This window comes from Pantherophis guttatus, chromosome 4 (genome assembly GCF_059756535.1).
Source record: "Pantherophis guttatus breed Tessera chromosome 4, ASM5975653v1, whole genome shotgun sequence".
NCBI classification, from domain to species: domain Eukaryota; kingdom Metazoa; phylum Chordata; class Lepidosauria; order Squamata; family Colubridae; genus Pantherophis; species Pantherophis guttatus.
The window spans coordinates 14,624,377-14,768,555 of NC_142066.1; the positions used below are offsets into that span (position 1 = coordinate 14,624,377).

Sequence of the window (144,179 nt, forward strand, 5' to 3'; positions counted from 1 at the left end):
TGTTTTGTTTTGTTTTGAATTTGGAATTAGAAAAGAAAAAAAAAAAATCCAGTCACCGGGTGACCTACAGAGTTTGCATATTTCCTTTTGTCAAACTTAAGTTCCTTTTTTTTTTCCCTCCCTCTCACGCACCCCCTCCCCCGTTGGTTCCCCCCCCCGCCCCCCTGTTAAGGCCAATAGTGTCTTCTGATTTTTGTCGTATTTTTGTTTCTCCCCAAAACCCTGCCTTCTTACGAAAAAAAAAAAAAAGAAAAATGAAAAACTGAGTTATGTCGCTCCGCTAGGTGGTTGTTGTTTTTTTCCTTTTTCTTTTTTTCCCCATTTGTTACGTTGTGCCCCCCCTCCCCGCCCCCGTCACGCAGGTAGGGCAACCTGGATTGTGAGGGAGTGGGAGGAGAAGAGATAGAGCTGAGGAGGGGGTCTTAACTCGCACCTTTGCCTTTCTCGCTTAATCCCCCCACCCCCCCACCCCACACACACACTCGTGTGGACACACACACCCAAACACACACACTCGCTTGAGAAATCACAGTTTTAAAACCCGGGAAGGGACGACGAGGACTAGTCACCGAAAAGGAAAGTCAAAAGAAAACATCTGCCTCTTGGGGTCAACGGTGGCATATTTTCCCTCAGCACGGTTCAAAGCGAGTGGAAGGAAGACAAAAGGGGAAGGGAAGAAAGAAAGGAAGGAAGGAAGGAAGGAAGGAAGGAAGGAAGGAAGGAAGGAAGGAAGGAAGGGGGAGCCGGGAGAAAGGAGATAGGAAAACGGATGAAAATGGAGGAAGTGAGGACAAAAAAAAAAACCATTCTCAGACTCTGACGTGAAAAGGGAGGAGGAGGAGGAGGAGGACGAAGGCTGCTAGTTGCCAAAAGTTTCTAAGTGCTACCTGCTTATAAAGTGGGCCTTTCACACACAGCAAGCCAGAATCTCGTTCCTAGATCTTCACACGCGTGCACACACCCCGTCTCCTCACAAGGATGCTTCTCCCTCTAGTTTTGATCGTCCCCCAGCTCCAAATTCACTAGCAGAGCCAGAAAAAAAGCCAAGGTTAAGCCGCTTCCGGCATCCGAATGCAGAGAGAGTGATGGTTTGGGTGGGCGAGGAACTGTGCTTCGACTTCGGCAAGTCTGACACACACCCCCGAAAAAATCTCCAGCTCTTCCAGGAGATCTGGATGCGTGAATGGGTCCACGCTGGGCCCCCGTCACACACACCCTTCCCCGGAAAGAGAAGGAACCCGGCAGGAAAAAGTTTGGGACTTACTCCTTTCACAGCTGAGAGGGGGAAGCGGGAGGGGGGGGTCTAGCGAGGAGTTTAATGCCCTGAAATCTGGCAAATGGGGAAGGAAGGGAAGGGGGTGAAACACCCGCTAGCTGCACGAGGCTCCTTGAACATACATGTGCTTACAACCTGGCCAACTTTTGGCTCCACGAGAAGAAAGGAAGAGGAGGGAGGCTATGGCTTTTCTTTTTTTGATCGGTTAATGGTTTTGCACAGAGTCACGGAGAGAGGAGTGCAGGCGAGGAGGAAAGTGGAGAGAGTCTCAGGACAGCGAGAGGCGGCTCGGTGGCAGGGAGCTGAGGGTGCCACGGAGCACGCACACGCATCCCCGCCCACGAGGCGTTGCCCGGCGAGCAGGCCGTAGTGGTGGTCCCTGAACCTCAAAACTTCTTAGGGCCCCAAACCGATGCCTGCTTAGGGACCACGCCGGTGCCAAAAATGGGGAACTCTTCGGCACTGCTCACGTCGGGGGCCTGAAACGAAAAGATGAGAGTTGAGGTCAGGGAGGGCGCTTTCCTTAGGCAGCCCCGAAGCGGAGGGTGTACTGCAGGGGTGAAATGCTCTGAAGTCTGCTATTGGTTTGATTCGTGCACGGTGCATGCCAAATGCATGCATGCGCACTGCAGGCGCTACCGCACAGCGCTGAAAAAGGAGGATTAAGAAGCCTTTTCTGAGAGTGCAAAGGTAAGTAAACAGCGAGGGGAGGGAACAGCTGCGCCAAGCGATTTAGATTCGCTAGAAAGGAGGATTTCCTACTTTCTAGCGAATATAAATCACCTGGCACAGCTGATCATCATACAGCTGATTGTCGGAAATACCAGTTCGTCCGAACAGGTAGTATTATTTTACTGCCAGTTTGTCCAAACAGGTAGCATTTTTCACTACCAGTTCGCCTGAACAGGTAGCATTTTTTTACTACCGGTTCGCCAGAACATGTACCATTTTTTTATTATAGGTTCACCCGAACCGGTAGCAGTTTTTACTACTGGTTCGGGCAAAGCGGTCTGAACCGGTAACATTTAACCCCAATGTACAGGTAGTCCTCGACTTACAACCATTCTTTAGCGCCGTTCAGTTACGACGGCAGTGTAACTGATGATGGTTTTTTTTACAGTTAAGATCTTTCCAGCAACCCCATGATCATGTGGTCAAAATTCAATTGGCTCATATTTATGAGACGTGTGGGGTCCCCGAGTCACGTGATCATCTTTTGCGACCTACTGACGACCAAAGTCAACGGGGAAGCCAGATTCTTTGAACAACTGAGTTACCAACTTCACAACTACAGTGATTCACTTAACCACACAGGCAAGAATGGTTGTAAAACAGGGGGGGGGACGTACTTCACAAAATGTCTCACTTAACAACCTAAATTTTGGGCTCAGGGTGGGGTCGTAAATCGAGGACTTCCTGTACTCTGGATGTCCTGCATGAAATCAGCTAGTGCAGCTTGATACAATGCTAGTACCTGTTTTGTTTTTTTTTAACTGCTTCTATTCCGGCCAGTGATAGCAAGAACTTGACAATTAAAAACGAAAATTTCAGTCGCTGAGTTTATTTTTCCTTTTCCTTCCTTCTATGCTTAGTCTTTTAGATGGCAGCCCAAGAGCAGAGACGCTCATGTGACTAAGGAATAAATGACAGGGAGCTTTATTTAGTGATAAGAAATTAAACACACATCGAATGTTGCATACAATGAGGGTAGTCCTTAACTTATGACCACAATCGAGCCCAACATTTCTGTTGCTAAGGGAGACATTTGTCAAGTCAATTTTGCCACATTTTACAGCCTTTCTTGTCACTGTTGTTAAGTGAATCGACGCTACGGTTGGGAGTTAGTAACACAGTCATTAAGTGTTGTGACCCGCCGGCGGTCAGCAGAGCTGGCAGAAGAGTCGGACAGTAAGGAGGTTGGGGAGGAACATGGGCCAGTCCTGGGGGCTGGGGAAAGCTCGGACGAGGGCCCTGCGTCGGAGGCAGAGAGGGAGCTAGGCAGCAGTGAGGCAGAGAAACAGCTGGAGCCCATTCCCAGTGTGCGCATGCACAGAGCTGCCAGAAGACAAGAACAATTAAGAAAGCAGGGTCAACTTGGGAGTAAGGCCACACCTTGGAGATGATTGGCCCCTCCCACAGGACATAAAAGAGGAGAGAACGGGACGTGGGCTTTGTCAGGAAGCAATTAGTTCATCTCATTTTAAGATTGGAACGTTCCGTTCGTGACCCTAATAGACTCTGTGCCAAGTTTGGCCTTGCCCTGCGTTTGGAAATTGGTTCTCTGGCAACGTTCCAAGTGAGATAAGGTGGGGGTTGATAAACATTCCTCTGAAAGACTGCCAAAGCCTTGTTGACTGTGAATGAACGGAATTCACAGTCATGTAAATAAAAGAGGTTTTGCCAGGATTAAGACTTTGCTTCAATGCTTTCTAAGGAAGCCTAGATCAGAACATTAAGGGAACCTGGCTTCCCCCTTTGCCTGTCTAAGGGCTGCAAAAGGGAATCCTCATGATCCCGGGATACGTGGGGAATGCTGCAATGGTCGTAAGTGTGAAAAAGTCACTTCTAACTCTGAACAGTCACTAAATGAATTGCTATAAGTCGTAGACGCCCTGTATTTCTTTTTTCAAATCCCAAGGTTTCCCCTTTCTCAAAATAATAACAAGAACAGTAATGTAGCCCATCTGCCCATCTTCGGTCTTTGGGAAGGATTCAGTAGGTGGATAAAAATGCCAAATCCAGTCTAAACATCTGGCTACTGGGTGACCAACCAGAGGTGGGCTGCTGCCGATTCGGACCGGTTCGAGCGAAACGGTAAATGCAACCTGCGGGTGGGCCCTCATGCTCACATTTTTAGTGCTGGGCGAACCGGTTGTTACAACCAACAGCAGCCCACCACTACGACCAACCACTAAATAATTCAGGATTAGAGAGCTGGCTGTCTGAGTCCTCCAGCTCTTTATCAAGATCTGAAGCTGGTCAACTGCTTCAAACTAAGTGAAGGAAAGACCGCCGGCGGTGTTGAGCCCAACCTTGTTGCCCGATGCATTCCAGGGGGCATCACGCACTACGAAGCCCTTGGCGGGCCCCCGAGGCTCCTCTTCCAAGCGGGAGGGGGGCTTCATGTAAGCAGCCATGGTTTCCGTTTCCACCACATCCATCATCTGCAAGGAGAACAGCTGTCCGTTAAGAACCTGTGGACAATAACTCCCAAACTTATGTTGGTTTTTCCACAAGATGGGCGGCTATACAAATGATAAGACTAGATAGATAGATAGATAGATAGATAGATAGATAGATAGATAGATAGATAGATAGACAGACAGACAGACAGACAGACAGACAGAAGACAGGCAGGCAGGCAGGCAGGCAGAGAGACAAACAGACAAACAGAGAGCAAGATAGATTGATAGGCAGACAAACAGAGACAGATATAGCGAGATATAGTTAGATAGATCGATAGATAGATCGATAGATAGATAGATAGATAGATAGATAGATAGATAGATAGATAGACAGACAGACAGACAAACAGATAGGTAGGTAGACAGAGAGACAGACAGAGAGATAGATAAATAAATAGAGACAGATGATAGAGAGCAAGATAGATAGACAGACAAATAGACAGATAATAGAGAGCAAGATAGATAGATAGATAAGACAGACAGACAAATAGAGAGATGATAGAGAGCGAGAGAGAGAGAGAGAGAGAGAGAGAGACAGAGAGAGATCAGGGGTATGGAACTCCTGGCCCACAGGCTGATGCTTCATGCACTGGCCATGCCCACCCCCAGTTTAGCGAAGGGGGGAAAAGTCCCGATACGTCACGTGATGACGACATGACAACATGAGTTTGACACCCTTGATATAGATGATAAATGATATATATAAGATTGATAGATGGTAAACAGATGAAATAGATGATAGCTAGATGATAGATAATATATAGATGGTAGCTGTAGATAGCCGATAGCTGGATGGACAGACAGAAGGAAGATAGGTGATAGATAGATAGATAGATAGATAGATAGATAGATAGATAGATAGATAGAATGAGAGAGAGGGAGAGAGAGGGGGGGAGGGAGGGAGACGGACAGAATGGAATGGCAAAATCATTGCCTGTTCTTGCCCTCTTAAGTGAAAATCACCTCAGAATTTTTGTTCAAAGAAGAACCAGACAGATGCCTTTGGAGTCCACTACTAGAGTCGGGCATTCCTCACAATTCCTCACAATGGTGAGGCCGAGCACTTTGTAAACAAACCTTCAGACTGATTCATGCCAGCGATTACAGGCGTCGTTTCACCGCCTTGCCCTGCAAGCAATTGGCACGCTCTCTTTCCTGCTGCTGCTTGAAAGGGGCATTTGATGTTATCCCAAGGTGCAAATGACAAGTTTAATGGTCTAAAAGCTATCTCGTTTCCTTTGGGCACGGCCTCCTGGGGACAAGCATGCCCAGAATATGCAATTACTGCTACACAATTCATCGGATTATTGAAGCCACCTATTGTTAGCGTTCTCACCATGCACTCAAGCTTTAAACTCATGAAACAGGGTTGGATCTGTGCAACTGGCCAAGCTGTTCCTAAAACCCAGCCAAAATTAAGATTAACCAAGCTTATTCTTTTGTTCAAATGCACCTGCTGGTTTTTATTTTATTTATTTATTTATTTATTTTATTTCTATATCGCCCTTCTCCCGAAGGACTCAGGGCGGTGTACAGCCTGATTAAAAGCACAAAGACAGACAAAATTTAAAAATAATTAAATAAATAATAAAGATTTAGATTCGCTAGAAAGGAGGATTTCCTACTATAAATCACCCGGCACAGCTGATCGTCGGAAATACCAGTTCGTCCGAACAGGTAGTATTTTTTTTACTGCCAGTTCGTCCAAACAGGTAGCATTTTTTCACTACCGGTTCGCCTGAACAGGTAGCATTTTTTACTACCGGTTCGCCAGAACATGTATTTTTTCACTACCGGTTCGCCTGAACAGGTAGCATTTTTTTACTACCGGTTTTGGCTCCACGCTGCCCCCTTTTTGTGCGTGGGAAATTAGGAGGGGGGGGATTTAGTAGCGGGGATGTAGGTAGACAAAACAGCATTCTTCTTTTTGGTCAAGGTCAAGGCAGTCCTGCATCTGGAGGAGGAGCAGTTAAAGTAGTGTCTCAAGATGGGACGGATGCCGATTGGATCATGTGATGGAGTGATGGGTGCAAGGGCTGGAGTTGGGGTTTTGATTTACTGAGGGAAAACCCGGAATTCTCAGATTCGGGTTTTCCCAGCTGTGCTAGTATACCTACTCTAATAAATGGGAACTTTTAGAAAATGCCTGTCTCTGAGTTTTTAATTGGAGTTGGGGTTTTCTGGAACGCTGACAATAGAATTCTGGGAGTTGAAGTCCACAAGTCATAAAGTTGCCACGGCTGGTTAATAGTATGAAGGGATTCCTTGCTGGAAGAGGTTTATAGGTTAAAGAGTTGCCTTCATCTGAAAATGCTGTCAACAACAGCCCAGCAGCTCCAGAAGAATCAGGGTGGGGAGGTTCAGGAATATTGTCCTTCTCTGCTTCCTTTAGCGTAGGGGTGTCAAACTCAAGGCTGACAGGATAGTGGGGAATGGAAGGAAGAATCCTGTCAGAGCTGAAGAAGCTTCTTGGATGTGAAGCGAAACGTCTTCAAAAGAAAAAAAAAACAAGAAAGTCCAGTTGTCTCCTGAAAAAGCACCTTTGGGACAACCATGACCTGGATGACTGAGAATCTCTACAGGCTTTTAAATAATAACCAATGTAGTTTTAACTTTCTTGTGGAATTGGTTTCTTGGTTTGGCCTATGCCAGAGGTCAGCAACCTGCGGCTCTGGAGCCGCATGTGGCTCTTTCACCCCTCTGCTGCGGCTCCCTGTCACTCAAAATATGCCTCACAACCAATGTGCGACACCCGCCAGCACGCAATTTATTGAGCTTTTCAACCCCCGGTAGGCCAACCATGGATAAATCCAAGAAAAGAAAAGTTTCAGAAGAAAACAGAACATTTAATTCAACTACATATGCTAGTTTTGTGGTCGCTGAAGAAATAGTCAGGCATGGGAAGGATTTTGTGGCTCCCGGTGTTTTCTTTTCTGTGGGAAACAGGCAGGGTTGAGTTCTAATTTTACTACCGGTTCTGTGGGCGTGGCTTATTTTGTGGGCATGGCTTGGAGGTCATGTGACTGGGTGGGCGTGGCTAGCTGGTCATGTGACCGGGTGGCCATGGCTATGTGTATAGGGACTACTCAGAGGGCTGAAAAAAGTGATTTCTGACAGGTCCTCGCATTTTTGACCGGTCTTCGCACTTATGACTGGTCATCATTTATGCCCATTGTAGCGTCCTTAACAATCGTGTCACTCATTTCACAACTGCTTCTCTTCACCCTGGTGACAAGATAGGGCGAAAAACGTAAAATGTGAGGACAGTCGTAAGTTCGAGGACTGGTCAAAATTGCGAGGACCAGTCAAAAATAACTTTTTCAGCTCTCTGAGTAGTCCATATGCACAAAAGAATTCAATTTTTCTTCAAAGTGCTGATGATTGCACCCTGGCTGGAAGAACTCCAACAGGGGAGTATTTCCTCCCAACAGCGGTGTAAAAAGCTTAAAACAACCCTTCCCCTTTAAGAAAGTCAAGCAAAAAAATAGTCTCCGGAACCGGAAGTGACAATAAGTCTAGGCATACGCCGGAGAGGCAGTTTCTGTAATAAAGATTAGGCTAGGAAACAACACCAAATGTTGTAATTAATCCTTACAGGATTAACCCTGTAAAGTGGAAAAAAACCAAAAGATTTCTTTTAACAACCGGTTCTCCGAACTGCTTAATTACTTAACTACTGGTTCTACCTAAGTAGAATCCCACCACTGAGTCTACCCATTTATTTTTGCAGGCATTGATCTACTCATGTATTTTTGCAGGCACTGGTCTACCCATTTATTTTTGCAGGCACCGGTCTACTCATTTGTTTTCTTTTAACACTGATCAGCTGTAGGGCGGCCCTTTGAAGCCCCACAGCAAGAGTTTAAACAGTTTTTCTTCCCTCTAGCCATCAGCTGGGACTCAGGAGGCAGCAATAGATTGGTGGTGGGGCCAAATAAAAGGTAAGAATAACGGTGTGGGGGGGCGCACAGGGGGGCAGAACCGATTCAGTGATGTCATATCATCACCGCTACCGGCTCAGCCGAACCGGGCCGAACCGGGAGGAACCCACCAGTGGAAACGGCTCCAAATGGCTCTTTGAGTGTTTAAGATTGCAGATCCCTGGCCTATGCGGTGAGGTTTTCCGTTGGGAATGTGGTCTCAAAACCACCTGGGGCAGGGGTGTCAAACACAAGGCGTGCAGGCTGGATGTGGTCGGATCCGGCTCGCGGGGCCATCCTGGAAAATGTAAGGGGCCCGCCTGCGTCACTAAGAGCCCCGTTTACCCAACGGAAACAATGGGCCAGGATGGCTCCAGCTCGGTCTACCTGGTGCAAAGAGAAAACATGCCAGCAGTTTGAGGAGTGATGCCCACCAAGTCGGCCACGCCCAGTGAGTGGCGTCAAGCTGGCCATGCCCACCCAGTCGTCAACCACAGCCCTGATGTGGCCCTCAATAAAATTGAGTTTGACATCCCTTGCCCTAACACAGGGGTCTGCAACCTTAAACACTCAAAAAGTCATTTGGACCCGTTTCCCACAGAAAAGAAAACACCGGGAGCCACAAAACCCTTCCTTTGCCTGGCTATTTTTTGAGCAGCCACAAAATTAGCATATGTAGTTGAATTAAATGTTCTGTTTTCTTCTGAAACTTTTCTTTTCTTGGATTTATCCGTGGTTGGCTGACCGCAGGTTGAAAAGCTCAATAAATTGCGTGCCGGCGGGTGCCGCACATTGGTAGTGGTGACGCATATTTTGAGTGACAGGGAGCCGCAGCAGAGGGGTGAAAGAGCCACATGCGGCTCCAGAGCCGCAGGTTGCTGACCCCTGCCCTAGCAGATGAACAGCTGATGGGGAAATTCTGAAGCAGCAGAGCAAAAGGATGCCTCCCCTTCTACTCCCTCTGTTCGTTCAACTGTTTTTCACCAGCTTCCCCTTCACACACACACCCCAAAACCCATGCAAATTCCCTCTCACATATTCCTCTTCCAGGTTAAGCATGTGGTCGATGGCATCATCCACGTTTTCAGGCAACCCCGTCACGGTGACTCTATCTGGGTCGTTGGCACCCGGCTGTGGGAAGCGGATATCCACCTGTTAAGAGAGGAAAAAGCTGTTTTTAAATAAGGGTAGACCCTACCTGAACTTTGCAGATCTCAAAAAGCTGACCGAGAAAATCCCAGACCAAACGGGGAAACTTAAAATGAGAGCCAACCACACTTGTCCTGTGGCCCAAACAAACACACAAAGTCAACTGTGTGTTTGTTGTGTGTCTTCGACTTGAAGAAAATGTTGCTTTTGAGAAAAAGCGAATTGTTTTTTCTTTCCACCGATAAAAAAACAACAGCAGCAGCTGGCTACCATTTCACTTAGACATCCTTGGGGGACAGATAGTCCTCGACTTACGACCACAACGGAACCCCAAATGTCTGTTGCTAAGCGAGACAAGAGTTGTTATGTGAGTTGCGCCCCATTTCATGACCTTTCCTGCCACCGTTGTTCAGTGAATCACTGTGGTTGTTAAATTAGAAACGCGGGTCATGAAGTGAATCTGGCTTCCCTCCCTTGGCTTTTCTTGTCAGAAGGTCGCAAAAAGGGGATCGCATGACTCCCGGGGTGCACTGAGATTGTCATAAGTCTGAGTCAGTTGCCAAACATCTGAGTTTCGATCGCATGACCATGAGGAGGCTGCAATGGTTGTTAAGGGTGAAAAACGGTCATAAGTCACTTTTTGTTCAGCGCCATTGTAACTTTGAATGGTCACTAAATCAGCATCGTCTTTTAATGACCCCATAATCCCTTGCGGGATGGAGTCTGGGCAACCGAATGGAGCTAGCAGAGTGCTTTAATGGCCGGATGCCTTTCCTGTTGCCAGTGCTGAGTTTTGTTCAGCAGATATATTCTCATTGTGCCCAGAGAGAGAAATATCTGCCTCTACCTAGGACTGAAATCACAGCCCCGATTCTGCAGCGAGAGCTCCACCTGTAGGCTACTGCACCACTCCTTTGAATGGTTACTAAATGAACTGTTGTTAAGACGAGGGCTACCTGTAGTAGGATGGAAAGAGCAGAAACCCAGATGGGGCACCATGACTTTACGGCTTCTATCCCAGAATTCCCTGAGAGGGGAAAGTCCCTGTTGTGTCTGTCTCCCACCTCGCTCTAAAGCCTGACCCCCTACCCGGAATTCTTCCATGAGTTTGCGGATGGCTTTGCCTCTCCCACCGATGATGCGGGCGTGGACTCTGTGATCCAGGCGGACATCTTCGCTGACCATCTCCTCAAGATCGGCTACAATTTTCAAGATGGCGTCTCGGGCAGCCTCGGTGTTTTTCTCGTAGCCAGTGATTGTGATGACATCCTTAAGAGGAGGCAGGGTGGGGAAGAAAGCAGCAGGAAAAAGAAATAATTTAGATAATTGATCTCAGCCCTCGGCCGCTCCCTGTGTTTTACTGTTACACATTTTACATTGATCTTTAGCTGTTCGGCAAGGGGGGGGGCTAAGCGATCTTGGCTTTCCATGGGGAAACATAGCCCATCTCCTCACTGGAATCCCAGCTAGGTATTTTTTGGCCGCCCCCCTTTGAGGTCACACATTCAAAGAGGGAAAGACCCCTACCTGATGCTCATCCCCTTTGTCGGGGAACTGGACAGTGACATCGTGGTCCTTACGGATCTGGGAAATGACCGCCCCTTTTTTGCCGATGATCTTGGGATGGTACTTGGGCTCCACGCTCACCGTCAGCTTGAACCCTCGCAGGGCCTAGGAAGAAGAGGAGACATCAGCAGGGGGTTTTGTGTGTGTGTGTGTGTGTGTGTGTAGCTGGAGAGGCCCTGCCACTGTTTTGGGGGAGACACACAGGGCAAGTTCTGACTTGACGTACCTAATCTTTTTCTGGTAACCGTAGAGATATTTTTGTACACATATTTCATGTTTGTGTTCTGTCCCCGTACCACACACGCACCCCCACAGACGGCCCGGAGTTAATAAGCCACATGACAAAACTCTTTGAAGATAAAGCTGGCAGCAGCCAGTGGCTAGCTGCCAATTCAGACTTTACTCACACAAAACAAAGATTAGACTGCAAGCATTCCAATAAAGCAGGCAGAGTTTCAACAATACAAGGATTAATCCAAATGCAGTCCAATAAAGCAGGCAAAGTCCAGTAACGCAGAGACCATGGATTATTTCCAGTTTTTGCTCGTCACAAACTGAACCGGCCACCACACCCACATTTATACCCTGTGGGGTGTGGTCCAGTGACTCAGCTAATCTCTGGCATGCCTTCCCCTCTGCTGCGCACGCTTCTCCCTGCACCTCTGCCAAGGGTCCAGCCAGCACTTATCTTCTTCGTCGCTGTCCACCTGTGGCTGCGGGGACGTGTGTGGCTCTGAGCCTATCTTTTGGCCTTCGGTGTCCTCTGGAGACATTGCCAGAGAGGAGGGTCCTGGAGAGGGAGGCCTTGCCAACTCCTCTCCCCCACTCTCAGAGTCTGCATCTGTCGATAGCCCAGGCTCAGGCAACGGAGCCCCAACAGTTTGGTACAGAGGGAAATCAGCAGCTTCTACTTTTTACTCTTTCTTGTTGTGCTTTCTTTCCTTCTTTCCTTCCTTCCTTCCATCATTGCCACCCTCTTTCACTTCTTTCCTTCCTCCTTCCTTTATTCCCTTCCTTCCTTCCTTCCCTCCCTTTTTCCTCTGCCTTCCTCCCTTCTTTCTCATTGCCATCTCCTTCCTTCCTTTCCTTCCCCTCCCTTCCTTCCCCCATTCCGTCCTCTTCCTTCCATCCTCTCTTCCTCATTCCTTCCTCCCGTTTTCCTCTGCCTCCTTCCCTTTCTTTCTTCCTTCCTCCCTCCCTTCTTTCTCATTGCTAACTCCTTTCTTCTTGCCTGCCTTCCTTTCTTCCTTCCTCCCTCTCTGTACTTGGTACTTCCTCCCTCCCCTCCCTTTTTCCTCTGCCTTTCTTTCTTCTTTCCTTTTTCCTTTCTTTCTTCCTTCCTTTCTCCTTTCTCATTGCCATCTCCCTCCTTCCTTTCCTTTTCGTCCCTTCTTTCCCCCAATCCCCCTTCCTCCCTCCCTCTCCTCACTCCTCCCTCCCTCATTCCTCCCTCCTTTTTTCCTCTGCCTCCTTCCCTTCCTCTTTTTCCTTCCTTCCTTCCTCCCTCCCTCCCTTCTTTCTCATTGCCATCTACTTCCTTCCTTCCTTCCTTCTTCTTCCCTCCCTGTACTTCAGTGGTGGGTTTCAAATTTTTTTACTACCAGTTCTGTGGGTGTGGCTTGGTGGGTGTGGCTTGGTGGGTGTGGCAGGGGAAGGATACTGTAAAATCTCCATTTCCTCCCCACTCCAGGGGAAGGTTACTGCAAGATCAGCTGAGACTCGGGAGGAAGAGAATAGTTGGGGGCATGTCCAGTCAGAATTTTTACTACTGGTTCTCCGTACTACTCAAAATTTCCACTACCGGTTCTCCAGAACTAGTCAGAACCTGCTGAAACCCACCTCTGCTGTACTTCGTATTAGCTTGTGCTTGTTTTTTTGTGTTCCTTAATTTTTATTTTTTTTTAAAAAAAGGGGAAGTACCCGATCTTCTTGCTCAGCCTGCAGCTCTCTGACTCTGTCCAGGAGGCCGGCCTTGGCTCGTTCGACATTGGGCACCAGGCCGGTGACTTTGATGATATCGGACTGCTGTTCTGGTTGCGGCACTGAGATGGTCACCTGCAGAATGGTTAAAAAAAATGAAAAGAGAACGTGGTGCGATCCATTTCATGTCAGATGAGCCTGCTAGAGTCATATCTGCTGCGGAACGAAGTGGGGAGTGCAATCTTGGTTATTTATTCATCAAGATCGTCAAAGTCCTAATTTCAAAATTCAGAATTTTAGAATTTTTTTCTCTCTCTCCAAATTTCTGTTTCTTCAAACAGAAATTCGTAGAGCAAAGATTGTGCCAAGCTAGAACCTAATTCTGACTGGAGTCCTGGGTCAGTATTTGACTCGTGTTTTTACTTTAGAATATAGAATAATAGAGTTGGAAGGGACCTTGGAGATCTTCTAGTCCAACCCCCTGCTTAGGCAGGAAATCCTACACCACTGCAGACAAATGGTTATCCAACATCTTCTTAAAAACTTCCAGTGTTGGAGCATTCACAACTTCTGGAGGCAAGTTGTTCCACTGGTTAATTGTTCCAACTGTCAGGAAATTTCTCCTTAGTTCTAGGTTCTTCTCTCCTTGATTAGTTTCCACCCATTGCTTCTTGTCCTGCCCTCAGGTGCTTTGGAGAATAGCTTGACTCCCTCTTCTTTGTGGTCCAACCCACCCCACTCAATTTCCTTTGGACTGAGAAAAACCTCCTGATGAGGACAATAAAGATAACAAAGACTCTATTTTAGTAAGCCAGTTATTTATTGAGATATATCGTATTTTTCAGATTATAAGGCACCCTTTCACCCCCACCCCCCAAAGAGGGTGAAAATTTGGATGCATCTTATACACCAAATGTAGCCAAAAACACAAGGCACCTCTGGTTGTGATAGTCTGTGGCAATCCCTGCAGCCTGGAACAGCTGATTGGGGGTATTCCAGGAGGCCGATCCACCCGCCAATCAGCTGCTCATGCTGAATTAGGCTGCAATAATGTGTTGAAGCTGACCTGGCTGTTTGCTTTTTGCTGCAAGGACTCAGAGTTTGCAGCAGCAATCACATCCAGAAAGCACACACAAGTAACTGATTCAGCAGGATTCAATAACTTTTCTTTAGATATAATATAACACATGAAATACATATGCAATATCAATGGAAGGTTTTCCAACGTGGTAGTAAATACAAGCAAAACACAAGCAGAGGAGAGGAGTTTGCAGCAGATCAGTTTGCAGCTTTAGCACAGACTCAGAGCTGCAGAGCTAAGCCACGCCCAGGCTCCTTGCTGTCTCCTTCCTTGTTGCTCACACAGCAAATACAGTTTCAGTTTCCAAACAGCCCTCAACTTTTTCACACACTGACAGGACGCTAGCCAGATGAATACCGATAGATGCTGGTAGGCAGAGGAAAGGGTTTTTTTTCTTATTTTCCTCCCCCAAAATAAGTGTGTCTTATACTTCAAAAAATACAGTAAATCTGAGATATTTATTAAGGCTTTTCATGATAACAAACCAGATGCAAACACATCAGGACTCTGTCATTCACGTTAACGTTTACTGGGTTTTTAAAAATAGCTTATCCCTCTTTCTCTTCCAAGTTACTGAACAGAGAGGAATAAACTGTTTTTTTTAAAGAAACAAATCTAGGGTTAGGGTTAAGACTGCTGCGAGATTATAAATTTAACAAACAAATAACATTTAAATATATCAAGGGATCATCTTTTTAGCAACGATTTTACCTTTCAGCATTCCATTTATTTTCCTTTTGATCTCTTACAAAAGGCCTGACATTTTTTGACGTTGTGTAAACCCGCTTACGTCACTGTGGACGTATTCACACATCAGTTGTCGTCATCAGGGAACCAAACTACGCTCTGCTAATATCGCAAGCACTGTTTGTGAATCAGCTCTGCTACAGAAGACTGCGGCAAAACTAACACTTCTGCTGATATCAGAACGTGAAATGCATTCAGCGTTAAGTGCAGGTTTGCAATTTGGATCGTCTCCCCCTACCTCATATTTGTATTATCATATGTGGTGGACATGTCTAAAGGCAAAAAAAAAAAAATACTACTGGACAAAAAATGGCAAAGCACCATATTTAAAACCAGAAATATTTTTTGGTTTTACCCAGATATTTTCTGGGTATTTTACCAGAAAAGTACAATAAAGAGAATACATACTGTATTTAATGTTACATGCGTTAACAGCAGCGAGAATTGTTTTTGCACAACATGGGAAAATGAAGAGATCTTTACCGATGAAAGTGTAATAAAAAAATATTAGAATGTGGAGAGATGGATAGATTAACACTCAAAATAAAGGAGAAGGAAGAAACAGAATATTTTTTAACGTGGGATTTGTTTTGCCAACGGTTAGTGAATAGAAACAGAAGTTAGAAACTCAAAAGTTTAAGGGAACGATCAATTATGCAATGAAGGTTTCTTAGTAAGGATAAGCAAATATTATTATCATTATGTGATTGTCATTAATGTTATGAATATTAATGTTATTACTTATTATTATTTTTCAAAATTAATTGTATCTCTACATGGGGCTCCCCTTGAGGAGCACCCGGAGGCTCCAACTGGCGCAGAGTACGGCCGCGCGGGTGGTTATGGGAGCAATATGGTGCTCCCGTGTGACACCTCTCCTGTGCGAGCTGCACTGGCTCCCAGTGGTCTTCCGGGTGCGCTTCAAGGTTTTGGTTACCACCTTTAGAGCGCTCCATGGCTTAGGATCTGGCTACTTACGGGACCGCCTACTAGCACAAACAGCCTCCCACCGGCCAGTACGCTCTCATAGAGAGGGGCTCCTCCGGGTGCCGTCAACCAAACAATGTCGACTGGCGGCCCCTAGGGGGAGGGCCTTCTCTGTGGGGGCACCTACTATTTGGAACGAGCTCCTCCCGGAGATACGGAGGATCCCGGATCTGCGCACCTTCCGCCGTGCTTTGAAGACACTCCTATTCCAGCAGGCCGGCCTGGCCTAATTTTCTCCCCTTCTTTTAAATTTTTAAATTGAAATTTTAATTTGTTTTAAATTATTGGGAATTTTAATTGTCTTGGGCAAAATTATTAAATTTGGTTTTAATTATGTTTTTTAACTTTTGTATTTATGTGTTTTATTTTGTGCCTGTTCACTGCCCTGAGTCCTTCGGGAGTAGGGCGGTATACAAATTTAATAAAATGAAAAATGAAAATGAAAATACCCAGACAACAACACACTGTTCATGTAGATATTGAGTTTTCATGTCCCGTATTTTTCGATCTATAAGACGCACTTCCCCCCACCCCCAGAAGTGGGTGGAAATGTCGGTGTGTCTTACAGATCAAATGTTGCCGAAACCGCACCCACCGGCCCCCACCCTTTGGCCATTTTCAGCCTCCGCGCACCCCGTTTTCGGCCTCCGTGCAACCCCCTTTTCGGCCTCCGCATGACCCATTTTCAGCCTCCACTCATCCTGTTTTTGGCCCATTCCAGATGGCAGGGATTGCCGCTGCTGTTCGCCACCGGCGATAGGTGGCAGCAGCAATCCCTGCTGCCTGGAACGGGCCAAAAACGCGAAGCGCGGGGGCTGAAAATAGGACGCGCAGAGGTGGTGATAGAAGGTGACGATCCCTGCAGCCTGGAACAGCTGATCGGCAGTATTCTGGGAGGCTGATCCAACCGCCAATCAGCTGCTCGTGCTAAATCAGGCTTCGATAATGTGGAGAAGCTGACCAGGCTGTTTGCCGTTTGCTGCAAGGACGCTAGCCAGATGAATACCAATGGATGCTGGGAGGCAGAAGCAGATTTTTTTTTTCTTGCAAGTTGGCTCGTCTCCTCCTACCTCATATTCTTCCATCATCTTCCGAATGCCTGCTCCCTTTTGCCGAATGATGTAGCGATGCAGATCAAAGGGAACGTCAACATCCATGGTGATGGGTACCAGAGCCTGGGGAAAGAGGAACGGAGCAGAATGAAAAGCTAGTTTGGAGCAGTTTGGTCTAAGATACCCAGCAGAGCACAGAACCTAATATTTCTCAAAATACTAGCTTTGGTTAAAAACAGATTGGAAAGCCAAAGAGGTCACCTGTACAGGTGGGTAGAACTAAACAGCTAAAGAAAAGAAGTTTTTCCCTAACCAAGCAGGAAGGAAAGATCCTAACCAGCAGAGCTGCCCGGGCAGCCTCGCACTTCTCCTTGCGTCCGGAAATGAGGATGATGTCACATTTGCGAGGACTTGTGTCCAGTTCGGGCATCACGTCGCCATTTTCCTGAGACTGTGCTTCTGAACCTGCTTGCGAGAGAAAAAAATAAATTAAAATAAAAGAGGAGCTAAAAAAAAAAAAGGCACTTGCTGCTCTGAGTTTCTTCCTGGATTTTGGAGGGTGGGAGGTGGGGGTTTGAAAATTACATCACCCACCACCAGTGGTAGGATTCGAATTTTTTTTACTACTGGTTCTGTGGGCGTGGCTTGGTGGGCATGATGTGGCGTGGCGGGCGTGGCAGGGGAAGGATACTGCAAAATCCCCAGTCCCTCCCCACTCCAGGGGAAGGATACTGCAAAATCCCCATTCCCTCCCCACTCCAGGGGAAGGATACTTCAAAAGCCCCATTCCAGGGGAAGGATACTGCAAAATCCCCATTCTTGGGGGAAGGATACTGAAAATCCCCATTCCCTCCCCACACCAGGGGAAGGATACTGCAAAATCCCCATTCTTGGGAGAAGGATACTGCAAAATCCCTAATCCCTCCCCACACCAGGGGAAGGATACTGCAAAATCTCCATTTCTACCCAACTCTGGGGCCGCCAGAGGTAGTATTTGCCGGTTCTCAGAACTACTCAAAATTTCCGCTACCGGTTCTCCAGAACCTGTCAGAACCTGCTGAATTTCACCCCTGCCCATCACCCCACCTCACTACACCCACCTGAATTGTCGTCTCGCTCCGGGAACTTGACGAGGACATCGTGATCCCGAGTGATTTGTTGCACCTTGTAACCTTTTGCTCCCATGACAACCCGATGGTAGCGCTGAGGGATAATGCATTCCAGGACCACCTGGGCCTCCTGCGGAAGGTGAGAAATCCAAGCCCATGTGCTGGTTTATTTATTTATTAGATTTTCATCTCACCTTTATTATTTTGTAGGAAACGCAAGGCGGTGAATGTTACATATAGGTAGTCCTCGTCTTACAACGGTTCATTCAGGGATCGTTCGGGAGTTACAACGGCACTGAAAAAGAATGACTTATTACTTTTTCTCACTTACGACCTTCGTGGCCTCCTCACATGATCAAAATTCAGATGCTTCAGCAAAATCCACGGGGAAGCCAGATTCACTCAACAACCGTGTCACTAACTTATCAACTGTGATGATTCACTTAACATGAGCCACAGTGGCGCAGTGGTTAGAGTGCAGTACTGCAGGCTACTTATGCCGCCTGCAATTTCACAATTCGAATCTCACCAAACTCAAGGTTGCCTCAGCCTTCCATCCTTCCGAGGCCGATAAAATGAGGAGCCAATTTTTTGGGGGGGCAATATGCCGACTCTGTAAAATGCTTAGAGAGGGCTGTAAAGCACTGTAGAGTGATATATAAATCTAAGTGCTATTGTTAACAGCTTGTGGCAAGAAAGGTTGTAAAATGGGGCAAAACTCACTTAACAAATGTCTCAGTTTAACAACAGAAATGTTGGGCTCAATCGTGGTCATAAGTTGAGAACTATCTGTAATACGTCTTACTCCTCCTATTTCCCCCCCACAACAGCCACCTTGTGAGATGAGTTGGGCTGCGAGAGAGTGAATGGTCCAGTCACCCAGCTGGCTTTCATGCCTAAGGCGAGACTAGAACTCCCTATCTCCTGGTGATCGGCCCAATGCCATTTACCTGGCTTTCATGTCTGAGGTGGGACTAGAATGCAGTTTCCTGGTGATTGATCCAAAGTCACCCAGCTAGCTTTCATGCCTAAGGCGGGACTAGAACTCATTGTCTCCTGGTTTCTAAGCCAGCATCTCAACCACTACACCAAACTGGCTCTTTAGTTGTGCTCCGTCGCATGAGAAAAGTTCATCTTCCTTCTCCTGTCCTTACCACTTTCTATAGAGGGAGGATCGAGAGCATCCTGTCATATTGCATTACTGTCTGGTTTGGAAGCAGTACTGCTTCAGACAGGAAAGTGATGCAGAGAGTGGTGAGGACGGCAGAAAAGATGATTGGTAGTTCACTCCCTTCTATCTTGGACATAGCATGTCAGTGATGCTTAAGCAGGGTCCGCAGGATTGTCTGGGATGCTACACAGCCTCTCCATGACCTGTTTTCCTTGTTACCTTCTGGGAAGAGGCTTCGTGGTATCCGAAGCAGAACTTCTAGATTCCATCGCAGCTTTGTTCCATGTAGTGTCAACCTTGTAAACTCTCAAGTTTCCTCTTTCTGCTATGTATTAAAAATGGACGGTGTGTGTATGAAATTCTGTTGCCCGCTCTCAAAAGTGTATATATAGCCATGCATATACATAACACAAATATACACATGCTATACACATGCGCGCACGCACACCCATACCCACATATATACTCTTTGTATGTACACACAAAGATGACACGCACATACATACACTGTGTATATGTGTGTGTGTACATACATACAAACATATACTGTTGTGACTCCAACTCCCGAGCCTGTCCTCTTGGAGGAAGAGGACTCAGAAGGTGAGGGGGAGGAACTGGCAAGGCCTCCCTTTCCAGGACCTTCCTCTCTGGCAATGCCTCAGGTTCCATCCGAAGGCCAGGAGGAACAGCCTGGGAGGAAGGCATATTGGAGCACCAATTGATAGGGAGCGAGGATGATGAATCCTGGCTTGATCCCAGACAGCGTCGGAGGGAGAAGCGTGCGCAGCAAAGGAAGAGGCGTGGGAGGACCATGGATTGAGCTGAGTCACTGAACCACGCCCCACAAGGGATAAAAGGGGGCGTGATTGCTCGGCAGGCTTTGTGACGGACAAACGTTTAAACTCTAAAGAGTCACATTGTGAATCCTGCAGTTCGACTCAGATATATTTTGGACTAAACTCTTGTGGATAATTTGTCGCTCTGGAAACGGACTGCAGATAAGGCCTCTCCTGCTTTTTGGGAGTGCTAATTGGATTTGGCAGGTGTTTTACAAGTAGCTGCCAGAACTCTCATCTGCCAGGAATTCTGGTCTGTTTATACAATACATTATTGGCAGGTGTGTTCGATATTGCATTTGTCTGAGTGAGGACAGGGGACAGAACATATACAATGTATGTATATATGTATGTATGTATGTGTCATGTATGTGTGTATATATATGTATGTGTATGTATGTATGTGTATGTGCATATATATATACACACATACACGACATGTATATATATATACATATATATGTGTATGTATGTATGTGTATGTGTATATATATATATATATACACACACACATGCACTGTATGTATGTATGTGTGTCGTGTGTGTGTGTGTGTATATATATGCACACACACATACATACATAGAGAGTACAGTATGTGTGTGTGCATGCACACCAGTGGTGAGTTTCAAAAATTTTTACAACCGGTTCTGTGGGTGTGGCTTGGCGGGCGTAGCTGGGGACAGATACTGTAAAATCTCCATTCCCTCCCCAATCCAGGGGAAGGTTACTGCAAAATCCCCATTTCCTCCCAATCAGCTGGGACTTGGGAGGCAGAGAATAGATGGGGGCGGAGCCAGTCAGAATTTTTACTATCAGTTCTCCGAACTACTCAAAATTTCCGCTACCGGTTCTTCAGAACTGGTCAGAACCTGCTGAAACTCACCTCTGGTGCATGCGCATGTATATAGCATGTGTATATTTGTGTTATGTATGTGCATGGGTATATATACACTTTCCTTTGAGAGCGGGCAACAGAATTTCATTTTTAATGTATGCCAGTGTGCTCATGGTAAAAAATGACAATACAGATTGTCTTCTCTATCTTAAGATGCTGTGAGCTCTAGGGATTTGTTCATTAATTGGGACAGCATGAGAGACATTCTCTGCCAGCAGATTCACAGTAGAAGGATGGGAAAGGTGCTTTTTGTAAGACGACTCACACTCTGGTCCACCCGGGAGTCACTTTTAATGCCCAACGCAATCCAGAGATAAGAGCATGACCTACCAGGTCACCGATGATCTCCAGGATGCGCTTCTTGGCTACCTCCACGCAATCCTTGGCTCCCTTGAGCGTCACACGATCACTCTGGACACCTGTCCGGGGGAAACTCACAGTGACCCCACCGTACTCTTCTGCAATCTCCCGCAGCACGTGTCCCCGACGGGCCACAAAATGGCGGTGGTACTTGGGATCCACCACCATCGAGTCTTCAATGACATTATCCTAGAGGGGAAGTAGCGGGTGGGGAACAGAAGGAGTCACTAAGCTTTCGTGCTTCTTAGAAGTTGTTTCTCCCCCACTTTTCACAGTTCGATCCTGTCTAGGAAGAGAATATTTGGCCCAGTAAAACCATGAGCGGCAATATTGTTATATGAGGAATAAGGGGAGGTTTCAACCCCTATGAAAACAGTGACTGCAACTCCTGAAATAAGGTTGTGTGGAAAGAATCAGGAGTGGGTTTCAAAAATTTTAGCAAGGGGTTCTCTGCCCGGTTGCTGTGTGGGCGTGGCCATGGTGGGCGTGGCCTAGTTGGCCTCCTGCACCACGGTGGGGCCTCTGGGGGGCGAAAACAGCCTCCCCAGGTTCTGGAGGCCTTCTGGAGGCCCATTTTTCGCCCTCCCTGAGCCTCTGCACGCGCCCTGCACTTACGTGCATCCAAAACGGGCCATGTGGGAACTCTTGGGAGGGGCGGGGCAGGGGGGCCCAGCCAGGAGTGGGATTTGGGGGTTCTCCGAACTGCACACAATCTTAGCTAGAGATTCTTTCAAACCCCTGCAAACCCCCAGCAGCTCACCCTTGGAAAGAATGCAGGGCTTCCACTCTTGATCCAGCATCTCACCCCAACCCCATCCAATAGCTCAGAAGTCTCCAAACCTGATCACTCGAAGACTTGTGGACTTCAAATCCAAGAATTTCTAGGAGGAGCCCTTAACCCATCAATTCCTACCAGTTTCTTTTAAGCAGGAATTGCAAAAAAATATAAAACCTTCCTAAGGCAGGACCGTTATAATTATCCTTCCCCCCCTCTGAAGTAGAGATGATCAAACTCTACAGATCTTTTTTGCTGGTCCTCCATCTCTACCAACCCACCTTCTAGAAGAGAAACGTGCTAAGAGAAGATCGACCTGCATGAACCAAGTCATAGTGATGGTGCTATGAGCTCTAGGGATTTCTAGGAATCTAGGAATTCACTCAATGAATTCCTCAGAGGAAATCTGGGAGCTGAAGTCCATGAGTCTTAAAAGTTGCCGAAGTGTTGTGGCTCCGTTACCTGAGCCTGTGTCATCGGCAGGAGAGGACTCCGAGAGTGAAGTAGAGGAGTTGGCAAGGCCTCCCTCTCCAGGACCCTCCTCTCTGGCAATGCCTTCGGAGTCCGCCGAAGGGCAAGAGATAGGGCCGGGGCCAAGCACGTCCACGCAGCCACAGGTGGACAGTGATGAGGGTAATGAGTCTTGGCTGGATCCTCGGCAGCGTCACAGAGATAAGCGCGCGCAACAGAAGAAAAGGCGTGCCAGAGATTAGGCTGAGTCACTGGACCACACCCCACAGGGTATAAAAGGGGGTGAGGTGGCCATTCAGACTCTGTGACAGACAAAACTAACTACTATCGAGTCACATTGCATCTTTGGAAACAACAGTATCGGCCTTGGATTTATTTTACGAACTGGACAATTCTTGACTGTGGGTATTTTGTTTATTGAGTAAAAGTTCTTGGCAAGCAGCTACTGGGTTGCTGCCAAGCGTCTTATCGGAAGAATTGGTTGTCTGCCAGTTTATTTAACCCCCGGCTGTCTGTTTGTGTGTGTGTGTGAGACAGGGACAGAACACAAAGATGGAGACCCCTGCAAAACCTGTACGACCCATACCAAGTTACGGATGAGACTCTCCAGTTCTTGCTGGGCCTGCCGTACTGCGTCTTCCTTCCCCACAATGGTGATAATATCCTGGTCCTTATCCTCGGGGGTGGGGAAGATGATACGGGCACCAGTGTGGTCCCTCACTTTGCGTATATTAGCACCTCCACGCCCAATCAGGAACTTGTGGTAGTCTGGCTTAGCGTGCAGTTCTGCCGAGTGGTTGTTGATTTGCTAGATGGAGGAAGAAAACATGGGCATGCATCAGCTCTCCAAAAGGCCTCAAGTAGGACAGGCGATCCTCACCTTCCGCCATCTTGAAGTTAGAACGGTACTGAAAAAAGTGACTTATATCTGGTCTTCACTCTTACACCGTGGCACCATCCCCATGGTCACACAATTAAAATTTGGGTGCTTAGAATGTATTTAGCCAAGCGCCAGGGAAAACAGGAGATTCAGGCAGTTCAAATGAGTGTCAAGATTTATTGCAAGCTTAAGCACTCTACAAGAATCTGAGCTACTAACGGTCAAGGCAAATTAGCGGGAGATAAGAAATGCATGCAAGATGGGCTGGACATAGATCCCTTGCAGGAGTACAAGCACTTGTGATTTATGACAAGCATTAGAAAAAATGCTTTGAAAAGTTAAAAAAAAAAAAGTTGGCCACGCCCACCCATTCACATTACCCCCCCCCCACCAAGCCACGCCCACAGAACCGGTAGTAACAAATTTTACATCTCCCCCCTGGGCCCAGGAGGCTGCAAGGAGACCTGCTAGACCCAAAATGGTGGTCAGGGGGCGTGCCCCCCCAGCCCGATTTTGGGCCCAGGAGGCTGCACGGAGCCCAGCTAGGCCCAAAATGGGGGGCAGGGGGATGCAGCACCCTCCCACAGTCCATTTTTGGGCCCAGGTGGCTACAGAGAAGCCTGCTAGGCCAAAAACAAGGGGTGGAGAGGAGGCCGCGTGCGTTTGCAAGGGGGGGACGGGGGTAACCACATGCGCGAGGGGAACATGACGAGGGCATAAAATTAGCCATCACTGGACTAGATGACCTACAAGGTCCTTTCCAACTCTCTTAATCTGTTCATTTGCTCTGCAAACCACCAGATTGGGGATGGACGTCTATCAACCGCCTACCTTTTCCTCAGCGAGATGCAGCAACTGGCGCTTCGCTCTTTCCACCTCTTCACCGGGGCCTCGGATGGTGACTTTCTCGCTGCCCGAGCCTTCGGAAGGGAAATGAATGTGCACCCCGCCGCATTCCTCCATGATCGAACGCACCAGCCGTCCCTTGGCTCCGATCAGCGAATTGTGCAGTTTGGCTGGGATGGAGATATCCACTTCCCTGATGTTAGCCTGAGGGCGAGAAGAGAAAAAGCTACAAAAATCCAAGTTCAAAATAAATAAAATAATCTGGTCTCCGCCGGCCAAAATGTTTCCAAATGTATCCCCCGAATGTTGGAGATGCGGTCACGAGTCAGGAACGTTTTACCGTATGTGGTGCAGTGGTGAAATGCTCGCGGTTTAGACTGGATCGCCCGATCTGGTAGCGATGGTGGTGGGTGGTTTGGAGAACCGCTAGCAAAAATCCCTCCCCCCCCCCGATGCCCAGCTGAGCCATGCGATCATCAGAGGCTTTTTTTTTAACTTTTAAAAGCATTTTTTTCTACAATCTCTTCAGCTGAAAAAATGCTTTTAAAAGTAAAAAAAAAAAGCCTCTGATGATCGCGCGGCTCAGCTGGGATCGTCAGAGGCTTTTTAAAGCATTTTTTTTACAACCTCTTCGGCCAAAGTGGTTGTAAAAAAAATGCTTTTAAAAGGCTCTGACGATCCCAAGCTGAGTTGCCCGATCGTCAGAGGCTTTTAAAAGCATTTTTTTCTACTTTAAAATGCTTTTAAAAGTAAAAAGTACAAAAAAAAAGTTGGCCACGCCCACCCAGTCACATTACCCCCCCACCAAGCCACGCCCACAGAACCGGTAGTAACAAATTTTATATTTTACCACTTATGTGGTGGACGTGTCCCAATACAAGGAAATACTGGTGCAAAATCAAGAAATGGCTGGAAGAAATTATGGAACAAAAGATAGAACTGAAACAGGAACTGTTTTTACTAGGAATATTAGATCCGAAAATGGATAAACGTTTTCAATATAGAACACTGCACGTACTAACTGCTGCTAGGATTGCCTTCGCGCAAAATTGGAAACAGACTAATACACCCTCAGATGAAATAGTAATCGGAAAGATACTCGAGTGTGCAGAAATGGACAGAATGACCATGGAGTTAAAAGAAAGAGAAGAATCAGATTATTATAAAGTTTGGAATAGAATGTATTAGTGGCTAGAGAACAGAAGCCAAAACAAGAAATAGGAGTTTTAAATTAGTATTGATTAAATATTAACCAAAGTTACCATTATTAAATTTAAATTACTGATTATAATGTAAGTATAGGGTAGATATGAGTAACTAGTATTGTTATAATTGTTATTATATCATTATAGTTGTTATAACCAATAGGAAGGCAATGTAGAAGAGCGAATTATAAAAACAGAACATATATGCTGATACGGAAAGCTGTAAAACTACTCTACATTGTTATGTTTGTCTTGTTTTTTCTGTTTTAGTTGTTGTTTTTTGTTTTTCAAGGTGAAAAATGTTTAATAAAAACTATTTTTTTAAAAAAAATAATAATAATCTGGGCTACGCACTCTTCACTGTGTCTGACTTCTCTTCTGCCAGGAGAGAATATTTGTAGCTCAGGGTTGAACGGTGAAATCTTTGGTGCTTCTCTGAGCTTGGAGGTTTTCTTAAGAGACATTTCGTTACCAAGCTAGGTAACGTTATCAGTGTTATGACAAAGTTACCTGGTTTGATAATGAAATACCTGCGAGAAAACCACCAAGCTCGGAGAGCATCAAGGACCCCCACAGATTTCTGTTCCTTATTCCAACAGGTGAAAGATACCTTTTGGTGAGAGACTAAAAGGTGAGGGTGAAAAGGAGAAGGTGAAAAAAGGTGAAGGTAAAAGTGAAAAAAGTAAGGTTCTACATTTAGGCAAGAAAAACCAAATACACAGGTACAGTATAGGTCAGGGGTCGGCAACAAACACTTAAACAGCCACAAAGGTCCTAACCGGAAGCCCCCCCATTCAATTCTGGAGCCAACCGGAAGTTTGGTTCTCCCACCATAGAGTCTCCTCCTAGCACGGCATCCTTTTTCCTGTACCTGGCCTAACTGAAAGCCCTATCAATTGTGGAGCTGACCGGAAAACCCACCCCTTGCCATAGAGTCTCTTCCTGGTGCGCCGTGCTTTTCCTGCCCATAACCGGAAGCTCCTCTCAAAATTGTGGCGGCGACAGGGAGCCGCAGCAGAGGGATGAAAGAGCCACATGCGGCTCCAGAGCCGCAGGTTGCTGACTCCTGGTATAAGTGGTACCTCGCTCAATAGTAGTAACTTGTGAGAAGGATCTTGGAGTCCTAGTGGACAATCACTTAAATATGAGCCAGCAGTGTGCAGCAGCTGCCAAAAAAGCCAACACCAATTCTAGGCTGCATAAACAGAGGGATAGAATCAAGATCACGGGAAGTGTTAATACCATTTTATAAGGCCTTGGTAAGGCCCCCACTTGGAATACTGCATCCAGTTTTAGTCGCCACGATGTAAAAAAGATGTGGAGATTCTAGAAAGAGCGCAGAGGTGATTAGAGGACTGGAGGCTAAAACATATAGAGAACTGAGTATGTCTAGTCTCATGAAAAGAAGGACTAAGGGAGACATTGTTAGGAAGTGGTCATCGCCTAACTAGTTGGCCAGGAAAGATATAAGCCAACATTATATGTTTATAGTATGAATATGTATAATATAGCTTTAAGAGTATTGTTGAGTCATTCTGCATCCTGGTTGGATGAGCTCTGTAGCAACTGTATTTAAGGAGAGCTTGATTGTGGTCAGTGTGGACATTACACCATATTTTTACCGGCTGCTATGTTGTAAATATCTTTGATCTCTTTACATGGTCAATTTGATCATGGTTTATTTATTACTGCTTTTATGAACTGTTTTAATATTGTTCCTGAATGATTCATGTATTGTTCTACGAACCGGTAAGAAGTTTTGTATCTCTGGATTGATTATGCATGGCTAAGATTTGGATTGGTAAAAGACTATGAATTTGCTTTGCTCTATAAGTAAACTACTTTAAAAACCAGTTTGTATACAGTTTATTCACTATTACTCTCAGCACCGTTTCCGTGTGCAAAACTCTACGCTCTGCTTCATAACCAGTCCTGGTTATCTCACAACTATATCCTTAACAGACGTGATAGCAGTGTTCCAATATCTCAAGGGTTGCCACAAAGAAGAGGGAGCCAAGCTATTCTCCAAAATGCCTGAAGGCAAGACAAGAAGCCATGGATGGAAACTAATCAAGGAGAGAAGCAACCTAGAACTAAGGAGACATTTCCTGATAACTAGAACAATTAATCAGTGGAACAACTTGCCTCCAGAAATTGTGAATGCTCCAACACTGGAGTTTTTAAGAGTAGATTGGACAACCATCTGTCTGAAATGGGATAGGGTTCCCTGCTTGAGCAGGAGGTTGGACTAGAAGACCTCCAAGGTCCCTTTCAAGTCAAGTCAAGTCAAGTCAAGTCAAGTCTAGTCTAGTCTACTCTACTCTACTTCAGTCTAGTCTAGTCTAGTCTAGTCTAGTCTAGTCTAGTCTAGTCTACTTCAGTCTAGTCTAGTCTAGTCTACTCTACTTCAGTCTAGTCTAGTCTAGTCTAGTCTAGTCTAGTCTAGTCTAGTCTACTCTACTTCAGTCTAGTCTAGTCTAGTCTACTCTACTTCAGTCTAGTCTAGTCTAGTCTAATCTAGTCTAGTCTACTTCAGTCTAGTCTAGTCTAGTCCAGTCCAGTCCAGTCCAGTCTAGTCTACTCTACTTCAGTCTAGTCTAGTCTACTCTACTCTACTTCAGTCTAGTCTAGTCTAGTCTAGTCTAGTCTAGTCTAGTCTAGTCTAGTCTAGTCTAGTCTACTTCAGTCTAGTCTAGTCTACTTTAGCCTAGTCTAGTCTAGTCTAAATCTAACAAGAATGTGTTACTAAAAAAATAAAACAAAACACTTGGGTCTAAAACAGGAAAAAAGGTGGAAAGATTCAAATCCTTCCAACTTTTTTGGGTGAACCCACAAATTCGGGCGAACCAGTTGCTACAGTATGTGAAGCCCACCTCTGACCCTGACGTGTGGGTGAGTTGGGGTAGCACATTCAGAGTGTTGAGGAGGACGAGGAAGAGGAGAAGGAGGAGGAAAATGGTTCACACACCCACCAGCTCTCTCTGGATGGCCAAGATACGGTCCCGAGCATCTTCACAATTGGCCTTCTTCCCAGTTATCAGGATCACTTCGGAATTGCTGTTTTCTGTAGGGAGGTCAATCTTGGTATTGGTTTCCTCTCGAATCTATTGTGAAGAGACAACATCAAACCCCAGAGCCTCGAGGCTAGACTACCCTCATGAGCTCTACAAGGAACCTCAGAGATGATGGGTGGATGATGGGATCCTCCAAGGTGATAGGACTGTGTCAGGAACCTACTTGGATCACATATTCTCAATGGGTGTTGACCTCCCCTATTTAGAGCCCCAAATATGGGGAGAATCTCAAAATCTCTAATTCCAAGGGCCGAGGGTCCGTCTACGTGGGAATCACAGCAGTTTTGGAATCCAATGTGACATATGAGTACTCTAATGGGTATAAAACTGCAGTATAAAGTTCTAGATTTACATAAAGGTAAAGGTTCCCCTCGCACATATGTGCTAGTCATTCCCGACTCTAGGGGGCGGTGCTCATCTCCGTTTCAAAGCCGAAGAGCCAGAGCTGTCCAAAGACATCTCCGTGGTCAAGTCATGTGGCCGGCATGACTCAATGCCAAAGGCGCACGGAACGCAGTTACCTTCCCACCAAAGGTGGTCCCTATTTTTTTTACTTGCATTTTTTACCTGCTTTCGAACTGATGGGTTGGCAGAAGCTCAGACAAGTAACGGGAGCTCACCCCGTTACCTGGCACTAGGGATTCGAACTGCTGAACTGCTGACCTTTCGATTGACAAGATCAGCGTCTTAGCCACTGAGCCACCGTGTCCCTATATAAACCTTTACCTAGATTTACATACTTAGGCTTAAATACTTGACCCACTGACCCTTTCCATAAAGAGAGATATGTACCAACATGTGCACATACATGCCCACGGAAGACAAGAGTGTAATGTGTGAGGTGGAGAGAGCCCCCCCCCTTTTACCTTTTTGATATTGGCTCCTCCTTTCCCAATGATGTTCTTGTGGAACTGCTTGAAAATGGGAACTGGGATGGAAAAACTGTTTTCGATCTAAGGCACAGAAAAGGAAGGGAGTTAAGCCAGAGAAGATCTCACTTCCTGCTCTACTCACCTCTATTAATATAGCTGGCCTTGTAGCCCAGCCTCTGACTTGCTCAAGACTCTATGGCTGTGATGGCGAACCTATGGCACGCGTGTCAAGAGGTGGCACACGCAACGCCCTCTCTGTGGGCACGTGAGCCGTCACCCCAGTTCAGCTCTGCCATGCATGCACGCGTGCCTTCCGCCGGCCAGCTGGTCTTCGGGTCTCTACTGTGCATGCGTGGGGGGCTGCGCCCGCATACGGGAAGGCAAGTTGCGTACGGGGGAAGCATGCGGGGGACGCTTGTGGGGGCGCATGTGCAGGGGACACATGCATTACATTTTGGGGATTCGGGCGTGCGCTTTAGGCACTCAGTCGGGAAAAGTTTAGCCATCTTTTCTAAAAGGTTAGTGAACCTTTTAGACACAGAGTGCCCAAATGGCTCGTGTACGCATGCCCAAACTGAAAGGTGCGCGCGTGAGAACGTGTGCATGCATGAATGTGTGCTGACGTGTGCAAACATACGCAGACATACATGTGCATGCACGGACATACTCACATGCGCAACAGAGACCTGAAAACCAGCCTGGCCGGTGGGAGGTGGGGCATCCCAACACCGGCAGCGCAGCAAGAAGTCAAATCATTTTCTTTCGTGAGCTTCTGTTTCGTCGTTTGCAGGGAAACAGAAGGCCACGAAAGAAACGCCACGAAGATCTGACCTGGGACGACGGCACGTGTGCCAGCAGAGAGGGCGCCACGTGCCACCTCTGGCATGCCTGCCATAGGTTCACCATCACGGGTGTGGAGGCATGGTAGCCACCTAACATCACAGGAAGAGAGCTTCAGCACCAGTGGTGAATTGCCCCCGGTTCGGACTGGTTCGTAAGAACCGGTAGTAAAACCGCCAGGAGGCTCCGCCCATTGAGCCAGATGTCATCATAGGAGATCATAGGAGATCTACGCATGCGGAGAAGGGAGCGCGCGCGCGGGCACAATGTGAACCGGTAGTAAAGTAGTAAAGTAGAACCCACCCCCTGTTCAGCACTACATGTCTCCTGGTATTGTAGGAGAAGGAGTGGCAGACCCTGGGGGCGGAGTCAAAAGAGGAATCAGCCTAGAATCCCTACATAGCCACAAGCGGATTAAGTTTAACCCCCTTTGAATGCTGTTGATCCATATCCAACTCCAAGCAGGTGCTGTCCATTAGTTGAGAAGATTGCTGTGCAAGGGCTTTTACGCAAAAAATCAGTTGAATTGGACCTTCAAGTGTGGACTTGCTTTTTCACACCTGAATACCAGGGGTGAAATTCACTTACCTTCCCTACCGGTTCGCAAATGTGCACGTGCCGTCCATGCGCAAAGGCTTCTGTGCATGTGCAGAGGCTGAAAATTGTCGCAAAAAAGGGACGTCATGATGTCCGCGTGGGCGGGCGGAGTCTCCTGCAGCCGCTGCTACCGGTTTGCCCAAGCCGGCTAGAACCGGCTGAATTTCACCCCTGCCTGATACATATTGCCATTCCTCACTACTGTCCTAACCATCGCAAGGAATGTGTGCTGTGGTAGCTCAACCACACAGAGCAGAATTGCAGAGCAGCAGCTCTCCAAAAAGAGATCAAAGGGGATCTCCTCTCTACACCTCAGTAACTGAAAAGGAGAGGAAGCCTCTCTCTCTCTCTCTCTCTCTCTCTCTCTCTCTCTCTCTCTCTCTCTCTCTCTCTTTCTTTTTTTATTTTTACCCCCAATGGCATAAAGGACTCTGAAAGGATTTTCTGAAAGCTCAGCCAAATAGACTCACCAACTCTGCAATGACTTTTTGCAGGTACTTCGCGCATTTCTCCACCTCGTTTTTGGGCCCACGTAACTGTACAATGTCGCTCTTCTGTGAAGGGTCGGGGAAATTGATGATTACCTGTAGGGTGGAAGGGTTGAACATGTGAAGTTTGAAAAGAAAGAGAGGTGAGCCCTATCTATATCCATCCATCCATCCATCTTTATATCTATCTTACAGTATATCAATCATATATCCATCCATCTATCTGTATATATATCTGTGTACATCTATCTGTCTGTCTGTCTGTCTATCTATCTCTATCATACAGTGTATCTATCATATATCCATCCATCTGTATAAATCTGTGTATATCTGTATATCTATCTATCTATCTATCTATCTATCTATCTATCTATCTATCTATCTATCTCTGTCATTCAGTGTATCTATCATATATCCATCCATCTGTATATATCTATATATCTATCTGTGTATATCTCTGTATCTGTCTGTCTATCAATCAATCAATCAATCAATCAAACAGTGTTTCTATTATATATCCATCCATCTGTAAATGTCTGTCTGTCTGTCTGTCTGTCTGTCTGTCTGTCTATCTATCTATCTATCTATCTATCTATCTATCTATCTATCATCCATCCATCCATCCATCTATCTATCTATCCACACACACACACACATACATGCACAGACACACATATAAACAAAGTATTATGTAAATACTTTGTTTATGCACAGCAGAGACCTGGCAAGGATGTGAGTGATAGAAAAACCTAGCCAAATTTACATTCACCTGAACCATTTTTTTTGGCTTGAAGTCTTTTTCCTGTAAGTAGCAGTGAAGCTATTCATAGTGTCTATTACTCATCCCGTCATTTATAATATTTCACTCGAGTATGGCCAACACACTTTCAAAAAGGTCTTATTAATTTAATTTATACCTTCCCCCGCATCCCACTTGTCCCCATGGCAAGTTTTCAAATCGGCTGATTACATTTAAAAGAAACAAAAACAGCCTGTAAAAGTTGACAAGTTACGTTCAAATGAGTGCTAGGTGCTTCGACAGAAAAACACTTTATATAGGAAACCTGAAGATTAATTGGCCAGCAAATACATGCGGTTTTTGGCCTGTTTCCGGGCCATTTTTTGGGCTGTTTTCAGGCCGTTCTTTGGGCCGTTTTCCGGCTGTTTTCGGCCTGAAAAACGCCCCCAAAATATCCTGAAAGCGGCCGAAAGTGGCCTGAAAAACTGCCTGAAAATGGCCCGGAAAAACGGCCTGAAAATGACCCAGAAAATGCCCAGAAAAAAGCCCGGAAAAAGGCCCAAAAAACAGCCCAAAAAACGACCTGAAAAACAGCCTGAAAAAGGCCCGAAAAACGGCCTGGTTTTTTTGCCGTTTTTCAGGCTATTTTCAGGCCGTTTTCTGGTGCTCCGGTGCCCGCGAGTGCCCACAGAGAGGGCTCTGCATACCACCTCTGGCACACATGCCATAGGTTCACCATCACGGCTCTATAATAATCTCAAAGGGCTATTGCTATGGGAATGAAATGAGGGGAGAGACTTGCATGCATGCCTTCTTGTTGGGAAGCCAGGCTTGAAGGAGGGGTCAAGCAGGGAACTAGCCTTGATTCCCTGTGTCGTTGCAAAAAGCATAAGCCTGACTGCCCCTCTTCCCAAGATCCAGGAAACCTTATTGGGGTGTTCCCAGAGAAGGCAAGCAGCCTCGAGAGATTCTTGTAATAGAGGTAAAACTCAATAAATAGGATGACTGAAAACTTTTCATGAGTGACTTTGGTTGTTTCCAACCTGACACTTCTTCAGCGTCCCTGAAGAAAGATGAACTATAAAAGCAACAAATTGAAATCTAATTTGGCTTGGGACCAGGTTATCTGAGGGACCGTCTCTTGCCAGTCACATCTACGTGTCCCGCTAGAGCGGGGAGGCAGGGAATGTTGCGGGTCCCATCCCTGAGGGAGATACAACCTGGTGGGACCAAGAAGAAGGGCCTTCTCCGCAGTGGCTCCCTCTCTCTGGAACATCATTCCCCTGGAGATTAGAATGGCCCCCACTCTAATACTCTTCCAGAAGGCGCTGACGACCTGGTTCTACCAGCGGGCCTGGGGAACCCAGAGTGGGAGGAAGCCACTAGTGGTGTTCAAATTTTTTTACTACCTTATTATTACTGTTATTACTTATTATTACTTATTTATTACTGTGGGCATGGCTTGGAAGGCATGGTGTGGCTTGGTGGGCGTGGCAGGGGAAGGATACTGCAAAATCCCCATTCCCTCCCTGCTCCTGGGGGAAGGATACTGCAAAATCTCCATTCCCACCCCACTCTGGGGCCAGCCAGAGGTGGTATTTGCCGGTTCTCCGAACTACTCAAAATTTCCGCTACCGGTTCTGCAGAACCTGTCAGAACCCGCTGAATAGCATCCCTGGATGGCGCCCATTAAATGGCTCCTGTGATCTGTCACTGGGGTGGGGGGTGATTTTGTTATATTGTACTGTATTAATTTATTTGATTCGTTAGTTTTTATTGTTTTAAATGTGGTCTTATAGTCTGTAAGCTGCCTTGAGTCGCCATGGGCGAATAGGCGGCAATATAAATTCAATAAAATAAAATAAAATAATAAAATAAAAAAATATAATATAATATAATATAATATTATAATATAATAATATAATATAATATAATATAATATAGTAATGTAATGTAATGTAATGTAATGTAATGTAATGTAATATAATATAATATAATATAATATAATATAATATAATATTATAATATAATATAATATAATATAATATAATATAATATAATATAATATAATATAATATAATATAATATAATATAATCACTAAGCCTACTTGGGAACCCCAAACCGAAGTGTTGCATTTTGCCAGAAATCTGGAAATCCTTTTTTTTTTTTGCAAAAGGACAAGAACGTGCTTCTAGGGAATTCCTTACTTCTGGAAACTTGTCCCGAACCTCCTTGATTTTCTCGCCCTTCTGCCCAATGATTGTCCGGTGAAAGCGCTGTTCGATGATCAGGTCCTTGGTGCGTTCATTTTCCTAGGAGAAAACCATCATTCAGGGAAGGCGTTGCACCCCGATCCCAAACCGGCCATTTGTTTATATCCCTTCCCTGAGGACTTCCAGCCAATAGGCAGAGAGAGAGGGAGGCTTGAGGCGGGCCATGTTGTGGCCCGCCAGCGGCCAGCAGAGCTGGCAGCAGATTCGGACAGTGAGGAGGTTGGGGAGGAACATGGGCCAGTCCTGGAGTCTGGGGAAGGCTCGGGCGAGGGCTCTGCGTCAGAGGCAGAGAGGGGGCCAGAGCTAGATGCGTTAACAGCTGCCTTCGGAGTCAGACATCAGTGAGGCAGACGAACAGCTGGAGCCTGTTCCCAGTGTGCGCATGCGCAGAGTTGCCAAACAAAGGGAACAGCTAAAGAACAAGGGTCGACTTGGGAGTAAGGCCACAGGTGGACGATGAATGGCCCCTCCCAGAGGCAATAAAAGAGGAGCGAAAGGGGAGTGGAGTTTGCAGGAGACAATTAGTTCGCTTAATTGGCTCATGACTCTCAGAGATTTCTTGCAAGTTTTGAAGATACCGGCCTGGCAGCTCTCCAAGCCAGATAAAGTCTGTGACTGTAAATTCTCCCTTGAAAGATTTTGCTGGATGTGAATGAGAGGAATTCACAATAACTTAATAAAAAGGAGTTTTTGTCGAGACAAGGAGTCTGCTTCATGCTCTTGGGAAGCCTAGGTCAGAACAGGCCAAGATGCCACCTCTCCTTACCATCCGGGCTGCCATTTCCAGGAGCTCCTTACGAGCCAGCTGAACTCCTTGAGGGTCTCCCTCAATCCGGATCAGGTTGCTCTTCTCGCTGTCGGGAGGAATGCGGACTGAGACTTTGTACTGTTCCTTAATGCGGTTGACTGGAGGGGGGGGGGAAAGCACAGAAAAGAGAGCCGTTAGAGCAGGGGTGTCAAACTCAAAGCTCGCGGGTTAGATCTGGCCTGTGAGGATGCTTAGATCTGGCCCGTGGGGTTACTCTGGAAACAGTGAGGGACTGGCCCGCAATGGCTCTGCCAGTGAAAAGGGGCTCCCAAGCTCCATTTCTGGCTGCGATGGTTTCCCGCAACCCTTTGCCAGCGAAAACAGAAATGGCAGAAGGTTGTAGGAGGCCGTTGGAGCAGGAAACGGAGCTCGGGAGCCCGTTTTTTGCTGGCAGAGTGCTCGAGCCGCCACAGGCACCCCTGACAGTGGCATCGAGCAGATCACTTCCACTCTGGCCACACCCACCTTGCCCCCTGAGGTCAAACACAACCCTGATGAGGCCCTCAATGAAATCAAGTTTGACACCCCTGCATTAGAGGAAAGTTCTCTTCTCTCTGGGGAGGGCAGGGCAGCTATCTTCCCTTCCCCTCCAGCAAAGCGTGATGGTGAAAATCCAAAAAACCAGACCGGAGGAGCGCAAGTTTCAGATTCAATGGCCACCCTCCGATTAACAGACCCAATCAAAGCAGGTCTCGGCTCTTCTGATCTGCCTATGTCGAGCTGATGTCGGGCTCGACAGCAGGCATCTTCACAGAACTTTAAAATCCCAAAAGCAAAACTTTATTGAGTTCATCACTTTGGCACAGAAGAAAGTAAAACCAACTCTTAAAATTTTCCCGCGCAGCCCTGCATAGTTAAAATAAGTTTCATCCAGTGGTGGGCTGCTGCCGGTTCGGACCGGTTCAGTAGTTGTGATTTGCAGGCCAACCCACCCCAGCTCTGTGCCGTCCTATTTAACCGCATTTTTAAGCTGCACACATGCATGTAGGCAGGACGAACCGGTTGTTAATTCATGTGCCGCCCACCTCTGGTTCCATCCCTGCCTCTCATGGAACGAGTCACATGTTCCAATTAGGGACCAGCCTTTTATTTTGATAACAAAACACTCCCTTCGGGGTTCGTTAATTAGGAATTCTCTAACTTGGCTGTGATCCCCTAAAACTAAAAAAATGAATTGGTGTCCCGTCCCCGTCCCGGTCCCCCCACCCTCCTGTGAATAAAACCAACAAATATTTTACAATTAGAGTTGAGGAAGAAATAAGTACAGGTACACCTCAACTCACGACCAAAACTGAGCCCAGTTTTCTGTTGCTAAGCAAGGGAGCTAGATTTTAGAAAATACGCAAGGCAAGGATGTAATTCGTTTTCCCTGCCTCCATAACGAAAACCAACATGCGGTCCATGGCTCCTTAAAGGCTAATCGTTTTATTATACAGTTAGTCCTCGACTTACGACCACAACTGAGCCCAAAACTTTCTGTTGCTAAGCAAGATACCATGTTTCCCCGAAAATAAGACCCTGTCTGTTGTGGCTCCGTCCTCCGAGCCTATCTTATCGGAGGAAGAAGGCTCCGAACATGAAGGAGAGGAGACGGCCAGGCCTCCCTCTCCAGGACCCTCCTCTCTGGCAATGCCTCAGGTGTCTCCCGAAGGAGAAGAGATTGGCCAGGAGCCAGGTGTTTCCGAGCCGTCGGATAGTGACGAAGAAACATTGTGGTTGGACCCACGCCAGCGTCGGAGAGACAAGCGTGCGCAGCAGAAAAGGAGGCATGCCAGAGATTAAGCTGAGTCACTGGACCACACCCCACAGGCTATAAAAGGGAGTGTGGTAGCCATTCGGACTCTGTGACGAACAAAGCTAATCTCTGGCGAGGCACTTTGCACCTTCGGACATAACGCCTAATTGCTGCGGATTTAATTACAAACTGGACTATTCAAACTGTGTGTATTTTTGTCTGTGTTATCGGAGTAAAAGTTCTTGGCAGGCAGCCACAGAGTTGCTGCCAAGTTCCTTATCACTGACGTTGAGTGTTTGAAGAATTTATTTAACCCTCGGCTGGCTGGTTGGGTGTGTGCGTGGTACGGGGACAGAACACTGTCTTATATTTTTTTGAACCCTGAAATAAGCGCTTGGCCTTATTGCCATGCGCTCAAAAGCCCGATTGGGCTTATTATCAGGGGATGTCTTATTTTGGGGAAAAACAGGGTAGCTATGAAGTCAGTTTTGCCCCATTTTATGACCTTTCTTGCCACAGTTGTCAGGTGAATCACTGCACAGTTGTTACGTTAGTAACATGGTTGTTAAGCGAATCTGACTTCTCCATTGGCTTTGCTTATCAGAAAGTCACAAAAGGTGATCACAGAAGCCCGGGACACTGCAACCATCATAAATACATGCCAGTTGCCAAGCATTTGAATTCTGATCACATGACCATGGGGATGCTGCAACAGTCTTAAGTGTGAAAAACAGTCGTCAGTGCCATTGTACTTCCAACGGTCACTGAATGAACTGTTGTAAGTAGAAGACTACTGTTGTGGCCTATCAGCAGGGATGAAATGCTCCCGGTTTAGATCGGATCACCCGATCCGGTAGCGATGGTGGCGGGTGGTTTGGAGAACCGGTAGCAAAAATCCCTGCACCCCCCCCCTCATGCCCAGCTGAGCCGCGTGATCATCAGAGGCTGTTTTTTTAACTTTTAAAAGCATTTTTTCTACAACCTCTTCGGCTGAAAAAATGCTTTTTAAAGTAAAAAAAATAGCCTCTGATGATCGCGCAGCTCAGCTGGGATCGTCAGAGGCTTTTCAAAGCATTTTTTTCTGCAACCCCTTCGGCCGAAGAGGCTGTAGGAAAAAAAATGCCTTTAAAAGCCTCTGGCGATCCCAGCTGACTTGCCTGATCATCAGTGGCTTCTAAAAGCATTTTTTTCTGCAACCTCTTCAGCCGAAGAGGCTGTAGGAAAAAAAATGCCTTTAAAAGCCCCTGGCGACCCCAGCTGACTTGCCTGATCGCCAGAGGCTCCTAAAAAAAAATTATTATATGTATATGAAATCTTATTCTGTTCACCGCCCTGAGTCCTTTGGGAGAAGGGCGGTATAGAAATTCAATAAATAATAATAATAATAATAATAACAATAGTTGAAAAGAAAAAAGTATGGTTCATTGACATTGCAATACCTGGTGATGCACGAATTGAAGATAAGCAGCAAGAAAAAATCACAAAGTACCGGGACTTACAAATTGAAGTTGAGCGACTGTGGAAAAAGAAATCATGTGTTGTCCCGATTGTAATTGGAGCCCTCGGAGCAATACCCAAAGGGCTACCCCGCTATTTAGAAATCCTAAATTTGCCGGACTTGAACATTTTGACTCTACAAAAAACCACCTTACTCGGAACAGCTTACATCCTCCGACGATACCTTAACAGTTCCTAGGTCCTTGGTTAGGACTCGAGCTGCTGAGCTATTAACCAGCCTCAAAGGCTGTGAATCTCACTAAAGATTAACCAATAAATAATAATAATAATAATAATAGCATTTTTTTCTGCAACTGCTTAAGGTTGTAGAAAAAATGCTTTTAAAAGTAAAAAAAAAAAAGTTGGCCACACCCACCCAGTCATATTACCCCCACCACCACCAAGCCACGCCCACAGAACGGGTAGTAACAAATTTTAGATTTCACCCCTTCCTATCGGCCACTGTCCCCTCCAGCAGCCGAATCAGAGGAGGAGGCGGCGTGGAGTCAGGGCCAGCATCAAGGCAACCTGAGAGCTCCGAGGGGGAAGAGGGAATGGAGCTGGCAGAGAGAGAGAGACAGAGGCGGAGCCTGGGCCCTCCATCAGCCCTCAGCTGGAGAGTCAACTGCCCCAGATCTGGAGGTGGCTGATGAGGAAGAGGAGGAACAGCTGAATCCTGTGCCTGATGTGCGGGTGCACAGAAGGCAGAGGAGAGGAGAGCAGTGGAAATCCGTGGGCTGATCCTTGGGACAGAAGAGCTACCGCTGCTAGAGAAGCCCCACCCTAGCTCTGGGGATAAAAGGCAGGGGGCGGAGATGAATAGATGTGGCAGACAACTATTCATCTCTCCTGCTGGATAGACTTGTTAGCCTGCTGTATGTGAGAGAGAGACTTTTTGCCGAGGCTGCTGGCGCTCCTAATAAAAGAATAATTGATTTAACTACAGAGGGTTTGTTGTGTTTGGTAGCTGGGTCAGAACAACTACCTCTACCCCTTTTGAGTAGTTAAAATGTTAAGGTAATGCATCAGAGGGAGCTTTAAAACTGTCAGAAAGGGAACAAAAGCCAAGAGATCATTTTCTGTGAGAATTGATCAGATCTTTTAAAAAAAAATGTGGGCCACCTCCGTCTAAGTTTCCTGGGAGCCCCTGAAGACCCTCGAGCTAATCTGTCAAGATAACCTACGGTGCAGAGTTGGAGCAAGATCAACTAATTTGGCAGGTTGATGAGAAAAATAAAAAGGGAGAAGCAAAAATCCTACCTATAGCCCTGAGCCAAGTCACACAGATGAGAATCTGGGTCACCACTGAAAAAGATTAACACTCAATATGGAAGAGGAAAAGGGCTGTTTGGTTAATCTGAGCCTGGTTAGCTCAGCAGACTAATGCATTGTAATTTAACTCCAGCTGTCTGCAATTAGTAAGTTCGAATCTTGCCAGGCTCAAGGTTGACTCAGCCTTCCATCCTTTCTAAGGTAGGTAAATTGAGGACCCAGTTTGTGGGGGCAATAAGATGACTTTGTAAAAATATACAAAAGTATGAAGGCTATTGCTTAACGCATTGTAAGACGCCTGAGTCCCCGGAGAAGGCTGGCATATAAATCAAATTTTTTTAAAAAAATCTCTTTAGGAGGCAGAAAAAGAGAGAACTCGGCTTCCGTCACCTACTGGTCACTCTGGGAAATCCCAAAGGTGTCAGGGTTCCGACGGATGCCCTAATTAAATTAAGTCATGAGCCTTGAGCCAAGCTTCAAAAGAAAGCCAGTTATTTATGAGGAGCTTCATGTCGGCACGTTCCAAGTGGAGCAAACTCTGACCCCACATAATTTACGGCCCAGACTTGACCCTGTTTCCTCCCTCCCCCCAGGGTGTGTCATCAGTCACATTCACCAACGGAGCAACTTCGCGGGTTGTAGAGATCACTCTCCTCTGGCCGCTGTGGGTAACTCTGGGAGACAGCCTTGAGAGAGATATGTCTGGAATGTGCTTTTGTTTTTGGCTGCCATGCTGCCTCGCTGTTTTCCCATCCCTCTTGCCAATGGCAACTCGAGAGCAGGCCAGGGATGCTTTGTGAGTTGACATAAGGTGCTTTTCCAAAAGTCCAACTGGACTTTATTTTTCCTTGAAGAAGTTTCACTTCTCATCCAAGAAGCTTCTTCAGTTCTGAACTGAACCGAAGAAGCTTCCTGGATGAGATATGAAACATCTTCAAGGTAAAACAAAGTCCAGCTGTCTTTTGAAAAAGAACCTTTGGGGCAACCATGACCTGAATGACTGAAACTCTCCATGGACACCCTGGGAAAATGTTAACAGAAAAGATTTCGTTGTTATTTAGTGGTTGTGTGTGTGCTTCAACCTTACAGTGATCGGCGGGAAAATTAACCCTGCCCCAGCCACATCAAATCCTTCAGGGTTCTTTTATTGCTCTCTAGACTTACTGTTGGCTCCGTTTTTCCCAATCAGATGACGATGAAACCTCTGGTCAATAAGCACTTCGGTGTAGTCCATCCGTCTGAGCTGCAGAAGAGGACGGGGTGGTGAGACACAAGACTTGCAAGGCAAATATGGCGCCTCAGACAAATAGGATTCATTCTTGGACGTCAGGAATCGCCCTAAAGACTTGTGGACTTCAACTCCCAGAATTCCCCAGCCAGCCACGGGAGTTGAAGTCCACAAGTCTTAAAAGGTTGCCAGGTTTGGAGAGCCCTGTGCTAATGTAAAACCGAATAGGTCTGGCACACACTCTCGCTTGCCTCACCTCCGAAGTCCCTTCCAGCCCTTTGATTCTATGATTCGCTTATCCTAGCAACAACAAAGTTCTTCTGAGATTCTTTTAAAAAAAACAAACACACAACTGCTTCTCGGTGGATTTTCAGTGTTCACGGGTTCAGAATGGTTGCCTGAACTGGAATCTATTTGCTTCACCATTAATACAGTTTTGCTAAGGTTTTCCAAGAGATCCTGGGTTTTTGGAAAATCCAGTGCCCTTTTTGGCAACAGGGCAAAAAAAGGTAGAAGTAAAATTTTCCTTTGTCCAGTTGTGTCTGACTCTTTAAGGGCGGTGCTCATCTGTTTTTTAACGGAGGGAGCTAGTGTTGTCCGAAGACACTTTCGTGGTCATGTGGCCAGCACGGCTATATGCCAAAGGCACACAGAATGCTGTTACCTTCCCACCGAAGTGGTACCTATTTATCTACTCGCATTTGCATGTTTTTGAACTGCGAGGTGGGCAGGAGCTGGAGAAAGGAATGGGAGCTCACCCTATTGCATGGCGCTGGGTCTCGAACCTGGGCTTTTCACCTTTCCAGTAGACAAGCCCAGCTTCTTTAACCACTGAGCCATCGCCCCACTCTCAACATGGCAAAAGCTGGTATCCAACTGTGGGAGGGAGAGATAACCCACAGGACTGCAGCTTTCTCATTGGACCGTTTGAATAGGCAGGGGCTCCAATTTCTGGATTAGTTTTTTTAAGAAAATTTTAAGAGACACCTCAGAAAGAACAATTATTTAACAGATTAACAGAGTTGGAAGGGACCTTGCAGGTCATTGAGTCCAACCCCCTGCCCAAGCAGGAGACCCTACATCTGCCTCTACCTAGGAACTCACAACTTATGGGTGTTTTAAGCACCCTCTTCTGCAAATAGTTCTGTGTCATCTATTCAATGGGCGGCATTCGTAATATCTACACTTCACACTGCTACCAAGGAGGAAACAGATAAATTGCCGACCTGGATCTAAAAGGTTTGTTCTTTCTGCTATAGTGATGAGTCTGACGAAGAAAGAGAGGAAAAGTACATGTAAGATTCAGAAGAGAACTCACCAAGTCCCGAATGATTTCCTGAATCTGGCTTTGAGCCAATTCCACCTCCTCGGTGGGTCCTTCCAGAGTGATCTTCTCATCGCCGTCTGTGAATTCAATGTGAACCTAAAAGAAGGCAAACCGTGTCCATCCATCATCAAGAAGGGTTGCATGTCATTCTCCTTGTGTCCTGGCCTCTTTTTACAGAGGCACAATTGAGAGAACTGCATCACTGTTTGGTTTGGTGGCAGCAGTGCCTCAAGATAGAAAGTCCATACAGAGAGCGGTAAGGACAACCGAGAAGATTATAGAAAGCTCTCTTCCTGTTAATCAGGATACTGCTTATGAGCGCTATGTGCTTAGAGCTCAAAGCATTATTAGAGACCCACACCCACCCACTTCACAGTCTGTTTTTGTTGCTCCTCTCTGGGAGGAGGTTTCAAAGTATTTCTAGCAGGACTACCTGATGAGCCACGGTGGTGCAGTGGTTAAAATGCAGTACTCCAGGCTACTTCAACTGACTGTCGGCTGCCTGAAATTTGGCAGTTCAAATCTCACCAGGCTCAAGGTTGACTCAGCCTTCCATCCTTCGAGGTGGGTAAAATGAGGGCCCAGATTGTTGGCGGCAATAGGCTGACTCTGTAAACCGCTTAGAGAGGGCTGTAAAGCACTGTGAAGCGGTATATAAGTCTAAATGCTATTGCTATTCTGTAACAGCTTTGTTCCCTATGCTACCTGTCTGGTAAACTCGCAAGATTCGTTTTTCTCGCTATGTACATGTATACATCCGAACTAGACTGTGTTTTTTCTCTGTGTCATATAATATACCATATTTTTCAGAGTATAAGACACACTTTTTTCCCCCCTAAAAGAGGGTGAAAATTTTGGTTCATCTTATACACTGAATGTAGCCAAAAATGCAAGGCACGGATGGTCTGTGGCAATCCCTGCAGCCTGAAACAGCTGATTGGGGGTATTCCGGGAGGCTGATCCACCCGCCAATCAGCTGCTTGTGCTGAATCAGGCTGCAATAATGTGCTGAAGCTGACCTGGCTGTTCGCTATTTGCTGCAAGGACTCAAGAGTTTGCAGCAGCAATCACATCCAGAAAGCACACACAAGTAACTGTTTCAGCAGGATTCAATAACTTCTCTTTAGATATAACATAACACATGAAGTAAATCTGCAATACCAAAAGCAGGTTTTCCAACGTGGTAGTAAATACAAGCAAAACACAAGCAGAGGAGAGGAGTTTCAGTTTCAGTTTTGAGCTGCAGACTAGCAGACTAGCTCAGCAGAGACTCAGAGCTGCAGAGATAAACCATGCCCAGGCTCCTTGCTGTCTCCTTCCTTGTTGCTCACGCAGCAAATACTGTTTCAGTTTCCAAACAGCCCTCAACTCTCTCACACACTGACAGGACGCTACTCAGATGAATACCGATGGATTCTGGTAGGCAGAGGCAGATTTTTTTTTTCTCTCATTTTCTTCCCCAAAACTAAGGTACATCTTATGTTCCCGAGCGTCTTATACTCCGAAAAATACAGTATGTGGGTATATGCATAATTTTGTATTTATTTATTTATTTATTTTATTTGTTTGTTTATTTATTTTGTCATGTTTATGAGGTATATATTGGTGGTGACCCTTTGAGAGCTGTATGTTATCGAAATTTCATTTTAGTGTATGCCGATTAGTGTACATTCAAAGTGACAATAAAGTTATTCTAAGTCTAAGTGTATCCCAACAGATCTCAGGCCCATTTTTGGCCTCCCTAGCCTCCTGCAGCTATCTGCTGGCCGAAAACAGGCCACGCAGGGCCTCGGCGCAGCCCATTTTCTGTCAGCAGAGTGGTATAGTAGGCCGAAAATGGGCTGCAGAGGCACCGCAGGTCCTTTAATATTTCCAGGCCAGCCCCGTGAGCCAGATTTAAGCACCTTAAGTTTGACACCCCTCTTCTAGGTTCTATTAAGAGAGGGGCAAAGAGCCCAATGGACTATTCAAATTTAATTCCTGCTTTTCCAGTATCCACAAGGGAGAGCCCTGCTTTTATTTTTAAACAATATTTCATGCATTAAACCAGAGATTTTACTCTTGCTATTTTATTTATAGCCTTGTTATTTTAGGAATACTTGCCTTAGGGAGTTGCTGGGTAATTCTGCCAATATTCTGTCCTTTCTTCCCAATTATAAAACGATGTAACCAGGCTGGGGCCATTACTTCAGCTACCATCACACTCTTCGCCTAGGGAAAAGGTACAGGATGGCGAGAAGAGTTAATCGGCTTCATTCACAAGAGTGACTTTGACAACCTGGCTACAGACAGGTCTCCGAGTTAATATACCAAAACATCTTTATGCCAGCAAGTGTTTTTAGTGCTGCAATACCTGCATTCGGCCTTCAGGTGGCGTTATGGCATCATTGCAGCATTCTCATTCATATTTGTTTATTTTTTCTTAATTAGATGTGCAAGTTGGCTAATTACACTAAACCAGAGTTGGTTAATCTTCAGCTTCTGAGATTCACATACCTGTGTTTCCCCGAAAATAAGACCGGGTCTTATTTTCTTTTGGGCCCCAAAATAAGCACTAGGGTTTGATATTTTTTTTTTTTCATGTAAGAGAGGCCCACTTCTTTTGCTTGCTTGCAGTGGGGCAGGAGGCGGTGGGAATGTGGGGCCACTTTATCTAACGAAACATTGGGGCCTTGGAGAATTTCTAGCCTCTATTTTTAACAATGACATTCTTGGACTTAAAATATTTTTTTTCTCCTTTGTTTCCTAACTAAAAATGGGAGGAAAGCTGGTTGTTACCAAAATTGGATGGGTTTGAGGGGCACAAAATGGGAATTTAATGGATACCCCGTTTTCCTTAAAATAAGAACTAGCATGTTTTTTTTACCTGCACCTAATATAAGCCCTACCACCAAAATAAGCCCTACTTAAGAGCCTATGCAGCTTGTCGACCAACCATTCCGTCTTGTTGCTCGCTGTGCCGTGGCCATGAGGCGAGGTGGGGTGGTGGTGGAGCTGCCCCATGCGCTCCACACCAGCTTACCTCAGGGCTCTTGCAGCCAGGCCACCCATGCCCCGACACCTGCCTTACCTTCAGCAGTCCCGTCCAGCAGGACCCCGCGTAGCCGTTGGCCAACTTCCTTCTGCTTGCTTGCGGCCACAACAGAGCAGGAGGCCGAGCAACACACTGGTGCCACAGCCATGAGGCAAGGTAGGGGAAGTGGAGCTGCTCCATGCGCCCCGCAGCGATCCATCCACACCCCGACACCTGCCTCGACTTGCGACCATGGCACTAGTGCATCGCTCGGCCTCCTGCTCCGTTGCGGCTGCAAGCAAGCAGAAGTGGGCCGGCAGCCATGTGGCTCCTGCTGCATATAGCTGCCGCCATGAGGCAGGTGTCGGGGTGTGAATGGCCTGGCTGCAGGAGCCCTGACGAAAGCCGGTGTGGGGTACATGGGACAGCTCTGTCCCCCGCCTTGCCTCGTGGCCACGGCACAGAGAGCAACAAGACAGAATGCACAGGCGACCAGCTGCGTAGGCTCTTAAGTAGGGCTTATTTTGGTGGTAGGGCTTATATTATTAGGTGCACGTAAAAAAACATGCTAGGTCTTATTTTCAGGAAAAGAGCCTTGGTAGTACAGGGGTTTAAGGCACCCTGTTATTAAGCTGGTTATTAAGACCAGCTGCCTGCAATTACTGCAGGGTTCGAATCTCGCCAAGGCTCAAGGTTGACTCAGCCTTCCATCCTTTCTAAGGTAGGTAAATTGAGGACCCAGTTGTGGGGGCAATAAGCTGACTTTGTATAAATATACAAAAAGGATGAAGGCTATTGCTGAGCATATTGTAAGCCGCCCTGAGTCTTCGGAGAAGGGCGGCATATAAATCAAATTAAAAAAAAAACAAAAAACGGGGTATCCATTAAATTCCCATTTTGTGTCCCTCAAACCCATCCAATTTTGGTGACAACCAGCTTTCCTCCCATTTTTAGTTAGGAAACAAAGGGAAAAAAATATTTTAACTCCAAGAATGCCATTGTTAAAAATAGAGGCTAAAAATTCTCCATAGCTCCAATGTTTCGTTAGATAAAGTGACCCCACATCCTCCCCGCTCCCATTTAAGTGCCCCTTTCGACCATCCCAAGATTGTCCCTCTCTCCTCTTTCACAGTTTATTGAGCGTGGTTTCCTGAAAAAAAAAAACACAATTTACTAAGTTCACAAGGACGCCACATCCTGTTTGTGATTTGCAATGGCCGAATGCACGTAAAACGGTAATCTAAACCAAACGGAGCCTGCTTGACGTAACACCAGTTTATTTTGAACAAAACACAGCAAAGGGAAAATGAGAGGAAACACACATACGCACAGAGGGAAAAATACACCTTCTGCAGAGAGCCAACCTTTTTACCAAACTGGTCTTTAAAATCTATGCGCATCTTGTTTTCAGTTAACTTACACAAATTCTAGGGGGAAAGCCAGATTTTCTTTTGACTGTGGCAGACGGTTACCTTGGCATAGACCTGAGTTAGGGCTGGCCCCAGTTTGTCCGGCTCTCCACGCAGAATGATGGTCTCCGAGCTGCTTTCAAGGGGCGGCATCTCCACCGAGACTCCCGTGGTATCTAGGATTTCCTGCAAGGTGTTTCCTTTCGGGCCGATGATGTACTTGTGCTGGGACTTCTTCACCTCCACAGAGATGGTGGTGGTCTTGCGCTTCTGAAAGACAGCCAGAGGCAGCTTCAAACCCAGAAAAAGTTGCAAAGCCCACCTTCATTTTAGCCTCCCAATAATCTTGTTGGAAGGAGAGATGATCCTTCACCTTTTCACCGGGGCTGATGCACTTATATGCCCTGGAACAACATCAGTACTAAGAGTTGGAATTCATTGTTGGAATGTATTTCTACAGTCGTATTCAGCCAGTAAATGGCAATGCGTACAAGTTTGACTCTATGGTATATACGCTATGCTGTTTTGTTCTAAGTAGATTTTCCTGTTTCCTGGTAAGCAGTTGAGCAGTAAAACACATGGTGACTGTACACTTGCTTTGCTCTGTGATGTTATATATATAAACAGAATTTCTAACGTTCAGACTACAGAGTTTAAACGACCCCATTAAGGAGATGTAGTCCGGCATACAGGTACAGGTAGTCCTCAATTTATGACCACACTTGAGGCCAACATTTCTATTGCTAAGCGAGGTATTTGTTTTGTTCCATGTTACGACATGTTTCTTGCCACATTCGTTAACTGAATCACTGCAGCTCTTAAGTGCAGTTGTTAAGTGAATCTGGCTTCCCCACTGTCTTCAGAAGGTTGCAAACGATGACCACATGACCCCAAGACACTACAATCATCATAAATGTAACTCAGTTGTCAAGCATCTGAATATAAATCATGTTACCATGCGAATGTTGCAACAGTCATAAGTGTGAAAAATAACCATGAGCCACAATGATGCAGTGGTTAGAGTGCAGTACTGCAGGCTACTTCTGCTGACTGCCAGCTGACTGCAATTTGGCAGTCCAAATCTCACCAAGCTCAAGGTTGACTCGGCCTTCGATCCTTCCGAGGTGGGTAAAATGAGGACCCAAATTGTTGGGGGCAATAGGCTGACTCTGTCAACCACTTAGACTATCTCAGGTAGTCCTCGACTTACAACCACTCATTTCATGACAGTTCAAAATTACAAAGGCAGTGAAAAAAGTGACTTATGACCGTTTTTCACACTTACAACCTTTGCAACATCCCCATGGTCACGTGATCAAAATTTGGACACTTGGCAACTGGCATGTATTTATGACCTTTGCGGTGTCCAGGGTCATATGATCATTTTTTTTTTTTTTTGCAACCTTCTGACAAAGTCAATGGGGAAGGCAGATTCATTTAACAGCCGTGTTAGTAGCTTAACAACTGCTGTGATTTGCTTAACAACCGTGACAGGAAAGGTCGTAAAAAAGCTACCCTGTATTATTGGGTCGGCCAATAAATTTAATGAAGAAATGATAAATAAAATGCAGCAAAGCTCATTGAACTGTCTGGCTTAGCGATGGAAATTTTGAGCTCAGCTGTGGTCATAAGTTGAGGACTACCTGTAAAGGTACCCTTGATCAAACTGAGGAAGGAAGATTTATTTTATTTTTTTTGTTGAGTGCAAAGTAGGCAGGTCACAGTAGGTGGCGGCCCTGAGTCAGTTGTACTGGTATGTGGGAATGGCCTTGAGAGACAGGGAAGAACTACAGCCAGGGGAATGATCAGATAAGAGACAGCTTAGCCTATAGTAACAATGGAGATCAGTGGTGGGTGTCCAATATTTTTACCATCAGTTCATCCTCGCCCACGCGCCTTCCGCACATGTGCCCGGCCTTGAAAACATGCCTAAATAGGATGTCATAGAACCGGGGTGGGTGGGCAAGCCGACCGTGATCTCCACTACCGGTTCACCCGAACCGATACGAACCGGCTGAATACCACCTCTGATGGGGATGTGGCAAATGTCTATCAAGTAGACCACCTACAACCAGCAACAACATCCCATCGCCCGATTCGCGCCCATAGAGAGGGCCTACTCAGGGTGCCGTCGGCTAGACAGTGGCGGCTGGCGGCCCCCAGGGGTAGAGCCTTCTCAGTTGGGGCGCCCACCCTCTGGAATCAACTCCCCTTGGAGCTCCGACTAGCGCCTGACCTTCGCACCTTCCGCCGGGAATTAAAAACTTGGCTTTTCAAATCCCTTGACCTGGTCTGATGACGGGGTTTTAAGGGTTTTAATGGGTTAATTTTAAATTTTTTAGATTTTAGTCTTTATTTTTATTGTGGCTTGTGTTTTATTGTTGTGAGCCGCCCTGAGTCCATTGTGAGATAGGGCGGCATATAAGCCGAATAAAATAAATAAATAAAATAAAAATAAATAAGTGACCCTCCTTAGTTTCTTGGGCTTTACGCATGATGGGGAAGAAATGTACTTTCAGATTTGCAAGGTTCTGTTAAGCCGCAGGGGTATGCAATCTTAAACACTCCAAGAGCCATTTGGACCAGTTTCCCACAGAAAAGAAAACACCAGGAGCCACAAAACCTGGATGGGCTTGGCCAACTCGATGTTACTCACTTCTACATGACCACCACCCCCCAGCCACGCCTACCCAGCTGGTCATTAGGGCAGAGAACCGGTTGTTAAAAAACACCGGGAACCACAAAACGCTTTTGACATCTCTCTCTCCCTCTCTCTCCCACCCACCCCCCTCTGTATCTCTCTGTCTGCCCTGGCCACTTCTCCATCCCATACTGTCGCCCTTACCTTCTCAGGCCAGGTGAGGAGTGACTGGGAGGGGAGGGCGAGGCCAGCCAGTGATGGGATCACCTGACAGGGAGCCACAGCAGAAGGCCCAAAGAGCCACATGCGGCTCCAGAGCCGCAGGTTGCTGACACCTGTGTTAAGGTAACCTTACAATACAGTAGAATTAGTTGTTTCCTGTCTGGACTCCCTTGCAAGGCTGACAGTAGCTGATGTCAAAGTACCAGACTTATGACTTGAACAACATTGGAAAGTTTACACACACACACACACACACACACACACACACACACACACACACACAGGACAGCTGCAAAACCAGGTGCTATATTCAGGTTGAAAGAAAGTTCTGGCCTGTGTGAGAAATATTCCCTGTTTCTTCCCATACAAGAGGAAAGGTTTAGTATGAAATCCTTATCTACATCCAAGTCCCTCTATTTTCCCCCCACCTTTTATAACTGTTTCTTTCTTGTTTTCGCTACCAAGAATCACTCAGGTGACAGATGCCTTGGAAGTGATGTCCCAGTGCCTGGAGGCCGTGCGGGTCTGGATGGGGAGAAACAGGCTTCGACTCAACCCTTCCAAGACCGAGTGGCTGTGGCTGCCGGCGTCCCGGTATTGCCAGCTGGTGCCATCGCTGGTTATTGGGGGCGAATCATTGGCCCCCACGGAAAGGGCTCGCAATTTGGGTGTCCTCCTGGACGCACGGCTGTTTTTAGAAGACCATATGACAGCCGTTGCCAGGGGGGCTTTCTATCAGGTTCGCCTGATATGCCAGTTGCGCCCCTTTCTGGATGGGACTCCCTACGCATGATCACTCAAGCACTTGTCACTTCTTGTCTGGACTATTGTAACGCTCTCTACATGGGGCTCCCCTTGGGGTGCACCCGGAGGCTCCAACTGGTGCAGAATGCAGCCGCGTGGGGGATTATGGGAGCGACAGGGCGCTCCCATGTGACTCCTCTCCTGCGCGAGCTGCATTGGCTTCCGAGTGCGCTTCAAGGTGTTGGCGATCACTTTAAAGCACTCCATGGTTTAGGGCCGGGGTACTTACGGGACCACCTTCTGCCACCAATTGCCTCCCACCAGCCAGTTCGCTCCCACAGAGAGGGCCTCCTCAGGGTGCCGTCGGCCAGACAATGTCGGCTGGCGACCCCCAGGGGGAGAGCCTTCTCTGTGGTGGCACCTACCCTCTGGAACAATCTACCCCCAGAGATATGAGTGATTCCAGACCTCCGGACTTTTCGTCGGGCCCTTAAAAACCTATTTTTTTCAGTTAGCCGGGCTGTCCTGATTTTATGGTTGGTTTTAAAATTTGATATTGATTTTAATTGAAATGTTTTAAATTATGGGCCAAACTTTATTTAATTATTTTAAATCTATTTTAACTTTTGTGTACGAATGTTTTATTTTGGCTGTTCACCGCCCGGAGTCCGAAAGGAGAAGGGCGGTATAGAAATTTGAAAAATAAATAAATAAAATAAATAAATAAAAAGACAGATAGGGTCATTACTCTGAAACTGCCCGCCTTAGCAAAACTGCCAAGTTTTCTGTTCAACTAGCAGCAAGCAGCAAAAATGTGAGGATTGATGATCCTAAGAATGGAAAGACTGTCATTTCCACAGAAACAAATTGTTGTTTCGTTGGCTTTCCCATCGATGGGGAAGCCATCACCTCTAATTAGGCGTCTCCTGAGCGGCACTCAAATTTCCCCATTAACAGATACAGATAGTCCAGTGGTGAAATCTAAAATTTGTTACTACCAGTTCTGTGGGCGTGGCTTGGTGGGGAGGTAATGTGACTGGGTGGGCGTGGCCATTTTCTTTTTAAACTTTTAAAACCATTTTTTCTACAACCTCTTCGGTGAAGAGGTTGTAAAAAAATCCTTTCAAAAGGCTCTGACGATCCCAGCTGAGTTGCCGATCAGGCAACTCAGCTGGGATTGTCAGAGCCATTTAAAAGAAAAAAAGCCTCTGATGATCGCGCGGCTCAGTTGGGCATGGGGGGGGGCAGGGATTTTTGCTACCGGTTCTCCGAACCACCTGCCTCCATCGCTGTCCGAACCGGGAGCATTTCACCCCTGAGATAGTCCTTGACTAATAACTACGATTGGGACCAGATTTGTTTCCCCATTGCTAAGCAAGGCAAGATTAACTGAGTCACACCCGATTTGATAAACTTTTTTTTTTTGCCACATTTGCTAAGCGAAATCAGTGCAGTTTTAATCCCATGGTCATTAAACAACTCCGGCTTCCCCCGTTGACTTTGCCTGTTGGAAGTCAATTGGGAAGGTCATGAATAGAATAGAATAGAATAGAATAGAATAGAATAGAATGGAATGGAATGGAATGGAATGGAATGGAGTGGAGTGGAGTGGAGTGGAGTGGAGTGGAGTGGAGTGGAGTAGAGTAGAATAGGAATTTTTTATTGGCCAAGTGTGATTGGACACACAAGGAATTTGTCTTGTGCATATGCTCCAAATAGCGATCATTTTCAGTGCTGTTGTAATAATTTAGAACAGCCGTTAAACAAATCATTGAAAATTGTAAAACACACCGTGTTTCCCCGAAAATAAGATCCTGTCTTATATTTTTTTGAACCCCAAAATAAGCACTTGGCCTTATTTTGGGGTGCGTGGAGCAAAACGGGGATCCTCTTGCCGTCTTACCTGATTTCCAGCTCTGTCTGCCTAACCCTAACCAGAGGAAATGGCGGGGACCGGCCGCACGTGCGTTTAAATATTTTTGGGGAGGGCTTATTTCCAGGGGAGGTCTTATTTTCAGGGAAGGGCTTATTATCCGGGAAGGTCTTATTTTCGGGGAAACACGGTATTAGCAAATGTATTGTAACAGTATCTTTTAAATCCTCAAGATGAGAAGAAAAGGAGATGAAATTTCACCCACCCCCTTGGCATCTCCATGTCACTGTCATAGTTTTACAGTTCCTGGTAACCAAAATGTTGTAGGGAAAAAAAATAATGCAGCTTCGAAGGAAGTGGTTAGGCCCAAAGGCTTTTGCAAATGTCATTACCCTTCACACAATCCCTCCCTCCCCCAAATTTGTCCTAGGCGGATTATTAACCATTTCTCTATTCAAGACATCCAAAACTCTGCTCAGCAAAAAGACAAGATGCTGTTATGCAACGTATAGCAAGGTCGTACGGTATTAAAGCATCTGGAAATATTTACCTGAAAAAGACAACTTAAAGAGGATATGACAAGAACTACTTAAAGGAAAGTCGCATGGAAAAAGTCAATGGGTTTGTTCTGAACCAATTAAGCAAACTAATTGTCTCCTGCAAACTCCGCACTTCTTTTATTCCCTCTGGGAGGGGCCGTTCATTGTCCACCTGTGGCTTTACTCCTGAGTCGACCCTTGTTCTTTAGCTGTTCCCTTCGTCTGGCAACTCTGCGCACGCGCACAATGAGAACAGGTTCCAGCTTTTCGTCTGCCTCACTGATGTCTGACTCCGAAGGCAGCTGATATTGGCATACAGCCCTGGCCCCCTCTCTGCCTCCGACACAGAGCCTGCATCGGAGCCTTCCCCAGACTCCAGGACTGGCCCATGTTCCTCCCCAACCTCCTCACTGTCCAAATCTGGCGGACCACAACAGTGCCAGAGTGGAATAAGAAGTATGGCGACAGATACCCAAATAGTGTAGACCCGCCCCACCCCATCCCAGAGAGATCTCTCAAGCACTACCTTGTCCTCGTAGATCTTGCGGATACGCAGGAGAGCCTGGGAGACAGGTTCCTTCTCCCCAGTAATGATGATCTCATCCTTGCTGACACTGGGCGGGGGGATGTTGATGCGTGCCCCTGTCTCCTGCATGATCTCCTGGACTGTTTTGTTGAAGGCCCCCGCGATGAAAGGGTGGAAGACCTTCTCCAGGTTCAAGCGCTCCACTGCTCGTTTGTCCTAAAAAGGAAAACCACGGAAGAAGCTTCAGCCTGACTAGAGATGAAGAGATAGAAAGTCAGAGCTGGAGAAGCTTCTTAGATGAGAAGCGAAACGTCTTCAAAAAAACAACAACAAAGGAAGTCCAGTTGCCTCTTTGAAAACATGCTTCCTTCTGTTCCACGTGACACAACTGAAGCTCTTTATTTATTTGTGTCCTGCCTTGATTATTTTTATAAATACAGTGGTCCTCGACTTAACGACCACACTTGAGCCCAGGGTTTATGTGGCTAAGTGAGACATTTGTAAGGGAGTTTTGTCCCATGTTACGACTTGTCTTTCTTTCTTTCTTTCTTTCTTTCTTTCTTTCTTTCTTTCTTTCTTTCTTTCTTTCTTTCTTATTTATTTATTTATTTATTTATTTATTTTTCTATACCGCCTTTCTCCCGTAGGACTCAAGGCGGTGTACAGTCAAGAAAAATATAGATACACAAACATCATAAAATTGCTAATTAAAATTATTATTATAACATAGTTTGGCCCAATTAAATAGAACCTAAAATTAGATAACATTTTAAAAACATTCACATGTTCATATGTTTAGCCCCGCCTGTTGGAACATCAGGGTTTTGAGGGCACGGTGGAAAGCACGGAGATCAGGGATATTTCGTATCTCAGGGGGCAGTTCATTTCAAAGGGTTGGAGCCTTCACAGAGAAGGCCCTCCCCCTGGGAGTCGCCAGTCAGCATAATTTGACTGACGGTACCGAGTAGTCCCTCCCTGTGAGAACGAACTGGTCGGTGGGAGGCTATTGGTGGCAAAAGACGGTCTCGTAGGTACCCAGGTCCTAAGCCATGGAGCGCTTTAAAGGTGATAACTAACACCTTGAATCTTGCCACGTTTCGTAAGTGAATCCCTGCAGCTGCTAAATTAGCAACCCGGTTATTAAGTGAATCTGGCTTCCCCATCGACTCTGCTCGTCAGAAGGTCGCAAAAGATGGTCACGTGTCTCCAAGACGCTGCAAGTGTCATAAATATGAACCCAGTTGTCAAACAGCCGAATGTAAATGACGTGATCGTGGGGATACCGGTCGTAAGTGTGAAAAAATGGTCATCAGCCACTTTTTTCAGTGCCACTGTAACTTCAAACAACTGTCGTAAGTTGAGGACTACCTGTAACTCAAGGTGGAGAACATATCTAAGGTACATTATTCTCACAACAACTGTGTGAGATCTGTTGGGTTGAGAGAGAACGATTGGCTGAAGGTCACCGAGCTACTTTTCATGGCTAAAGCAGGACTTGAACTCATGATCTCCCGTTTTAGGCCTGGTGCCTGAACTACTAGACCAGTAATGGTTAACCTTTTTGGTGCTGAGGGCCCAAAGCGCGTGGGTGCACAAATGCACGCGTGGGTGCCCCAACCCCCAAAATGCAATGTGAGTGCCCTGCGCGCATGCGCCCCGCTCCCACGCATGTGCCCCGCTCCCGTGCATGCGTGTCCCCCACGCATGCACCCTGTCCCCCCGCACATGTGGCCCCCCCGGCTCTCCATTTTATTATTATTATTATTATTATTATTATTATTATTATTATTATTAATTAATTAATTTATTTATTATAATTATTAATTGAATTTGTATACCGCCCTACTCCCGAAGGACTCAGGGCAGTGAACAGCCAGATAAAATACCTATAATACAAATGTTAAAAAAAGCATTAAAATACAATTAAATAATTTGGCCTGGAAAACGAAATTTAAAACACCCCAAATTCTTAAGACAAATTTAAAAATAAAGAATTTTAAAAGTTTAAAAGTTTAAAAGAGAGGTTAGGCCAGGCCGGCCTGCTGGAAAAGAAATGTTTTGATGGTATGGCGAAAAGCGCGCAGGTCCGGGATCCTCCGTATCTCCGGGGGGAGCTTGTTCCAAATGGTAGGTGCCCCCACAGAGAAGGTTCTCCACCTGGGGGCCGCCAGTCGACATTGTTTGGCCGATGGCACCCTGAGGAGCCCCTCTCTATGGGAGCGTACTGGTCGGTGAGAGGCTACTGGTGGCAAAAGGCGGTCTCGTAAATACCCGGGTCCTAAGCCATGGAGCGCTCTAAAGGTGGTAACCAAAACCTTGAAGCGCACCCGGAAGACCACCGGGAGCCAGTGCAGCTCGCGCAGGAGGGGGGGGTCACATGGGAGCGCCCCGTCGCTCCCATAACCACCCGCGCGGCCGCATTCTGGACCAGCTGGAGCCTCCGGGTGCTCCTCAAGGGGAGCCCCATGTAGAGAGCATTGCAGTAGTCCAGGCGGGATTACTGGCTTCCAGATTGGTGCAGGAGGCTTTCTAGGCCCAAAACGGGGTGCCGCGGGGGGGGGGGGGCTGCCCGTGCCCTGTTTTGGGCATGGAAAGCTTCCTGCACCAATCTGAAAGCCAAAACGGGGTGCGGGGATGCCGCATGAGCCCCCACTGTGCCCCGTTTTGGGCCTGGAAAGCCTCCTGCATCAACCTGCACTTGCACCCTCATGCATGCATGTGCACGTCCCCCGCATGTGCCCTGCCCCCCCCCCACATGTGCAGCAGAGACCAGAAGACCAGCTGGCCAGCAGGAAGCATGCACGCATGCATGGTGGAACTGGGCCGGGGCGACGGCTGGCATGCCCGCAGAGAGGGCTCTGCCTGCCAAGAAAAGTCGTAAAACGGGGTAAGACATCCTTAACCACCGTCTTGGGGGTGGTTAGGTGAGTTTGACTTCACCAAGAAAATTTTGGGCTCAGCTGCGGTCATTAACCAAGGACTGCCTGTAATCATTGATTTTAAGAGTTGCAGTGGTGCAGCGGTTAGAGTGCAGTCCTGCAGGCTACTTCTGCTGCCTGCCGGCTGCCTGCAATTTGGCAGTTCGAATCTCACCAGGCTCAAGGTGTTCTGACCTAGGCTTCACCAAATCACGAAACAGACTCCTTGTCCCGAAAAAAAACCCCATTTTTATTTGGCTAATGTGAATTCCTAGCATTCACATCCAGCAAAGTCCCCGCAAACAGTCTTTCAAGGGTGAATTGCAACAACAGACCTTATCAGTCCTTGGATCGTTGCCAGCCCGATATCTTCCAGGCGCAGCACTGTACAATGAAATACCAATAGCCTCCCACCAGCCAGTACGCTCTCATTGAGAGGGACTCCTCCGGGTGCCGTCAGCCAAACAGTGTCGACTGGCGGCCCCTAGGGGGAGAGCCTTCTCTGTGGGGGCACCTATCATCTGGAATGAGCTCCCCCCAGAGATACGGAGGATCCCGGATCTGCGCACCTTCCGCCGCGCTGTGAAGACCTTTTTATTCCATCAGGCGGGCTTGGCCTAATCTCTTCCCTTTTTTAAATATGTAAATTTTAATCTGTTTTTAAATTATTGGGATGTTTTAATCTGTCTGGGCCAAAATGATTTAATTTGATTTTATCTGGTTTTTAAATTTTTTGTATCTATGTATTTTATTGTTGGCTGTTCACCGCCCTGAGTCCTTCGGGAGTAGGGTGGTATACAAATCAAATAAACTAAACTAAACTAAACTAAACTTGGCAAGGAATCTCTGTGAGGCACGAACTCAAAGAAGCAAATCTTCACACTAATAAACGAACTAATTGTCTCCTGCAAACACCACTCCCCTTTTGTTCCTATTTATTCCCTATGGGAGGGGCCATTCAGCGTCCCCTTGTGCCTTTACTCCCAAGTCGACCCCTGTTCCTTAATTGTTCCCTTCTCCTGACAGCTCTGCGCATGAGCACATCGGGAACAGGCTCCAGCTGTTCTTCTGCCCCACTGATATCCAACTCCGAAGGCAGTTTATAACTGTCGAAAGGCCTTGGCCCAATCTCTACCTCCAACGCAGAACACTTTTTAGAGCCTTCCCCAGACTCCAGGACTGGCCCATGTTCCTCCCCAACATCTTCACTATCCGAGTCTGTAGCCAGCTCTGCTAGCCGCTGGCGGCCACAACACAAGATTGACTCGGCCTTCCATCCTTCCAATGAAAATGAGTAAAATGAGGGCCCAGATTGTTGGGGGGCAAAATGCTGACTCTGTAAACTGCTTAGAGAAGGCTATAAAAGCACTGTGAAGCAGTATATAAGTCTAAGTGCTATTGCTATTTTCACTGCAAGTGTTGTGGTCCGCCAGCAGCCTACGGAGCTGGCAGAAGAGTCGGACAGTGAGGAGGTTGGGGAGGAACATGGGCCAGTCTTGGAGTCTGGGAAGGCCCAGACGAGGGCTCTGCATCGGAGGCAGAGATGGGGCCAGGGCCATCTGGGAGTGATGCGCGGACTCTGGAGTCTCCAGAGTTGGACAGCAGAGAGGCAGAGGAACAGGAGGAGACTGTTCCTAGTGCGCACATGCGGAGAGCTGCCAGAAGGCACGAACAGTTAAAACAAAAGGGACGACTCGGAAGTAAGGCCTGGAGATGATTGGTCCCTCCCATAAAGCTTAAAAGAAGAGCAAAGGCAGGTGGGCACTTTGCAGGAAAGCAACGTTAATTCTGTTCGCAGTCAGCATCTCTGTTTGATTCTGGAGTCCATGTGGCTTTGCCAAGTAGGTCTTTGGCAGAGTGTCAAGGGAGATAAAGATTGGTGATTATCCCAAAGGACTTCTCCCAAAGGACTTTTTGCATCTAATTGGGACTCAGCTGTGAATGAACGTAATTCACAGTTGTTGCAATAAAAGAGGTTTTTGGGACTACTCATGTGTTTCAATGACTCAGGAAGCCTAGGTCACAACAGTAAGCCTGCTGTGAAAAAAAGACGTAGCACTCCTGAAATTAAAAAGAAACTAACATGTAAGAACCCTTCCTCACCTTTTGGGGGGAAGGGGAAATACAGACACAAGTACGCATTAAAGTTCCATTTGGTCAACTCTATGGTAAAATTAAGAGCACAATCCATGCCACTTGTCTCCTGGAGTGCCTGTTTATTGTTCTAGACTCAAGATGTTGCTGCATCAACTGCAGAAGACGTTCAAAATAATCTCTTGCGAACTTCCGCGTCTCCACCCTGTCACCTTCGGAGAGAAGGAGAGGCACCCAGCCGCTTACCTGCTCCGCTGAGATGAGCAAGATCTCATGGCGTGCTTTCTCGATGCCTTCTTTGGTGCCCGTGATCTTGATCTGGCTGCTGGGATCCTCGGGCCGTGGGATGTTGATCTTGGTGGCCGTCTTTAGCTCGAGCTCCTGCAGTTTCTCGCCGTTCTTGCCGATCACAAAGCGATGGTGTTCTTTGGGGATTGTGACAGTAGCTGAAGCCTGTGGAAAGGAGGGAATTGTGGAGAGGGATTGAAGCATCTGAGGTGGCAGATTCGCTAGAAAAACAGAGGAAGAGCACGATTTTACACAAGGTCAAGCTGTCAACTCTGAGGAGAACCTGGTTGAAGCCATCTTCTGCTACTTCATAGTTGCCACAAACTAGTAGAGGGGAGGGGGAGACCTGACAACCTAGCTAGCAGTCAAAACAAAAAGCTTTCTTGTGGGAACCAAGGTCAGATATACAAGTGGCTGTTGAAGGAGGAAAAAGTTAACCAAGGAGCCCGTCAAACGTCCCGGGTGGAGAATGTGACCTGTGATAATAGGGGAGGAGATCAATTGCTATTTTATTATGTTATTACTGGGAGAAAACTTTTCAGAGTTGGCTTTTAAAGGGCTGTGCTGATTTGATGCATCTAATGAACATGTTCTTTGAGGAATCTGCCTGCCTCAGAGTTCTGCTTTCAATAGGTGTGTTACTTGAAACACTGACACAAGTCTCGCCTATAGTAACCATCTTGGAGGAAGTATTTGGACCAACAGACGAGGACAGGGGATGTTTGCAAATACTTCTAAGATCAATTCTGGATAAACTTGGAGAAGACCTGTCTGTAATTATGGAGAGTCTCTGCCAGATTGTCAGTCTAGATTAAGAATAGCCCTTGTTCTAACCCGGCTCCCAAACACAACAAACCCTCTGTGGTTAACAAAATGTTCCTTTTATTAGGAGCCCAGACAAAAAGTCTCTCTCTCACACACAGGCTAACAAGTCTGTCCGGCAGGGAGACGAATAGTTGTCTGTCACATCTATTCATCTCCGCCCCCTGCCTTTTATCCCCAGAGCTAGGGTGAGGCTTCACTAGCAGCAGTGGCTCTTCCGTCTCAAGGACCAGCCCACAGATTTCCACTGTTCTCCTCTCCTCTGCCTTCTGCGCATCCACAGATCAGGCACTGGACCCAGCTGTTCCTTCTCTTCCTCATCAGCCACCTCCAAACCTGGGGGCTGTTGACTTTCCATCTAAGGGCTGATGGACGGCCCAGGCTCCGCCTCTGTCTCTGTCTCTCTGCCAGCTCCATTCCCTCTTCCCCCTCAGAGCTCTCAGATTGCCTTGATGCTGGCCCTGACTCCCACGCTGCCTCCTCATCTGATTTGGCTGCTGGACGGATTGGCGGCCAACAGGCCACAACAGCCCTTCCAGATGTCATAAGACTACAGAATGCTGCCTAGCCTGAGGAGAAACAGAGCTCAACATCTGTAGGCCCCAGTTCTGTCCAGCAGAACTGAGCCGATAGGCCAATGGCAAGATTCTGTTGGGCAGCCTTCTACAAAAGATCCAATTTGCTGCCAGTTTTCGAAGGACGACTACAAAGTCAGCGTGTCACCCTGGAAACCTTTAAATAATGTTAATTGTAATGTTTAAAGTGCTGAATTGGGAGCAGGAGATGGCGAACCATCACCGCAATGGCTCTGTGGAGCAAGAGAGGCTAGCTTTGACCTGTCACCTGGGTCTGAAGCCGAGCGACAATTTCCTTCCGTGCTTTCATCACAGAGTCCAGTTTGCCAGTCACCATGATGGACAGGCCCTGGTCCTTGGCCAAGGAAAGCTCAATATGAGCCCCCGTCTTCTGCATGATGTCCACGCAGACTTTGGCCTCATCGCCTTCTCCGAACTGGCTGTTGTCCTTGTAGCGTCGCTCTTCCAGAGGGACATGAAACACCTGTCAAGAAGAACCAGGCACTGTTATCGAAATGCTACAACAGGGGTGTGAAACTCTATTTCACTGAGGGCCACATCAGGGTTTTGGTTGACCTCGGAGGGCTGGGGGTCGTGGCCAGAGGTGGGGGTGGACATGGTGGACATTTATTTATTATTTATGTATTCATTTAAATTTCTATACCGCCCTTCTCCCGAAGGACTCAGGGCAGTGAACAGCCACAGGATAAAACACATAAATACAAAAATTTAAAATAGAATAAAAACAAATTAAATAATTTGGCTGAGACAAATTTAAAATACCCCATAATTTAAAAACAAATTAAAATTTAGATTTAAAAAGGGGAGAAGATTTAGGCCAGGCCAGCTTGATGAAATAAAAAAGTCTTAAGCGCGCAACGGAAGGTGCGCAGATTCGGGATCCTCCGTATCTCCGGGGGGAGCTCGTTCCAGATCATAGGTGCCCCCACAGAGAAAGCTCTCCCCCTAGGGGCCGCCAGTCGACATTGTTTGGCCAACGGCACCCGGAGGAGCCCCTCTCTATGGGAGCGTACTGGCTGGTGGGAGGCTATTGGTGGTAGTAGGCGGTCCCGTAGATAACCAGGTCCTAAGCCATGGAGCGCTTTAAAGGTGATAACCAGAACCTTGAAGCGCACTCGGAAGACCACCGGGAGCCAGTGCAGCTCGCGCAGGAGAGGTGTTACATGGGAGCACCACGTCGCTCCCGTCACCACCCGCGTGGCCGCACTCTGCGCCAGTTGGAGCCTCCGAGTGCACCTCAAGGGGAGCCCCATGTAGAGAGCGTTACAATAGTCCAGACAAGAGGTGACGAGGGCATGAGTGACTGTGTGTAGAGAGTCCCGATCTAGAAAGGGACGCAACTGGCGGATCAGGCGAACCTGATGAAAAATCCTCCCGGTCACGACCGTCAAGTGCTCTTCTAAAGACAGCCGTGAATCCAGGAGGATGCCCAAGTTGCGAGCCCTTTCCGTGGGGGCCAATGATTCGCCTCCAATAGTCAGCGATGGCACCAGCTGGGACATGATACAGGACTCATGTCGGGGGCACCTGTGGTGGCCAAGTGCTAAGGCAGGACTTCGCCGAGACCCTCCTTCACTCTCATGATCTCCTTCCTTCCTTTCCTTCCTTCCTTCCTTCCTTCCCTTCCCTCCCCTCTCTTATTTTTCCTTCCCTCTTCATTCTCCTTTCATCTTCTTTCTTTCCTTCTTTGTCTTTGTCTTTCCTCTTCCCCTTTCTCCTTTCCTGTCCCTTCTTGCATGCTCAAATGCAAAAGCGGAAACATTTCTCCTTTTGTTTTTAGTTTGTTTTGATATTTATTTATTTATTTATTTATTTATTTATTTATTTATTTATTTATTTATTTATTATTAATTAATTATTGGTTTGATTTATATGCTGCCCTTTTCTGGAGACTCAGGGTGGCTTACAATGCGTTAAGCAATAGCCTTCATACTTTTGTATATACCTGCTTAGTAGGGCTTTCGCCCCCCCCCAAGCGGTGTTCCTTTTTATACAAAGTCAGCTTATTGCCCCCACAATCCGTGTCCTCATTTTACCTACCTCGAAAGGATGGAAGGCTGAGTCAACCTTGAGCCTGGTGAGATTTGAACTTGCAGTAATTGCAGGCAGCAATTACTTAACAGTGCTTTAGTCTGCTGCGCTACCAAGGCCCTCTTCCAGCAAAAACGGAGCCCCGGGAGGCCGCACGCAAACCCCCCTAAGCTCCATTTTTGCTGGAAGAGGGCTGCAGGAGACTGTCGCTGCCGAAAACAGAGCGTAGTCTCCATTTTCACTGGGAGAGATACCGCGTGCCAGTTCTTTGCTGTTTCTAAGCCGGCTCTGCAGGCCAGACCTGAGCACCCCACGGGCCAGATGCGCAAGACGCAAGCCTTCAGTTTGACACCCCTGCGCTATAACATTTCCAGACGCCCTTGCTGGATCCTAAGGGAAATCCTAAGGGGCTGCCACAAACCTATTCTCCACGGAATCTGAAAGCAGAACTAGAAGCAATGGAAACATATCAAGGAGAGAAACCACCTAGAACTAAGGAGAAACTTCCTAACAGCGAGAACAAATAACCGGAAGTTGGTGGAGTGCTGCATCACTGGAGGCTTTTAAGAAGAGATTGGACAGCCATTTGTCTGAAATGGTACAGGGTCTCCTGCTTGAGCAGGGGGTTGGACTAGAAGACCTCCGAGGTCCCTTCCTACTCTGTTATTTTGCAGAAAATACAATGGCTACCAATCTGCCTTCCATTGAGGACCTGTATACTGCACGAGTCAAAAAGAGGGCTGTGAAAATATCTACAGATCGCTCACATCCTGGACATATATTGTTTCAACTCCTACCCTCAAAACGACGCTATAGAGCACTGCACACCAGAACAACTAGGCACAAGGACAGTTTTTTCCCCCAAACGCCATCACTCTGCTAAACAAAGAATTCCCTCAACACTGTCAAACCATTCACTAAGCCTGCATTACTATTACTATTAATCTTCTCATCGTTCCTATCACCCATCTCCTCCCACTTAGGACTGCATGACTGTAACTTATTGTTGTATCCTTATGATGTACCGTATTTTTTGGGGTGTAAGACACACTTTTTCCCCCCCTAAAAGGGGGTGAAAATTTAGGTGCGTCTTATACACCGAATGTAGCCCCGCCCAACCACTGGCCCCCCACCCTTTGGCCTCTGCCTCGCAGCAGTTACCTCCTTGCAAGCAAACAGCAAGAAAAAAACAGCTCCTTTCAGCTTCAGCACAGCCTAATTAGCACAAGTTGATTGGATCGGCCTCCCGAGTCTCAGCTGATTTGCTCTCAGCTGTTTTGCGCAGGGCTCTGCTGCTTGCTGCAAAGAGGTAAATTGCTGGAACATATTTTTTTTCCCCTTGTGCTAATCAAACTATGCTGAAAACGAAAATGAAAGTAAAGCAGGCTGTTTGCTGTAATGAGGCAAAATTGCGCAAAGGCAGAGGGAGATTTCTTTTTCTTCTTTTCCTCACCAACAAGAGCCTTGGTGGCGCAGCAGACTAAAGTGCTGTTAATTAGCACTTAGCTGCCACCCGCCTGCAATTAAGAGTTCAAATCTCACCATGCTCAAGGTTGACTCAGCCTTCCATCCTTCCGAGGTAGATAAAATGAGGACCCGGATTGTGAGGGCAATAAGCTGACTTTGTATAAAAAGAATACCGCTTTGGGGGGGGCCAAAAGCCCTACTAAGCAGGTATATACAAAAGTATGAAGGCTATTGCTTAACGCATTGTAAGCCGCCCTGAGTCTCCGGAGAAGACCAGCATATAAATCGAACCAATAAATAAATAAATAAAATAAATAAATAAAAAAGGTAGGTGCGTCTTATACTCCAAAAAATACGGTATATTGTTTCCTTGTATGATTCGATTGCTTATTTGTACCATATGACTCCCATTAAATGTTGTACTTTATGATTCTTGATGAATGTATCTTGTCTTTTTATGTACTTCGAGAGCATATGCCCCAAAGACAAATTCTTCACTTCACTTCACTTCATTCAAGAGCCTTGCTGGTACAGTGGTCTAAGCACCCTGTTATTAAGACAGCTGCCTGCAATTTACTGCTGGTTCGAATCCCTCCAAGGCTCAAGGTTGACTCAGCCTTCCATCCTTTCTAAGGTAGGTGAAATGAGGACCCAGTTTGTGGGGGCAATAAGCTGACTTTGTATAAATATACAAAAGTATGAAGGCTATTGCTTAACGCATTGTAAGCCGCCTTGAGTTTCCGGAGAAGGGCGGCATATAAATCAAATTTTTTTTTAAAAAAAATTCTCCTCCCCTCCCCTCTTCTATTCTATTCTATTTTTTTTTTTATTGATTTTTATCGTGAAAATATAGAAATACAATTCTACGTTTTCGGTTCCATGGTGTTAAATTATTTACATATTATTTACATAGTATTGTATCTTTGCTTGTATATAATTTGGGTATTATTACAAGTAATTATATACAGTTATATATATGTTATTTACTTGTTATTTACATAGATTGCAACCTTAGTTCAGTAATGTACATGGTGATAGTTAAATCTTTATGATCATTATTAGTTAACCTTAATACTTCTCAAATTTCACTTTTTGTTTCTTTTCTCTATCCACTCGTACCACAGTTCCCACACATTATAATACTCCGTGTTCTCTCTTTCGTTAAGTTCTAATGTTAGCTTATTCATTTCGGCGCACTCTAATATTTCTATTCTATTCTATTCTATTCTATTCTATTCTATTCTATTCTATTCTATTCTATTCTATTCTATTCTATTCTATTCTATTCTATGGATCATGCCAAAATAATTGATCCAGAACACTGTCTTTTTTGCCCAGGGTGGGGTAGGGGTGGTCACCAGAGTTGGAGTCAACCCATTTTAAAGTTGCAGAGGTTGAGAAAAGTTTCTCCAGACTAAATTCCCCGGTTATCACAGCCAGGATGCAAAAAGCCCATGCCCCAAATTCCTGTCTCTCTTTCTAAGCAGAATTCAATCTAGAGATTTTAAACAAAGTGTGTGTGTGGGTGTGGGTGTGGATATTGCAATTCTGTCTTTTCATTTCCCCGTCTTATGATTAATTTTCCAGACCAGTGGCTCTCAAATGGTTTGACCCAATTTCTCTTTCTTCCCGGTCTCCCAACAATACCATTAACCCAAGACATCCCGACAATAAAACAGACTCTGGGGAATTCCTTGGTGCTCTTTGAACTTGGCGGTTGTTTTCTTGCAGATGTTTCATGGCCCAAACTAGGTAACAGCTTCAGTGCGAGAAGAGCCTTGGTGGCGCAGCGGACTAAAACTGCTGTTAAAGTAGCACTTAGCTGCCAGCTGCCTGCAATTACTGCGAGTGCAATTCTCACCAGGCTCAAGGTTGACTCAGCCTTCCATCCTTCCGAGGTAGGTAAAATGAGGACCCGGTTTGTGGGGGCAATAAGCTGACTTTGTATAAAATAGAACACCGCTTGGGGGGGGCGGGGGGGCAAAAAGCCCTACTAAGGAGGTATATACAAAAGTATGAAGGCTATTGCTTAATGCATTGTAAGCCGCCCTGAGTCTCCGGAGAAGGGCGGCATATAAATTGAACTAATAACTAAATAAATAATAAATAGGGTTTGTGGAGAGGAGGGGGAGGAGGAGGGGGAGGAGGAGGAAAGGAGGATTATGGGATCCTTGGTGCTCTCTGAGCTTATTGTTTTCTTGCAGATGTTTCACGACCCAAACTAGGTAACTGGTCTGCCCCAGCTCCGGATTCCCGAGGATATAGACACACACCAACGGTCCTTATCAAATTTATTAAGTAGCAAGAATAAACCTGTGACCAGGGGGGCTTTCTATCAGGTTCGCCTGATACGCCAGTTGCGCCCCTTTCTAGATCGGGACTCCTTACGCACGGTCACTCAAGCATTCGTCACTTCTCGTCTGGACTATTGTAACGCTGGACTATTGTAACGCTCTCTACATGGCGCTCCCTTTGGGGTGCACCCGGAGGCTCCAACTGGTGCAAAATGCAGCCGTGCGGGGGATTATGGGAGCGACGGGGCGCTCCCACGACACCTCTCCTGCGCGAGCTGCACTGGCTTCCAGTGGACTTGCGGATGCGCTTCAAGGTGTTGGTAACCACCTTTAAAGCGCTCCATGGCTTAGGGCCGGGGTACTTACAGGACCGCCTTCTGCCACCAATTGCCTCCCACTGGCCGGTTCGCTCCCACAGTGAGGGCCTCCTCAGGGTGCCATCAGCCAGACAATGTTGGCTGGCGACCCCCAGGGGGAGAGCCTTCTCTGTGGTGGCACCTACCCTCTGGAACGATCTACCTCCAGAGATATGAGTGATCCCAGACCTCCAGACTTTTCGTCGGGCCCTAAAAACCTATTTTTTTCAGCTAGCCGGGCTGGCCTGATTCCATGTTGGTTTTAACGTTTGATATTGATTTTAATTGATATGTTTTAAATTATGGGCCAAATTCTATTTAATTAGTTTTAAATAATTATTTTAACTTTTGTGTACAAATGTTTTTATTTTGGCTGTTCACCGCCCTCAGTCCGAAAGGAGAAGGGCGGTATACAAATTTAATGAATAAAATAATAAATAAATAAAATAAATAAAACCAAACTCCAGCAAAGGTTGGCAACGAGCCCAAAAAGCAAGATAAGACTTTTCCAAAAATGCTCTGATGATAATTACAAGTTGTTTCCAGCAAGAAACTTACTAAAGGCGTGTGACTTAAATAGGCTAAGGGAGTGGCCAATTATCCTCAAGCCTTACTCTCAAGGAGACCTCCTCCTCCTGAGTAGCCACTCCCTGCCTTTTGGCAGCCCTGCGTGCTCAAGCATTGAGGAGAGGCTCCTCCACTTTGCTCTCTCCACTTGAAGGAACCTCTGGAGATTCTGAAGGCCCTGGCTGAGTCTCTGTCAGAGGCAATTAGCCCTGTTACCTGCCTGGGGCAATTTCCTGGATCGTGGCATTCTCCTTGTGTATACTTTGAAAAATAAAACCGGAATACATCTTCTAATAAACTCATATTTATTGTAAAGAAAATAAAACATCTAACTATCTAAATATTTAATTGTTACATTTTTTGCAAAGTTTCTATCGGCTACTTCTCAGTAGCCGGACTTCTCTTGGCAAGAGAAGAAAGAAAAGTGTGTGAAGTGGAAATAAAGGAATGCGGATATACGTAGTATCAGTTACTGATAAGAAATTGTGGCAAGCTATGGAAAGTCTGACAGTCCAGAAATAATGAGCTCTGCTGGTAAATACAAAAACGCAGTGACAGTCTCTGCCTCTGGCACCACATCCTCTTCAGCCTCCTCGCTGTCCGACGCGAGCGCCGGCTGTGCAGGCTGCTGGCGTGACATCACACCAGCCTCCTCCTCGTCGGGATCAGCCACGATCCGCGCAGGCCGCTGGCGGGCCACCACAGTAACATTTTCAGTGTGAGAAGGGAGTTGGGTTTGTGGAGAGGAGGAGGAGGAGGAGGAGGAAGAGGAAGAGGAGGAGGGGAGGAGAAGGAGGAGGAAAGGAGGACTAAAGTGCTCTCTGAGCTTATTGTTTTCTTGCAGACATTTCATGACCCAAACTAGTGGTAACATCATCCGTGCTAGTCACTAACCTGCGCTGCATTAGCACTGATGATGTTACCTAGGTTGGGTCATGAAACGTCTACAAGAAAACAACCAAGCTCGGAGAGCACCAAGGATTCCTCGCTTCAAATATGAGCTACAAATATTCTTCTTTATTGATAAAAACAGAATCCGCTGTATTTACGCCAGCATCCCAGCAGCGTTCGGACCCAAACGGATTCTCAATCCTCCACAAAAGCCAGCGCAAATGGCTTCGTTACCCTCAGGATATGCCCCACCGACTCCCCATTTTCCTGGACCAACCTTACCTAAGCTTGGGAATCCCAGAATTCTCAGCCATAGTTATGCTGCCTGAGGAATTCTGAGTATGGAAGTCCAGGCGCTTGGGAGGAAACCAGACTGGCAAAGGTTGCTTCCAAACCCATACACATTCCTTTTCTGTGAGAGATCTCATGCCAGTGGTGGTATTCAGCTGGTTCTATCCGGTTCGGGCAAACCGGTAGCGGCTGCTGTGGGAGGCTCCGCCCACCCACCTGGACGTCATCACGTCCCATTTTTGACACTCTGCGCATGCACGGAGTGGCGCATGTGAGCAAAGTGGGTGCTCACATTTGTGTACCAGTAGTGAAAGTAAGTGAGTACCACCCTTGGATCATGCCACACTGTGTGCCGCACGCACCTCCTCCGTGAGCTCACCTGGGTGATGACCGAAGATTTGATAGGCCGAATTTTGTTCCATACTCCTGTGAACTCACTGGATCTTTCCCCCGGAGCCCCCTTTTCCGGGAGCGGTGGGAAAGCTTCCAAATAAGTGGGGATGTAGGCCTCATCTTCTGGGACACCACCTGCTTGGAGCAGAAACCACGAGGAAACCAGTATCAAAAGAACAGAAAGAGAGAAATGTATAAAGGCAACGGCTCCTTTGAGTGAAGTTCAATTACATACTATAGGTAGTCCTCAATGTATAACCAGTCATTTAGTGACCGTTCGAAGTTACGACGGCACTGAAAAAAAGGTGACTCATGACCGGTTTTGCCTCTCATTGGCCGTGAGGATGTCCTTCCTGCGCCAGCATCCTCCACCGGCGAGACCCTCTCACCTCGTGATTCTTCGTCCCTCAGGCCGCTGCGGTGCTCAGCAAAGCTCTCAGGTGTTAACACGGCGACCGAACTCATTGTTTCAAACCCAGATTTGCGCGTTTCCGATATTCCACTGGGAGCAGGGAGAGAGAGAGAGAGAGAAAGAGAGAAGGGAGGGAGGTGGGAGGAGGAAGAGAAGAAGAAAAGGAGGGAGGGAGGAAGGAGAAAGAGAGAGAGAGAGGAAGGAAGGATGGATGGAAGAAAGAAAGGAGAGAGAAAGAGAATGAAAGAAAGAAACAAAAAGAAAGAAAGAGAAGACAAGAGGGGAGGGGGAGGGCGAAGAGGAGGGGAAGGAAGGAAGGAAGAAAAGGAAAAAAGAAGGAAAGAAGGAAAGAAAGAAAGAAGAGAGAGGAAGGAAGGAGAAAGAGAGAGAGAAAGAAAGAGAAAGAAAGAAGAGAGAGGAAGGATGGAAAAGAGAAAGAGAGAAAGAGAGAAAGAAAGAAAGGGAAGAGGGAAGGGGAGGGGGAGGAGGAAGAGGAGGGGAAGGAAGGAAGAAAGGAACAAAAGGAAGAAGGAAGGAAGGAAGGAAGGAAGAAGGAAAGAAAGAAAGAAAGAGAGAGAGAGAGAGAGAGAGAGAGAGAGAGAAAGAAAGAAAGAAAGAAAGAAAGAAAGAAAGAAAGAAAGAAAGAAAGAAAGAAAGAAAGAAAGAAAGAAAGAAAGGTCAGAGTTGGCCTTGGCATTATTTAACCCTGAGGAGGGCTGGCATTTCCTCACAAGATGCCAGCTCAGCTCTGCTAAATGATCAAGCATGGATCGATCCCAACTTCAAACGTGTTCTTCAGCCTTGCCCAAGGCCTCGTTTTTACAACAAGCAATCCCGGTCCAGAGATCCCACTCACTCCTCCGTCAAATTTACATCCTGGCACAATACTCAATGCTGTGCAGGCCGCCCACTCTTACTAACTCCGTTGGCAAAAGCACGACGTTCCTCTTGGGCTTACCTGCAAAATGGTCAAATGCCGGAAAGGTCCGTCCGAAGCAAGGCTACCTGTGGCGCTTCAGCGTGACAGCAGCTTTGGTCCTGCCGGGAGAATTGAATACCATCGTTTTAGGATGAAACATGCCCCCCATTCCAGTGCAAGAAGCCCCCAGCCCCAAAGGAAGATATTCACAGGTAACCAGAATAGCAATGGAAGACGTATTTCAAGATTAGGGGAGTGTGTCATCTATCCAGAGCTGGGATTCAAAATTTTTAGAAACTGGTTCTCTGCCTGGTTGCTGAATGGGTATGGCCTACTTGGCCTCCTACACCACAGCGGGGGGATGGGGTGCGTTTTCGCCCTCCCCAAGCTCCTAGAAAGGCTCTGGAGGCCGGGGAAGAGAGAAAAACAGGCCTTCCCCACCACCCCAAGGCCCTTCGGAGGCAGGAAATAGACTGCTTCCCTATTTCCAGCGGGCCCAGAAGGCCCGAAAATCAGCTGGCCGGCATGCCAGAGCTGAGTTCGTGTGCCCACCGATATGGCTATGTGTGCCACCTGTGGCACGCGTTTCATAGGTTTGCCATCACGGGTATAGACAAAACCCTACATCATCTATATACTCAGAGGGTGCCAAGTAGGAGAACGCTAGTAATATTTGCACCGTTAGAATAAGCTGGGTCTCCTCTCTAATCAGACGTCAAACCCTTTCTTTGTCCATCATGCCATCTTTTCTCTTTTCCGGCTCTTATTAAAGCAAAAGCACCGCTAAGCTTCCTAGGCGCCAAACTACGTTGAGGATTTGAGAGAAAGCCTCTTATGGCCACCAGGAATTAATCACACTTGGCTCTCGCCTTCCCATCAACCCTGAGTCGAGTGGCATGGTTGCGGGTGAGGTGGGGGATTGCAGGACGAACAAAACACACACCCACACACAGAAGTACACATGAGCATACATACTCGGTTCACGAAGACATTTCCAATCGTGGAATATGCTTAAGTAAAAGAGAGCGTCAACTTGCAAAGCTTTCAAGTTGCCATGAGCAGGAGGGAGGGAGAACTGATAGAGCTGATTGATTTCCCTAACTGAAGTGCATTCCATACATTCTTCCTGACCGCAATCAGGAGGGTGTTGGATTTCACAGCCAGCCAAAGTGGTTAATTGGAGAATGTGATTTATGACATGGCCAGAGAGGAGGGGAGAGACAGGGTCATAGGGGAAGGTAAATCTACGTGGGATTAGTTCTAACTGCATCCGAATATTGCCGAAATGGTGCTCCTAATAAATGACTGTATTTCTTTTGAAGTTCGGCTCATGGCTCATGAATTAATTAGGGCATCTTTCGAAAACTTCACAGAGAGACCCCACTGTAGATCCTTTGGGTGGCTCTTTCTAATCCACATTAAGGACGTAGATTAAAAAAAAAAAGGAAGAGGCAGAGAAAGAGATTTTTTTGAGGGGGGGGAAACACCTTGGTGGATTGAGGGGGAGGGGAAGAGATGTCGCACAAGGGACAACAGCCTGAAATCAACAGTTTTTAAAGCAAAGTGTGTAAACTAGAAGTATAGGTAGCCCTCGACTTGCGACCACAATAGAGCCCAAAATTTCTGTTGCTAAGTGAGATATTAATTAAGTGGCTTCTGCCCGGTTTTACGATCTTTCTTGCCACAGTTGTTCAGTCAATTTTTGCATTGGGTTTTTTTTTAATTTTAAAAAACAAACTTTATTGAATTTAAAAATATTAACGAGAAAAAAAAAGAGAAAATACGCAGATTTTCTCACTCATAAAATTTACATTTTACATCCACAGTTACACTAACATACTAAATACATTTGATTATATAAACACATATATACAAATAGTGACTTATTTACCTATTCTATCTATCTGACGGTGCTTTTTTTTTATTATTATTACTTGCCTTTCCCCTAATTTTTATCTTTACCCTTTTTTCCCTTTGGTTTATCCACTTATACCATCTATTCCATACTATAAAATATTTCGAGTCTTCCTTGTCTTTTAATTCAAGAGTTAATTTATCCATTTCTGCGCATGTGTAGATTTTCCTGATCTGTTGGCATACGATCTGTTTTCCACAGTTGTGCTATAGCCAGTCTGGCCGCCGTAATTATGTGTAGTGTCAAATATTTTATGTCTTTTCTAATATTCCTTTTTATCATGCCTAATAGGAAAACTTCTGGTTCTAATTCAATTTCTTGGTCTATTATTTCTACTATCCATGTTTTTATTTTTTTCCAATATTTGTTTATTTCTGGGCAAAGCCACCAAACATGGTAAATTTTGCATTGGTTAAGTTAGACCATGGGTGTCAAACTCAAGGCCCACGGGGTTGGATCTGGTCTGCGGGGTGTTTCCAGGGCCGCCCTGGAAACAGCAAAGGACCAGCCTATGGTGCTTCTGTCGGTGAAAACGGAGCAAGGATGGGCCACACGAGCTCCGTTTTCACTGGCAGAGGGCTGCAGGATGCTGCCTAGGCTGAAAACGCATCCCCTCAACCTCTGTTTTCACTGGCAGAGGGCTGCAGGAGGCCGTCCAGGCCGAAAACAGGGCCTGGGGGGGCAGGGGTGAAATGTAAAATTTGTTACTACCAGTTCTGTGATCATGGCTTGGGGGGGGGTAATGTGACTGGGTGGGCGTGGCCAACTTTGATTTTTTAAAAAAAAAAACTTTTCAAAGCATTTTTTCTAATGCTTTGAAAAGCCTCTGCCGATCAGGTTAACTCAGCTGGGATCGTCAGAGAGGCTTTTTAAAAAATGCCACTCTGATGATCAGGCAACTCAGCTGGGATCGTCAGAGACTTTTCAAAGCATTTTTTTTACCATCTCTTCAGTGAAGAGGTTGCAGAAAAAAATGCTTTGAAAAGCCTCTGACGATCCCAGCTGAGTCACGCAATCATCAGAGGCTTTTTTTTTTTACTTTTAAAAGCATTTTTTCATTGGAAGAAGTTGTAGAAAAAATGCTTTTAAAAGTAAAAAAAAAAAGCCTCTGATGATCGTGCGGCTCAGCTGGGAATGGTGAGGGGGGGAGGCGCAGGGATTTTTGCTACCGGTTCTCCGAACCACCCACCGCCATTGCTACCGGATCGGGCAATCCGGTGCGAACTGGGAGCATTTCACCCCTGCTGGGGGGGCCACGCATGACCCTCCTGACTGCCATTTTCTCTGGCAGAGGGCTAGCAAAACAAACTAAAAACAAAACAAAAGGAGAAATGTTTCCCCCTTTGCATTTGAGCATCCAAGAAGGGGCAGGAAAGGAGAAAGGGAAAGAGGAAAGACAAAGAAAAAGTTGGCAAGATGGCAAGAGATCAAGGAAGGAAAAATATGGAAAAAGGGGAAGGAAGAAGAAAAGAGAATGAAGAGGGAAGGGAAAAAAAGAGGGAGGGAGGCAGGGAAAAAGAAGGAAGGAAGGAAGGAAGGAAGGAAGGAAGGGAGGGAGGGAGGGTGGGAGGGAGGGAGGGAGGGAGAGAGGGAGGGAGGGAGGAAGGAAGGAAGGAAGGAAGGAAGGAAGGAAGGAAGGAAGGAAGGAAGGAAGGAAGGTGTGAAATCCAGCAGGTTCTGACAGGTTCTGGAGAACCGGTAGCAGAAATTTTGAGCAGTTCTGAGAACCAGTAGCGGAAATTTTTAGTAGTATGGAGAACCGACAAATACCCAGAATGGGGTGGGAATGGAGATATTGCAGTATCCTTCCCCCAGGAGTTGGGAGGGAATGGAGATTTTGCAGTATCCTTCCCCTGGAGTGGGGTGGGAATGGAGATTTTACAGTATTCTTCCCCTGCCATGCCCACCAAGCCATACCCACAGAACCAGTAGTAAAAAAATTGGGATTTCACCACTGGAAGGATTATAGTGAGGGAGGGGTTGAGGGAAGTCTTGCCTTAGCACTTGGCCACACAGGTGCCCCCGACACAAGTGATGTCGGCCAGACCCCCCCAGGTAAAACACAACCCTGATGCGGCCCACAATGAAATCGAGTTTGACACCCCTGAGTTAGACACACGGTGGTGAAGTGGTACCTGGCTTGCCCAGTTGCTGTGGTGAAATCCTACCGGTTCAGGCGAACCGGTAGTGATAAAAACTACCGGTTCAGTGAACCGGTAGTAAAAAAAAGCTACCGGTTGGTCCGAACTGGTATTTCCGATGATCAGCTGTGCCGCACGATTTATATTCTGGTTTGTACTGGGCATGCACACGCAGCGTTCATCTGGTGCACACCACGCATGCGTGGGCAAGCGAACCGCTAGCGACCCGCGGAGGATTTTACCCCTGCCCAGTTGACTTTTGGTTGTCAGAAGGTTGCAAAAGGGGATCACGTGATCCCAGGGACACTGCAACTGTCATAAATATGAACTGGTTGCCAAGCATCTGAATTTTGATGGCATGACCGTGGGGGGTGCTGCAACGGTCGTTAAGTGTGAAAAACGATCGCTTTTTTTCAGGGCCTCTGTAACTTTAAACCATCACTCAACAAAGTGGGACTACCTGTATATTCTGAAAATATGGGGGGTGGGGGAGGCCCCACAACGTCACAAGAAAGTTACACCTCACAAAGATTGACAGCCTCCAAAAGGCTTCATTTCCCCTCAGAGATTGGAAGCAGAGGCCGAACGTGTCACAAAATGCAACAGGGCTCACTAATTTTTGCCCAGGGATGTCATCCGTTGGGAATGTGCCTTTCTACAAAATGCATTCAATCCAGAATCTACCCTTCACTGTTGTTTTCCAAATGCCGTTCTTTGCTGGGGGGGAGGGGGGAGAGAGAGAAGGCTGACTATGCAGGCCTGAAAAAAAACTCTGAGAAATTTTTCGTAATGAGGCCTTTACAATCACAGATCGAGGCAGAAATAAGACCTGAAGGTAACTGGGTTTGCTCGGGGACAGATACAGGTAGTCGATTTACAATGGTTCAAAGGCACAAGGGCACTGAAAAAAGTGACTTATGACCAGGGGTGGTATTCACGTACCTTCGCTACCGGTTCGCAAATGTGAGCCACCTCCGTGCATGCGCAGAGCGTCAAAAACGTGGATAAAAGGGATGTGATTACGTCCAGGTGGGTGGGCGGAGCCACCCGCAGCCGCCACTACCAGTTTGCCCGAACTGGATAGAACCGGCTGAATACTGCCACTGCTTATGACTGTTTTTCACACTTACAACCATTGCAGCATCCCCGGGATCATGTGATTTACATTTGGATGCCTGACAAATGGCTCATATTTATGACGGTTGCAGTGTCCCTGGGGACACATGAACCCCATTTTGTGACCCTCTGACAGGCAAAGCCAACCAGGAAGCCAGATTCACTTAACAACGGCGTTACTAATTAAACTACTGCCGTGATTCGCTTGACCAAAGTCGTAAAATGGGGCAAAAACTCACTTGGCAAATGTTTCACTTATCAACATAAATTCTGGGCTCAATTGTGGGCGTAAGTCAAGGACTATCTGCATTGACTGGGTTGGCTAAACCATGAATGAGTCAAAATTGTCTGGATCCACAAGGCTAGCTATGACAGAACTTTTAATCTAGCGGTCCTCAACCTTTGTGGGTTTGTGACCCGGCTGGAGGGTGGAGAGAGAGGGGGGAACCAGCACATCCCTCATGCGGCCCTGTTCCAAACAGGCCATGGTCCGATAGTGGGCCACTGCCTGGGAGTTGGGGATCCCTGCTCTAATCTTTGGGACCGCTTGGACTTAGGTAGCTAAGGGCAGGGTAGCTGACACAAATGAACTCATCATTTATAATATACTACAGGTAGTGTTGTGGCCCGCCAGCAGCCAGCGGAGCTGGTGGTAGACTCAAGACAGTGAGGAGATTGGGGAGGAACATGGGCCAGTCCTGGAATCTGGGGAAGGTTCTGGTGAGTGCTCTGCGTCAGAGGCAGAGATGGAGCCAGGACTGTCCGACAGTTGTCAGCTGCCTTCGGAGTCAGACATCAGTGGGGCCGAAGAACAGCTGGAGCCTGTTCCCAGTGTGCGCATGCGCAGAGTTGCCAGGAGAAGGGAACAGCTAAGAAACAAGGGTCGACTCAGGAGTAAAGCCACAGGTGGACGGTGAATGGCCCCTCCCATAGGGAATAAAGAAGAGAATAAGGGGAGTGGAGTTTGCAGGAGACAATTAGTTCGGTTAATTGGTTCGTGACCCTCAGAAAATCCTTGCCAAGTTTTGAAGATATCAGCCGGCAGTTCTCCAAGCCAGATAAGGTCTGTGACTGTACATTCTCCCTTGAAAGACTTTGCTGAGTGTGAATGAGAGGAATTCACAGTAACTTCATAAAATGGGGTTTTTGTCAGGACAAGGACAAGAGCTTCATGCTCTTGGGAAGCCTAGGTCAGAACAGGTAGTCCTCGATTTACGACCACAACAGAGTCCAAAATTTCTGTGGTTGAGTGAGACATTTCTTAAAGTGAGTTTCTCCCCATTGTATGACCTTTCTGGCCACAAGTGAATCACTGCCGTTGATAAAGTTAGTCCCTCTGGTCGTTAAGTGAATCCGACTTCCCCACTGACTTTGCTTCTCAGAAGGTCGCAAAAGGGGATCCCGCATGACACCCGGGACACTGCAACAGTCATAAATATGAACCAGTTGCCAAGCGTCTGAATTTCAATCGCAGGGATGCTACCAAGGTCGTAATCTCCACCCCAGACCACCCCAACGATGCCCTTGAAGTGATGTCCCGGTGCCTGGAGGCCGTGCGGGCCTGGATGGGGAGAAACAGGCTCTGACTCAACCCTTCCAAGACCGAGTGGCTGTGGCTTCCGGCATCCCGATATAGCCAGCTGGTGCCATCGCTGGTTATTGGGGGCGAATCACTGGCCCCCACGGAGAGGGCTTGCAACTTGGGCGTCCTCCTGGATGCACAGCTATCTTTAGAAGAGCATATGACGGCCGTGGCTAGGGGGGCTTTTTATCAGGTCCGCCTGATACGCCAGTTGTGTCCCTTTCTGGATCGGGACTCCCTATGCATGGTCACTCAGGCACTCGTCACTTCCTGCCTGGACTACTGCAATGCTCTCTACATGGGGCTCCCTTTGGGGTGCACCCGGAGGCTCCAGCTGGTCCAGAATGCGGCCATGCGGGGGATTATGGGAGCGACGGGGCGCTCCCATGTGACACCTCTCCTGCGCGAGCTGCACTGGCTCCCGGTCGTCTTCCGGGTGTGCTTCAAGGTATTGGTGACCACCTTTAAAGCGCTCCATGGCTTAGGGCCTGGGTATCTACGAGACCACCTTCTGCGGCAAATAGCCTCCTACCGGCCGGTACACTCGCACAGAGGGCCTCCTCAGGGTGCCGTCGGCTGGCGACCCCCAGGAGGAGAGCTTTCTCTGTGGCGGCACCCGTCCGCTGGAACGACCTCCGCCTAGAGATACGCACGATACCAGATCTCCGGACTTTTCGTCGGGCCCTGAAAACTCATTTATTTCACCTAGCCGGGCTGGCTTGATCCCATCCGTTTCGGTTTTAATTTGAAATTGGTTTTAATTGGGTTGTTTTAAATTCTGGGCTGAAATTATTTAATTACCTTTTAAACTGTTTTTTAAATTTTGTATGCTCTGTTTTATCTTGGCTGTTCACCGCCCTGATTCCTGTTGGAGAAGGGCGGTATACAAATCAAATCAAATCAAATCAATTAATTGTGAAAAGCAGCTGTAAGTCACATTTTTCAGGGCTTTTGTAATTTGAACAGTCACTAAATGAATCGTGGACCACCTGTATTCCACCAGGAAAAAAAAAAACCCTGACTTCTCAATGACCTCCCCTCCCACCTCCCCTTCCCTTCCCACCTGGCATGCCAAGGACGCTGCCATCTCTTCTCCTTGATGCAGCCTGACAGCACTGGCAGCCTGGGGCCATCAATAAATAAAGATGAGAGAAGGGAGTGGGGAAGGCACAGAAGTAGGGAAGAAACAGGCCTGCATTCACACATTTGCATTGGACATTTGCAAGATCTGAAAAAGGACTTGTGGTTTGCAATGATCGTGTTTCCCCAAAAATAAGACCCAACCGGAAAATAAGCCCTAATAATAGAATAAGAGAGTTGGAAGGGACCTCGGAGGTCTTCTAGTCCAACCCCCTGCTTAGGCAGGAAACCCTACACCACTTCAGACAAATGGGTATCCAACATCTTCTTAAAAACTTCCAGTGTTGGAGCATTCACAACTTCTGGAGGCAAGTTGTTCCACTGATTAATTGTTCTAACTATCAGGAAACTTCTCCTTAGTTCTAGGTTGCTTCTCTCCTTGGTTAGTTTCCACCCATTGCTTCTTGTCCTACCCTCAGCTGCTTTGGCGAATAGCTTGACTCCCTTCTTCTTTGTGGCAGTCCCTGAGATATTGGAACACTGCTATCATGTCTCCCCTTGTCCTTCTCTTCACTAGACTAAAGGTAAAAGGTAAAGGTTCCCCATGCACATATGTGCTAGTCGTTCCCCACTCTAGGGGGCGGTGCTCATCTCTGTTTCAAAGCTGAAGAGCCAGCGCTGTCCGAAGACGTCTCCGTGATCATGTGGCCGGCATGACTAAACGCCAAAGGAGCATGGAACGCTGTTACCTTCCCACCAAAGGTGGTCCCTATTTTTTCTACTTGCATTTTTTAGGTGCTTTCCAACTGCTAGGTTGGCAAAAGCTGGGACAAGTAACGGGAGCTCACCCCGTTACGCGGCACTAGGGATTCGAACCGCTGAATTGCTGACCTTTAGATCAACAACACCGCTTCCCTATTCACTACACTAGCCATGCCCAATACCAGCAACCGTCCTTTATGTTTTAGCCTCCAGTCCCCTAATCATCTTTATTGCTCTTCTCTGCACTCTTTCTAGAGTCTCACATCTTTTTTTACATCATGGCCACCAAATCTGGATGCAGTTCCAAGTGTGGCCTTACCAAGGCATTATAAAGTGGTATTAACACTTCATGTGATCTTGATTCTATCCTTCTGTTTATGCAGCCTAATGTGTCTTTTAGTCAAAATATATATATATAAGACCCGGTCTTATTTTTGGGGAAACACGGTAGCATAAGCTTCCAGTCCTCAAAGAATTAGAGAGAGGAGTTTGAAAGAAAAGATTTCCTGCTTTACAAAAATCAGAACGTTATAGAAGGTAAGTCATTGGCTTACAACCATTCGTTTTGTGATTGTTCAAAGTCATAATGGCATTGGAAAAAAAGTGACTTACGACCATTTTTCACACTTACAACCGTTGCAGCATCCCCATGGTCAAAATTCAAACGCTTGGCAACTGGCACGTATTTACGACGGATGCAGTGTCCCGGGGTTATGCAATCCCCTTTTGCAACCTTCTGAGAAGCGAAGTCAATGGGGAAGCCGGATTCACTTAATAACCATGTCATCGGTTTATCAACTGCAGGGACTCACTTAGCAACTGTGGCAAGGAAGGCCGTAACAAAGGACAAAGCTCACTTAGCAATTGTCTTGCTGAACAATGGAAATCTGGGGCTAAGCAATTGTGGTCGTAAGTCGAGGACTGACTGCAATTTTTTTTTTTTTTGCAAAAAGTTTTTTTATTTTTATTTTTCTCAACACACAAATTACATCTTTTTGGAACAGAGCCCTGATCCAGTCATCAATTTATACAATTTTTTATCATCTTTAACAAGATTTTATATATTCTATTTTGCCATAACACTTATTTCTTAATCTTAAATCACCTATCTCAACTAATACCATCTTAAAAAAATTTACTCAAATTTACTTAATCAAAACAGCTACCCTTCTATTAACCCCCCCTTAAATCTTAATTCAATTAATACCTCATAGTACATTTCACAATTCTTACCCTAAATCCTCACTATTAACAATACTTAATCTTAAATCACCTATCTCCCCTATTATCATCTTATAAAAAGTTTACTCTTATTTATTTAATCAAAACAATTACCCTTCTATTAACCCACTTTAAATTTCAATTCAATTAATAACTCATAATACATTTCACAATTCTTAGCCTAAATCCTCGCAATTAACAATACAGGTCCACACATGTTTATATTTCAAAATCTTATTTCCCTTTCTAAAACTTCCCCGCATTTATTATTACTTCGTATAATGTTCATTAAATCTTTATTTTCTTATTACTTCACCAAATTTAGATCCCAAAAATATAGCAATTTAACATTGAAACATAGTTCTTAATTCAAATAAAACTACAATACAATTTGCAATTATTTCCCACAATTCTATCTCTTTAACCATATCATTTTATTTATTTTTTTAATTTGATTTATATGCTGCCCTTCTCCGGAGACTCAGGGCGGCTTACAATGTGCTCAGCAATAGCCTTCATCCTTTTGTGTATTTATACAAAGTCAGATTATTGCCCCCACAACTGGGTCCTCAATTTACCTACCTTAGAAAGGATGGAAGGCTGAGTCAACCTTGAGCCTTGGCGACATTCGAACCTGCAGTAATTGCAGGCAGCTGGTCTTAATAACCAGCTTAATAACAGGGTGCCTTAGACCACTGTACTACCAAGGCTCTTATTTATATAAAAACCAGTTTAAGTAATTCTTATTTGTAATTCATAGTCCTATATTATTTCAATTACAAAGAAGATTGAAATAATAGAGGACCGCCTGCAATTATTGATTTATTTTCACTGCTATGAAAATAAGTAGGACACCACTATGGGGAAGGATAGGTCCAGCAGGAACTGGAGAGTCTCATTCATAACTTGGTATAGCTTGTATCGCTATTGCAAAGGTCTTGTGGACTTCAACTCCCAGCATGCCCCAGCCAGCCATGTTGGCTGGGGAATTCTGGGAGTTGAGGTCCACTCGTCGTAACATTGTCAAAGTTGACAAACACTGCTGTAGAAAAACATCTCAATTCTAATTTGCCTTCTATGAAGTGATGTGCGTGCAACCTATAATTTTAATAGAATCAATTATCCAATAGGGGTCATTCTAAATATGTTTCCAAAACAAATTCAACTCGTATTTAAAATAAATCCTGTTCAAAAATTATTTTTTTTAAAAAAACTAATGACTGCCCCTTATTGATTGGATATCGCTTTCATGGGCCGAATCTAGTCCCATTTATATATATGCTAAAAACATAGCCGCCAATTCCATTTTACGGGACCGCCTACTACCACAAACAGCCTCCCACCGGCTGGTACGCTCTCATAGAGAAAGGCTCCTCCGGGTGCCGTCAGCCAAGCAGTGTCGACTGGCGGCCTCCAGGGGGAGGGCCTTCTCTGTGGGGGCACCCACTATCTGGAACGAGCTCCCCCCGGAGATACGGAGGATCCCGGATCTGCGCACTTTCCGCCGTGCTCTTAAGACCCTCCTATTCCAGCAAGCCGGCCTGGCCTAATTTTCTCCCCTTTCTTTTAAATTTTTTTAAACTGAAATTTTAATTTGTTTTAAATTATTGGGATTTTTAATTGTCTTGGGCTAAATTATTTAATTTGGTTTTAAATTGTTTCTAACTTTTGTATTTATGTATTTTATTCTGTGCCTGTTCACCACCCTGAGTCCTTCGGGAGTAGGGCGGTATATAAATTTAATAAAACAAATGAACAATAAAACAATTCCTTAAACTCCCAATCAAGCACAGCCACACTTAAGAATTCTGGGATTTGAAATCTGGAGAGGGCAGATCTGGCCAATCAGTTTGCCTCCATACCCTATTTGGATGAGCCTAGAAAAGGGGTATCAAACTTGGTTTCATTGAGGGCCGCATCAGAGTTCTGTTTGACCTCAGGGGGCTGGGGTGGACATGGCGGGGTGGGCGTGGCCAGTTTGACGTCACTCATGTCGGGGGCGCCTGTGATGGCCTGAGCGCTCTGCCAGGAAAAATGGGCTACCGAGCTCCGTTTTTAGCTGCAACGGCCTCCTGCAACCCTCTGCCAGGGAAAACGGAGCTCCGGAGGGCCGCCTGCGGCCCTCCCCCGCTCCGTTTTTGATCGCAGAGGTTCCGCAGGCCGGTCCACTGTTTCCAGGGCGATCCCGCGGGCCAGATCTAAGCACCCCATGGGCCAAATCTGACTCATGGGCCTTGAGTTTCACACTCCTGGCCTAAGAGAACTAGGGAAGCCCATCTCACTGGGCTACTAATTCCAAGCCCAAACAAAGGATTATTGTGGAAATCATACGAAGGGATTTTGTCTCGAGATCCCCGAAGGAAGAGAGGTTATACTGGGTGTTGGCACCCTGTGGCTCTGGAGCCGCATGCGGCTCTTTGAGCCCCTTGCTGTGTCTCCCTGCCAAACCGTATCCCACCACTAGCTGGCCCTGCCCCTTGCCCTCCCATCCCAGTCACTCTTCGCCAGAGAAAGTAAGGGAGACAGCGGCGGATGGAGACTTGCTCCATATTCTAGAACGGGAGCGAAGCTGCCCTGTATTTGCCTCTTCTTCTGGCCCTTATTGGTGCTGCGTGCACCTCGGTCGCTCGGGGAGACATGCGACTTTCTCTCCGCCCCGAGACACTAGCCTGGCCCTGCTGCGGCTGACGCCGGTGCTCTTACTGCCTCCATGGCCTGCTCGCTGCTCTTGCAACGCCTTGCGCAGCATGTTTAAATTTAGCGCGCTTCACAATGGCGGGGAGACAACGTCCCCTGCTCCTCCTGGAGCTCATAACGACGCAGAGCATCGGCTGCAGCCAAGCTAGTGTCTCAAGAAAGTCACGCATCTCCCCGAGCGACCAATGCTGAGAGGTGTGTGTGTCATGTGACTGGGTGGAAGTGAGTGACATCGAGTTGACCACGCCCACCCAGGTTTTGTGGCTCCTGGTGTTTTCTTTTCTGTGGGAAACGGGCCCAAATGGCTCTTTGAGTGTTTAAGGTTGCAGACCCCTGGGTTATACGTAAATGGACAGAGATCTCTTATTTCCCGATGCCTAACTCTGATTACATTTCCTAAAGTATGCTAATAGGGTAAGATAAAAGGCCCTTAACCTAATTTCAAAGCAATCACTTTAGGCCTCTAGCAAGGTAATCTTGATTAGCTCCAGCGCCATCAATTACCAGCGTGTAGTCACTGAAGGAGATTATACTCAAGGAAATGTATCCAAGCAGGGGAAAAAAATACATCTCAATCTCTATTTGAACTAATATTGTCCTGAATGCAAGAATTCAATAAGGCAAGGCCCCGTTGGTAATCCCACTCCCTCAGAAAACGGTATTTTAAGATTTAAGGACGTTTGGGAATTCAAAAGTAGGGGTTTGGAAGGAGGAGTATTATTTTTAATGAACATTTGGAATACAGATAGTCCTCAACTAACAACCACAATTGAGCCCGGAATTTATGTTGTTAAGCGAGACATTTGTTAAGTGAGCTTTGCCCCAATTTTACGACTTTTCTTGCCGCATTTCTTAAGCGAATCACTGCAGTTGTTAGTCACATGGTTGTTTAAGTGAATCTGGATTCCCCACAGAGATGGTATTCAGCCGGTTCGGGAGAATCGGTAGTGGAAATTGCCGCCCGCCCACCCTGGCTCTATGCCCATTTAGCAGTGGTGAAATCCCAATTTTTTTTACTACCAGTTCTGTGGGTGTGGCTTGGTGGGTGTGGTGTGGCTTGGTGGGCGTGGCAGGGGAAGAATACTGCAAAATCTTCACTCCCACCCCACTCCAGGGGAAGGATACTGCAAAATCCCCATTCCCTCCCCACTCCTGGGGGAAGGATATTAAGAAATCTCCATTCCCACCCCACTCTGGGGCCAGCCAGAGGTGGTATTTGCCGGTTCTCTGAACTACTCAAAATTTCCGCTACCAGTTTTCCGAACTACTCAAAATTTCTGCTATCGGTTCTCCAGAACCGATCAGAACCGGCTAGATTTTATTCCTGCTATTTAGACATGCTTTTGAGGCCGGACGCATGCGCAAAAGGCATACACGTGAGCAAAGCGCATGCGCGGAGGCCCAGGCACATGCACAGAGGGCACATACGCGTGAGGCGAGCTTGCGTGCGTGAGGTGAACTGGTGATAACAAAATGTGAAATGCACTGCTGATTCCCCACTGTCAGAAGGTTGCAAAAGGTGATCATATGACCATAGGACTCAACAACCGTCATAAATATGACAAAGCCGAATGTAAGTCACATGACCATGGGGATACTGTAACGGTCATGAGTGTGAAAAATTGTCATAAGTCATTTTTTTTTCAGTACCGTTGTAACTTCGGTCACTAAATGAACTGTTGTAAGTCAAGGATTCCCTCTACTGCATTCAGTTTTGGTTGCCATTATACAAACAAAGTTGTAGAGACTCTGGAAAGAGTGCAGCAAAGAGCAGCAAAGGTGATTAAGGGACTGGACTGGAGGCTAAAATATATGAAGAACGGTTACAGGAATTGGGTGTGTCTAGTCTAATAAAGACAAAGGAGTAAGGGCAATAACATAATAGTCTTTCAATATCTCAGGAGGTGCCAGAAAGAGGGAGTCAAGCTATTCTTCAAAGCACCTGAGGGCAGGACAAGACGCAATGGGTGGAAACTTATCGAGAGAAGCAATCTAGAACCAAGAAATTTCCTGACAGAACAATTAATCAGTGGAACAACTTGTGAATGCTCCAACACTGGAGGTTTTTAAGAAGATGTTGGATAACCATTTGTCTGAAGTAGGGTTTCCTGCCTCGGCAGGGGTTGGACTAGAAAACCTCCGAGGTCCCTTCCAACTGTCTTTCTGAGACCATAGGGCAGGGGTGTCAAACTCAATTTCATTGAGGGCCCCATCAGGGTTGTGCTTGACTGGGGGGGGGGGGCATGCCCAAGCACTTTGCCAGCGAAAATGGTCTCCTGAGCTCATTTCGGCTTTGATGGTCTCCTGCCCCCTTCTGCCAGTGAAAACAGAGCTCGCGAGGGCCGCCTCCCAAGCTCCATTTTCCCTGGCAGAGGCATTGTGGGCCAATCCTTTGCTGTTTCCAGGGCAGCCCCATGGTCCAGATCTAAGCACCCCGCGGGCTGGCTCCAGGTCCCGGCCTTGAGTTTGACACCCTGCCGTAGGGGGTAAGGTTGAATTAGCCTTGGTGGACCCAGGATATACATAGTTTGGAAACCAGATCACCTCAAACATGTTTCAGGCTCTTTCATACAAATCAGAAACTTTGTGAAGGATTACATCTACCACCATATTCCCCACCTGGGCACCCTGCAGACGACAGGATCAACTTCCATAATTCTTAGCAGGTGGGAGCAAATGGGTGGTGTGGTGGCTCAGCGGTTAAGATGCTGGGCTTGTTGGCTGGAAAGCGAGCAGCCCAGGTTCAAGACCTGAGCGTCATGGGACAGGGTGAGCCTCACCCTGGTTCCTGCCAACCTAGCAGTTCGAAGACATGCAAATGCGAGTAGATAAATAGGTACCACTTCGGTGGGAAGGGAACAGCACTCAGGGAGTCATGCTGGCCACATGACCGCGGAAATGTCTTCGGACATTGCTGGCTCAATGGCCTTGAAACGGAGATGAAAATTGCCCCTTATAGTCGGCAATGACTAGCAGAGTAAAACCTGCAAGGACCCCTTTATCTTGTTTTACTGGTTGGGAGCAGAAGCCCACCCAATCGGAAGCTTGTCAGGCTGAGGATGAATTGCCTATGAGCCATGCCAAGAGGATAACTGGAAATTGCTTCTCTGGCTTATTCAGAGCTACCAAGGCACAAAGAATAAAGCATTCTGAATCTTGAAGGCAATGCCACTGGAAGCAAATATTTTGTGGACAAATATACCTTATCAGCTACTTTAAATACCTTCTGAGTAGCTCGTTTCTTGTCTGCCTGCGGTTTTTTTCCCCGTTTGTTTACTTTTTTGTGCTTGTTTTTTTAAAAAAAATTTGATTTATATGTCGCCCTTCTCCGGAGACTCAGGGCGGCTTACAATGCGTTAAGCAATAGCCTTCATACTTTTGTATATTTATACAAAGTCAGCTTATTGCCTCCACAAACTGGGTCCTCATTTCACCTACCTTAGAAAGGATGGAAGGCTGAGTCAACCTTGAGCCTTGGAGAGATTCGAACCAGCAGTTAGTTAGTTAGTTAGTTAGTTAGTTATTTTATTGATTGATTGATTGATTGATTGATTGCGATTTATATGCCGCCTTTCTCCCTAGGGACTCAAGGCGGCTTACAAAATGACAACTTCAATGCAAATCACAATACAATACAAAATTAAAATCAGTAACCCAATTAAAAAAAAGTTTAAAATTATACCAGTGTACCCCCAATTGCAGGCAGCTGTGTTAATAACAGGGTGCTTAGACCACTGTACTATCAGGGCTTGTTCTAGAGGAAGGGTGTCAAACTCAAGGCCCGGAGGCCGGATCCAGCCCGTGTGGTGCTTAGATCTGGCCCACGAGGCCTCCCTGGAAACAGCAAAGGACCGCAGCGCGCGGCTCTCCTGAGCTCCGTTTTCGCTGGCAGAGGGTTACAGGAGGCCGTCGCAGCCGAAAATGGAGCTCGGGAGCCCATTTTCGCTGGCAGAGTGCTCAGGCCACCACAGGCACTCCCAACACAAGTGACATCGAGCTGGCCATGCCCACCCCAGCCCGCTGAGGTCAAACACAACCCTGACGTGGCCCTCGATGAAATCGAGTTTGACATCCCTGTTCTAGAGCTTTGTATACCCCTGGCCATGTGCTTTTTATATTACCCATCCAATCACTTAAGTGGGATGTCTTGAGAGATCTCAGGCACAGGGAGCTCAGGCCACATATTCAATCCCAGAGGTTACTTTGAAAGGTGTAAATCCAGTCCTGCTGTGTACCACATTACCGTATGCTACTGCAGCAAACGGCAATAAATCAGCCCAATCATTTTGTTGAAAATTTACGTAACATCTTATATATTGCTCTATCGTTGCATTAGTTCATTCGGCTACGCCATTGGTACTCGGATGAAAACCAAAACTGAGTCCTTATGACGATCCTATTGACCAAATAAACTAACTCTCCTACTTTGTATCCTGCCTGGGTTACCCTCCCAAGAGTGCTGAACATTGTGAGGACTGCTATGGATCGTTTCTTGTCTGCCTGTTGTTGTTGTTGACTTTTTTGTGCCTGTTCTAGAGCTTCATTCTACAAATGAAGGAATCTAACCTTCAGAGAAGGTGGCGTAGGCGCAGGAGCAACCACAAAGTTTGCTTAGAAAACGTTCTGTTGTGCCTTTTTTTGCCAGTCCGTCTGAGCACCCCCAAATTTCACACTGCATGCGGCTCGCACCTATTCCTGGAACGCCTCGTCAATGTACCTCTGCCAAGTTATTACACAATTGCACTAAAGTAGTGTGTATGGCAGACAGTAAGGTGACAGCTGATGCCACGCTGTCTTCTGGCTTAGTCCCACCACTATGAGTTGCTGGTCCTTCAAGGACACGTAGCGCTCGGCATGCTGAGCTACTCTATCTCCTAGCCATAATCTAGAGGTATTTATTTATGTACACACTTCTAAAACACCCATTTCCCAGAGGCTTCAAGATGGTTTACAGCATGGCCGCAATGAAAATAAACATGCAACAATTAAACCTGCATTGACAATTTGCTAGCTAGTTAAGGCACCCTAGCAACAGCAGAATCCGAAAGCTCTGAGGAGTAACGATGTTTTAAAGACAGTGTTTCTCAACCTGGGCTAATTTTTTTAAAAATACATGGACTTCAACTCCTAGAATTCTGACTGGGGAATTCTGGGAGTTGAAGTCCACGTACCTTAAAAGTCCCCTAGATTGAGAGAAACACTGTTCTGGTTAAGGTGTATCTACAAATCAGGAGTTTTGGACCTATCTTGGTGTCAGGTATTCAACTGAGAAGGTGCTCCTAAAATGTCGTCTCCATGGGGAGGAACCTTCACCATTCCTTCCCCTATTAAGTCAAGGTGGGCCGGGAGAGATGGTCCTGAAGACTTTTGGATTAGGTTCATCTATCACGTCAGACCCTGAGTTAATTATGATTTATTGAACGGATTCAACTGACCAGGTTGACCCAACATTCTATGCCGTAATCTGGAGGTGAGCGACCTGCAACTCAACTCTATATGGTCTTTGAGGTCCCTCCTGGACATAACAGCTGAAAAGTTGATAGCAACTTTCTGACCTTCGGAAGTCCATGTCGTGGAAACTTAACCTGTACGAGGGCTAAACCCCAAAACTTGCTTCTAAAATCACCTCTGTCCAGATGTTATAAAGCAGCCTACGAGAGCGTATGCACCAAGACAAATTCCTTGTGCGTCCAATCACACTTGGCCAATGAAGAATTCTATTCTGTTCTGTTCTGTTTTTCGTGACTATCAAAGTATCAAGCTCCCCAGCCATTTTCTGGAACCCATTTTCAGGGAACTTCTCTCCAGCAGAATGTGTGTTGTTGTTTTTGTGTAGTAAATAAAAGCTCCAGCATGAGTACGAAAGCTCGGAAGACTAAAACCTCTGGTCCTGGTGACCGGCCCAGATTGGATCCTGCAACGTTATCCCGGGATACATATATTCGCCTTCATTCGTACAATTTTACACAATGCAGGTAGTCCTCGACTTACAACCGTTCATTAGTGACCGTTCGAAGTTACATCATCACTAAACCAGGTGACATATGACCATTTTTCACCCTTACGACCTGTTGCAGCATCCCCATGGTCATGTGATCAAAATTTGGGTGCTCAGCAATTGGTTCATATTTATGATGGTTGCAGTGTCCCAGAATGTCCCGGGATCATGTGATCTCACCTTTTGTGACCTTCTGACAAGAAAAATCAATGGGGGAGCCAGATTTGCTTAACAACCGTGTTACTATGAGCCGCAGTGGCGCAGTAGTTAGAATGCAGTACTGCAGGCTACTTCTGCTACTGCCAGCTGCCTGCAGTTCGATTCTCATCAGCTCAAAGTTGGCTCAGCCTTCCATCCCTTCGAGGTTGGTAAAATGAGGACCCAGATTGTCGGGGCAATAGGCTGACTCTGTAAACCACTTAGAGAGGGCTGTAAAAGCCCTGTGAAGTGGTATAGAAGTCTAAGTGCTATTGCTTAACTAACTTAACAACTGTGGTGATTCACTTAACAACAGTGGGAAGAAAGGTCTTAGGATGGGGCAAAATTCACTTAACAACCATTTCATGCAATAGACATTTGCAGCTCAATTGTGGTAGTAAGTCAAGTTTAAGTTTGTCTGTATGTCAGTTTAAGTTTGGTTTAATTCCATAAGACTACTCCTGTTCTTGGCAGCCCCAAAGAAACACCATATTAGCTGGAAAGCCAAATTCATAATATGGGCTGGCTATTCCTCTCCTTAGGGACGCAGTGGCTCAGTGGCTAAAACACTGAGCTTGTCGATTGAAAAGTCGGCAGTTCAGCGGTTTGAATCCCTAGTGCCGCGTAACGGGGTGAGCTCCCGTTACTTGCCCCAGCTTCTGCCAAACTAGCAATTGGAAAGCACGTAAAAAATGCAAGTAGAAAAATAGGGACCACCTTTGGTGGGAAGGTAACAGCGTTCTGTGCGCCTTTGACGTTTAGTCATGCCGGCCACATGACCACGGAGACGTCTTCAGTCAGCGCTGGCTCTTCGGCTTTGAAACGGAGATGAGCACCGCCCCCTACAGTCAGGAACGACTAGCACATATGTGCGAGAGGAACCTTTACCTTTACCTTTATCCCTCTCCTTGACCTCAAGGAGCATAAAGGAAGCTTCACTATCATTGCCACTTCTTGCGTCTTCTGTTGACACATTTCTGTATCCCCTGTGCAGGACCAAATTAGGGGAATTTAAAGCAGGCTACCACTAGACGAGCAAGAATACTGATTTGGAGAGAAAATGGTAAACACGGACAATGGCCCAGAATTTTTCCTGGCCAACGGTGAGCGATTAAACCCCAAGGCCTTTGATTTTTGACAGCCGGGAAGCAGAAAATCCTTTCCCCAAATCTAAAATATAATGCACCAGGCAGGTCCTTTTCACAACCATCCGAAATTGGCTATTTAAGGCAGCTTCCTCATTATATCTAATAGTAGAGTCAACCCCAATAAGCCCAGGAAACCTCTCGGCTTCTAAAATCCGTCACTGTTGTCCTATTTCTGTTGATTATGTTAAATGGGAACCGTGGAGCCCAAAAAACAACCCGCCCCTCCGACTATCCGCCAATTTATTTTGCATCTTTTTAACTTGTAGGTCACACCACCCAGCTGATCTTGTAAATATAAAAAGGAAGCAGGATGGATCTACTAATATACAGCAGTGGCCAAAATTGTGGAAACCGTTTGGGAAAAGTGTATTTTCTAAAACTAGCTAATAACACCACTTTTTTTGGGAGTAGTACCATAAAATTATATATCAATGGAAAGATAATTTAATCAAGAATGTAATGCAATAACTTGCATTATGTTATGATGTTATTCCTTAACTATGAAGGATTTGTTATTAGAATAGCAGTTACAATATAAAGAAGAAAAGGGAAACACGTAGAAAAAAACGAGATATACAAAAATGATCACCATAGAAAAAACAAGATATACAAAAATGATCATCATGTCAGTTAAGACTTAGTTGGGTCACCTTGAATTGCGGCCTTACAACGTCTTCCCATGGAGCGAACCAAGTCTTTTAGTTCTGCTGCTGTTATGTGAAACCAAGACTGAATGATTGCTTCTATTAACCGGGTTTTATTGCGGGGTCGCTTCTGACTAACAAATTTCTTTAGTCGGCTCCATAGATTTTCAATTTGGATTAAGGTCTGGGCTATTCCCAGGGCATTCCAGCAGTGGAATAGGATTATCTTGAAACTCAAAAAAAAAAAAAGTGGTGTTATTAGCCATCAAATCTCAAAAATACACTTTTCCCAAAAGGTTTCCACAATTTTGGCCACTACTGTATTTGGGTGGGGGATGCCTCAAGGAAATCCAACTGTATAATTAGGCCTGAAAATTGAGGGGGGGGGGAAGATGGCACCATCAGCTATTTCTATACTATACAAGAATACATTTATTTTTTTTTCCCGTGGTTCCAAATGAGAAATCTAGGTACATGCTAACAACGGCTCTGAAAAAAGCGCCTTATGACCGTGTTTCACACTTATGACCCTTGAAGCATCCCCATGGTCGTGTGATCAAAAATTCAGATACTTGGCAATGACTCATATTTACGGCGATTGCAGTGACCCTGATAAGCAGAGTCAATGGGAAAGCCAGATTCACTTAACAACCATGTTGCTAATTTAACACCTGCTTAACAACTGTGACAGGAAAAGCCGTAAACTGAGGTAAAACTCACTTCACAATCAGACAACAAAAGAGCCGTGGTGGCGCAATACTGGAGGTTAACTCTGCCGACTGCTACCAGTTCGATCCTGACCGGCTCAAGGTTGATTCAGCCTTCCACCTTTCCGAGGTCGGTAAAATGAGGACCCAGATTGTTGGGAACAATAGGCTGGCTCTGTAAACTGCTTAGAGATGGTTGCAACACATTACGAAGTGGTATATAAAGTCTAAGGGCTAACAAATGTTTTATTTAGCGACAGAAATTTTGGGCTCAATTGCGGTCGTACATCGAGGACTACCTGTATCCAAGTAAAACTCAGATCCGTCAGCAAACCTCTCTCATCATTTGCCTTTCAAACACATCCGATCGTCCGCATGACTTCCCAAAACAATCCACAGCCTTGGCTAAATTCTGCTAATCCCGAGTTCTTTCCAAGAAACCTACAGCTGGAAGGGACCGTAGAGATCTTCTAGTCCAACCCAGGGGTGGGTTCTATTTACCTTTACTACTGGTTCGCAACGGGACCGCACGCACAGAAGCTTCCTGATGACGTCCGGGTCAGTGGGCGGAGCCTCCCGCCGGTTTTACTACCGGTTCTTGCAAACCGGTCCGAACCAGGGGCAACCCACCAACCCTCGAAGGCAGGAGTCCTCAAACCATCTCGAACAAATGGTTGTCCAATCTTTTCTTGAAAACCTCCAGCGTTGGAAGCAGGATGGATAAAAATCAATGATTTTTTTTTAAAAAAACAAAAAAATCAGATTTTTTTTATTTAAATCGGATTTTTTTGATTTAAATCGGATTTTTTTGATTTAAATCGGATTTTTTTGATTTAAATCAGATTTTTTTTATTTTTATCGAATTTATTTTAATAAAAAACTTTTGGGATAAAAATCTATTGTAAGATAGTTTTCTATTTAAGATACATAAATAATTTAGTTTATTCAGCATGAAATGGAGCTTAGTTATGTAGCATGAGGCTGTATATTCTGCAACACGGACTATCGGTGAGTCAACAGTGGGTCAAAGGAGTAGCAGAGATGACAGTTGCTCTTTAAAAATTATGATTTAAATCAAGTTGATTTAAATCAAGCCTTTTTACTAGCGATTTAAATCATGATTTAAATTGTGATTTAAATCAATTCGATTTAAATCAAATCCACCCTGGTTGGAAGTATCCTATAACTCCAAAAGGTGAGAATTTGACCTTCCCGTTGGCTTCTAATTAGGGAAAGGAATTGTGGCCCAGCTGGCGTTAAGTAATTGACAACTAATTTGGCAAAAAAAGGGGAGGGGCAATAAATTAATTCTCACGCTGCCAGAGACGAACGTCTTTGGCTAATGCTGATGGCTGAGTAACTTTCCTGAACCCATCTGTGCATCAAAGAAGAAGAAGGAAAAAAAAAAAAGACACTAACTTCCAATTGGAATTAATGAGATCCCAGGGCATTTGACGTCGGATTAGTAATACTGCTATTCGTACTGTTTTTCTTGGAGACTACAAAGCTCACAACCCGCTTCGTAATCTGATGGATGCTAATTGCTGTCTGTACCCTTCTGCCGAGAATGAGGCAATTAATAACAACAACCAAAAAAGGGTTGTTCTGAATTCCCACCCCCGCCAAACTACAGCGTGACAAAGAGGAGAGTTTTAAAAACCGCAGCTACATCTACACCATCAACACAACCAAGAGAGAGCTCAGAGGGTCTATTTTCAGGTGCGTAACACCATCACCACAAGGCAGATTATGTTTGAGGGCACCGACTGTGTGCGGTTTGTCATCCATCTATACCAGGGGTCTATAACCTTAAACACTCAAAGAGCCATTTGGACATGTTTCCCACAGAAAAGAAAACACCGGGAGCCACAAAACCTTTCCCGTGCCTATTTCTTGAACGGCCACAAAACTAGCATATGTAGTTGAATTAAACGTTCTGTTTTCTTCTGAAACTTTTCTTTTCTTGGATTTATCCATGGTTGGCTTAGCAGGCGTTGAAAAGCTCAATACATCATGCACTGACGGGTGTCGCAGATTGGCGGTTGTGATGCATATTTTGAGTGACAGGGAGCCGCAGCAGAGGGGTGAAAGAGCCACATGTGGCTCCAGAGTCGCAAATTGCTAATCCCTAATCTATACCAGGGGTGTCAAACTCAAGGATCTGGCCCGCGGGGTGCTTAGATATGGCCTGCGGGGCCACCTTGGAAACAACAAAGGACCGGCCCGCGGTGCCTCTGCCAACAAAAACGGAGCTCGGGAGGGCTGTGTGAGGCCTTCCTGAGCTCCGTTTTTGCTGGCAGAGGATTGCAGGAGGGCATCGCAGCTGTAAATGGAGCTCAGGAACCCATTTTCACTGGCAGAGCACTCAGGCCACCACAGCCCCCCCCCAACACGAGTGACGTTGAGCTGGCCATGACCCCCCGACCTCCCAAGGTCAAACACAACCCTGATGCGGCCCCCAGTGAAATCAAGTTTGACACCCCTGATCTACACAGATCACTCATTATTGAATGATGCCCTGACTGAGGTGAGTTATAGCCCCATTCCGTTATAGGAAAGACATGGGGGACCAAATTCAACTTACTATTTCAGACTTCATAACTTCATCCCTAGAGCCAGTCTGGTCTAAGTGGTTAACGCACCAAGATAGAAAGCAGGAGGTTGCGAGCTCAAGTCCTGCCTTGGTCATGAAAGCCAGCTTAGATGACTTTGGGCCAGTTTGTGTGTTGTGTTGTGTTGTGTTGTACTGATTGTATTATTATATTATATTATAATTATATTATAATTATATTATAATTATATTATTATATTATTATATTATTATATTATTATATTATTATAGTATAGTATAGTATAGTATAGTATAGTATAGTATAGTATAGTATAGTATAGTATAGTATAGTATATTTCTATGCCGCCCACTCTCCGAGGACTCTGGGCGGCTTACAACAATCGACAGTATACTAAATAGCATATTGCCCCAACAATCTGGGTCCTCATTTTACCCACCTTGGAAGGATGGAAGGCTGAGTCAACCTTGAGCCGGTGAGATTTGATCCGCTGATTTGCTGAACTAGCAGTCAGCTGAAGTAGCTGCAGTACAGCACTCTAACCACTGCGCCACCTCGGCTCCCCCCGCCTCTCTCTCTCTCTCAACCCAACCTACCTCACAGGGTTGTTGTGTGGGGAAAATAGGAGGAGGAAGGTATCTAGATACGTTCATCGCCTTATTTGCAAAAATTATACAATTGGGGGATACAAATGAATAAATAACCACAGGTCCTCTCCAGGGCAGCAAGAGTTTTTCAAACTCCAAGGTTTCTAAGGGTTCACCAGAGTAGGGGTCTCCAACTTTGGCAACTTTAAGACAAGTGGACTTCAACTCCCAGAATTCCTCAGTCAGCTGTCTGAGGAATTCTGGGAGCTGAAGTCCACAAGTCTTAAAGTTGCCAAGGTTCGAGACCCCTGCATCAGAGAATTCAACCACTGTTTTATTCCCAGAAATGGCTACAGGAGACAAGCCACCGTTCGCCTCCACTTATTCTTCTCCATTCTTGCACGGGGGGGGGGGGGTAATTACAACCAATTGCATTTTCTGAACTGACCCTGAACATGCCAAGCTAATTCAAACGAAAGTGGGGGAAATGCACCTCGTAAGGACACAGTCTTTACAAGCGCTGAACAGACACCCCCGCAGGAAACATCGTCACGGCATAGAAACTCTCTGAACAACGTGACAGCAAAGCAAACAGAATCCGGCGACACTTCAGGTATCCAAAGGCAGGAAGATGAAGAAGAAGAAAAAAAAGTTAAAAATTGGAATAATAGCTTTGGTATCACACTGCCGCACAACATTTGAAGAAGCCTCTCCCCCCCAAAAAAAGAGAGGGGAGGAAGGAACTCAACATTGAGCATTATCAAAATCTGGAAGGAGACCTGAAAATAGTGGGCATACCCGAGGGACAGGGGTCTCCAAACTGGGACACTTTTTAAGATTTGTGGACTTCAACTCCCAGAATTCCCCGGCCAGCATGACTGAGGAATTCTTGAAGTCCACAAGTCTTTAAAAAGCTTCCCAGTCTGGAGACCCTTTCGCTGTAAGACACGGGTGTCAAACTCGCCGGGTCACGTTGCCGTCGCGTCACATTCTGTGACGTTTTTCCCCTTCGTGGAGCTGGGGTGGGCGTGGACTGCGCGTGACGCATCCAGCCCGTGGGCCGCCAGATTGACAACCCTGCGGGCCTAGGACAACAACCAGGGGTGGGCTGTTGGGGGTTCGCAGGGATTCGGGAGAACTTCTAGCTAAGATTCTGTGCAGTTCGGAGAACCCCCAAATCCCACTCCTGGCCGACGCCGCCCACCCCTCCCCTCCCAGGAGTCCCCACACAGGTAAGTGCAGGGCACGCACGGAGGCTCGGGGAGGATGAAAAACAAGCCTACTGGAAGTTTGGGAAGAGCCTGGGGAAGCCGTTTTTCCCCTCCAGGAGGCTCGAGGAAAGCCTCTGCAGCCCAGTGAGGCCAACCCCCCCCGCCATGATGCAGGAGGCGAACTAGGTCCCACCCACCATGGTCCCGCCCACCCAGCAACCAGGAAGACAACCCCTTGCTAAAATTTTTGAAGCCCAACCCGAACACAACCCCAGGCAGAAGGGCACCTAAATAAAGCTCTGGTTCAGATCGGCCCATAAACTGACCACCATTCACCATGCCAAGTCAAGCCGGAAAAGCGAAGAGGTGGTCTATGCACGACGATGGGCTACGTTTTCCTTGGTCTGTGATCGTCTCGTATGAACCAACTCCTCCTCTTCGTGTTTGCCGCTTCACTGTAGGGCAAACCCTGCTTGGTCAATGGAACAAGCCGGATAGACAGGTCTGGTCCGTATGGGAGCATCTCCCACGCCTCCGATGAAGGCAACCGCAGGATGTGTGGGTACCGTGACGGTGTTTGCACGGCAAAGCTGCAGCCTCTGGCTGACCACGGTAGCAGCCTTCCCTAGGTTGCTAGGTGACGGCACACATGCCACATTTTTCTCCTACTCCTGCTAGCCAGAAATGGACAAGGGAAACGCCAGCACATCACCGTGACAGATCTTCTTGATCCGGCCAAAAAGTCCTGGCCAAGTAATCTGCGCTCGGCCTCAGGGGTTGAGTCCTTTCACTTTTAGGAGCCATTTAAACTCGAGGGAGCAGCCACAGGTTGAAAAATATTCCGTTTTCTTGAACAGGGAAATTCCATCAGAATAATTATTCCGGGATTTTTTATTTTTTGGTCTTTTAAAACAGGGCTCCCCAATCCCCGGTCCTTGGATCAGGCCCGGTCCTTGGCTTGCTAGGAATTGGGCCGCACAAGCAGTGGGCAAGCAATTAAAGCGTCATCTGTGTGTGATTACACATGAAACAATTCGCCCCACTCCGGTCTGTGAAAGAAGGTTTTATTTTTTTGAAACCGGTCCCTTGTGTCCGAAAGGTTGGGGACCGCTATTTTAAAGGATGTTGGCTTTTACAAATAGGGACCCAGCGCTGGAGGAACACAGGTTAGGTCAATGTTTTTTTGAAGCCCGGTATAGGAAGAAAGATACCAAAATGTAATACGTATGCCCATTATGGCATGGGCCCGGGGTACTTGCAGAATGACCTCCTACCAGCCTCCCACCGCCCAGTGCGCTCACATAGGGCTGCCCTCCTCCGGGTGCCGGTGGCCAGACAATGTCAGCCGGCGGCCCCCAGAATGAGGGTGTTCTCTGTGGCCGCACCGACCCTCTGGAATGGGTTACCCACCGGGCTCCGGACGGCCCCCGACCTCCGCACTTTCCGCGCCAACCTGAAGACATGGCTTTTTCAGCAAATTCCCTGATCTGTTGCGAGGTTTTAATTGTTTGGGGATTTTAAATTGGCTTGTTTTAGCATTTTTATTGTTATGTTGTTTTTATTCTGGGAGCCGCCCCGAGTCCTACGGGAGAAGGGCGGCATATAAATATGATAGATAGATAGATAGATAGATAGATAGATAGATAGATAGATAGATAAATAAATAAATAAAGGAAATACTTTTCTTTGAATATCCAAAAGGGAAGGAAACTCCGAATTTATAACGCCTCTTTTTTTAAAAAAAGGTTGGGCGGGGGCCGGGGCGGCAAACCCCTTAATCTGCCACTTTCATCATATTCATTTCATTTCATTTTCATTTCATTTATTGGATTTATATACCGCCCTACTCCCGAAGGACTCAGGGCAGTGAACAGTCACAGAATAAAATACATAAATACAAAATTTAAAAACAGAATAAAACCAAATTAAACAATTTGGCCGAGACAAATTTAAAACACCCAATAATTTTAAAAACAAATTAAAATTTACATTTTAAAGGGGAAAGATTTAGGCCAGGCCGGCTTGATGGAATAAAAAAGTCTTGAGAGCGCGACGGAAGGTGTGCAGATCGTTTTTCCCAGCTCGTTTTAACAGAACATTATTTGGGGAAAAAATAATTTGGTGTTCTTTATGGGTAAACAGCAGGGGTGGGCTTCAAAAATTTTAGCAAGGGGTTCTCTGCCCGCTTGCTGGGTGGGCGTGGCCATGATGGGCGTGACCTAGTCGGCCTCCCGCACTATGGCGGTGGGAGGGGTTTTTTTTGCCTTCTCTGGGCTCTAGAGGCTTTCCTCGAGCCTCTGGGAGGGCAAAAACGGACTCCCCAGGCTTCGGAGGCCCTCTGGAGGCCAGAAACGGGCACGTTTCTGACCTTCCCGAACTTCCAATAGGCCTGTTTTTCGCCCTCCCCGAGCCTCTGTGTGCACCCTGCACTTACCTGCATCCAAAAGGGGTCGCATGGGGACTCCTGGGAGGGGAGGGGTGGGCAGGCCAGCCAGGAGTGGGATTTGGGGGTTCTCCGAACTGCACAGAATTTTAGCTATAGAGATTCTCCCGAACCCCTGTAAACCCCCAGCAGCCCATCCTTGGTAAACAGTATGTAAGAAATCAAAGACACTAAATAAAAATTGCCAGCGTACTCAGAACAAGAAAAAAGAAAAAGAAAAACTTTTCACACTGTATAATTTATAGAATGTACTGCTACACTACAAAACCCTGGCCAGCGCGCCGCAGGTAACACTCAACCAAGGCTGTGTTTTTACAGAACATCAAAAACTATGATTAGCAAGCCACAATGGCTGTGTTCTCACAAAGCACTGAGCCACAAACGAGGCAGCAAAAACCCGTAATGGCTGGGTTTACACACCATTTGCCAAGTCAAAACAAACGGCAAAACGGTCCGATTCATACAACACGCGACGGATTTGGTTCTAACTTAGCCATGCCGTTTGCACACCACGATGTGTTGGTGCAAACACAACTTTATGAAGAAGGCAACGGGAGACCACTTCCAAATCCTTGCCAAGAGAACAGCAAGGGACTTGTCCAGGCAGTTGTCAGGAGTCGACACCGATTCGAAGGAGCCCACACAAATCTGCTTGGGGGGGCGGGGATCGTAGCAAGGGGCTGTAGCAAGGGGATTGTAGCAATCCTTGTGAGCTTGCAAAAAGAAACCGGATTTGGACCATTTTTTTTTTTTAATGGCTGGAATAAAGGAAGGCCTGAAGCTCGGATATTGTTTTTCCAGGATTTCACTACTTACGATTTGTTCCCTCTGGCTTCTCGAGAGCTTTGCCACATCAGGAGCATTTAATTGGCCTCTGTGGGTCTCAGAGACTCAGCTACTAAAAGCAGCTTCTATTTTCATAAGTCATCGGTGGCTAGCCTTTCCCACTTGAGTTGAAATTCACAGAGCATTCAGGAGCAACGGAGGGAGAAGGCAGGGAATAAATATTTATGACACCTCAAAACACTTGCCAACGGATATACCATCACACACCCTCGCACTCGGCCTACAGTTAACACTCCAGTTGTGCGCAGCGGACCAAATCCACCCCTATGTTGAACCATAAATCAGAATCAAAATAGAGCTGGAAGGGACCTCGGAGGTCTTCTAGTCCAACCCCTGCTCAAGCAGGAGATGTTATATCATTTCAGACAACTGGCTGTCCAGTCTCTTCTTATATACCTCCAGTGACCCACAACTTCTGAAGGCAAGCTGTTCCACTGGTTAATTGTTCTCACGGTTAGGAAGTTTCTCCTTAATTCCAGGTTGCTTCTCTCCTTGATTAGTTTCTATCCATTGCTTCTTGTCCTGCCCTCAGATGCTTTGGAGAATAGCTTGACTCCCTCTTCTTTGTGGCAGCCCCTGAGATATTGGAAGACTGCTATCATGTCTCCCCCTTGTCCTTCTCTTCACTAGACTAGCCATGCCCAATTCCAGCAACCGTTCTTTATATGTTGTGGCCCGTCAGCGGCCTGTGCAGCTAGTAGCTGATTCCGACAGCGAGGAGGCTGGTGTGGTGCTGCGCAAGCAGCCTGTGCAGCTGGCACTCGAGTCAGACAATGAGGAGGCTGGAGAAGATGTAGTACCAGAGGCGGGGATTCAGCCAGGACCTTCAGAACCTCCAGCAGCTCCCATAAGTGAGGAAGAAGAGGAGGAGCCTCTTCTCAATGCACGGGCGCGCAGAGCTGCCAAAAGGCAGGAGTGGCTCCTCAGGAGGAGGTCTCCTCGAGAGTAAGGCTTGGGGCTAATTGGCCACTCTCTTAGCCTATTTAAGGAAGGACAACGGCTGAGGCAATTTGCAGGGAACAACTTCGTTCACTCTTCTTCGCGTCCTGATCTTAGTTCTCGTTATGAGTTCCCTGCAAATTGCTTCTGGGCTTTCTGCCAACCATAGTAAGATTACGATTATTTCTTCTTTGGATTCTTGTAGGCTGTTAAGAAAGTTAATTAACAGCCTTTATTTGAAAAAGACTGATTTAATTTAGTAAACTAAGGTTTGTACAGACTTTGTGTGTGCTGCGTTCTTTGGGGTCCGTAGCTGGGGCAGAACATTATATGTTTTAGCCTCCATCCCCCTAATCATCTTTGTTGCTTTTCTCTGCACTCTTTCTAGAGTCTCAACATCTCTTTTTTTACATCATGGCGACCAAAACTGGATGCAACTTCTCTAGCAGAAATTTGCAGTGTCGCAAACTGTTCATTCATGCCCTTGGGCAATCTGGCTTCCAAACAAGATATTCATATTCATGCAATTGTTGAAAATCTCACACAGGTTGGATCTCTCTGAGTATGTGGCTTCGATTCCCTAGAATTCTCAGCAATTGGCACAGTAATTCTGGGAGTTGGAAGTCACATTTGGGGCGTGGGGGTGGAGGTTTATCCAAACCCTTTCTGCACTTTCTAGTTGTTTTTCTTTATTTCCCAAGTTTTTTCCTTTTTTTTCTTTTTTGACAAATGTATCAAGCCGTGAACAGTGTGACACTTGGATCTCATGCATTCTAATATGAATAAAACTAGTAAAATTAATCATAGTTATTATATTCAATCAACTTATATATTTCTAATAATAATACACATTTATATTAAGTTACAGTCTATCATTATTCAATTATTCCATATTTTTTTGATATTGCTTTTATTATATAAAAGTATATACACTAATATTCCCCCTCTCTTATTTCTGTCTCTTATTCTAACTTTTAATCATATCACCCTTTATTAAAAAAATGTTTTCTTTCTATCCTACCTAACTTCTAGTCATGTCACCTACCTAAAAAAAGGAGAGAAAAAGAAAAGCAAATCAGAACAACAGCAGCAAAAAGAAATCATCTATCCATCGTCTCTTGCCCGCTTCAATACTTTAATTGCTATGCTTTTTTTTTTTTACTTGCCTTCCATATTCCTCTCTTGGATCTTTATCTTGTCTGCACCTACTTCTTGGCTGTTCAATCTAGATATTTCTCCCACCTCTACCCTCTTCCACCGTCTAGTTGTTGTTTCTGTGCATTTTTTTTTTTTTAGTCTGTATCCGTTATCTTTTTAATTGTAATGCTTAATGAAATCGCCAAGAACGTTAAACGAAGTATTTAATCTGGTTAATGTGAAATTAATTATTAACTATTTCTAAAGTGGCTTAAAGACAATGGATGATGAACATTAAAAATAGAATGGGCTGTACATTCTATAGGGCACAACCAGATTTCCTGTAAGCTGCTCTTTGGGAGAATGATAAGGTGCGTGGTGAACCGGTGGTAAAATTATGTGAAACCCAAATCTGCGTGACTTGTGTCAGGGGTGCATCTGTGGTGGCCAAGTTCTGAGACAGGACTTCCCTCAGACCCTCCCTCCTCCTCCTCCTCATCTCCTTCCTTCCTTCCTACCTTCCTTTTCTTTTTCCTTCCTTCTTCCTTCTCCTTTCTTCTTCCTTCCCCTCGTTCCTTATTTTTCCTTCCTCGCTCTTTCCTTCTTTTTGTCTTTCCTCTTTCCCTTTCTCCTTTCCTGTCCCTTCTTGCATTTGCATGCTCAAATGCAAAAGGGGAAACATTTCTCCTTTTGTTTAGTTTTTAATTTGTTTCGATAGCCCTCTGCCAGCGAAAACGGAGCTTGGTGTGTGCGTGTGGTCCTTCGCTGTTTCCAGGGCGGCCCCACTGGCCAGATCGAAGCACCCCATGGGCCAGATACACCCCACGGGCCTTGATTTGATATCTCTGCCTTATACCATCCCAGTCAAATGATTGTTCAGTGTATTTTTGAAAACCAGTGGTGGGTTCCTCCCGGTTCGGTCCGGTTCAGCCGAGCCAGTAGCGGTGACGATATGACGTCACCGAACCGGTTCTCCCCCCCACCCTCCCACCCACGTTATTCTTACCTTTTATTTGGTCCCACCCCCAATCTATTGCCGCCTCCTGAGTCCCAGCTGATGACTAGAGGGAAAAAAACTGTTTAAACTCTTGCCGCGGGGCTTCAAAGGGCCGTCCTACAGCTGATCAGTGTTAAAAGCAAACATATGAGTCGGGTCGTAAGTGCAAGGACTTGGTCGTAAGTGCGAGGACCTTCCATAAATGACTCTGACCAGCTAGCCATGCCCACCTAGTCACAGGACCTCCAACCCACACCCACAAAATAAGCCACGCCCACAGAACCGGTAGTAAAAAAATTTAGAACCCACCCCTGTTGAAAACCACTAGCGATGACGGCTCAGTCAAGATCAGTTAAGCAGAAACAGGCAACCTGTCTTGGAAAGCAGATCAACAGAAAGTCCATTCAGACTTCCTCTGGGTCTCAGAATGTCAAGTTTAGATATCAAACTGGATCAACTGTTCTCAAATGATCCCCACTCTGCCACGGCTTAGTCTCAGTGACCAAGCGTAAGCTGAGGACGAGGAAAACTGCGGACTTCACCTGGAGAACACTGGCCACCGCAGGGTGTAATTGTTGAGACTGTAATTGTTGGAGGATTGAGGATTTTTGATTGCTCCCCAACTTGCAAATAGTAGCTTAGAAGGTAGGAAAAGATTCTGGTCCAGCTGTTATTTTTCCTACTTAGAGAGGGAGCTATTCACATACCATCGGATTCCAACCACAGCCCACTTTTCTCCAGCTTAAAGAGTTGCTAAAGTGCACTCTTACCACCTCAGGATCTATTTATGAAAGCAATTTTTATACCCCGTTCTTCAGCAACTCTCGGGGTGACTTGCTGGAACTTAAAATTACCATATAGATGCAAAAACGCACGAACGCCCCGCCTTCTTGAAAAGAGTGGCAATAAAAGCAGGAAGGTAAAATGGAACAAAACGGGAATCCCGTTTGCAGAAATGAAGCAGGGTCAGATAATCATTAAGCCTCTAAAAACAACGCCAACGTTATCTAGACTTGCAGCCAGAATGATTTTAGGACTATGAGAACCCAAAGCGTTGAGCCTTGATAGTACAGTGGTTTAGTGCACCCTGTTATTAACACAGCTGCCTGCAATTTCTGCTGGTTCGAATCTCTCCAAGGCTCAAGGTTGACTCAGCCTTCCATCCTTTCTAAGGTAGGTGAAATGAGGACCCAGTTTGTGGGGGCAATAAGCTGACTTTGTATAAAATATACAAAAGAATGAAGGCTATTGCTTAACGCATTGTAAGCCGCCCTGAGTCTCCGGAGAAGGGCGGCATATAAATCAAATTAAAAAAAAAAAAAAAGCAGTTTTTCCCCCAACTACAGGTAGCCCTCGATTTACGACGGTAATTTCTAAGTGAGTTTTACCTCATTTTACTACTTTTCTTGCCGCAGTTACCCTGTTTCCCCGAAAATAAGACCTTCCTGGATAGTAAGCCCAATCAGGCTTTTGAGCACATGTGCTAAAATAAGCCCTTCCCCGAAAATATTTAAACACATATGCAGCCGATCCCCATTTCCTCTGGTTCTTGCCGCTCAAACAACACGAGGTGAGGTGGTGAGGCCGGAGGGGGGGAAGGGAGGGGGGAAACATGCCCCACGCACCCCACACGCCCTTACCTAACGGCCGCTCCCGCAACCCTAGCCACCGCGCTCCTTTTGTCACGTTAATGGCCGCCGCAAAAGCCATTAGCGAAGAACAGGGAGGCGACGGAACATCTGGTCGCAGTGGCGTGGCCGGGCCGACAGCATGGTGCAGAGTCCTGGGAAGCATGTCTGGAAGCGCATGCAAGGCCTCAGAGACAAACAGCTGATGAGCGGCTGTCTCAGCAGCAGCCATGAGGTAATCACGCTCGTCGCCTCCGGCACCTCAAAAATAATAACACCTCCCCAAAAATAAGGCCAAGCGCTTATTTTGGGTGTCAAAAGAAAATAAGACCCTGTCTCATTTTTGGGGAAACACGGTATTAAGTGAGTCACTGCAGTTGTTAAATTAGCAACACGGCTGTTAAGTGAATCTGGCTTCCCCACTGGACTTTGCTTGTCAGACAGGATGACATGACCCCGGAAAAACTGCAACCGTCATAAATACGTGCCAGTTGCCAAGTGTCTGAATTTTGATCAGGTGACCATGGGGATGCTGCAACGGCCGTTAAGTTTGAACAAGGGTCGTAAGTCACTTTTTTTTTTGAAACTGCCATTGTAACTTTGAACAATGAATTGTCGTTGCAAGTCAAGTCAGCTGTACAATATTCTATGATCGGTTTGCGCATCCAGCTGCTTTGGTGTGAATGTAAGTCCTGCCGTTTCCTCCTTGCGTTGGCCTCATGCTGTGGGACAGCGCACGGCAGAACAATAGCCCTAGCACACATCCTTCCGTTGAGGGAAGGAGACTCCAGACTTACATCAAGAGGAAAACATCACCCCAACCCTTCGGTTTCCATCCCCATCAAGGCAAAATCTTCAGGGCACAAGCTTACGGTAGAGCCAGTCAAGACCAGGGGTGAAATCCAGCAGGTTCTGGAGAACTGGTAGCGGAAATTTTGAGCAGTTCGGAGAACCAGTAGCGGAAATTTGAGTAGTTCAGAGAACCGGCAAATACCACCTCTGGCTGGCCCCAGAGTGGGGAGGGAATGGAGATTTTGCAGTATCCTTCCCCTGCCATGCCTACCAAGCCACACCCACCATGCCCAAAGAACCGGCAGTAAAAAAAATTGGGATTTCACCACTGGTCAAGACCTTTGCATTTAGGATGGAATTTCTCCCAAAATGAACATTCTCAAAACCAAGTTGCCAACTACGAGCCAAGTGCTACAGCAGGGGTCCCCCAACCTGTGGGCCATGGCCCACTAGCCAGCCGTGAGGGGTTTGGAACCAGACTGCGGACATGGCTGGTGAGCGCGCACGCACATTTCCATTTGCAGTGGGCGAGTGGGCGCTCCATCAAAGGGAACGGCAGGCATGCATGCATGCCGCTCGTGCAAATGGAGGTGTATGCACCAGTGGTGAAATCTAAAATCTGTTACTACCGGTTCTGTGGGCGTGGCTTGGTGGTGGGGGGAAATGTGACTGGGTGGGCTTGGACGTTTTTTTTTTTACTTTTAAAACCATTTTCGGCGAAGTTGCAAAAGAATGCTTTTAAAAGGCTGAGTTGCCTGATTTTTTTCTTTTAAAAGCCTCTGTCGATCCCAGCTGAGCCGCGCAATCATCAGAGGCTTTTTTTTTTTACTTTTAAAAGCATTTTTTCTGCCGAAGAGGTTGTAGAAAAAATGCTTTAAAATTTTTTTTAAAAGCCTCTTATGATCGCGCGGCTAAGCTGGGCATGGGGGGGGGAGGGATTTTTGCTACCGGTTGTCCGAACCACCCACCTCCATCGCTACCGGATCGGGCGATCCGGTCCGAACCGGGAGCATTTCACCCCTGGTATGCACACTCTTGCCAGCTGCTCACGCAGAACCATCCCCTCTAAACCCCCCCCTCCATCAGTCCACAAATCCGGAAACACTGGGGTACTCTGTGCTATAGCATGTGGAAGAGATGTGCTTCCAAATACATTTAGGGCAAATTTATTTATTTCTTTATTTGGAAAATTTATATAGCTGCCAATTCGCAGATGGCACCTCAAGGCAGCTGACACGAATATAAAATATATATGTATAAAACATAAAAATAGAAGAAAATAATCAAATAATTAATAAAATGGTATAATAGTCCCCACCTCCCGTCCCTGACAACACCTCACACAAGCCATTTAATGGGCTCCATCCCGCTCTATGATTCCCAGGTCCTTTGACAGAACCAGGTCTTCAGTGCTTTCCTAATGAGTGTTAGAGTCGGGGCCAGTCTAATCTCTGCGGGAATGATGTTCCAGAGAGAGGGAGCCACCACGGAGAAGGCCCTTCTTCTGGGTCTCACTAGGTGTATTTCCCTAGGGGATGGGTCCCGCAACAATCCCTGCCTCCCCGGTCTACTGGGTCGGGTAGATCAGGGATGGGATCGTACTGGTTGAACAACCAGTTTGCTTCCCGCACGCACACAGTTTCCGTAAAATTGAGCTTTCGCGTTGCAAATAAGGAGCAAGGAAAACAGCTGAGGAGGACCAATTCAATCTGCCGCCCCTGATCAGCTGGGTTTCAGAAGCAGAAATAAAGGTCAGTATAACCCGGGGGGCGGGCAGGCAGGCCCACTTTCACAACAACAGAGAACCGGTTCGCTCTCGGCAGGAAGTGGGAACCAAACCGGTAGAATCCCATCACTGGGGTAGATGGTCCCTCAAATATATATTCCAGGCCTGTGTTACTAATCACGTTACACCATACAGCGGTGGTAAACACCTTTCTTTCAAGGCCGCGGTTATTTCTCAACTTTGGCAACTTTTAAGAACTTCAACTCCTAGAATTAGGGAATTCTAGGAGTTGGGAGACCATACTTTTTAAAGTTGCTAACAGCGATAGAGATGTCTAGCAGAGAAACTGTAGTCGAAAGGGTTCTCCTTGTCTTCACCCAAGTCAGGGGTGTCAAACTCAAGGCCCACGGGCTGGATCCGGCCCATGGGGTGCTTAGATCTGGCCTGTGGGGCTGCCCTGGAAACAGCAAAGGACCGGCACATGGTGCCTCTGCCAGCGAAAACAGAGCTCTGGAGAGCCGTGCATGGTCCCTCCGGCTCCGTTTTTGCTGGCAGAGCACTGCAGGAAGCCATCACAGTTGAAAACGGAGCCGGTGGGACTCACGTGGCTCCCCGAGCTCTGTTTTTGCTGGCAGACTGCTAGCAAAACTAACTACCGTGTTTCCCCGAAAATAAGACCTCCCCCAAAAATAAGACCTCCCTGAAAATAAGACCTCCCTGAAAATAAGACCTCCCCAAAAATATTTAAACACATGCACAGCCGGTCTTCGCCATTTGCTCAGGTTAGGGAAACAGAGCTGGAAATCAGGTGAGACGGCAAGAAGGTTCCCGTCTTGCTCCACACCCCCTAAAATAATAAGACCTTCCCGAAAATAAGGTCAAGCGCTTATTTCGGGGTTCAAAAAACTGTAAGACAGGGTCTTATTTTCAGGGAAACACGGTACTAGCAAAAGTAGACCCCCCCCGCCTCACCCCTGACACCACAGGTGCCCCCGACACGAGGGGCATAGAGCTGGCCACACCCTCCCAGCCCCCCTCCGAGGTCAAACACAACCCTGATGCAGCCATCAAATCAGGGAAGATGGAGTTACTCTGATCAACCATAGACATTCCCAGTTGTGTCTTCCTTGATCCAGCTCTACCAACTCAATCGGGGATTTTCCTGAAATTTCCTACTAAACCCATTGCTGATTCTTACTCTACAAGGGAAGCTTCTCATTGTCTTCAAGACTCTTATCTTTGTAAGATACGGAAATTAAAAAAAAAAAAGTAATCAGGAAACTGTGTTGTTGTTTTTGGAGAGATGATCACTTGAAGCCGATCAAGCCCTAAGGCACAGCCAATGCTTTAATTCAGAGATGTCCAACCTTGGCCACTTTTAAGACCCGTGGACTTCAACTTCCAGAATTCCTCTGCCCGGCATGGTTGGCTGGAGAATTCTGGCAGCTGAAGTCCAACAAGTCTTGATCAAGGTTGGATACCCTGGCTTAGATACCAAGGTCTAAGACAGGGGTCAGCAACCTGCGGCTCTGGAGCCACATGTGGCTCTTTTGTCCCTCTGCTGCGGCTCTCTGTCGCTGGTCGGCTCCACAGTTGATATGGCTTTCGGTTAGGACAGGTAGAGGAAAAAGGATGCCATGCTAGGAGGAGACTCCTTAAGATGCAAGACCGTTACTGTCTTCTTGACCTCCTATCTCCAAACTTCAGGAGACACACACACCAAGGCTAGAGAAGGCTACTTCAAATGACCACGGACTCTCAACCCTATACGTTCAACCCCGAAACACAAGATCATCTTTGTGATTCTCTCCTTTCTCCCTTCTCCTGGCTGAGGGACGTTCTTTCGCTTGTTTTTCCATCACTATACCTCAAGGGAGAAGTCCTCCGCCTCCAGTCACCCACTAGACCAAGCTGGCGCGTTTCCAGTCTGAGCATCTCCCTCACCTCTGCCTCTCCTCTTTGTCCCCCAGGCACAAAAGGAACAGGGAGGAGACGGAGAAGAATGCAGCTGAATAGAAAGCTCGCCGCGTAAATTCCTAACCAGCAGAAATAGACAGAACATTTGGGGGGCATTTTCGAAGTCTCTTGGTACAGGTAGTCCTCGACTTAACAACAGTTCATTTAGGGACTGTGCAAAGTTACCAACGGGACTGAAATAAAAGTGACTTATGACCGTTTTTTCACACTTACAACCACTGCAACATACCCGGGGTTTTGGGATGAAAATTCAGACACATGGCTACTGGCACATGATGGTTGCTGTGCCCCGGGGGGGTCACACGATCCCCCTTTTGCGACGTTCCGACAAGCAAAGTCAAGAGGGGAAGCCAGATTCACGGAATCACCATGTTACTAACTTAACTGCAGTGATTCAGTTAACAACTGCGGCGGAAAAGGTTATAAAATGGGGCAAAATTCACTTGTCTTGCTTAGCCAGTGGTATTCAGCCGGTTCGGACGAATCTGTAGTGGCGGCCTGTGGGTGGGCTTGCCCGCCCACTGGCCCCAGCGCTATGCCGTCCTATTTAGCCATGTTTTCTAAGTGGCATGCATGTGTACAAGCCCCGCGCGCAAGCAAAGCGTGTGCACGGAAGGCCACACCGCACTCATGTTTTCAGTTAGGACAGGTGTGTGGCGAACCGGTGGTAAAATTATGCTAAATCCACCTCTGTGCTTAGCAATAGAAATTTTGGGTTCAATTGTGGCTGTAACTCAAGGACTACCCGTATTGGCAATAAATAAAGCAAATCGATATGTACAGTGGAAAGAAAGCGTAGTCCAATTATTTACTTTCAGGAATTGAGGATTAAACTAGTTGTCCCTTAGAAAACTGCTAGGCAACCCGAGACCAATTTCGATACCTGATGGAGCGTAATCTGAATGTCTACAGATTTCTCCCACATTCCAACCAGTGAGTAACTAAATCAGGGGTGGGTTCTACTTACCTTTACTACCAGTTTGCAACGGGGCCGCGTGTGCACGCTTGCTTCGCTCACACACGCTTCTGCGCATGCGCAGAAGCTTCCTGTTGATGTCCGGGTTGGTAGGCGGAGCCTCCCGTCGGTTTTATTACCGGTTCTTGCGAACCGGTCCAAACCGGGGACAACCCACCACTGAACTAAATGCAAATTCCTTGACAGCTTCAACATCATTTTTTCCCTCTTTCTTTCTTCCCTCTTGGTGGGTTTTTTTTTTGTTCGCTATCTTTCTCAGTGTAGAATTAAAAAGCAAGCAGCTCCACTGCCCCAGGAGCTTAACTTGGCTAACAGAGATGGGCTCCTAATCTTTGTTTCGAAAGAACTTCGAAGCAAAAAATTCATGTTATAGGGCAGCTAATGTGCAAACCTGAAGAATGCAATGCTGGATCTAGAGTAGAATATAGAATAGAGCTGGAAGGGACCTTGGAGGTCTTCTAGTCCAGCCTCTGCTCAATCAGGAGAACCTATACTATTTCAGATAAGCGGCTGTCTAGTTTCTTCTTAGCATACTAAAAAGCAAGAGACATCACCCTGTCAACAAAAGTGCATATAGTCAAGGTTATGGTTTTCCCACTTGCAATGTATGGCTGTGAAATTTGGACCATAAGGAAGGCTGAGGGCCAAAGAATGGAGGCCTTTGAATTCTGGTGCTGGAGAGTCCCTTGGACTGCAAGGCGATCAAACCATCAGTCCTAGAGGAGATCAACCTTGACTGCTCTTTAGAAGGCCAGATCCTGAAGATGGAACTCAAATACTTTGGCCACCTAATGAGAAGGAAGGACTCACTGGAGAAGAGCCTAATGCTGGGAAAGATTGAGGGCAAAAGAAGAAAGGGATGGCAGAGAACGAGGTGGCCGGATGGAGTCACTGAAGCAGTCGGCGTGAGCTTAAATGAACTCCAGAGGATGGTAGAGGACAGGAAGGCCTGGAGGAACGTTGTCCATGCGGTCGTGATGGGTCGAACACGACTTTGCAACTAATAACAAAATTTCTTCTTAAAAATCTCCAGTGATGGAGTGCCCAAGATTTCTGAAGGCAAGCTGTTCCACTGGTTAATTGTCCTCTCTGTTAGGAAGTTTCTCCTTATTTCCAGGTTGCTTCTCTCCTTGATCCATTGTTTCTTGTCCTGCCCTCTGGTGATTTATTTATTTATTTATTGGTTCAATTTATATGCCGCCCTTCTCCGGAGACTCAGGGCAGCTTACAATGCGTTAAGCAATAGCCTTCATACTTTTGTATATACCTGCTTAGTAGGGCTTTCGCCCCGCCCCCCCCAGCAGTGTTCTTTTTTATACAAGGTCAGCTTATTGCCCCCACAATCCGGGTCCTCATTTTACCTACCTCGAAAGGATGGAAGGCTGAGTCAACCTTGAGCCTGGTGAGATTTGAACTGGCAGTAATTGCAGGCAGCTGGTGCTACTTAACAGCACTTTAGTCTGCTGTGCCACCAAGGCTCTTTAGAAAGTAAATTGAGCCCCTTCCTGCAACCTCTCAAATACTGGAATACTGCTATCATGTCACCCCTTCTTCTTCTTTTCTTTAGACTAGCCCAGGGGTCAGCAACGTTAAACACTCAAAGAGCCACAAAGGTCCTAACCGGAAGCCCCCGTTCAATTCTGGAGCCGACTGGAAGTCAGTTCCCCTACCATAGAGTCTCCTCCTAGCGCGTCATCCTTTTTCCTCTACCTGTCCTAACTGAAAGCCCTATCAATTGTCGAGCTGACCAGCAACAGGGAGCTGCAGCAGAGGAATGAAAGAGCCACATGCGGCTCCAGAGCCACGGATTGCTGACTCCTGGACTAGCCAAACCCAAATCCTGCATCCGTTCTTCGTGTGTTTTAGTCTCCAGGCCTTTGATCATCTTAAGTGCTCTTCTCTGAATTTTATATCATAAATATCTAATAAATATGACTGATATTAAACATAAAGATGACACCTGAAGTGGTAAAAAGAAGAAGTAAAGAAGGAAGACTTAACGCTGATGCTATGTGATCAAGGGTGGCCTGTGAGATAATTTTTGCACTGATTTCTTCTTGCATGAGTAACGCTTAACCTGAAAATATCTTTGAGAACATTTGATTTCCTGAGGACACCGTCATTTCCAGCTGTTTTATTGGTTCCTTGACATTCAAGTGCAATTGTAGTCACAGCCTGGATTTTATATCCACGTACATTGGATTTCAATCCTTAAAGGACCCAAGAACTCCAATGGTTTTATTTATATTTATGTTTTTAATCTTTTTTTTAAAATGGTTTTAAGGCTTTGTTTCTAGTTGTTTTGTTTTTACTCTAGGCTACCCAGTCACATCCGTGAGATCAGCAGCTAGAGATATTTGATAAATAAACAAGCATCTACGCATGCAAAACATTTGGATAGAATGCAATTTAAAAGTGGAATTCCAATTTCCTGCCTCAGAAAAGGAAAGGAATAAAATGGGAAGTCATTGCTTGACCTCCTTCAGATCTTCCTGAGGGACATCTTGACCTGAATATAAATAGTTATCTACAGATGTACCCAACAAGATCTTTCCAACAATCTTACTCTCTGGAGTTTATATATCAAGGCATAAGATTAAAGCTAGATACATTGGAGGGAAAAAAAATGTGATTTTTTTTCAGGCTACAACAACAACAACCTTTCATTATTCCACATCAACAACGGAATGAAATGAAAACATGTTTGGAAAGTTTATTGAAACCTATCTGGTTAGGGAATTCTGGGAATTGAGGATTCTGGGAATTGAAGTCCACACATCTTAAAAAGTGGCTAACTTTGAGAAAGACCAGCTTACAGAAGAAAATAAAAAAAAGGTTGCAACTTCAATGATGTTCTGAAATATGAGGCCCAAGTTGGCAAAACCCACCTACGCATTCTCATTTAAACCTTGCTCTCCCCATCACGCTCATCACCCCTAGCCCAGAATTCTTAGCCAGTCAAGACTAGGGGATTCTGGGAGCTGCAATTCCAGCCCACCCAAAGGATCCCAGATTTATTTTTTATTCTGGTTTCCTTTTATTCAATATTCGTTTTGAACCAAAACATCCACTATAATTTCCATCTCTGGCAGCCTCTCTTCCCAATTTTAATCCATTTTTTTTTCTTCCAAAGCCAATCCTTTGATTTCATTCCTGAAAGCTTCAACTCCCTCTAACCCTGATCTAACTTCCCTTCTCTGTGGACCTCATCTTTTCCTTCCCCATCTTTCCCTCCTCCTACCACCGAAGGATCGTGGTCCTAACTGGGGTACAACACCCACCCTGCGATCTTGGACAGGCCATCACCAGCACCCATCCACTTAGCACCCCATGTTGTCTCCCCATTCTTAGCCTTCCCTGCTTTGGGCAGCCAAGCCACATGGACCCCGTAAATCCTCCATTTCTCTTTTGCCCCACGGGAGGACCAGAGAAGGGAAACCCAAATTCTCATTTAAGCATCTCCTAGAGAGAAAATAATAATAATAATAATAATAATAATAATTTTATAAGATACATCAACAAATTGCAGCTTCCTGAAACACCCCCAGCAGAACTGCAAAAAAACTGCGCTATTTGGAACATCGTACATCTTAAGAAGGTACTTGGTTGATACCTAGGATGTTGGCAGCAACCCGTATCAACCATTAGCACCAGTCAATGGTATTTGTGATGCATTTTTGAATGTTCAGTTGACAGAGTTTCATGTTTATGAATAAAGTAAATAATAATAATGATAGATACATCAACAAATTGCAGCTTCCTGCAACACCACCAGCGGAACTGCAAAAAAAATGCGCTACTTGGAACATCGTACATCTTAAGAAGGTACTTGGTTGATACCTAGGATGCTGACAGCAACCCATATCAACCATTAGGCACCAGTCAATGGTATTTCTGATGCATTTTTGAATGTTCAGTTGACGGAGTTTCATGTTTAATGGATAAAGTAAATAATAATAATAAATAAATACTACTACCTAGGAAGCTTGCAGCAACCCCTATCAGCTACTAGCACCAATCACTCATATTTGTGACACATTTTTAAATATTCAGTTGACTTTCATGTTTAACGAATAAAAGATAATAATAATATAAATTGGTGGATACCTAGGATGCTGGCAGCAACCCGTATCAACCATTAGCACCAGTCAATGGTATTTCTGATGCATTTTTGAATGTTCAGTTGACGGAGTTTCATGTTTAATGGATAAAGTAAATAATAATAATAACAAATAATACTACTACTTAGGAAGCTTGCAGCAACCCCTATCAACTACTAGCACCAATCACTCATATTTGTGACACATTTTTAAATATTCAGTTGACTTTCATGTTTAACGAATAAAAGATAATAATAATATAAATTGGTGGATACCTAGGATGCTGGCAGCAACCCGTATCAACCATTAGCACCAGTCAATGGTATTTGTGATGCATTTTTGAATGTTCAGTTGACGGAGTTTCATGTTTAATGGATAAAGTAAATAATAATAATAACAAATAATACTACTACCTAGGAAGCTTGCAGCAACCCCTATCAACTACTAGCACCAATCACTCATATTTGGGACACATTTTTAAATATTCAGTTGACTTTCATGTTTAACGAATAAAAGATAATAATAATATAAATTGGTGGATACCTAGGATGCTGGCAGCAACCCGTATCAACCATTAGGCACCAGTCAATGGTATTTCTGATGCATTTTTGAATGTTCAGTTGACGGAGTTTCATGTTTAATGGATAAAGTAAATAATAATAATAACAAATAATACTACTACCTAGGAAGCTTGCAGCAACCCCTATCAGCTACTAGCACCAATCACTCATATTTGTGACACATTTTTAAATATTCAGTTGACTTTCATGTTTAACGAATAAAAGATAATAATAATATAAATTGGTGGATACCTAGGATGCTGGCAGCAACCCGTATCAACCATTAGGCACCAGTCAATGGTATTTCTGATGCATTTTTGAATATTCAGTTGATGGAGTTTCATGTTTAATGAAGTTAATAATAATAATAATAATAATAATAATAATAATAATAATAATAATAATAATAATAGATTTTGACTCTACAAAAAACCACTTTACTCGGAACAGCTTACATCCTCCGACGATACCTTAACAGTTCCTAGGTTCTTGGTTAGGACTCGAGCTGCTGAGCTATTAACCAGCCTCAAAGGCTGTGAATCTCACTAAAGATTAAATAATAATAATAATAATAATAATAATAATAATAATAATAATAAAGCAATATTGCTCTTTATCCAGACCTTAGCAGAGACACCCCACCCCCAATCCCCAATATCACCCATTCATTTAGGTCTTCATCCTAAAGAGGCATCCTTCCTTTTGGACCCAGCCCTTCAAACTGTGCCCCATCGGGCTGCTGCACCTGCTACAGCTGCTCCCACACACCCACCCCCCACCCAGAGGGACTACAGCTCCCATCCTCCTTCGCCAGCATCGATGATGCAGCCGTCTACCTGCCCAAGGTAGATCGCTCATCCTCCCTGCAGAGAAACGGAGCTAATTTACCATCCATTATTCACAGAGGAGGCCGAATCACCAAGGTGGGGTTAAAAAAACGGCTGCTTAAAGGGCCGGGGCCTGGTAATTCGGGCCGAGCAGGGGCGTCGAAACAAGCAGCCGGGCCGAGCCTGCAAAGAGCCCTTCCCCGTATGGAGCCTCACCTGCGCTGCGGCGGAGGGGCCCCCCGAGAGGAGCTCAGCGTGGCGGTGGTAGCGGCGGCGGCAGCGGCCGCCGCTCGGGCCCGAGGGGGAGGGGGGAAAGGAAGCCCGCGAGGGGGCGGCGGCGGCAGCAGCGGCGGCGGCGGCAGCTCTTCCACCGCCGGCGCTGTCGCCCGCTTTCGCTGCTGCCACTGCACTTGCCGCAGCCTCCGCCCCCTGCCGCTGCCCAGCGCCGACTGACAAGCCCGCGCGCGGACTCGCCTCTTTTCTCTCCTTGCCCCGCCCCTGCCGCTCGCGCGTGGCACGCCCACCGCCACCACCACCACCACTTTTCCCCCCTGACCACGCCTCCCTCTTTCCCCGCCGTTCGGGCCAATCATCGTTCCGCGCGAAGCCAACTCCGCCCATTTTTCCCTCCCCGAGTCGGGGAGATGTGGGGTGGGGGGGGCAGCTCAGCCGCCAGCGCGCAGATGCCGGTTTAAAGAGCGGCGTGTGGGGGGGGTGGGGGGAGGAGGATAAACATTCACGAGCCGCGCGCTCCGTTTTTCTCCTCCTCGTCCTTAGGGAGCGGGGAGGAAGAGAGAGAAACCTTCAACTTCCGGTATCTTTTTTTTTTTTTGGAATGCCGCCATGTGCGGGGCAATAGCGTCGCTTAGAGAAAGGTGAGGTAACGCATCGCTCAGGATGGAACCTTGTGAGCTTCAGAAGTTAATATAATAATAATAGTATAATATAATGTAATGTAATAAGTATAATATATAATATAATAAATATATAATCTAATCTAATCTAATCTAATAAAATAAATATAATATAATGTAATGAATCTAATCTAATCTAATCTAATAAAAATATAATATAATATAAGAATAGAATAGAATAATATAATATAATATAATGTATAATATAATAATATAATATAATATATAATAATATAATATAATAAATAATAAAATAAATAAAATAAATATAATAATATAATATAATATAATATAATATATTACATTACATATATATTATATTATAATATTACATTATATTACATTATATTACATTACATTATATTTTATTATTACATTACATTACAATATATTATATTATATTTATTATATTATAGTATTACATTACATTACATTACAATATATTATATTATATTTATTATATTATAGTATTACATTACATTACATTACAATATATTATATTTATTATATTATAGTATTACATTACATTACATTACATTACAATATATTATATTATATTATATTATATTATATTATATTATATTATATTATATTATATTATAAGACAATAATAGGAGAAATAAGGGAAATGTCATTTTTTTAAAGAGATATACGCATAGTATCGTGTTTTTTTTCATCCTATATCTGGTAGCGTGTGCGATGGGGAACCGGAAGTAAACACCTTCAACTATTTTATTCAAAGGTTTGGATTGCTATGCACTTTCACTAGCTAACATGAGATCCTTCTGCAGAAAAAGGGGCCACAGATTTGAAGAATCTTCTTTGGAAGAGAAAGGACATTTTCAAGCAATTTTATTTTACAGGCTTTGTATCTGGAAATGTACCTGTGATGAGATTTGGTGGCATGCAAAGTTTTGCATATGGATGGGATCGTAGATCATGCAAAGCTTAGAGTGCAGTGGGAATTCATTTATAGTGGTTTAATGCAAAGCCTGCTGATTTTATAGTGGTTTATGCACAGCCTGCTAACTGCGGTTTGTAAGAACATGATTTGTCACTCAGCCAACTTCTGTCTTCAAATATGACGAAAGTTAGCACCAGTGGTGAAATCCAAATTTTTTTACTACCGGTTCTGTGGGTTTTGGCTTTAGTGGGCATGGTGTGGCTTGGTAGGCGTGGCTTGGTGGGCATGGCAGGGGAAGGATATTGCAATATCCCCATTCCCTCCCCACTCCTGGGAGAAAGATATTGTAAAATCTCCATTCCCACCCCACTGGCCAGCCAGAGGTGGTATTTGCTGGTTCTCTGAACTACTCAAAATTTCCACAACCAGTTCTCCAGAACCTGTCAGAACCTGCTGGATTTCACCCCTGGTTAGCACCCACCCCTCTCCTAGAAGAATGAAATATTCTAGGAAATATTAAAAAGGCAGGATATTTCCCCTAAAAGAGAAATAAAAATCTTAAAGGAAAGAGAATCTAGGTGGCTCAGTGGCTAAGACACTAAGCTTATCGCTCAGAATCAAATCGGTGGTTTGAATCCATAAATAAACCAGGCTTTGAACTACAATGCCAGCAATGGACAATCCTGAATAGGATTCGTACCTGACATGGCGTCTGCTGGGACTCTCTGTAGAAATGGGGCCTAGAGCTAAGGAGAAATTTCCTGACAGAAAATTGATCGGTGGAACGACTTGCTTCCAGAAGTTGTGGATGCTCCAACTGTGGAAGTTTTTAAGAAGAGATTGGACAGCCATTGGTCTGAAATGGTATAGGGCTGGGGTCCTCAAACCTGGCAGCTTTTAGACTTGTGGACTTCAACTCCCAGAATTCTTCAGCCAGCAAAGCTGGCTGGAGAATTCTGGGAGTTGAAGTCCACAAGTCTTAAAGCTGCCAAGTTTGAAGACCTCTGGTATAGGGTTTCCTGCCTGGGCATGGGATTGGACTAGAGGACCTCCAAGGTCCCTTCCAACTCTGTTATTCTATTCTATAAGTATCCTCCCCTCAGTGTGACCGCGGGGTCCCACTTCAAAAACTGGGTCACATCATGACTAGCTGTAAGATGAGGATATATCCGCCTTTTGCTACCGATAACCTCCCACCGGCCAATACGCTCTCACAGAGAGGGCCTCCTCAGGGTGCCGTCGATCAAGCAATGTCGGCTGGCGGCCCCCAGGGGGAGAACCTTCTCTGTGGGAGCACCCGCCCTCTGGAACAAGCTACCTCCCGGAATACGGCTGATCCCGGATCTCCGCGGTTTCCGTAAGGCCTTGAAGACGTTTTTATTTCAGCAAGCCGGCCTGGCCTGAATAGGTTTTATGGGTTAGTTTTTTTAATTGTATAGCTTGGGGTTTTAAAGTGGGAGGCCAATTAATTTTAATTTATTTTTAGTTATCTTAACTTTTATATTGTATGTTATTTTAATTTTCGGCTGTTCACCGCCCTGAGTCCCTTCGGGGAGAAGGGCGGTATATAAATTCAATAAATAATAATAATAATAATAATAATAATAATAATAATAATAATAATAATATGCCAGTCGTCCAATATCCGATTTATTCCATATAAATAATGCTGCGCTTCAATGGTTAAATGGCCTAGACCCGGGATGGCGAACCTATGGCAAGCGTGCCACAGGTGGCTCGCAGCGCCCTCTCTTTGGGAACACAAGCCGTCGCCCCACTTCAGTTCCGCCACGCATGTGCACACGCCTCCCGCCGCCAAGCTGGTCATCGGGTCTCTGTGTTCTGCCCCAGCTACGGACCCCAAAGAACGCAGCACACACAAAGTCTGTACAAACCTTAGTTTACTAAATTAAATCAGTCTTTTTCAAACAAAGGCTGTTAATTAACTTTCTTAACAGCCTACAAGAATCCAAAGAAGAAATAATCGTAATCTTACTATGGTTGGCAGAAAGCCCAGAAGCAATTTGCAGGGAACTCATAACGAGAACTAAGATCAGGACGCGAAGAAGAGTGAACGAAGTTGTTCCCTGCAAATTGCCTCAGCCGTTGTCCTTCCTTAAATAGGCTAAGAGAGTGGCCAATTAGCCCCAAGCCTTACTCTCGAGGAGACCTCCTCCTGAGGAGCCACTCCTGCCTTTTGGCAGCTCTGCGCGCCCGTGCATTGAGAAGAGGCTCCTCCTCTTCTTCCTCACTTATGGGAGCTGCTGGAGGTTCTGAAGGTCCTGGCTGAATCCCCGCCTCTGGTACCACATCTTCTCCAGCCTCCTCATTGTCTGACTCGAGTGCCAGCAGCACAGGCTGCTGGCGCAGCACCACACCAGCCTCCTCGCTGTCGGAATCAGCTACTAGCTGCACAGGCCGCTGACGGGCCACAACATATAAAGAACAGTTGCTGGAACTGGGCATGGCTAGTCTAGTAAAGAGAAGGACAAGGGGGAGACATGATAACAGTCTTCCAATATCTCAGGGGCTGCCACAAAGAAGAGGGAGTCAAGCTATTCTCGAGAAGAGGTTCCTCCTCTTTTTCCTCTTCACTTATGGGAGCTTCTGGAGGTTCTGAAAGTCCTGGCTGAATCCCCGCCTCTGGTACCACATCTTCTCCAGCCTCCTCATTGTCTGACTCGAGTGCCAGCAGCACAGGCTGCTGGCGCAGCACCACACCAGCCTCCTCGCTGTCGGAATCAGCTACTAGCTGCACAGGCCGCTGACGGGCCACAACATATAAAGAACAGTTGCTGGAACTGGGCATGGCTAGTCTAGTAAAGAGAAGGACAAGGGGGAGACATGATAACAGTCTTCCAATATCTCAGGGGCTGCCACAAAGAAGAGGGAGTCAAGCTATTCTCGAGAAGAGGTTCCTCCTCTTTTTCCTCTTCACTTATGGGAGCTTCTGGAGGTTCTGAAAGTCCTGGCTGAATCCCCGCCTCTGGCACCACATCTTCTCCAGCCTCCTCATTGTCTGACTCGAGTGACAGCTACACAGGCTGCTGGCGCAGCACCACACCAGCCTCCTTGCTGTCGGAATCAGCTACTAGCTGTACAGACCGCTGACGGGCCACAACACTGCAGCGCATGTGTGGGAGGTGGGGCACATGGAGCACGCATGCAGGACGGACGCACACAGGAACGCACACGAATTGCATTTTGGGGATTCAGGCACACGCACGTGGATTCACACATGTACGCATTTTGGACATTTCGTCCAGAAAAGGTTCGCCATCACGGGCCTAGACATTGGTATTTGAACATATTATGCTTTACTAATCCTGGATAAATGTTAATGTACAGGTAGTCCTCAACCTATGACCACAACTGAGCCGCCCAAAATTTCTGTTGCTAAGCGAGACAATGGTTAAGTGAATTTTTCCTCATTTTACAACCTTTCCTGCCACGCTTGTTAAATGAATCACAGCAGTTGTTAAGTTAGGAACGTGATTTGTTAAGTGAATCTGACTTCCCCATTGATTTTGCTTGTCGGAAGGTCGCAAAAGGTGATTCCATGACCCGGGAAAACTGTTCCCGCCATAAATATGAACTAGTCGCCCAGCATCCAAATTTTGATCATGTGACCATGGGGATGCTGCAATGGTCGTAGGGTGAAAAACGGCTCTAAGTCACTTCTTTCCTTGACATTATAACTTTGAATGGTCACTAAATGAATAGTAAGTCAAGGACTACCTCTATAGTCCATGTATGATGTGTCATATGCTAAATAAATAAGGGAAGGCAGTGCCATCTAGAGGATAGGTATCCACACTGCAACCAGACTAGCCAGGAAAAGCTGGGAAGGCCATATTTCACGGAAAAAAATTTAAGAGGGCTTCTTAGATGCGTTTTACATGGGGAGGGAGCCGCTGTGTGGTCGAATATAGAATCGCTTAACTGGATGAAGCAATAAATGAGAAGGTACGATTTTTCAATGAGAAAAATCAACCCCCTGTAAAAATATTCAACCTCTTACAATAAGCTAGTAGACCCCATATTAGGAAGCTCTATAAGAAGAATCTTTTTCCCCTAAATGTTTTTTTCCCTGTATATTAAAAGAGGGAAATAGCTCCTTTTCACTCACCATGCCACTGTGTACTGCCTGTATGATATTTCTTCATTTTTAAAAAATTTATTCAAAAGATGCAAAATATAAAACAAAAAATACATTAATAAAGATGAAGCAAAAGTGGACAAGGATTTGATAAAGAAAAATGGGAGTTAAAAAGGAGAAGAAGGATAGGGTAGGATAGGACAGGACAGGACAGAACAGAACAGAACAGAACAGAATAGAATTTTTATTGGCCAAGTGTGATTGGATACACAAGGAATTTGTCTTGGTGCATACACTCTCAGTGTACATAAAAGATACAGTCATCAAGAATCATAAGGTACAACACTTAATGATAGTCATAGGGAAACAGTCAATATAAATCTTAAGGATACCAGCAGCAAGGTCACAGTCATACAGTCATAAGTGGGAGGAGATGGGTGATAGGAACAATGAGAAGATTAATAGTAATGCATACTTAGTAATTAGTTTGATAGTGTTGAGGGAATTATTTGTTTAGCAGAGTGATGGCGTTCGGGAAAAAACTGTTCTTGTGTCTAGTTGTTCTGGTGTGCAGTGCTCTATAGCATCGTTTTGAGGGTAGAAGTTGAAACAGTTTATGTCCAGGATATGAGGGATCTGTAGATATTTTCACAGCCCTCTTTTTGACTTGTGAGTATACAGGTCCTCAATGGAAGGCAGGTTGGTAGCCCTTGTTTTTTCTGCAGTTCTAATTATCCGTTGAAGTCTGTGTCTGTCTTGTTGGGTTGCAGAGCCAAACCAGACAGTTATGGAGGTGCAGATGACAGACTGAATAATTCCTCTGTAGAACTGTTACCAGCAGCTCCTTGGGCAGTTTGAGCTTTGTGAGTTGGCGCTGAAAGAACATTCTTTGTTGTGATTTTTTGATGACATTTTTGATGTTGGGTGTCCATTTCAGGTCGTGAGATATGGTAGAACCTAGAAATTTGAAGGTCTCTACTGTTGATACTGTGTTGTCTAGTATTGTAAGAGGTGATAGTATGGGAGGGTTTCTCCTAAAGTCCACCACCATTTCTACGGTTTTGAGTGTATTCAGTTCCAGATTGTTCTGGTTGCACCACCATGATGACGGATCACATGTAACGCCAAGCCCCAGATGATGTTTGGGTTCCTATCAGTGGGATTTACACTCTGGTACAAAGACTGTTTCTTCTCTCTATCCTGCATCTGCACAGAACAGCTGAGTGAATCCAGATGTTGTGGTTGGTTATTGGTTTGGCAGGTTGTTCAAATACAGCCACTTCTGGAGAATTGATGATGATTAAACAAGCAACGGTTTTAGCGTGATTATAGAATATCGGTTTTGACTCGCAGGCGGTTAAGCTTTGCCCCCAGATTCCATCTTTTCATTTGAACTTGTCTTCCCAAGCTGGGCCTCTCTTCTTGCATGCTAAAAACTACGTTTATATGAAAAATTGTCTGATGAATTAATCCATTTCCTAGTTTGGTATCTGTTCTGCCCCAGCTACGGACCCCAAAGAACGCAGCACACACAAAGTCCGTTCAAACCTTAATTTACTAAATAAACCAGTTTTTTACAACAACGGCTGTTAATTAACTGCATTAACAGCCGCCAAGAATTCAAAGAATAATACTGAAAGCTTACTGTGGTTGGCAGAATGCCCAGAAGCAATTTGCAGGAAGCTGATAAGATAAGCAAGACAAGACATGAAGGTACGTGAACAAAGTTGTTCCCTGCAAATTGCTTCAGTCGGCGTTCCTCCTTAAATAGACTAAGGGAGTGACCAATTAGCCCCAAGCCTTACTCTCGAGGAGACCTCCTCCTGAGGAGCCACTCCTGCCTTTTGGCAGCTCTGCACACCCATGCATCAAGAAGAGGCTCCTCCTTTTCGTCCTCTTCACTTAAGGGAGCTTCTGGAGGTTCTGAAGGCCCTGGCTGAATCCCTGCCTCTGGCACCACATCTTCTCCAGCCTCCTCATTGTCTGACTCGAGTGCCAGCTGCACAGGCTGCTGGCGCAGCACCACACCAGCCTCCTCGCTGTCGGAATCAGCTACTAGCTGCACAGGCTGCTGACGGGCCACAACAGTATCACACCCAACCTCTCCAACTTCAGACTTTGTGTGATGTATAGGCACAGCCACACAGAAATAAACTTTGAAGCATCCGTTCACAAGGGCGTTTTGATTTCAGAAATACAAAATTCAAATACTTTTTTTTTTATCATTACCAATTCACCCCACTTGAAAATGTATACGGGTAGTCCTGGACTTACGGTCACAACTGAGCCCAAAATTTCCAAGTGTTAAGCGAGAAAGGTGTTAAGTGAGTTGCACCCCATTTTGTGACCTTTTTTTTTTTTTGCCACAGTTGTTAAACGAATCACAAATCCTAACAACGGAGCAGTTGTTAGGGTCATCATAGGGTCGTTAAGCAATTATGGCTTCCCGTATTGATTTTGCTTGTTGGAAGCCAGCTGGAAATGGTGATCACATGACCCCAGGATGGTGCAACAGTCATAAGTACTTGCCAGTTGCCAAGCGCCCAAATTTTGATCATGTGACCATGGGGACGCTGCAATAGTGGTGTGCAAACTGGTCATAAGTTACGATTTTTAGTGCTGTTGTAACTTCGAACGGTCACTAAGCAAATGAGTGAGTCGAGGACCACCTATATTCTCATGCGGGGAAGGGGAGAGAAAGGGGGTCCTGAAACGGAGGCCTTACCGCACAGTTTTCTGAATCTTTCACTCTGTCATCCTCTTTTTAATCAGAGAGACAGCTTGACTCGGCCTTCAGGCCAAACAAAGGAAGTTTATTTATTTATTTATTTATTTATTTATTTATTTATTTATTTATTTATTATATTTCTATACCGCCTTTCTCCCGTAGGACTCAAGGCGGTGTACAGTCAAGTTGAGATTTGACAAGCTCAAAATGGAATCCATTCAGGCCGCCTTCGGTCTCGTGGGGAATTTGGTCACCCCACAAAGCTTGTAATTAAACTCCGGGGCTTAAGAGAGCAGCTGCCTGATTACAGTCGATGATCATTCATCAGAACTGGGGGAAACTCTGTCAGGGATGAGATAATAAGGCTGGGTTTGCCAAGAGTTTCAACCCAATTGTGTGGATCCCTAGTTCTTTAGTGGTTTCTCTGAAGCAGTTCACTCTTGACTCCCAAATACATAGAGAATGTAATGCTATGTGGGAAACATCTTGGAAAACAGAGTCAAGAGGGTCCCTGACTAGGGAATAGTCCGATAAAGGACAGCATAGCCCACAATTACATAATGTTGTGGACTGCCAGCAGCCGGCGGAGCTGGCAGTGGAGTCGGACAGTGAGGAGGCTGGGGAGGAACATGGGCCAGTACTGGAGTCTGGGGAAGGCTCGGATGAGGGCTCTGCCTGAAAGGCAGAGATGGGGCCAGGGTCATCTGGGAATGATGCACAGACTCCGGAGCCTCCAGAGTCGGACATCAAAGAGGCAGAGGAACGGGAGGAGCCTGTTCCTAGTGCGCGCATGCACAGAGCTGCCAGAAGGCAAGAACAGCTAAAACAAAAGAGATGACTCGAGAGTAAGGCCTGGAGATGATTGGCCTCTCCCATAAGGCTTAAAAGGGGAGCAAAGGCAGGTGGGCCCTTTGCAGGAAAGCAACGTTGTTAATTCTGTTCCCAGTCGGCATCTCTGTTTGATTCTGGACTCCATATGGCTTTGCCAAGTAGGTCTTTGGCAGAGTGTCAAGGGAGATATAGGTTGGTGATTATCCCAAAGGACTTCTCCTGAAGGACTTTTGCAACTAATTGGGACTCAGCTGTGAATGAACGTAATTCACAGCTGTTGCAATAAAAGAGGTTTTTGGGACTAGAAAAAAGAAAAAGCAGCAAAAAATGCTTTTAAAAGCCTCTGACGATCCCAGCTGAGCCGCGTGATCATCAGAGGCTTTTTTTAAAACTTTTAAAAGCATTTTTTTGGCCAAAGAGGTTGTAGAAAAAATGCTTTTAAAAGCCTCTGACGATCAGGCAACTCAGCTGGGATCGCCAGAGGCTTTTAAAGGCATTTTTTTCTACCACCTCTTGGTTGCAGAAAAAAAATGCTTTTAAAAGCCTCTGACGATCCCAGCTGAGCCACGCGATCATCAGAGGCTTTTTTTTTTTTTACTTTTAAAAGCATTTTTTCGGCCGAAGAGGTTGTAGAAAAAATGCTTTTAAAAGTAAAAAAAAAAAAAGCCTCTGATGAGGTGGGTGGGGTAAGTGAGCGGCGACCAGGCCGGGGACTGGTTCGGGGATGTGGCCAGCCAATGTTATTACCGGTTCTCTAAACTACTACAAATTTTTACTACCGGTTCTTGTGAACTGGTGCAAACCGGGAGCAACCCACCACTGCTTTGAACTCTGGTGCTGGAGAAGACTCCTGCGAGTCCCTTGGATTGCAAGGCGATCAAACAGGCCAGTCCTACAGGAGATCAACCCTGACTGTTCCTTAGAAGGCCAGATCCTGAAGATGAAACTCAAATACTTTGGCCACTTAATGAGAAGGAAGGACTCACTGGAGAAGAGCCTAATGCTGGGAACGATTGAGGGCAAAAGAAGAAGGGGATGGCAGAGAACGAGGTGGCTGGATGGAGTCACTGAAGTAGTAGGCTTAAATGGACTCCCCGGGGATGGTAAAGGACAGGAAGGCCTGGAGGAACGTTGTCCATGGGGTCGCGATGGGTCGGACACAATTTCGCAACTAACAACAGCAAATTCATTTTCCAACTCCCAGGACTCATCAGGTGTACATGTTGGAGATCAATCAAGCTCAACTAGACGCTGCTTCCAGACAGGTCATTCTGAGTGTGTGTGTGTGTGTGTGTGTGTGTGTGTGTGTGTGTATGCATGTGAGTGCACACATGTGCGTGTGTGAATGCATGTGTGCGTTGGGACAAAATTTGTCATGCAGTTTTTGCTTGGGATTTATTCTTTCCATAAAAGAAGGTTGTTGATTTCTTTAGGCAGAACTGATCTCTAATCAGGTGGCCATAACATTCGATGAGCATTCGCATTGTTTGCTTCCCAATGTAAGAAGAATTGAAAAGACAGGGGAGAGGGGAAGAGATCGAGGGCATAGATGGGGAACGATGGCCCCCTTGATGACTTGTGGACTTCAACTCCCAGAATTCCTGAGCCAACATGGCTTGGCTCAGGAATTCTGGGAGTTGAAGTCCACAAGACATCAAAGGGCCATCGTTCCACACCCCTGGTATAGATAAACCCCCAAATGGCCTCAACAGCTCCCAAAGAGAGTACTAACGACCAGATGACTGCAAAGAAATACAATCCCTCCAGCCCTCCCACCATTCAGTCAGAACTGATGAAGCTTTTTAGATGAGAAGCGAAACGTCGTCTTCTTCCTCATGGAAAAAACAGTCCAGTTGCCTTTGGAAGAAAAAAAAAAACATCTTTTGAGAGAGCGAGAATCCTGTTTTTGCAAGAGAAGAAGATGAAATGTTATCCTTAAAGTTCACTTTCAGCTTGTGGGTTTGCATCGCTGAGCAGATGAAGGATGGCATACATACAGGGAGTCCTCAAATTACAGCAGTTCGTTTAGTGACCAAAGTGATAACGGCTCTGAAAAAAATGATTTATGAATGCTTTTCATTCCCTTAACAACCATTTCAGCATCCCCAGGATCACGTGATCAAAATTCAGGCGCTTGGCAATTGACTCATATTTATGACGCTTGCGGGGTCACGCAATCACCTTCTGCAAACTTCTGGCAAGCAAAGTCAATAAGGAAGCCACATTCACTTAACAACCATGTTGCTAACTTAACAATTTAGCTGTTGTGGTCTGCCAGCAGCCTGCGGAGCTGGAGCAGAGTCAGAGAGTGAGGAGGCTGGGGAGGAACATGGGCCAGTCCTGGAGTCTGGGGAAGGCTCGGACGAGGGCTCTGTGTTGGAGGCAGAGATGGGGCCAGGGCCATCTGGGAGTGATGTGCGGACTCTAGAGCCTCCAGCGTCAGACATCAGAGAGGCAGAGGAACAGGAGAAGCCTCTTCCTAGTGCGCGCATGCGCAGAGCTGCCAGAAGGCAAGAACAGTTAAAACAAAAGGGACAACTCGGGAGTAAGGTCTGGAGATGATTGGCCCCTCCCATAAGGCTTAAAAGAGGAGCAAAGGCACGTGGGCCCTTTGCAGGAAAACAACGTTGTTAATTCTGTTCCCAGTCGGCATCTCTGTTTGATTCTGGACTCCGTATGGCTTTGCCAAGTAGGTCTTTGGCAGAGTGTCAAGGGAGATAAAGGTTGGCGATTATCCCGAAGGACTTCTCCTGAAGGACTTTTGCAACTAATTGGGACTCAGCTGTGAATGAACGTAATTCACAGCTGTTGCAATAAAAGAGATTTTTGGAACTACTCTTGTGTTTTAATGATTCAGGAAGCCTAGGTCACAACGTTAGCAGCGATTCGCTTAACAAATGGGACAGCAAACAGGAGCATAAGAAAGATTGATAAAGAAATTGTATAGCTACTTATTGGGCATAAAACTGGAAGATGAACAAGTGAAGGAGACAATGATAGCATGGGTTAAAACTTTTGGTGATACAATAGAATTGGATAAATGGCAGAAACTGTCGGATAGGAATTACAAATTAACGATGTCAACTGCAGATAAAGAAAATCTGTATAAGATTTTCTCCATCCTTTCTAAGGTAGGTAAATTGAGGACCCGGTTTGTGGGGGCAATAAGCTGACTTTGGATAAAATATACAAAAGTATGAAGGCTATTGCTTAACGCATTGTAAGCCGCTCTGAGTCTTCGGAGAAGGGCGGCATATAAATCAATTTTTTAAAAAAAAGATGTTTTATAGATGGCACTTTGCACCGGCGAAGTTGGCAAAGATGTTTAAAGATAAGTCAGCTAAATGTTGGAAGTGCCATCAGATACCTGGGTCTTATTATCCTATGTGGTGGACATGTGTAGAAGCAAAAAAATACAGGACAAAAATTCACACATGGCTGGAAAAGATGATAAAACAGCACATTGATTTGAAGCCAGAAATATTTTTGTTGGGGATTATACCTGAAACTTATAGTAAAGAGAACGCATACTTTATTATTCATGTATTAACTGCAGCTAGAATCGTATTTGCACAAAATTGGAAAAGTGAAGAGATCCCTACTCATGAGAATGATTAGGAAAATATTAGAATGTGCAGAAATGCACAGATTAACGTTGGAAATTAAGGAGAAAGAACAAACTGAATATTGTATGATATGGGAATTATTTTATCAATGCTTAGAAAATAAAAATGAAAGTTGGAAATAAAAGAAGGAGATTAGAGAAGAGTAGAAAGTATGTTAAGATAGAGATGTAAACAATATGATAATTGTTAGTATTATGATTATTATGATTATTACATATAATATTATATGCTTAGTAGAAGATACGCTAAGAGGGAAAAATTTACTTATGCTCAATTGTATAATATACTATAATTGTAAGATTAGAGAATTAATATCAATGTAGTGAATGAGGTTGTAAATTCTGATGGTTATTGCACAGAGATATTTATACCCAGATGACACACTGTTTTAAGAGAAGATGGAATGTTTATATTTTATTAAAAAAATAAAAACTTAAAAAAAACCAAATGGGGCAGCAAAGTTTATAAAATGGAGCAAAAACAGCTGTCTCGTTTAGCAACAGAAAAATGTGGGCTCAATCACGGTCGTACGTCGAGGACTGCCTGTACTTATTTACTCCAAGATATCATCAAGCGCCTTAGTATCATCCATCCCGAAAGTGCAATCTTTAAAATTTTGCTGGTGCTATTATGACATGATCATCTGTGAGAACTTTGCCATTGTTCCAGCTGGCAGTCAGAGGTTGAGAACAAAGGAATGACGACCAAGGCATGTCTCAGCACCTGAGAGGTAACTTTACGTCAACACTCCCAGCCTGGTTGATGAGTTCCTTCTCCTCAACACGATGGATGCTTCAGCTTCATCAGTTCCTGCCCTGGAGCCAGGGAACTGAGATGACATCTTGGGAACAGGCTCTAGCTTGCCCCGTGGGTGGTGATTCATCCCTCTACACTCGGAAGGAAGTACAAATAGAAGGTCTTTACCAAGTCGGAAGGCGTTGTGTTTGCATCTTCCTTACTATAGCAGTTCCCTGGGGATACGAGGACACAAAACAACAAGGATTTACCAGAAGGATAGCATCACCCTAGCATCATCCAGCAGCCCATCAAAAGCGGCCTTCTTCGTGCCAGCTGAAGATCTTCAGATGAACACCAGCATAGAAGAAGAAGCATGGCCAGTTTGCAAAGGACAATTTGTCTACTTAAAAGCAGATGATTTGGCCCAATGGCCTACCAACCGACCCATGGACCCCTTGACAGTGGCTCAACCAAAGTCTTTGGAAGTTTTCAACTCCTTCCAGCTAAGCCCAAAGGAAGAGGTGGTCTTGGATTACTTAGAAGGCCATTGCAGGCCCCACCACAACGAAGCTTACGAGCGCTTCCTCTTCCGTACCCGTTTCCAGGAGCTTTGCGAGCCGTTTGAAGATTTTGTGGCCGACCTGCACTACAAGAGCCATTTCTGTAACTTTGGAGAGCAACGGGAGCCTATGGTGAGGGACCAGGTGATAGTGGGCTGCCGAGACAGTCTAGTCAGGCAACAGTTGCTTGATCATGACAATCTTGGGCTTGAGAAAGCGCTGCAGATTTGCCGTTGGGCAGTGGGGAAGCAACCTCAGCATCCTGAGGATTCCTGTAGACATCCCAATACAAGTTCAGATGAGGAGAAGACTTTATTCCAGAAGGGGGATGTCAAAGACAAGAAGCGCCGGATCACACGAAGGAAAGCACGGCGCGTCCGGAAGATGGCCAAGAAGCTAAACCAGCGGCCTCAAGAAGGTGACGACCGTCCTAGGAAGGAGTCCTTCAAAACATACGTTTGAGCCAGACCACTTAATCTGAATGAATGGAATATTGAGTGAACGAATGAAGTATTGAGGGAAACCCTGAAGCCCTGTTAGATGGACAGTTCATTCTTCTGCCATGTAAAGTTTGGACCGCTGAATCTTCTCTGAGCATCTGTGTTGTACGGATGAAGGTTGTGAAAGCAGGAAGGAAGATGGTCTTCCTTAGGTCACTGAAGGAAGCGGCTGTTGTGTAGTTTGTAAAAGCGAGGCTAAAGTCTTGTGCAAAGTAACATGAAAAAAAAGTAAGAGTAAAAAAGGAATATTACTACAGGGATGGTAGGCACGCTGGTGCACTTATGCACACCCCTTACTGACCTCTTACGAATGGGATGATTCCTGGCATTGACCACTCTGTTACTGAAGTCATATTTTCTGTAATCGAGTTTGGAGTGGTTTACCTTGAGTTTGTATCTATTATTTGCTCGTGTATTGTTGTGGTTGAAGCTGAAGTAGTCATTGACAGGTAGGACATTGTGGCAGATAATTTTATGTACTACACTTAGGTCAGACCGAAGTCGGCGTAGTTCTAAGTTGTCGAAGCCCAAAGTTTGAAGTCTGGTGGCATAAGGTATTTTATTGCGGGTAGAGGAATGGAGGACTCTTCTCGTAAAATATCTCTGGACTCTGTCGATTGTATTTATGTCCGATATGCAGTGCGGGTTCCAGACAAATGAGCTCTATTTGAGAATTGGTCTAGCAAATGTTTTGTATGCTCTAGTTAGTAATTCAATATTACCAGAGACGAAGCTACACAAGATTAGGTTAACAACCCTTAATGCCTTTTTGGCAACGTTGTTACAGTGGGCTTTGGCACTTAGATCTTTAGATAAGTAAGATGGGTAAGTCACTCAACCTTGATTCTCCGTCTAACCACCCCAGATACAATCTCTACCAAGTAAATTTACTTCAACTGTCACGTGCTGGAATTCCAGCAGAAAACTAAGCCGGGAGAAGATTATAGGGATACACCCTCTAAAGTTGCCTATTTATGTGTTACGGTTGACTTACCGGTAAACTGGGGCTGTTCCGGTTTTTGAATTCGCATGGCATCTCTCTAAAAAAAAACAAAAAAAAGGTGCAATTTTCAAATTGGGAAATTTAGCTTCTGAATGACTAAACCTTATATTCATTTCATTGGGAAAGGAGGAAGAGAGAGTGAATTTTAAAAAGAAATTAAATTACTTGAAACCGGGGTGAAATGTAAAATTTGTTACTACCAGTTCTGTGGGCGTGGCTGCGTGGTGGTGGGGTAATGTGACTGGGTGGGCGTGGCCAACTTTTTTTTTTTTTTAACTTTTCAAAGCATTTTTTCTAATGCTTTGAAAAGCCTCTGCCGATCAGGCAACTCAGCTGGGATCGTCAGAGAGGCTTTTTTAAAAAATGCTTTGAAAAGCCTCTCTGCCGATCAGGCAACTCAGCTGGGACCTTCAGAGACTTTTCAAAGCATTTTTTTTACCACCTCTTCAGCCAAGAGGTTGCAGAAAAAAATGCTTTGAAAAGCCTCTGACGATCCCAGCTGAGCCGCGCGATCATCAGAGGCTTTTTTTTTTCTTGTAAAAGCATTTTTTCGGCCAAAGAGGTTGTAGAAAAAATGCTTTTAAAAGTAAAAAAAAAAAAAAAAAAGCCTCTGATGATCGTGTGGCTCAGCTGGACATGTGGGGCGGGGGACGCACAGGGATTTTTGCTACCGGTTCTCCGAACCACCTGCCACCATCACTACCGGATCTGGCGGTTATTATTAAAGAAGATCTTGGTCCGAGGGAGACCACTGTGCCACAGACTGCCGGATGTGAATCCCTCTTTGTGTTATGGGGTCATGGGGTTCAGATGGCTTGTTGCTTACGTACCTGGCTCCCTGCCGCGTGGCAACGGCCCTGCCTGAGCTACTCAATGTGACAGCCACAGTGGCAGTTGACACACCCAGGCTTATGGTCATGGGTGATTTCAACTTGCCATCCATTGGTGAAACATCTGAGATGGCTCGGGAGTTCATGGCTTCCATGACAGCCATGGACCTGACCCAGTTAGTTCATGGCCCCACCCACAGGGGGGGTCACACTCTGGACTTGATTTTTGTCTCTGGCCAGTGGTTGAGTGGTCTTGTTATAGGGGATATAGACATGGAACCCATGTCATGGTCAGATCACTCGCTCCTTCGCCTGGACCTTCGAACTGCTACACCCCACCACAGGGAGGCGGAGCCAACAAGATGGGTCCGCCCCAGGTGCCTGATGGATCCTGATAGGTTCCAGATGGAGCTTGGGCCACTTCCTGAGGATCTGGCACATGACTCGGCCGAGGACCTGGTGGCTGCCTGGGATCAGGCGGCTGGTGGGGCCTTGGATCGAGTCGTGCCTTTGCAGCCTCTGACCCAGTGCCGATCCCTCATGGCTCCTTGGTTTACCGAGGAACTGAGGGAGATGAAGCGCCGGAAAAGACGCCTGGAGAGCAGTTGGAGGGCCAGTCTCGCTGAATCTGACCGAACACTGGTAAGGTCGCATATTAAGACCTACCTAGTGGCGATAAAAGCGGCAAAGTGTAACTATTTTTCCGCTCTTATTGCGTCATCAGAGAATCGTCCGGCCACCCTGTTTAGGGTGACCCGCTCCCTGTTCCATCCGGGAGTGCGGGAGGACCCGTTGGAAGGCAGGGCCAAGGATTTCGGACAATACCTGTATGACAAAATTGCTCAGATCCAGGGGGATTTGGACTCTGACTGGGTAGATTGGGGCAGGGTGACGAGGAATAGTCTTGAGAACGTTATCTGGGAAGAGTTTGACTCTGACTCCTGATGATGTGGACAAGATTTTGGGGAGACTTAGTGCGGTCACATGTTTACTGGACCTGTGTCCCTCCTGGTTAGTACTGGCTTCCCGGGAGGTTACACGAGGCTGGCTTCAGGGAATCATCAACGCTTCATTGAGTGAGGGTCACTTCCCCGCTGCCTTGAAAGAGGCGGTGGTGAGGCCTCTCCTCAAGAAGCCTTCCCTGGACTCGGCAGTATTAGCCAACTATTGTCCTGTCTCCAACCTTCGCTTTGTGGCGAAGATTGTTGAGAGTGTAGTCGCGCAACAGTTTCCACAATTCCTGGAGGAAACATCTTATCTATATCCGTTCCAGTCGGGTTTCAGGTCTGGACACAGCACGGAAACGGCATTGGTCGTGTTGGTAGATGATCTCTGGAGGGCTCGGGACAGGGGTTGCTCCTCTGTTCTGGCCCTGTTAGACCTCTCAGCGGCTTTTGATACCATCGACCATGGTATCATGCTGCACCGGTTGGAAGAGTTGGGGATGGGGGGCACTGTATTACGGTGGTTCTCCTCCTTTCTCTCAGACCGGTTGCAATTCGTGTTGGCAGGGGGGCAGAGGTCGACCTCGAGGCCTCTCATTTGTGGAGTGCCTCAGGGGTCGGTCCTCTCGCCCCTTCTGTTCAACATTTATGTGAAGCCGCTGGGTGAGATCATCCGTGGCTTTGGGGTGAAGTACCATCAGTACGCTGATGACACCCAGCTGCACATCTCCTCCCCAGGCCACCCCAACGATGCCCTTGAAGTGATGTCTCAGTGCCTGGAGGCTGTGTGGATCTGAATGGGGAGGAACAGGCTCAAGCTCAACCCTTTCAAGACTGAGTGGCTGTAGTTCCTGGCATCCCGACTCCATCACTGACTATCGGGGGCGAGTCTTTGGCCCCCGCAGAGAAGGCGTGCAATCTGGGAGTCCTCCTGGATATGCAGCTGTCCTTGGAGGAACATCTGACAGCTGTAGCCAGGGGGACCTTCTGTCAGGTTCGCCTGATCCATCAGTTGCGGCCCTTTCTTGTTCGGGATTCCCTGTGCACAGTCACCCACACCCTCGTCACCTCGCGCCTGGACTACTGCAACAGTACTGCAATCACTACGTGATTACCCGTGCTCCTTGAGGAGCACCCGGAGGCTCCAACTGGTCCAGAATGCGGCCACACGGGTAATCACGGGAGCCGCCTGGCGCTCCCACATAACACCGCTCCTGCATGAGCTGCACTGGCTCCCAGTGGTCTTCCGGGTGCGCTTCAAGGTGTTGGTTACCACCTTTAAAGCGCTCCATGGCATAGGACCTAGTTATCTTCGAGACTGCCTGCTGCTACCGACGGCCTCCCATCGTCCTGTGCGCTCCCACAGAGAGGGCCTCCTCAGGGTGCCATCAGCCAAACAATGTAGGCTGGTGACCCCCAGGGGGAGGGCCTTTTCTGTGGGGGCACCTACCCTCTGGAATCAGCTGCCCCAAGAGATATGGAGAATCCAAGACCTCGGTGCCTTCCACCGTGCCCTTAAAACTTTCTTTTTTCAGCAAGCCAGGCTGGTTTAACATACTTTTTAACATATTTTTAAATATTTTTAATTGGTTTGTTATCTTAAATTGGGGCCAAACTAATATATATCCTTTTAATTGTTTTTAATGTTTGTATTGTATGTTTTTATCTGGCTTTACACCGCCCTGAGTCCCTCGGGAGAAGGTGTGGTATATAAATTCGAAATAAAATAAAATAAATAAAATAAATATTGTTAAATTATTCAATAAATTATTGTTCGCCCTCATGGCTGCAAACCTATGGTGTCTACTTAGTTATTTATTATCCAGTTATTTATTATCCAAAATAAAATGTTGGCTTTATTACTAGCATGATTTGGTCCTTGGGCGTTTTAATTATTTTAAGTTGCAATCCTCTACACATACAAACACTCAGAGGAAATGAGTATTGAGTGTGCTTGGTCATAACTTTTGATCAAGTAAATTAGGGTAGGATGCTTTTCTATTTCTGCCTGCATTTTTTCCTGAACCCACCCCTCACAAAAGTCTCTTTAGAAGGTTAGAGACCCCACCTGAACAGCACAAGATGGGGTAAGTATAATTTCTTAGAAAGGGGTCATTTCTCAAATATGCAGGAGAAAATGTTCAAAAAGCCTTCCAACATTGGAAAAAGATGCACCTACTGACAATATCAGAACTTAAGCTTGGAGAATATTCAACAATAGCAAAAGAAACAGAATATGTTCACCACAGAAGGCGAACCCAGTGTAAGAGAGAACGGTTTCCAGATATAGTTTAGATTACACAACCAGGGATTATATTTAGAGTGTGGTTTTGAAGGGGAAAAGTAAATTAACTAAAGTGAAACTCAGAAACACACACACAAAAAATGTAAATGTTTAGGAATATTGTATATCAATTAAGTACAACATAGGAGAAATTAAATTTCCAGCCTTCCATCCTTTCTAAGGTAGGTGAAATGAGGACCCAGTTTGTGGGGGCAATAAGCTGACTTTGTATAAATATACAAAAGAATGAAGGCTATTGCTTAACGCATTGTAAGCCGCCCTGAGTCTCCGGAGAAGGGCGGCATATAAATCAAATTTAAAAAAAAAAAAAAATTATGGTGACCTGCTTTACAAATGTCATGAGTTATGACTGAAATTGGAGGCTAAATTATGGTCATAAGTCGAGGGCTACCTGTATGTTTAGCAATTGTAGCACATTAACTCACTCTTCAGAGAATGAATGAAGTAGAGCTGGTCCTTGACTTACAAACACTCGTTTAGTGACTGTTCGACGTTACAATGGTAGTGAAAAAAATGTCTTATGGCTAATTTTCACACTTATGACCGTCACAATATGGTCACATGATCAAATTTGGGCGCTTGGCAACCAGCTTGTATTTATGACAGATGCAGTGTCCTGGGGTCATGTGATCATTGTATGTGACCTTTGACAAGTAAAGTCAATCTGGAAAGCCGGATTCGCTTAGTGACTGCATCGTTCATTTAATAACTACAGTGACTCTCCTGACAACGGTGGCAAACAAAAAGGTCGTAAAATGAGGCACGCTTAAAAATCAGGAAGCCGAGATAACATTGCTTTGATTGTCGCAGTGTGAATCCTTTCTCTTCACCCAAAATTTCCGTTGCTAAATGAGGCAATCCTGAAGCCTCCAAGGTGGCCTCAGCCAGGTTCACTTCCGGGTTGCCCCTGCCTCGTTTAGCAACGGAAATTTTGGGTGAAGAGAAAGGGTTCACACTGCGACAATCAAAGCAATGTTTTTATGGTTTTAAATGTGGGGTTTATATTCTGTAAGCGGCCTTGGGTCGCCATGGACGAATAGGCGGCAGTATAAATTCAAGAAATAAATGAAATAAATAAATAATAAAATGTTATCTTGGCTTCCTGGATCTCCCTGCCGCAACTTCTTGCATCAGACTGTTCACATCCTATCCAGACGTTTTTCCTTTTCTCCGCAGGTGGCTGTCGATTCTGGGCATCTCCCTTTCCCATTTCACCTTTGGGGAAATGCCCAGGCAGGTTGCTAAACTGAGCTGGAGAAGGTAGAAGAACAGCCTCCATCCAAACTCTTGAGAAACATTGCCTGCAGGACATCTACTCATGGGAACCTGGAAACGCGCCTTCGCCACTGCCTGAGCATGAAAAGACTTTGCCTGGAGCAAAAAGGGAAAAATGAGAAGTGACTTATGTTAATACTTCCATGTTGAGTCTACAGGATGTGTTCATGTGTTCACGTGCCTTCAAAATGGTATCTGGTCCGGAGAAGCTGGACAGGCACCAAAATTGGCTTGACACAAAGGAGACCGACCCTATCATTAGCCACTTCCGACTCTTTGTGGTTCGTGTCTGGCAATTAATTCCCAGAGGATGGATGTTTCAGATTCAACTCCCACGGAAAAAGCCAGACATAATAAAATATTATATAACCAATATTATATAATTAATATTAATTATATTAAGTAATATATTCTGAGGTGGACCATTTGAGACTGATTACTATATATACATATGTAGTCTGTGTATATGTACATATATGTACACACACATATATATATTTCAAGGAATTACATAGCAGCTGTCCAGATGAAGTGAGAGACACTAGCACAAACTTGTAGGCTTATATTTTATTTATTTATTTATTTATTTATTTGTTTCAATTTCTATACCGCCCTTCTCCAAATAGGACTCAGGGCGGTGAACAGCCAAAGTAAAAAACAGGACATACAAAATTTAAAACAGTTTAAAATAATTAAATATTTTGGCCGTAAATTAAAACAATCCAATTTAAAATCAATTTAAAATTAACTCAAGCCAGCCCAGCTAGTTGAAATAAATAGGTCTTCAGGGCCCGACGAAAAATCCAGAGGTCTGTTATTGTACGTATCTCTGGGGGGAGGTTGTTCCAGAGGGTGGGCGCCGCCACAGAGAAGGCTCTCCCCCTGGGGGTCGCCAGTTGACATTGTCTGGCGGACGGCACCCTGAGGAGGCCCACTCTGTGCGAGCGTACTGGCCGGTGGGAGGCTATTATATTATATATTATATAAATATTATTATATATTAAAGGTAAAGGTTCCCCTCGCACATATGTGCTCATCTCATCATCCGAAGAGCCAGCTCTGTCCAAAGACATCTCCGTGTTCATGTGGCCGGAATGTCTAAACGCCAAAGGCACAGGGAACGCTGTTACCTTCCCACCAAAGGTGGTTCCTATTTTTCTACTTGCATTTTTTTAAGTGCTTTCGAACTGCTAGGTTGGCAGAAGCTGGGACCAGTAACGGGAGCTCCACCCCGTTACGCGGCACTAGGGATTCGAACCGCTGAACTGCCGACCTTTCGATCGACAAGCTCAGCGTCTTAGCCACTGAGCCACCGCGTCTTGTGACTCTCTTGCGTTCTTCCTTTCTATATGATGGCAACGACTTTTGTAAATTTGAATGTTACATAAATCTATATCATGAGGTAAATTAATGAGAAGACAGAACAACACCGAAAGGCGGGAGAAAAGGGAAACACCCTCTTTATAGGGCGGTATATAAATTTAATAAATAATAAATAATAATTATAATTATAATTATACTTAGGGCAACCAATCATAGCACAGATTACCTCATACATGACTCAGCACTCTAATCAACTGCAACTGTGTGTTCTGACCTATTGCACACTTTAGTGTTCCAGCTACTAAATTCAATACACACACACACAGACAAATATACACATATACACACATATACATATCTATCTATATCCATACATACATTGAACATACACACACACACACACATGTACTGTATGTGCGTGTGTGTATTTATGTGTGTGTGTATACCGGCGGTAAAAACTGGCCAGATCTATCCGGCTCGTGTGATCTGGTAGGGCCGGCAGCGGGAGGCTCCACCCACTCGCCGGGACGTCATCATGTGCCCATTTTTGACCCTCTGTGCATGCACAGAAGGCTCTGCACATGTGCAGAAGAGGCCCGCACAAGCATAGTGAGAGCATGCGCGCTTACATTTCTGATCCAGTAGCGAAAGTAAGTGCATTTTGCCCCTGGTGTATGCATATACATACAGGGCTGAAATCCAGCAGGTTCTGGAGAACTGGTAGTGGAAATTTTGAGCAGTTCGGAGAACTGGTAGTGGAAATTTTGAGTAGTTCAGAGAACCGGCAAATACTACCTCTGGCTGGCCCCAGAGTGGGGTGGGAATGGAGATTTTGTAATATCTTTCCCCTAGGAGTGGGGTGGAAATGGAGATTTTGTAGTATCCTTCCCCTGCCATGCCCACCAAGCCACGCCCACCAAGCCACACCATGCCCACCACGCCACACCCACAGAATTGGTAGTAAAAAAATGTTGATTTCCCCGCTGAGTACATATACTTATCAGGGGTGGGTTGTACTTACCTTTACTACCGGTTTGCAGTGGGGCCGCGCACACACACTCACTTCACTCGTGCACGCACATGCTCATTTTGATGACGTCAGGGTCGGTGAGTGGAGCCTCCCACCAGTTTTACTACTGATTCTATAGAACCGGTGCGAACCGGGGGCAACCCATCACTGATACATATACACACACATATATAAAGTGAATATATACATATATAAACACACACACACACACACACACACATTGAACTCTGGGTACGACACCCCCCTTTTTAATGTTTTTTAATGGGGTCAAATTATTCTCCAAAGCACCAGAAGGCTGCACAAGAAACAATGGTTGGAAACTAATCAAAGAGAGAAGCAACCTGAAATTAAGGAGAAACTTCCTAACAAGGAGGAAAATCAACCAGTGAAACAGCCTGTCTCCAGAAACTGTGAGCGCTCCATCACTGGAAGTTTTTTAAGAGTAGTCTAGGCAATCACTTATCTAAAATGGGACAGGTTCTCCTGCTTGAGTTGGGGGCTGGACTAGAAGACCTCCAAGATCCCTTCCAGTTCATTCATTCTATTCTATTCTAATGTGACAGAAGGGAGCGAGAATTCAACTCCGGATTTGAGAGCGTTGCTATCAACTACCCTGTTTCCCCCAAAATAAGACATCCGCTGATAATAAACCCCATTGGGCTTTTGAGTGCATGGCAATAAGGCCAAGCATTTATTTCAGGGTTCAAAAAAAATATAAGACAGGGTCTTATTTTCCGGGAAACACGGTACTTTTAATTTTTCTGCAATATCAAGAAAACAAAAGGAAATGTTTTTAGCTTAAGTTTGCCAGGAAGCATGGGCAGTGGTGAGTTCCTCCCGGTTCGGCCCGGTTCGACCGAGCCGGTAGCGTCACCGAACTGGTTCTGCCCCCCCGCCTCCCCCTGCCCCTCCGCATTATTCTTACCTTTTATTTGGCCCCACCCCCAATCTATTGCTGCCTCCCGAGTCCCAGTTGATCGGCTAGAAGAAAAAAAAACTGTTTAAACTCTTGCCGCGGGGCTTCAAAGGGCTGCCCTACAGCTGATCAGTGTTAAAAGGCAGTGTAGTAGACCGATGCCTCCGAAAACAAATGAGTAGACCGGTGCCTGCAAAAATAAATGGGTAGACCAGTGCCTCCAAAAACAAATAAGTAGACCGGTGCCTCCAAAAACAAATGAGTAGACCGGTACGACTCTGCAAGCAGTTATATGCCCTCGTCACCTCCCGCCTGGACTATTGTAATGCTCTCTACATGGGGCTCCCCTTGAGGAGCACCCGGAGGCTCCAACTGGCGCAGAGTGCGGCCGCGTGGGTGGTAATGGGAGCATCATGGCGCTCCCATGTGACACCTCTCCTGCGCGAGCTGCACTGGCTCCCGGTGGTCTTCCAGGTGCGCTTCAAGGTTTTGGTTATCACCTTTAAAGCGCTCCATGGCTTAGGACCTGGTTATCTATGGGACCGCCTACTACCACCAATAGCCTCCCACTGGCCAGTACGCTCTCATAGAGAGGGACTCCTCCGGGTGCCGTCAGCCAAACAGTGTCGGCTGGCGGCCCCTAGGGGGAGAGCCTTCTCTGTGGGGGCACCTACCGTCTGGAATGAGCTCCCCCCGGAGATACGGAGGATCCCGGATCTGTGCACCTTCCGCCGCGCTATGAAGACTTTTTATTCCATCAAGCGGGCTTGGCCTAATCTCCTCCCTCTTTTAATATGTAAATTTTAATCTGTTTTTCAATTATTGGGGTGTTTTAATCTGTCCGGGCCAAAATGATTTAATTTGATTTTATCTGGTTTTTAAATTTTGTGTATTTATGTATTTTATTGCTTGGCTGTTCACAGCCCTGAGTCCTTCGGGAGTAGGGCGGTATACAAATCAAATAAAAAAAAAAAGAAAAGAAAAGCCTGGTAGACCAGTACCTCTGCTAAATCCTAAAGAATTGTCACATGACCATCAAGCCACGCCCACAAAATAAGCCACGCCCACAGAACCAGTAGTAAAAAAATTTAGAACCCACACCTGAGCATGGGGCTCAGCCCTGCAATTCAAAACCCAAATATAGGTAGCCCTCCATTTACGACTGATCACATAGTGAACATTTGAAGTTACGACAGACCCCAAAAATGGGCCTTACGATCCGGATTCGAAGTTCCAACATCTGCTCCCCTACCCCATGGTCATGCGACCACATTTTGAATGCTCAAGCGACTAGTTTGCACTTATGGCCATTTGCAACATCCCGACAATACGACGACCATTTACATTGTATTTTTGCCAAAAGAAAATTCAGTGTTTACTTTGGGTTTCCGGCAAAAACTGCCCCATGAGGAACAATGGATTCGCAGAAAAAAAGGGTCATGAAAATTGGATGTGGTCACATGGTGATCTGCTTTACGACTGTCACAACCTATGACCAAAACTGTGGCGTCAATTATGGTTGTAAGTCGAGGACGACCTGTCTCACTCTTAAAAACTCGTTTATTTTGAAAGTGAATGCCACTCTTCAATAAAGTTAAGAGTTAAGGTAAAAAGTGTAACGATTCATCATCAGCGTCACTGCCAGACTTAGCTGACCCTGCCAGTTTTACTGGAAAATGTGATTATCTGAGAAAAACACCTTAGAAAAAACTCCTTCCTCAAAAATCTTCACATCCAGAGGTTTTCAAAGAAGAACTTAACTGACTGGCTCTCCATCAGCACTTTTTTTTTTTTTATTGCAAAAGTTTTACAATTACATTTTCACCCCATTTTTCCCCCCCAACCCACCCCAAGGTCCCCAACCTAACCCTCCCAACCCCCCCTAACCCTCCCCTCCCCCCCGACTTCCACAGAATATAATCCCATCAAAATCCCCTTTTTATAAAACCTGAACCCCTCCATCCCCCATATAATTTTTCATCTTCACAAAATTCAAATATTTCTATTTTTATATAATACTTTCAGCATTCTTGATTTAATATTCTCCCACTGAGTCCAGTGGGAGAAGGGTGGTATAAAAATCTAATAAAATAAAATAAATAAGTAATAAAAATAAATATTTATGACAATATTTTATCAGGGGTGAAATGTAAAATGTGTTACTACCGGTTCTGTGGGCGTGGCTTGGGGGGGGTAATGTGACTGGGTGGGCGTGGCCAACTTTTTATTTTTTTTTAACTTTTCAAAGCATTTTTTCTAATGCTTTGAAAAGCCTCTGCCGATCAGGCAACTCAGCTGGGATCGTCAGAGAAGCATTTTAAAAAATGCTTTGAAAAGTCTCTGACGATCCCAGCTGAGTTGCCTGATCGTCAGAGGCTTTTCAAAGCATTTTTTTTTACCACCTCTTCGGCCAAGAGGTTGCAGAAAAAAATGCTTTGCAAAGCCTCTGAGGATCCCAGCTGAGCCGCGCGATCATCAGAGGCTTCAGTTCATCAGGATTGCCTGTCAAGTTTGTGCTTGTCTGAATTCTTGAACTGTTTGTGCTATCAGAAATGGTATCTAGTGGGTATGTCGGCCTCATTTTGATTGATGTCTCCAATAATGTCCAGCTTTTCACCCAAATATTCAAGCTTTAGCTTTTCTGAGTGCTTTTTGGGTGAGTTGCATGGTTTGACTTCATCTTGTATTGAAGGATATATACCGTATTTTTCGGAGTATAAGACGCACCGGACTATAAGACGCACCTACCTTTTTTGGTGAGGAAAAGAAGAAAAAGAAATCTCCCTCTGCCTCTGAGCAATTTTGCCTCATTGCAGCAAACAGCAAACGGCCTGCTTTACTTTCATTTTCGTTTTCAGCATAGCTTGATTAGCACAAGGGAAAAAAAAAATCTGCTTCAGCAATTTACCTCTTTGCAGCAAGCAGCAGAGCCCTGCAGAGCAAATCAGCTGAAAGTCGGGAGGCCGATCCAATTAACTTGTGCTAATTAGCCTGTGCTGAAGCTGAAAGGAGCTGTTTTTTTCTTGCTGTTTGCTTGCAAGGAGCTAACTGCTGCAAGGCAGAGGCCAAAGGGTGGGGGCCAGTGGGTGGGCGGGGCCACATTCAGCGTATAAGACGCACCTTAATTTTCACCCCCTTTTACGGGGGGGGCGGGGAAGGTGCGTCTTATACTCCGAAAAATACAGTAGTCTTCTTGCAATCCAAGGTATTTTCAATTTTGTCTCTCCCCACCCCGATTCCCATGCAATGTTTTCTTTGAAAGCTCCTGGGTGGTCTCTGAGCTTGGCTGTATTTTTGCAGGCATTTCATTACCCAACTTGGTGATATCATCAGTGCTAAAAGGAAGTGGGGTTTGCTCTCTATATACAGTAGTGGCCAAAATTGTGGAAACTGTAAGGTCCCAAAATACACTTGAAGTCACCAGAATGCCAAAGAGAGAGACTCAAGACGAGGCTTGCAAAAAAAACAGATTTTATTTATGGCCAAAAACAAAATACTGGGTGGAACTATATCCAGAACATACAGATACAATGCATGCGAGGAGATAGCCACACCTTGGGGAAGGTATGGCGTCCTTTTATACCCTCAGAGACGTCAGCTTAGTACCCAACTCTGGCCTCCCAATCCAGGCCCGTGCATTCCTTGTTGCCCTGCAAGGGGGAATAGAAATTTCCCAATTAGTCATCTTGAGCATTTCTTTGTTTACTCAATTGGCCACTTTGGCCCCCTGGCCCTGGAAAGTAGGAGTCTATCCAGATCAACATAAATTAGGACTGAGGTGTAAATTATCCCTTGGAGATACGTACCATGCTCTTAGATGGCACAAGAAAAAAACAGGGAGAAGATTTTATTTATTTATTTATTTGTTTCCATTTATATACCGCCCTTCTCCAATAGGACTCAGGGCGGTGAACAGCCGAAATAAAAACAGAACATACAAAATTTAAAAACAGTTTAAAATGATTAAATATTTTTTTGGCCATGATTTAAAACAAACCCAATTTAAAATCAATTAAAATTTAACTCAAAACTGTGGGATCAAGCCAGCCCGGCTAGTTGAAATAAATAAGTTTTCAGGGCCCGACGAAAAATCCGGAGGTCTGTTATTGTACGTATCTCTGGGGGGGAGGTTGTTCCAGAGGGTGGGCGCCGCCACAGAGAAGGCTCTCCCCCTGGGGATCGCCAGCCGACACTGTCTGGCGGATGGCACCCTGAGGAAGCCCACTCTGTGCGAGCGTACTGGCCGGTGGGAGGCTATTGGTGGCAGAAGGCGGTCTCGTAAATACCCCGGCCCTAAGCCATGCAGCGCTTTAAAGGTGGTCACCAACACCTTGAAGTGCACCCGGAAGACCACCGGGAGCCAGTGCAGCTCGCGCAGGAGAGGTGTCACATGGGAGCACCCCGTCGCTCCCATAATCCCCTGCGCGGCCGCATTCTGAACCAGCTGGAGCCTCCGGGTGCACCCCAGGGGGAGCCCCATGTAGAGAGCGTTGCAGATTGATATGGGTTCAGGTCAAATGGCAGGGACATATGTTTGACAAATACCAGATACATTACAGACCTAATAACAGAATATGTTTGTTACAGGAGATACAAATATAAAGGCATAATATACGTGATACAAATACAAAGGCATATATGTATTACAGGAACCTAATGGTTACAGAATCTAGTATACCAGTGTATCATATCCTAGTATTATTTATTATATCCTTATTATTGTTTCCCTTCAAAACCTTTTGGGAAAAGTGTATTTTCTAAAACTAGCTAATAACACTACTTTTTCTTTTGGAGTGGTACCTTAAAATTATATATCAATGGAAAGATAATTTAATGAAGAACGTAATGCAATAACTTTTGCAATAATGCAAAAATCCCTCATAAGAGGGATTTGCTATTAGAATAGCAGTTACAGTATAAAGTAGAAAAATGAAACACGTAGAAAAAACAAGAGATATACAAAAATGATCACCACGTCAGTTAATCCTTAGTTGGGTAACCTTTAGCATGAATGACGGGCCTTACAACATCTTCCCATGGAGTGAACCAAGTCATTCATTCATTCATTCATTCATTCATTCATTCATTCATTCATTCATTCATTCATTTATTTATTTATTATTTATTTATTTATTTATTTATTTATTTTTCAGATTTCTATACCGCCCTTCTTCTTTCGGACTCAGGGCGGTGAACAGCCAGAATAAAACATTTGTACACAAAAGTTAAAATAGATTTAAAATAATTAAATAATTTTAGTTCGGCAGCTGTTATAATGTGAAATCAAGATTGAATGATTGCTTCTATTAACTGGGTTTTATTGCTGGGTCGCTTCTGGCTATTTATTTATTTATTTATTTATTTATTTATTTATTTATGTAATATAATTTGTATGCCGCCCTATCTCCGTAGGACGCAGGGCGGCTCACAGCAAATAAAAACAAACCCAATAAAACGTAAAATACATAAATGTATAAATATATAATTTAAACAGTTATTAAAACCCATTAAAATAATCAAAAAAAACCCCTCACTCCTGGCTGGGCGATGTAAACAGCCATGTTTTTAATTCGCGGTGGAAGGTGCGAAGGTCAGGAGCCAACCGAAGCCCCAGGGGGAGTTGATTCCAAAGAGTGGGC

The 144,179-nt window shown here is 45.8% G+C and overlaps 2 protein-coding genes and 1 long non-coding RNA gene across 9 annotated transcripts in view; 1 reads left to right on the plus strand and 2 right to left on the minus strand.

The window, feature by feature from the left end:
• Nucleotides 1–1,463: 1,463 nt before the first annotated feature.
• LOC117679689 (vigilin-like) lies at nt 1,464–114,479 on the minus strand. 4 transcript variants are annotated; one of them, XM_087893838.1, is made up of 28 exons: nt 114,231–114,479; nt 69,529–69,608; nt 68,548–68,660; nt 68,145–68,293; nt 60,116–60,331; nt 58,409–58,615; nt 53,151–53,366; nt 46,669–46,875; nt 44,287–44,394; nt 42,175–42,279; nt 40,793–40,871; nt 35,083–35,222; nt 34,251–34,355; nt 31,286–31,399; nt 29,373–29,459; nt 28,405–28,536; nt 24,213–24,431; nt 23,088–23,309; nt 21,226–21,444; nt 17,984–18,122; nt 17,221–17,348; nt 16,902–17,006; nt 13,017–13,151; nt 11,058–11,201; nt 10,620–10,799; nt 9,417–9,533; nt 4,309–4,440; nt 1,464–1,755 (listed from the first exon to the last, which is right to left on the minus strand). In XM_087893838.1, the coding sequence occupies exons 3-28, from the start codon at nt 68,621–68,623 to the stop codon at nt 1,663–1,665; spliced, it is 3,774 nt and encodes a 1,257-aa protein (XP_087749964.1). In that variant the 5' UTR covers nt 68,624–68,660; nt 69,529–69,608; nt 114,231–114,479; the 3' UTR covers nt 1,464–1,662. The 4 variants fall into 4 exon arrangements, with proteins under 4 accessions (XP_087749964.1, XP_087749963.1, XP_087749967.1 ...); XM_087893837.1 differs by having other exon boundaries at nt 68,145–68,296; XM_087893841.1 differs by lacking the exon at nt 1,464–1,755 and adding an exon at nt 2,822–2,908.
• A 13,307-nt stretch (nt 114,480–127,786) lies between these two features.
• On the plus strand, nt 127,787–135,644 carry LOC148113760 (uncharacterized). 2 transcript variants are annotated; one of them, XR_015734181.1, is made up of 2 exons: nt 127,787–128,032; nt 135,173–135,644. XR_015734181.1 is itself a non-coding variant. In XM_087893842.1 (2 exons), exons 1-2 carry the CDS (start codon nt 128,202–128,204, stop codon nt 135,244–135,246), a joined length of 705 nt encoding a protein of 234 aa, XP_087749968.1. In that variant the 5' UTR covers nt 127,796–128,201; the 3' UTR covers nt 135,247–135,644. The 2 variants fall into 2 exon arrangements, 1 of the variants encoding a protein (XP_087749968.1); XM_087893842.1 differs by having other exon boundaries at nt 127,796–128,832.
• A 6,350-nt stretch (nt 135,645–141,994) lies between these two features.
• LOC148113761 (uncharacterized) overlaps nt 141,995–144,179 on the minus strand; it is a 9,114-nt gene continuing 6,929 nt past the window's right edge. For all 3 annotated transcript variants that reach the window (XR_015734184.1, XR_015734185.1, XR_015734183.1), the window contains one exon: nt 141,995–142,190. This is a non-coding gene — a long non-coding RNA (uncharacterized LOC148113761). The remainder of the gene's footprint in view (nt 142,191–144,179) is intronic.

What these genes read in the sequence shown, in the direction of transcription:
- LOC117679689 (XM_087893837.1), bottom strand. Translation starts at nt 68,623, where the DNA reads ATGAGTTCGGTCGCCGTGTTAACACCTGAGAGCTTTGCTGAGCACCGC. An exon ending in AGGAAATCATTCGGGACTTG is followed by an intron (nt 40,872 to 42,174) that starts GTGAGTTCTCTT and finishes CCTCTTCTGCAG; the next exon opens with CTCAGACGGATGGACTACAC. An exon ending in GAGGAGCCAATATCAAAAAG is followed by an intron (nt 28,537 to 29,372) that starts GTAAAAGGGGGG and finishes TCTTCACAATAG; the next exon opens with ATTCGAGAGGAAACCAATAC.
- LOC148113760 (XM_087893842.1), top strand. Translation starts at nt 128,202, where the DNA reads ATGAACACCAGCATAGAAGAAGAAGCATGGCCAGTTTGCAAAGGACAA. An exon ending in AAACCAGCGGCCTCAAGAAG is followed by an intron (nt 128,833 to 135,172) that starts GTGACGACCGTC and finishes TTTTCTCCGCAG; the next exon opens with GTGGCTGTCGATTCTGGGCA.